Here is a 140,164-nt window from a genome sequence, read left to right as displayed (position 1 = left end):
GGTGTCGGGGAGCTCAAAGCTGGAAATAACAGGTAAAGTTCCTTTTAAAGGTGCCTTAAGGAGTTTGCACGTTTTATGCGAAACAGCGCCCCCTGCAGGCCTTGGGCGTAACGCAGCTTAGTGAAAAACTCGTGCCTGTGGCTCCCGTGCACGGAAGAGGAGAACTCCTTCCTCGCTTGTTTAGTAGCGGTCAAGTAAGATTTAAGTGTCTTCTCCCTGGTGGAGTCTGTGTGGAGCTGTGGCAGTGCTAGAAGCCAGTCTGTTCTGACTTTCTGGAAGATCCTGCTCAGTTGTTGCTCACTAAGCATCTGGTGGAGTAATGGCGGACAAAATGAAACCTAACCAGCCGGAGCGCGCATTACGTCATTCTTTTCAAATTCTCCCCAAAAAAAACTCTGGTGCCGGACCGGCACTGTGACTTTCAAGTGACAGTTTAGCGCTGTTAGAGGTACTTGTAATTAATATGTCAGGGCACATTGTACACATCATTAAAAATGTGTAACATATGACTTCCAGGTTATGGCGGCTAGGTAGAAGTCACAGGTGCGGGTGGCTCGCAACCAAATCCTTTAAATTAATCCTTTTTCTTGACCAACGAACATTTTGGACGCAATTTCATTGCGCGTAATCCTTTCTTTTTCATCATGCCTCCCAAAAACACAAGACCCGGTCAACAAATAGCAAAAACAACCCAGCAAACCAGCGAAGCTAGCGGTGCAACAGCTAAGGCTAGCCTCGCATCACAACCTCCGGAACTTTCGCTCTCTGAATCCGACGCTCAAGGGACTACAACCAACAGTGAAATCCTCCATGCTATTTACTCATTACGAGCTGACATGGAACGACACTCCGCTGACACGCTGGAAGCTATCAGAAGTGTGAAGGCGGATGTACAGGCACACTCACGAAGGCTGGATGAGGCGGAGGCGCGCGTATCACATGCTGAAGATGACGTAACCACTCTCCAAGAACAAGTTAAAAAACTAGAGCGAAAGGTGACAGAAATGTCCGATAGGATTACAAGCTATGAGGACAGAAGCAGACGCTCAAACCTCCGATTAGTTGGACTGCCAGAGAAAACTGAAGGAAAAGACGTGCGCATTCCTGGAGAAGCTGCTCACAGACGCGCTCAGTGGTTGTTTTACATCACCTCCCATTATCGAGAGGGCACACAGGATTGGGGCACTTACCCCTAAAACCACAACGCCAAGAGTGATAATCATGAAGTTCCTGAACTACCGGGACCGAGAGACCGCCATGAATGCTGCCAGAAGAACAGAGATGTCCTACGAGGGTCATCGCCTCAGCCTCTTCCCAGATCTGTCTCCAGAGACCCGCCGCCTACAGCGCCGTTATGATGGTGTGAAAGCCAAGCTACGAGCACTGAATATTCGCTACAGAATGTTATATCCAGCCCACCTGATCATCACACACAACGGCAGACGCACCATCTTCAGATCACTTGAAGAGGCAGAAGATTATGTGCAGACAATAAGTTCGCAACCAGCTTCGAACAACGAGGAGGAGGACTGAGACCTGGTTCATGCGTAATGCATTTCTTTTTCTGTGAAGACTGGATTGTTTAAAGGGTAAAACCAAGGACATGAGTAAGTGCCTGTATGTTTGTTCGCATATACTGTATGTAAATAATAAGAGAGATGGTAATTCGTAATTTTTTCTTTTTTTATTTTAAAAAAATTATTTACTGCAGGCATGTTTGATGAAAGTTACATAGTTACTTTTTCTTTCTTCAAGTTGGTCAAATTACTTGCGTTGGGGGGAGGGCATAGGCCGGATGGATTCCCTGCTGGCCTCTGCGTCTCTTTCTTGCGTAAAACATTGTGTTGTGACCAGGCGCACGACTGAAGTTATGTGTGTGCACTTATATGTTACCCACCAAGTGGATGAAACGTTTCATTTAACCGAAGTTCTTAGTTTCGAGGGGTTTGTGGCCACATTTCGTTTGGGGAAATGTGCAGGGGTTTTTTTGGGTAACTTCACTCAACAGGATTTATTTTTGATGTTGTTTTTGCATAATTTACGCATGAGAATGAAAAGAGTACAACCAATTTCTTTTGGCAATATTGGATAAAGGTCATGTCAGGTAGCTCAATTATCAACATCTCCACATGGAATGTGCGAGGCTTAAACAAAATAGTTAAACGTGTTGAATAGACTAAAACAGCTTAAGTCTACAGTGTGCTTCGTGCAGGAGACACACTTATTGGAAAAAGATATTAATCGGGTAAAGGCTAGATGGCCTGGACAAGTGTTCTTTTCAAGTTTTACGTCACATTCTCGAGGGGTTATTATTCTGATTCACAAATCAATTCCCTTTCAGTTAAAAAATAAACACTTGGATCCCTCTGGCAGATTTATCATTCTTAGAGGTATTATAATTTCTACTCCTGTTAATCTGGTTTGTTTATATGCTCCTAATGGAGATGACCCAGCCTTTTACCAAAACTTCTTTTTGACAATATCATCTTACAGTGGCCAGTACATTATTGGGGGCGATTTTAATTGTGTTATTAACCCTGCTGTTGATAGATCAAATAGTAATGACACCTCTCACCAACAAACTAGAAAAACGATAGGCAAATTCATGAGAGACCTAAACTTGGTGGAGATTTGGAGACACCTCTACCCTAATAGGAGGGAGTTTTCATGTTTCTCTAGCACCTACAAAACATACTCTCGTATCGATTTCTTTTTGGTCTCCTCAAGTCTGGTTTCTCTGGTTCAGAATTGTTGCTATGAAAGCATATTACTTTCAGACCATGCTCCACTTATTTTATCCATTCAAATAACCAATTTCCATTTTCGCCCTCTCCCATTTCGCTTTCAAGCAAGGTGGTTAAATTCAGAAGAGTTTGTGGAATTTCTTGAACGTAAAATAACAGATTATTTCTCTTTTAATACAAACCAAACTAGTGCCTCAACAAAATGGGAAGCCTTTAAGGCCTATATTAGAGGAAAAATAATAAGCTATACCAAAAATAAATCCAAGCTATATTTAAACAGATTGAAAAACATTGAAACACAAATTAAAGAATTACAAGATCAACTATAACATAATGATGACAATGAAAAATATAAAAAACTTCTTTTATTGAAATCTGAATATAACGAACTCAGCACAAATAAAATTGCCAATAATTTATTGTGGCCTAAACAGTCCTACTATGATCAGGGAGAAAAGGCAGGGAAACTTCTCGCATGGAGACTTAAAAAAATACAATCTACTAGAGTTATCAGTTCGATTACCCTTGATAATGGAGAAAACCTTGTGGACCCACTAAGAATTAACAGTGCTTTTTCTACATACTATGAAAATTTGTACAAATTTCAATGTTCTGGGAATGAAGAAACTCAAAAGCAGTTCTTGGATCAGTTTCAATTCCCAACTTTGTCTGAAGAGACCAAAAATAATCTTGAGAAAATGCTTACTATTGAAGAACTTAAGGAAGCACTGTGCCATATGAACAGTGGAAAAGCCCCCGGCCCTGACGGCCTTCCAATTGAAATCTATAAAAAATTTTCTGATAAATTGTCACCTCACCTGCTTGGAATGTTTCAAGAGTCCTTTGAGCAAGGTATTCTACCTCCATCTTTAAGAATGGCAGCGATTTCTGTTATTCTAAAACCATGAAAAAATGCAACAGAATTGGACTCATATCGCCCCATATCACTTATGTCCTGCGACACTAAAATATTGTGCAAAGCCTTGGCTCGTAGAATTGAATCACACATTCCTAAACTCATCACTAATGATCAAAATGGATTTGTTCTTGGTCGGCAAGCCTTCCATAATATTCGCCGAGTTCTGAATCTATTGTTTGAAAAACAATTTGCCCTGGATCACGCCTTTTTGTCATTAGACGCTGAAAAGGCGTTCGACAGAATAGAATGGGGATATCTTTTTGAAACACTGAAAAGATTTGGTCTGGGAGAAAAATACTTGAAATGGATTCAACTACTGTACACAGAACCCGTTGCTAAAGTTATAACACATAACAATGTCTCAGTAACACCCATAAAACTTTGTAGATCAACTCGACAGGGCTGTCCCCTGAGCCCGCTGCTATTCATTTTTGCCATCGAACCCCTCGCTATGGCCATACGGAACTCCCCTGAAATTACTGGAATCAAGATGGGACAGATAGAACATCGCCTTTCTCTCTTTGCAGATGATGTTGTATTATTTCTAAGTAATTTAGAAAAGTCTGTTAAAGCAGTTGAAGATATTCTACAGACTTTTGGTAGCTTTTCAGGATACAAAATCAATCACAAGAAAAGCTCCCTTCTAATTCTGAACAAGAACAGTCCTTCTATTCAAACACAGTTTACTTGCACCTATGAAGGGTTCACTTATTTGGGTATTCAAATTAGTTCTGACTTGAAGAAACTAGTTACAATTAATTATGATCCATTAGCACAAAAAGTCTTAGGCTCCCTAGAAAGATGGGACACAATGCCTATATCTATGATAGGTCGTATCAACATTATCAAAATGTCTATCCTCCCGAAGTTCCTGTATCTTTTTCAGTCTATTCCCCTAGGTATTCCAACCTCGCTGTTTTCCTTGCTAAACAAAAGCTTTACTAAATTTATCAATCAATCAATCAATCAATTTATTTTTGTATAGCCCAGTATCACAACAACAGCTGCCTCAGAGGGCTTCAAGATGTTACATTGGTCGGTAAAAGTAAAAACAGTGAATAAGCATAATGGTAATATGTCAATATTTACAGTAACGAGACAGAACGAAGCAACCACCGCCTTCGACCCTCAAATCCAGCAAGAAAAACCTCCAAAAACCCAGTGGGAAAAGAAGAAATCTTGGGGAGAACCACAGTATGGAGGGATCCCTCTCCCAGGGACGGACAGCTTTGGCAACAGCTAGCATGAGACAATAAGTAAAGCCCAGGACAATGTTGAGGACAGTCCGTTGGACGGTCCAGCACAAGAACCACAGATCCCAGCAGTAGAACCGAAGCCAGTCCATGGGCAGGACCGACAGGAGTGTCCTCCCGGTCTGGCCAGAGCTTGTTCGTAGGCCCTCATAGTAATGGAGTCAGCAACTGAAACTGGAGAAGACTCCCCCTCGAAGGGGGGGACAGCAGGTGAAAAGCAATGAACGGACTAAAGGGAATAACTAAAGTGTACTTTAGTTTAGTTTAGTTTAGTTTAGTTTAGTTTAGTTTAGTTTGGTTTAGTTTGGTTTACTGTAGTTTGGTTTGGTTTACTTTAGTTTGGTTTGGTTTGTTTTAGTTCAGTTTAGTTTAGTTTAGTTTAATTTAGTTTAGTTTAGTTTAGAGTCCCTAGCTGACCTGATCATAGGCTGCATCGAAGAGAAACGTCTTGAGCCTAACATTAAATGTGGAGACTGTGTCTGCCTCTTTGACACCACTTGGAAGCTGGTTCCATAAAAACGGTGCCTGATAGCTAAAGGCTCTTCCACCTAGTGTCCATTTAGAGACTCTAGGAGTCCCCAGTAACCCTGCATTTTGAGAGCGGAGTGCTCTGATTGGTTGATAAGGCGTTAAAGCATCTTGGAGATAGGTCGGAGCCATCCCATTTAGGATTTTGTAAGTGAGGAGAAGGATTTTAAATCTAACTCTAAACTCGACTGGAAGCCAGTGAAGAGATTTTAGAACGGGAGTAATGTGTTCACGTCTTCTAGTTCTGGTTAATAATCTGGCGGCCGCATTTTGAACCAAATGAAAGTTTTTTAATGCACTTTTTGGGCAGGCTGCGAGAAGGGAGTTGCAGTAGTCCAGTCCACTAAAAACAAATGCATGGATGAGTTTTTCTGCATTGCTTCTAGGTAGAATGTTTCTTATTTTAGCTATGTTGCGCAAGTGGAAATATGCTGTTTTACAAGCCAGGTTGATGTGTGCTTTAAAGGAGATATCCTGATCAAATAAGACCCCGAGGTTCCTCACAGTAGAGGAGGAGGATACACTGACGTTATCTAAGGTGATAATCTGTTCAGATAGACACTCTCTCAGTTTATGGGGGCCTAGTATAATGACCTCTGTTTTGCCAGGATTCAGACGGAGATAGTTCGTAGTCATCCAGGATTTAATTTCTCTGATACAGTCACTGAGTCTGTCTATTTGATTAGTTTGATCAGGTTTCATAGATAAATACAGTTGTGTGTCATCTGCATAGCAATGAAAATTGATATTGTGACTTCTAATTATGTTCCCTAAAGGAAGCATATACAGTATAACAGAAATAAAATTGGCCCGAGCACGGACCCTTGAGGAACCCCATAACTGACCTGGGAGCACGGTGAGGACTGTTGGTTAACGTGAACAAATTGGTACCTATTAGATAAATAGGATTTGAACCAGCAGAGGGTTTTTCCTCTGATGCCGACCTCATATTCTAACCTCTGCAGGAGAATATTGTGGTCAATTGTATCAAAAGCTGCACTGAGGTCTAGGAGAACCAGGATTGAGACTAGACCTGCGTCAGCCGCCAACAGCAAGTCATTAGTGACTTTAACTAACGCAGTCTCAGTGCTGTGATAAGCTCTATATCCTGACTGAAATTTCTCAAATAAACTATTGTCCTGTAGGTGGCGGTAAAGCTGTTTAACCACAACTTTTTCCAGGACTTTTGAAATAAAAGGCAGATTTGATATCGGTCTGTAGTTGGCTGGAATATCAGGATCGAGATTAGGTTTTTTCAGCAGTGGTTTGATTACTGCGAATTTAAATGACTGTGGCACATAGCCATTTTCTAGAGAGGTATTTATTATAGTTATGATCGTATTTAAAATAACTGGAAGAATATCTTTGAAAAGCTTAGTTGGAATTGGATCTCGGAGACAGGTCGAAGTTTTAGAAGACATTACAATCAAAGTAATCTCAGCCCCATTTACTGATGAGAAACTATCTAGTATTTCAGGTATTTCAGGTGGCGGCAGTGGCTGGATTCCCTGAGCTTGATCTGAGGAAAGCGCTTCACTGATTTTACCTCTAATGGTTATGATTTTATCATTAAAGAATTTAAGAAAGTCATGGCAGTTTAAAGATTCTGGGATTATTGGTTCCACTACAGTATGACTGTTTGTCAGTCTGGCTACAGTGTTGAATAGAAACCGAGGGTTATTTTTGTTTATTTCTATTAAACGAGAGTAATATAATGTCTTGGCTTTAAAAAGAATTTGTTTATAGCTTAGCAAGCTACATTTCCAGGCCTTCAGAGATTGTTCTGATTTAGATTTACGCCACAGTTTTTCTAATTGCCGAGTTTTTTGTTTGAGAACACGGGTTTCAGAATTAAACCATGGAGCAACGCGCCTGGGTCGATTGGTTTTCAGCTGCAACGGAGCCACTACGTCAAGGGCAGATTTTAGTGAGTGCATAGCACTGTCAACAAACTGATCACTATTATCACCACCGGTCAATAAGCTCATTTCTGTGAGTTCACTAGATAATGCAGCAAATGCAGGCTGGATCAATTCTTTGTACCGAGCCACAGATTTTTCAGATAATGTCCGTATCAGCTGAATTTTATCTTTTTGAGCACAGTAGTCTTCAATCAAAACCTGAAAAGTAATTAAAAAATGCTCTGAGAGTATGGGGTTCTGAGGGAGAACATTTAGGTCACTGACTTCTATCCCATATGTTAAGACCAGATCCAGGGTGTGCTTGTGACGATGAGTGGATTCATCAACATTTTGAGTGAAACCGATACTATCTAACACTGCAATAAACGCATTACTCAAACTGTCACCAGAATCATCCACATGGATGTTAAAGTCACCTATTATAAGGATCTTGTTATGAGTCAATACTATATTGCTTAAAAACTCTGAGAACTCAGTTAAAAAGTCAGAGTAAGGACCAGGAGGTCGATACACAATAATTAATAGCACAGCTTTTTGATTCTTCCAATTTGGACAAGTAAGCGTTAGTATTAAGCTTTCAAAAGAGTTGAATTTAACATTAGTTTTGGGTTTAAGAAGAAGACTGGAGTGGGAAATCACTGCCACACCTCCACCTCGACCTGTTGATCTAGCTGTTTGGAAATTAACATAGGTTGGAGGGGTACATTCATTGAGCCTCACATAATCATCTTGCTGGAGCCAAGTTTCTGTTAGAGCAAGGAGATCAATGTTTTTGTCACCGATAAGGTCATTAACTAACAGAGATTTAGTGGAGATTGCTCTAATGTTTAGTAGACCACATTTTATGTATTTCCTACTGGAAAAGTTATTCTGTCTTGTACAGGTGTTAAGCTTTTTACCCATTGACTTTTTTTTAATGCTTTGAGCACTATGGACAGACAGTCTCTGTTAGCCTCGGTAAACCTCCATGCTTGACTTGTAAAAATCCGGGAGCAGAATTAGTGACGGGATCAACAAGATCAACAGAGGAGCGTTCTACACGACTGCTCTGCGGCCGGGGCTCATAGCTGGATTGTCAATTTAGCGTACTGAGCCGATCAGCCATATTGTGAGCTAAAAGGGCTGCACCATCCAAAGTTGGGTGGATGCCGTCCCTGCGGATGAGCCCAGGCTTTCCCCAGAAGGTGCACCAGTTGTTTAGAAAAATAACTCCGTTTTCCTCACTCCATCTAGACAACCAGCGATTGAATGATGAAAGTCGGCTATACATTTCATCATTGACCAAATTGGGCAGGGGACCAGAGAATATTACGGCATCAGACATCGACTTAGCCAATTCACACACCGAGGCTACTTGTAATTTGAGCACCTCTGATTGTCTCCGCTGGGCATCATTACCGCCTGCGTGAATCACGACTCGACGGAATCTCCTACCTTCCTGTTTTAAAAGCCTAAGGTTCCCCTCGATGTCCCCCACTCTGGCCCCCGGGTAACACCTAACCTTCACCGCTGGCAGCTTCACGTCTCTAACTACAGAGCTGCCAATCACCAGCGTGTCCAGTTCAGCCGGTGTGTCGTCACTGAGGGGAGAGAACCTATTGCAGACGTGAAGCGGTTCTTGGAGTGCTTCGTGGCGGTGCTTAGCACTAGCCTTCCTCCGGACCGTCACAAACCGGTCCTGGTCTTGTCCCGGCTGCTCGGAACATGCTGCGGGGCTAGGCTTGCTAACACTCCTCTCACTGCAGGAGCGGGCTGCGAGCCCTGCCGCTACCTGGCTGTAGCTAGCGCTGCCCTGCCCCTCACATCTGCGCAGCCGCTCCTCTAACTCGGTTACCCTGGCCTCCAGCGCTGTCAATACACTGCACTTTACGCAAATACCCCTATCATCAAGGGAGGCAGGGTTCTGACTCAACATACGGCACACTGAGATGGAAAGAAAAGAAGACAGAGTGGAGGACGCCATAGCGGTCCCGGCAGACTAAGCTAGTTAGCACGCTAAGCTAGTTAGCACGCTAAGCTAGTTAGCACGCCGGTGGCGCTAACGGTGGAGAAGAAATGTAATTCACGAGAGATCGCTGGTCAATCGGGGGTGAAAGTAACCCCGGGGGCGTAAATGACCCCAATTTTTGATTGCTTCGTGAATTAACAGTAATAGCAAGAGAGAGACAGCAAGCACTTCAGTCGCTCGCAGGCTTCAGCAAGCTTCACCAACACGGAAAACACTCACCGGAGTGACGTCAGACGCTCAGGCTGCGCAGAATCCCAAAAATCCCCTAATTTATCTGGAATAACAAACGACCCAGGTTGCGTCTTTCTCTACTGTACCTACCCTATGACAGAGGGGGGCTCAGGCTGCCTAACATGAAGCTGTACTATTATGCAGCTCAATTATGTGCCGCTACTTCTTACTTTTCTCCTATTAAGATTCCATCTTGGATACACATTGAAAGCAGTGTATCAGAACTGCCGTTAAAATCCTATATATACTCGGATGAAATTAAAAAACTGCTGAAAAATACAAGCAATCCATTTGTTAAAAACTCTTTAACAGCATGGCACCAGGCACATGTAACTTTAAATGAGGGGTCTGGGCTCTCAGCTCTGTCACCTATTTGGGGTAACTGTACATTTAAACCAGGACGTGCAGATATGGGTTTTAAGATATGGATGAATAAGGGTCTATGTAAAATTGGTGACCTGTACAATGATGGAGTGCTCATGTCTTTTGAGCAGTTGACAGGCAAATTCAATTTACCCAAAAAACATTTTTTTAAATATCTTCAAATCAGAAGTTTTATTATTGATCACTTAAAATCCACTTCAGAACCTCCATTGTCCACCATAGAGAATATAGCAAATAACCAACATGAAAGTAGAGGCTTGCTTTCCAAATTTTACAATATTTTGCTTGAAGCCTCAAAGGAGAACAGTCTTTCATATCTACAAGCATGGAGAGCTGATATGAAAACAAATATTTCTGTGGAGGAGTGGAACAACTCTTGTTTACTTGCCCAAAAACAAACCATTAACACAAGATTTAGATTAGTACAATATAAATGGTTATTCAGAACATATATCACACCGGTTAAACTTCATCATTTCAACCCTAATATTCCTGATGATTGTGTTAAGTGTGGTATGGAAAAAGGAACACTCTATCATTGTATGTGGCAATGTGAAAAACTGCAATTATTTTGGAAGCAACTTATTAATGTCATATCTGATTTAATTGCGTTTAAAATGCCCTTTGATGATAAATTATGTATTCTGCATGTTTTCCCTGATACATTTAAATGTAAAAAGAATCTAAGAAAGCTTGTTAACTTTTGTCTTGTGCAAGTAAAATATTTGATTGCTTTGAAATGGAAGAACACTGAGGGACCTGGGGTGAATCAGTGGATTAAACTTATGACCAGCAACTTGGCCCTGGAGAAGCTGACCTACATGGCCAAAGGAAAATTACAGGACTTTAAGGATATCTGGTTGCCCTTTTTACATCTTGCCAAGGACTTTGAAAGAACAGAGACCAGTCCTCTATCTGAGGCTTGAGAAGATCATTAGTGACTTTTACCAGAGCTGTCTCTGTACTGTGATGAGCTCTGAAACCTGATTGAAAAGACTCAAATAGGTCATTGTTATATAAATGGTTGCAAAGCTGACTTCAACAGCTTTCTCTAGGATTCTAGAAATAAAGGGAAGGTTGGATATTGGTCTGTAACTTGGTAGAACTCCTGGATCAAGGGGGGCTTTTTGAGGAGAGGTTTAATAAGAGAACCTTAAAGGCCTGTGGAACATAGCCTGTTACTAAAGATAAGTTGATCTGATCTAATATTGATGTACTGATCAGGGGGGAAATGTCTTTAAACAGTCTGTTGGGATTGGATCTAATGTACAAGTTGTAGGTTTAGATGAAAAACTCAGAGAGTTCAAAAGGATGGAAGCTCAGTAGCTGTGAGTCAGGTTCTACTGGCAGATCTGAGGATGTGGTTGGTTGGTCTGGGACCACTTTGGGGAGAGTGCTTTCAATTTTATCTCTAATAGTTCTGATTTTGTCATTAAAGAAGTTTATAAATCATTGCTTGCTTCAGGCTGAGGGGATCTGAGGCTCAGCAGAGCTGGACTTCCTGTCAGCCTGGCTCTGGTATTAAAGAGGAACCTGGGGCTGTTCTGGTTTCTTCTATTCAGGATGAATAGTCGGCAGTTCCAGTTTTACGTAAAGTTTTTTTTAAGTTAACAGACTATCTTTCCAGGCAGTACGAAACACTTCTAGTTGGGTTAGATGTAATTTCCTCTCTAGTTTTCCAGCTGATCTTTTTAATGTTCTCAGTTGTTGGTTGTACCATGGAGCTCGTCTCCTGAGGGGTCATGTGATTAACTTCAGGGGAGCAGCTGAGTCCAGTGTGGAGCAGAGTGAAGCTGCCACTTCATCTACAACTAAATCAACCTGAGTGGGGCTGATACTGCTGCTAATGCTAATGCTAATGCTAATACTGCTGTCCACTGGGCCAACAGATGGAGTGAAGTTAATATTGATGGATCATTTCCTTGAATTTGGTCACATTATCCTCTGACAGACGTCTTCTAAGTTTAAGTTTTTTCGCAGTTACTTTAAAACCAGTTAACGTAAACTCAAATAATAACAGGAAGCGATCAGACAGTACAGGGTTGTGGGGAAAAACTGTTAATTGGTCAATGTCAATACCGTCGGTGAGAACAAGGTGGAGGGTGTGATTAAAGTGATGAGTAGGTTTATTCTAGCCTCGTGAACCAGGCCCGCCCACTCCACATCCACGTTTGGATTTAGTAGCTGGGGGGTCTGGGGACAAGCCAATAGAAAGACAATGCAGCTCGGCCATGAGATGGCCGAGCCAATCAGCGTTGCCGCTTTTTGTTTTCAAATTTTTTTGGCGAATTCCGGCGGCTAAACCGGAAGTGACGTCATCAACAAGCGTAGCGGAGATTACGGACTTTAACCATCGCCTGAAAGCTGCAATAAGTAAAGTTACAACCAAAATACCAAGTATTACAACAATCAAGCAAGAGCAAGAGTCTGCGCCTGGTGAGGTTCTAACAGAAAAAGACGTTTTTGCATGTCTTTGGGTGTAGAGAAGGTAGAGCTAAAGCTAATCTTAGAGAAGCTAACGCACGTTGATGACGTGTTTGTTTTGAAGCGCTGATTGGCTGAAGTGCGTTGTCAGTCAAAGGAGTAACCAACGCCCCCTGCACAGAGTTTGTACTGGCTTGTCCCCAGACCCTCCCCAGCTACTAAATCCAAATATGGATGTGGAGTGGGCGGGCCTGGTTCACGAGGCTAGGTTTATTCACCTTCTGAGAAAAACCAGTTGTATCAAGTAGTGAAGTGAAAGCAGTGTTCAGGCTGTCAGTGTCAGCATCTACATGAATATTAAAGTCTAAACTACAGTGATTTGATCTGAGCTTCAGACTAAACTGGAGAGAAAGTCTGAACATTCAGAGTGTGGAGCAGGGGGGGAAACACTACAGCCAGCAGGACTGGCTTCTGTGTTTTCCAGCTGGAGTTAGTGAGATTCAGAGTGAGACTCGAGAAGGTTTTATGCTTAATTTTAGTTCCAGGACTGATTAGAAGTTTAGAGTTCTAGATGCTGCTCCACCGCCTCGGCCAGATTCTCAGGGAATATGATAGTTGACATGTTGCTTCATTTAAACTGAGATGTTCATCCTTCCTTAGCCAGGTTTCAGTGAGGTTTAATAAATCTAAATTATGATCAGTTATTAGGTCACCAATCAGCAGGATCTGGAGGAGAGGGATCCGATATTTAACAGTCCACATTTGACTATTGTGGGTTTTTGTTCTACTGCAGGTTTAGTTTTAATTTTGATTAGGTTTTTAAGATGAACTCCTCTCCTCTGGTGAAGGTGTGTTCACGATGGCAAAGCCAGAGGTGGGCGGAGCTAGACGAAGCAGACGGCGCGGTGGGGCGGAGTTATAAGTCTGCCTCCAACTCAGACAGCCCTGTGTTCTCCATGTTTGTGTTTCTCATGACTCCACTGTGGGGGGTGTCCGGGGTGTCAATTAGGGGGGCAATGCCCCCCCGCCTGTGCCTCCTTGCCCCCCCGGCTGTCAGAGGGTAATTTATTTTTTCTTATTAAAAACAAAAGAATTCATAATTTCTTTCGTGTGTCACATTGTGTTAATTCATATTCAGTTAACTGAAATAAATAAAATGTAAAAAAAAAACTAAATAATTTTAAGTTACATTTCGACTTCTGTCATGTGACGGTGCGCTGCTGCAACTGCAGACCAGGCGTCAAGGGGGGGCAAAATATAGTATTTCATTAAAAAAAAAATTAAGTTTTCAGTCTATTATGTCCTTAAAAAACAACAGCGAACTCGGCTGGCTGGGTCAAATCAATATGAAGTGTTGTGCTGTTCAAAATTCAAAAAAAGAGGAGACTGCAGCTCTGCTGAAGGTGAGAGCTGCTGATTTTATCATTTGTTTTTTTACTATTTGTGCTTTTTAGGAGTGTGGTTAATGATCATACGTTGTTGGACATGGTGGAACAGGCCTCTGATCTGTGGATTCTGTTTTTGTGTTGCTCCGTTACTTTTTTGCCACCCATGCGTCGCCCCCCCCCCCCCACACACACACACACAGGGCTGGAGCCGGGACTGGATGTTTATTTATGCAAATAAAGCGTGTTGTCATCAAACTGATGAGGAGTGGGCTGGGGTCCAATCCCCTGCCTGTCTGAACCAGAGCGGTGGGCCAGGCAGCAGTGAGTTGCTCTCCAGCAGCTCACAGCAGCTCCTCTGGGACCGATCTCGTTTGGGTCTCGCGAGTTTTCGATGCCCTACGTAGGTCCTACGTATCAGTGACGCCGGGCCAAATCTGGGCGGGGCGGCTCAAAAGTCTTAAAGGTCTGCCTCTGGCTTTCTCATGTCGAACGCACCCATCGTTTCCTGACAAAAAGACTTGAAGTGATGTTCTGTGCTCCTCTTTCAAAGAAGAAACGGAGTCTCTTTCTTATAAAACTGCAGATATTGCCGTGTCCACGGAGATCGCTTCGCATGCCGCCATTGTTTTCAAACTTTTTCGAGCTACCCTTTCGTCACTTCCGCTCCTCCCGCATCTCCCGCCTCTTTCCCCTGAATGAGCCGGTGAAGTTTTAACTGAGTGAAACCCTTGGTCTATGGAGCGCTACAAGATGGGAGCTGCAGGATTTAGGAACTGAATCAGGCCCATCTGCTATGCAAGGTTAGGAGTTTCCAGCCTGCTGGGATGTAATCCATCGTGACGGTAGAGAGCAGGGCGGTTCCAGAAGAGGTTGAAGTTGTCGATGAAGTGAAGGTTGTGAGCTGAGCAGGACTGTTGAAGGCAGGTGTTCAAGCTGAGGAGTCTGAAGAAGCACTCAGCACCCCGGAAGAGCGTTGGCAGGGGGCCGCTGATGGAGATCACTTTTACGGAACTTTGCAGGAGACTGAAAAGCTCCTTAAAATGCTCTCTGGTGAGCTCAGAGTGTCGCCTGCTGGGACCCAGCAGGATGGAGGACCGTAGTGGCGTCGGGCGGCCTGGTTTCCGGGTTGTTAAGATCCTGGCGGCGGGCCGTGGATCCACCGGAGGGTGTGGTAGCAGCCGCAGCAGACCGCGGGCCTTCATCATCCGCCGTGTTGTCGCCGTCATGCAGCGTCAGGGCGAGGCGGCAGTTGGAGAGGGGCGGTGGAGGCGGAGCCGCGGTGGTCCGAGGCTCGTGGCCTTGCACTACCACCTCAGCCCGGGAGCGGTGCTCCGGTGTGGAGCAAGAAGGGGCGCAGGGTGCCGAGGCAGCGGCAGCCATTAATGACGATATCACCATAGATTGGTCGATCGTCAGCGTCCGAGCCTTCTCCAGCAGGTCGTCCTTCTTCCTGAGCTCATTTGACAGCCAGCGGATGTCTTCTCTCAGGTCGGTGAGGATCCTGTCTGCCTTAGCGGCCGGGCGGTGGGGGTGAGGTTCAAGGAGCAGCGGCGTGGCCATTGTGTATGACCAGATATTTGCATTATGGAGAAACTGTCATTTTCTTTAAGAGGTCAGAAGGAATGTTTTTTTTGAGATGTGGTCAAAGTGGACAAACTATATTAAACCTGTATTTTCTGTTGAATGAATAATTTTGATTATTTGACTAGCTCTCATACGTTGTGTTTTTTGTTCTTGGCTGTGTAAAGATACACACTTTGTTTTTTTTCCCTATTTGAGATGAAGTGGAGCAGCCCCTCTCCTCCCGCCCTCTGTTATAGTTGTTCTATCTTTACTAGTTACTAGTTTCTCACCAAACACTGGATTAGTGAGGAGCATGTATGTACCCACGGTGGAGATTTGTACATGGTATTATGTCCAACAGACAAGTTATGTGTTCTTTGCTCTTACAATTAAACAATAAAATAAAATTTAAAAAATCATTTATCAATGGCCACTTTTTCAAAATATCACGTTTATGGTCCAGCAATGACCCTTTGAACTCTCAAAGTAAAATCACGACCAGAACTGATTCGTCTCATGGCTGAAAAGAACAGTCTCCCCATTGAAGTTTCTGAAATTTTTCATCCTTTTTTTTCAAAATGAGTCTTTTGCAAGGAAAATACAGTTCATTGTCAGCTCCTCCAAAAGAAGAAAAGTTGATTTATATTTGAAAATGTTTTCTATTCACCTAATAATGGAAAGAATAATGTCAAACAAACCATCAAAGAAGATCAAGAGTGCAAATTTCTCAGGAAAGAGTAAATGCAGCCAAGTTAATCCAGGTTCACTCCCTCGCTCGTCTCAGCATGTCGCCCTCCCTCAGGTATGCTCACTTCCCGTCTCCTGGCCTGTTGAACCAGCCGGGCACTGCTGTTCTCTTTGGAGAAATATTCTGTGAAGCTGTCCACCCCTGAATGCTGAGGCAGCGCTTTCAAATTTCTCTACACCGGAATCGGTTTAAAAAAAAAAAAAACTAAATCTGGAAATACTCTGAAAATGATCTCAGACCACACTGAGATGACTGAAAATCACTGGAAAATACTCTGGAAGTCCTCCACACACATTGGGAGACTTACCAGAGGTGTTTGCCATGGCTGGATTCCTGAAGTTGCAAGGCATGGCTGGGTTAGAGAAGTTGGCCATGTTTTGGTTGAAGCAATGTGGGTCCAGGCTGAGGTGGAGGAGAGAGGTGTCAAGCTATGAGCTGGGCTGCAAACTGAGAAGTGACGCTGTGTCTGCTGCTTTTGTTCAGCTCAGAACCGCCGCCCCCCCCCCCAGAGCAGATTCACCGTCACAGTGAAACTGAAAGTCATTTTCTCCTTGAACTTTCCATGCTGAGTTCAGATCAGAGTCAATCATCAACCAGCATGTGGAGGGCAGGAGAAACTCATTGACATGGGATATTTTTATGTTATTCATCAGACTGATGGGCTTCATAAGTTTTTTGTTTAATAAACAACTTCATAGATCTACTTCACATCACTTTCACATGTTTTCATGGTTACTGTGGTGGTGGGGCATGGTTCAGGGGTTCAGCTCTGCAGTGGAGGAGGGGACTCCCGGACAGTCATTACAGCACGTTCATTCCTTACGGTGTGTTTCCACCGGACACGTTTAACGCGACTGCATTCGCACGACAAATGACACCGCGCTGCTCTAGAGGCACGAGTTTCATCGCTGGTGTGTGAATTCATTCGTGCGACGCGTCACGCTGGAACAAATATGCAACACAGAACATCCTGCAGAAACATCACAGCTCCTCATCACGTCTCCTGCAGCAGCAGTGGACAGGACTCTTCTGTTGGTCCCACAGTCCTGTCTGCACCCGACTGTCCATCTGTGTGTGTGTGTGCGCGCGCACGTGTGCACATACTGATCGATGGTGCGGTTTTTGTTCTTTTTTGTTTTTATGGCTGTTTTTACTGTTCAGCACTTTTTGTTGTTTTTATGAATATGAGAAGTGTTTTCACAAATAAAGATTGAGCTTGAGATGCTCCGCCTGCCGCCATCGCTGCTCTGTATCTGACATGAGGAAGTCAGCTCCGGCTGCAGCGAGGCGCCGGCATCGCCTCTGGCTGCCTGCTGCCCTCCGGAGGCGGTCTGAGCTCGGTGAGTTCCACCGTCTTCTGCAGGAGCTGCGCCCGGACGGCCGGTTCCAGCGCTGCTTCAGGCTGACGCCCGGTTTCCACCCGAAACTGTGAACAAGTGAGATCATGCACGCTGCTCGCCGTAAGCCGCTCGCCTTGGCATCAGGCCCACTGTTCTGCGTGGTCGGAGCCCTGCTGCCCTACGGCAGCACGTCCGTGAAGACCTCCATGCTGACAGGCTGTCCTGGCCCGAAGTCGCTTGACAAGTTCAGTTATTTCAACTCGAGCGACGAGCGTGGAGCGGTGAAGCGGCGGGCTTCGGGCAGTGAGCGGTGGGCGGGGCCAACTGGCAGTGCAAGTCGACGGGCGCACGGATTTTTCGCTGGAAATGCTCACCGCCTCATCGCTCACTGTCCGCCACTCAAGATTGAGCGCCAATCCCGTCATTACAGTGACTTTGTATGTAATCTCATCGCACGAAAAATTCGCATCGCGTCCGGTGGAAACACACCGTTACACTTTGTTACTTCCTCGTTTATGATCGAAGTGCAATGAGTCATTCAGTTGTTTCCATTGTGTTCAGTCTGTGAAGGTTGACTTGCTGTTTGATGTAGAGGTGGGGGGTTAGGGAGGGGGACAGTAGGGTTTTGGGGGGTTGTGATGGCCTGGGGCGGGGAGCCGCCCGTGTGGGCCGGTTCTCCTGGGTAGGGTCATGGCCCTCCGCCTGAGTGAGGGGGGTTGACTCTTGGGCTCTTGGGCCCTGCTGCTCTCGGCTCTGCCCCCCCTGGGCGTTCAGTGAACGGGAGGAGCCGCCTCCTGCTGGTCTTGGGTCCCTGGGGCCCCGTGGCCGCCGGAGGTCCTCTGCCCCCTTGTGGACCGGAGTGTGGACGTCTGCCAGGGGGGCTGGGGACTGGGCTCTGGGATGGCCGCCGTTTGTCTGGGCCCTGAGGGCCTCTCTGGCCTGCTTCTGGTCTTCTCAGGGGTCAGAGGTCATATTTGCATGATCACTGTCACATTTCATGATCATGCTGATCTTTAATCACTCTTCACATTCTACCTGTGGACTCAGTTACCTTGTTTTCTTGTGGTGTGTTAGACTAACGGTGATCTGTAGCAGACCCCTCCTGATGCTCTGGTGTAATTTGACACCTGGATCCTCAGCTTAACACCCCAGTTCACTACCAGCTTTATTCTCCAACTAAAGTCCGTAGGATGCTCTCTGTCATATCTTTATGCAGGTGCAGCAGCCGACTGTCTGGAGTGTCGATATTAATTAAAAGACCGTCATATCTTTGTTCTCTCGTCCTTCTCTGCACTCTTTTTATTTGTTGGTGTTGTTGTTTGCTTGTTTGTTCACAAGTTTCTTTCTTCCACTTTTCAGTCCCTTTACCTGTCTTTCTGTCCCCCTGTCAGGTCCAGCAATATCAAGTATCAGTATTCATTAGTGCTGGGCAACGATTACATTTCTTAATCACGATTAATCGCATAATTTTTCTGCGATTAATCATGATTAATCACATTATTTACAAAATGCAATAATGAATTCAACAGTACTCTGTAATGATCATCCTGCCCCAGCCGGGGACAGGGACTTTTTCTTTTTTTCTTTTTTTTTGCAAGAATTTTACCGGAAGCGAAATTTTACAATAATATTTTACAATTCATCAAATATGATTTATAATAAAATACCAAGTCTTTACCAAGATTGCCACCCATGACCCCCTCCCCCCAAACACACACACACACACACACACACACACTCTGTTTTTTCTCTAAGACAGGCGCCTGTAAAAATGGCTGTCATCTGAACTTCACCTTTATGTAAACCAACCTTTTCGTGTCATCAGCAGGACAGGGAGCTGTATTGTTGATCTTAATGTTACACATTTCCACCCTTTGGTCCCTGAAAAGAAACACTCCCCAAACATGAACTAAAGCAACGGGTGTTATCAAGAGAACATTCAGTCATAAAACAGTCTTATCAGACCACAAGTCATAAACTCCCATCAGTGATTAAACCCCTTCTCAGACAGCGAGAACACTTGTGGCAACATCGTCACACCTCACTACCTCACTGTATTTGAATTAGGGATGCAAATTATCCAGTGATTCATTAATCAATAGTTGTTTCATCTTATCGATCAACTATCGATTAATTGACAAGCAGCTATCTTTCTTGAAATATTAATGCAAAATGACCAGATTGAGTTGTTTATGCGAAGATTGCTAAGTCGGAACTACTTACTAAACATGGCGTCTGGGCGTAGTGATTTCAAAAGAAAAAGTAGTTCCCAGTATTTGCTTCAGTGTCGTAACGCTACAATATTATTTGTTGGTGTTCCACAGCGTAGTGAATGTGCGGATTATAACGTGTCCACCAAAGTGTTTTGGGGTTGTTGGATTGTGTATTTGATGAGTTTGACGAGGGGGAACAAAAATACCATCCACTTCCATTGTGTCCGTCCCGAAAACCTTCCCCGACTCACCTCTGAATAAACAACAGCTCGCCCTCACAGAAACAGTAAGTATGCTGTTCGAATGACTAAGGAATTGCGCTAAATGGGCCAATTTGCCAAAATGTTGAAGTATCGCTTTAAGAATAAACTAAACTTACTACCCAAATAAATACATGAAATCCTAAACCATATCTAAAATCTGTGAACCCACCCCCCACCCCTTCCCACCCTTGGTCCAGCCCGGAACCTTCTTTAGTGGTGTCCATCCCCCAGGGAATCTTTTGGACGGACACCCAGAGTTTCCCCTACATAGGCTGTGTTCGAAACCGCATACTTACGTACTACTCATACTAACTTATTGAGTATGCAGTGTGTTTACCCTGGCAGTATGCGATTTTGAGTATGCGAGAAGTTCCCGGATGCATACTGCATTCGCCAGAAATGTTGAGTATACATCGTGTGTTCACTACTCATACTGAAATTGCCCAAGATGCAACGCGACAGACATTTGAATAAACTTTATTCAGTTCACAATGACCGTTTCTTCATGATGTACATTTAGCAAGCTGAGTATGGTTCTAGATTTAATCTTCCCTCCATTGTTTGTGCTCGTAGGTATGTTATGTTACGAGATTTCTGATTGGATTGACAATGATTAAAAATGGTAAAAACAAAAAACAAAAAAACAAAAAAACCCTTACATCTGAGAACAAGTCCCTGCTGAAAGCGACCATGATGTACCGAAGACGGCGAGCCTATCTTTGTTGAAGAGCCGAAAAAACTCTCCGTCGGTAAAGCATCATAATTGGCATAATAAGTGGTCCGTTAACGGGACACCGGTCCAAACGGCGATGTTAAGCGAGATATATTGCTGAAAGATTGCCTTCTTGTTTTCAAAGTAAAAGCACAGATTTATCACTGAGGTTGTTTTGCATGAGAAAGGGAAAGGGGTGGTTTATTTTGGTGAAAATAACCGGAAGTGCGTTGCTCACTGCGGCTGGCTTGAATTTCGCCGAATTCCTCCGAACAAAATCATAAACGGCTGATATTCGGACAAATAAACGACACACTCGGGCTCTAAACCACCACTTTGTCGCCTAATTTAAAAAAAAATCTCGATGAAGTTATACATTTGACAAGTTTAGAGCTAAAGTGAAATCAGCTTTAGCAGATGGATTTCTGCTCATGGTAGAAGTGCAATGCATTGTGGGTTATTATGTAGTATGCTGTAGTGTAAACGCTTCGCATACTGTTTGATGGACTGAGTATGCAGGATGCAGTATGGGTAGTATGAGTATGGAAGGATGTAGTAGACAGCATGCGGTTACAACCCGAACAACCCGGACATCCTGCAAAACAAAAAGATGATAAACTTCACTCAGTGGAGAAATAAAGGAATCAGCCAGCTTGAACATATCATTGAAAATGGCAACTTTCTATCATTCAATACTCTCATCTCACAATATGGAATCAGCAGCACAGCATTTTTAGAATATCATCAACTTAAATCTATCATAGGTAAAAAGTATACCTTTAATCAATTGCAGGGACAGCTACCTCTCGGGGTCGAAGAATTCTTAAACCTCAGTTCCCCAAAGTTGCTATCAAAGATATATAAAATATTATCAAAGGTAGAAGATGAAATCTTCCTTCCAACCTTAAAATGGGAGGCTGACTTATCTGACAACTTTGACCAAAATGCGTGGTCACAAATATGTTTAAATACTTTCAAAATGACAAAGAATTCAAATATACAACTAATACAATTCAAAATTCTGCATAGAATTCATTACACAGGACGAAGGATGTTCCAGATGGGTCTATCACAATCTGATATCTGTTCACACTGCAATGATAACATGATGACAGCTCCCTCCATGCCTTGTGGTCCTGCTCACCAGTGCAGAGGTTCTGGCTTCAGGTGTGTGAAGACCTGTCAACATGGTTCACTGCAACATCCCTGCAACTCCCACACTGTGCCTTTTAGGTGATCTGGGTGAAATTAACATGTCGATAAACTCTGTCTACATGGTTCTCACCATCTTGTGCATCGCAAAGAAAGCTATCCTTGTAAATTGGAAATCCAGAAATAATCTGAGTAACAGGCAGTTTAAGAATCTTCTATTAGATCATATCAGCTTGGAGACGATGTCTGTCTGTTCAGAGGATCAATCAGCTGAATCTGGTTCCCTCTGGTCCCCTGTGATCAGCTCCATCGCTTAATGTAAGGGGAAGATGAGGGCCTCTCCTCTTTGAGGGTCGGTGGTTGGTGGGGGGGGCCTGATGGCTGCAGGTGGTTGGCACTGTCTTGGGGTTGGGATCTGGGCTGCTTCGCTGGGGGCTGTCTTCGTGTTTGGTTTGGATTGGGGGTGGGGGGGCCGCCGGTTGTTGGGGCTGTCTGGCGGCGGTGGAGCGGGGGCCCCGGGGGGCCAGGGTCGGCGGGTGCCGGTTCATGTCCGGGCGGCCAGGGTGTCCTGGGGCGGGTGTGGCTGGGGGCCCTGGGCCCTGGTGCCTGGGGGCTCTCTCCTTCTGTGAGGGTGGGGGGCTCGACCTGGCTGGGGGGGCCGGTCGGCTCGGGCGTGCTGCCGCGGCCTGGGTCGGTGCACGCCCTGGTGTCTGGTTGCTGCCCCGGAATCCAGGGCATCGGGGTGGGTGGTTGTGGTGGTGGGGGGCAGGGGGGGTGGGGTGGATGGGTGGGGGGTGGCGGGGGAGGTGGGTGGGGGGTGGGGGACGGGGCGGGGTGGATGAGGGGGTAGATAGGGGGGTGGTGGGCTGTGGGGGTTAGGGGGTTGAGGAAAGTGCGTGTATGTGTATGTGTATATGTGTGTGGGTGTGTATGTGTGAGTATGTATATATGTTTTTGTATGTGTGGGTATTTATGTAGGTGTATGTGAGTGTGTGGGTGTGTATCTGGATATGTATGTGTATGTGTGTGACTATGTATGTGTAAGTGTGTAAGTGTGTATGGGTATGTATCTGTGAGCGGGGTATGTATGTGTGTGAGGGTGTGTATCTGTAAGTATGTATGTATGTCTGTACGTGTGGGTGTATATGTGTGGGAGATTGGAGCTATGTATGAGAGAGTGCGGTGTCCTGTGGGGGGGGGCCCCGGTGGGCCTGGGGGCGGTGGGCCCTGGGTCTGGGTCCTTCTGCTGCCCCCTGTCTGTCCTCACCTTCACTCCTCCTGATGCATGATGGCTGTGTGCTTCTTGGGTCGGTGGCTCTCTGGCCATGGTCGCTGTCCGCCCTGGTCCTGGGGGGGGGGGTGGGGGGTGGCACTCCTGGCCCTGTCCTTCATCGGGGGGCTCCTGGGTGACGGGGGTGCTGCGGCATCCCCGGACCCCCCTCTCCCCCCGCTCTCATGCACACACACGTAGGGCTTTGGGAGGCGGGCTTATCAAGTTGGGTGTGGTGGAGGGTGCCATCTAAGTGGCCCCAATCACTGCACGCTTCGGTGGCTCGCCTCTCAGTCTTAATTGCACTTAGTCATCTAACACAACCAAATACATACAAACATACACGTCGGGGGGTCTTGGCGCGCTGTGTCGGGGGTGGGGCTGTTCAGGTAGATGAGACTGCTCGTTTGGCCTCACTCGCGGCACGGTGTGGTTACTGACCCTCAATTTTAATCGCAAACAACATATACTCCATCAACACTCACGAGACGGAGGGGGGGAGGGAGGGCAATGGGATCTTCTGCGCCCCCGTTTCCGGATTCCTTCTGGTGGGGGGTCGGGCGGGGGGGGCTGTTGTTTTCCCCACAGGCCGGGGGTTTGGAGCGGCTGTGGTTTGGGGGGCTGCTGGCTCTGGGGGGTGCATACCTGTCTGCGGCGGTGAGGTGGGGGGGTGGGGGTGGCAGTTGTGGGCGGTGGGGGGTCCTGGATGTGGGGTTCGGTGTTCCCTTGCCTTCCGGGGGTGTCTCCCACAGGATGTGACAGTTGGATGACGCGGGAATGTGAGTGTGTTTGGGGTAGGATGGACTGTGTGTGTGTGTGTGTGTGTGTGTGTGTGTGTGTGTGTGTGTGTGTGTGTGTGTGCGTGTGCGTGCTTGTTAGCGTGTGCGTGAGAGTGTGTGAGTGTGTTGGAATGTGAGTGTGTGTGTGTGCGTTTGGTTTAGGGATGAGTGGTTGTGTGTGTGTGCGTGTGTGCATGTGTGTGTGTCAGTATGAGTGTTGGGTTGGGGCGGGGGGGAGTGAGGCGGGAGAGGACAGGGGTTGGGAGGGGTGGGCCGGGCGGTGGACGGGGGGGGGGGGGGTTCCGGGTGGGGGTCGTGGGGTGGGGGGGGGGGGGTGATGCCCTGGATCTCGGGGTGCGTGGCCGGAGCGCTGGGGGGTGTACTGGCCTGGGGTGGGTAGCCGCCCGTGTGGGCTGGTTCTCCCGGGTGGGTCATGGCCCTCCGCCTGGGTGGGGGGTTGGCTCCTGGGCTCTTGGGCCTTGGGCTCTCGGCCCTGCCCGCCCCGGGCGTCCGGCGCCCGGGGTGGACCGGCTCCTGCCGGTCGTGGCTCCGCGGGGCCCGGGCCCCGGGACTGCCGGGGTCCCCGGCCGGGGCTTTCCTCTGCCCCGTTTCTGGACTGGAGCGTGGGCGTCTGCCTGGGGGGGCGGCTTGGATCCGGGCTCTGTGATGTCCGCCGGCTGTCTGGGCTCTGAGGGCCTCTCTGGCCTGCTTCTGGCCTTCTCAGAGGTCAGAGGTCATATATGCATGATCACTATCACCATCACTGTCACCATCATATTCACATGATCACGTTGATCTTTAATTACTCTTCACATACTCGGTTACCTTGTCTTCTTGTGGTGGTTAGACTAATGGTGATCTGTAGCAGACCTCTCTTGATGCACGCCCCGAGTTTACTACTAGTTACGACTAGCTATATTCAAAAAAAAAAAAAAAAAAAAAAAAAAGGGTTTGTGGTGTCCTTGCATTTCCTTCCTCCCCTACACCTCCTTTTATTTTTGTGGCCTGGTCTGTTCATTAATATGGTTCGGAAAAAAAAAAAAAAAAAAATGTATGTATGGTTCTGTAATTTTCTGTGTTGGTTGTCAGCTCTGTTTTGGTGTTGTCTAGATTGGGGGTTTGGGATTGTTCTGGGCTGCGTGTGGTGCGTCGACAACACTGTTTCGTATTGTGACTTTGTACATAGGTTGTGCCCCCCCCCCCTTCCGTTCTCCCTCTCTTTATCTTTCTCTCTTTCTGTTCCTGCTCTCTGAGCGTTTCCGTCCCGGTCCTGTCCGGCAGCCATGCCGGATGCCAGCTTTAAATAAAGGCAGCAGCAGGAGGAGACTCAGTCTCCTCCTGCTGCTAATATTAAAATCTGTTCGGATAGTAAAAGGCTACAATCATACAATATTGCACGCCCCAGCTGCCGAACAGGACAAGGGAAAAAAAAACAAAAAAAAAACTGCATACTTACGTACTACTCATACTAACTTATTGAGTATGCAGTGTGTTTACCCTGGCAGTATGCGATTTTGAGTATGCGAGAAGTTCCCGGATGCATACTGCATTCGCCAGAAATGTTGAGTATACATCGTGTGTTCACTACTCATACTGAAATTGCCCAAGATGCAACGCGACAGACATTTGAATAAACTTTATTCAGTTCACAATGACCGTTTCTTCATGATGTACATTTAGCAAGCTGAGTATGGTTCTAGATTTAATCTTCCCTCCATTGTTTGTGCTCGTAGGTATGTTATGTTACGAGATTTCTGATTGGATTGACAATGATTAAAAATGGTAAAAACAAAAAACAAAAAAACAAAAAAAACCTTACTTCTGAGAACAAGTCCATGCTGAAAGCGACCATGATGTACCGAAGACGGCGAGCCTATCTTTGTTGAAGAGCCGAAAAAACTCTCCGTCGGTAAAGCATCATAATTGGCATAATAAGTGGTCCGTTAACGGGACACCGGTCCAAACGGCGATGTTAAGCGAGATATATTGCTGAAAGATTGCCTTCTTGTTTTCAAAGTAAAAGCACAGATTTATCACTGAGGTTGTTTTGCATGAGAAAGGGAAAGGGGTGGTTTATTTTGGTGAAAATAACCGGAAGTGCGTTGCTCACTGCGGCTGGCTTGAATTTCGCCGAATTCCTCCGAACAAAATCATAAACGGCTGATATTCGGACAAATAAACGACACACTCGGGCTCTAAACCACCACTTTGTCGCCTAATTTAAAAAAAAATCTCGATGGAGTTATACATTTGACGAGTTTAGGGCTAAAGTGAAATCAGCTTTAGCAGATGGATTTCTGCTCATGGCAGAAGTGCAATGCATTGTGGGTTATTATGTAGTATGCTGTAGTGTAAACTAGGGATGGGACGAGATCTTGTGTCACGAGATCCCGCGAGATCGCAATGCCGCGAGATCCCGCGAGATCGAATGCCGCGAGATTAAGTACGTTTATATCAAGGCAAAAACTCTTTATTAACTGGAATATTGACGGAATGATACATTACAAGGCGCACAGCCATATAAACACGTGCAAACCCCTGAATATGCTCATATTCATATTTAAAAATCCGGTTTCCGACGCTGCATGTGAGTACCGCGCTGCCCATCTCTTTTAGATCAAAACTGAACTGAGGAACAGGCTGCAAGGGGAGCATCTTGCTGCATGCATGCGCATCAGCATGAATGGACCTGACCCCTGATCCTTTCCGTACCGAAAGACATTGGAGATCTTTTTTACTAAAACAAGAAAAATACACTGCTCTGACACAAACTGTCAGCTTTGCAACTAGCTTTGCAAGTGGCTTTAAATGGCTATTTTTCCTTCATTTTTTTTATTTCGCTTTTCTTTTTGGTTCTGTTTATGTTAAAGCAGGCTTAAGATGCATCTAGAATAAATAATACATGGTTCATAAACCAGTTTGACTAGGTTATTGTGAATGCACTTATCAAAGACCGCAATGTCCTCCTACACCGCCTGGCCCACCACCACAAGTAAATTCTCAACCTAGGGGAAACACTGGACACCACTCCTGGACACAAGAGCAGAAGGTGAGTTAAAATCACACACACACACTTCACCACACTCACACACCCAACACCTTCTCTACACTCACTGCATGCATGCCAACACCTAAAAGAAAGCCAATTAAAACCAGGCACATATATTGCACATTATCCAATTTCATTTGTCATGTTTGTCTTGCAGGTCCGCCGCCATCACCTCACCCGATCAGACCCACAGACAAAAAGTTTTTCAATAAATAAATAAATAATTTAAAAGACAATCATTGTACAAATTATTTATGTGCAAATTAGCTTCTTTAAAGTGCTGTGTGCATTACAAAGTGCAATGCGAATGAGAGAAAAGCGTCTCAGTGCAAAGTGCAGTGCATGTCCTAGTGACGAACGGCCTGTTTGTCACAAGCACTTCTCTGCCTCTCTAAACCCTTGTCCCTCAGCGACATGCATTGGCAGCATGTCTGCAGTAACCATGTCCCGTACCCGCTGGGTAGCGCCCCCTGCCTTCGTAGAGTCACGCGTTGTCCCAACACTGCGGTGACTGAGACAGCTGGCTGAATGAGACGTATTGAGGTGATCATTTTTAGTAAAGTTCTGGAGGAGTTGTACTTTAAAATAGTTACACAGATTGTGCATTTGGCGTCTTTGTCGTCATGAACCAACTTGAAGTGGTTCCATAAAGAACTCCGTCTCTGCCTTCGTCCTGCCAGCTCACCGCTCCTCGTCTGTCTTGTCATCAGACGCCGGCTTCTTCCGTGTTCACACGTGTGTCAACAACATCTGGCGTCAAGCCTGCCCTCATGCGGGCGTGCAGGGAATTACAGGTTCAAAATACAATTAATTGCAATTAATTTATTTTAATCAAGTCATTTCTTATTGACAGTTAATCGATAATTGATTAATTTTTTGTATCCCTAATTTGAACGCACTATTCTTCCATGCGGCCACTAGGGGGCGCAGAATAATGACTGATAACTTCCCACCTGTCAAAAGAACATTTGGGAAGGCAATTCGGCGCCCCTCCTGTACACTGCACCCCAGGCGGTCGCCCAGGTCACCTACGCCCAGAGCCGGCCCTGCACTGCTCCTCCCGACAAAAATCAACAAAACCATGAGTGACAGAGAATCGTTAAGCACGGCACCGTCACCCACACACTGCGACCCACGGAGGAACTGTGGAGGCAGTTTGCTATGTCACGCCCGTGGCCAATAGCATCACAGAGCCTGTGAGACGCCATTTCGGGGTTGCATCGTGTAGCATGGTGACTGACTGTTCTGCACATCTGTAAAGGACCCACCTGTTTACCTGTTTTGGTCACGAACAATGTCTGTTGCGTTGACATTGTGGTGACTGTGACACTTTAGTGCAGCATCTGCATCCCTCCTCCTCACCTGAGCGCTGCTGTGTGCATGATAACACCGATGGCGCTTCACGTCTTCACGAAGAGTATGGGGGAGCACGGCGGGTCGAGTGACGGTGTAGATAACGATGATGTCGTGGTCGCCGGTGCCGGAGTGCTGCATCTCCCGTCGACATCGCTGGGCCCAGAGGCAGGGGACTCCTCGCCCAGGAGCGACACAAGTCCTCCTGCGGAAATGTTACACAAAAAAGAACACTTTGAAGAAAAACACCAACAATACATGGGTGTTAAGCTAACCAGCTTAGCTGCGTGCTGAAGCTACTAGCTAGCGCCCCACGCCAATGCAAATTTAAGACGAAAAGCATGGAGTGAAGTCCTGGATAACTGCATGGCTGAAAGCACAGGTAAGAACTGTAAAGCTCACTTCGCCCTCCACTACAGATCTCAGCCGGGCTTCGTCACTCTCCACTGCGGTGTCCCTTCCTTGAGTGGCCGGTCTATGGCTGTAAATGGCGTCCATTGCTTTGAACCACTGCCAGTTCTTCCTCTGGACCCCACTGTGACCGTTGATGTCCTTCACCTTCCGATCTTCCGATAGTCACTACACATTCTTTTGGACTTCGCGCAGCATTGCTCGGAGGTGGTTGAAGTCGTGTTGAGACTTGAGCAAAAACTTGAAGAAAAGAGTAATTAAAAATGCTCGAAACGTAAAAGTCTCTGCACAAGATCTTTAATTCAATAGAAAGTTGATCAGACAGGGAGATAACCTAAATGCTAGCAATAAAAGAAAAACAGGAGTCCTGGACCACGTCCGTGAGCTCTGACAGCATCAGAGTCTCCAGCAGAAAATGGCATCGAGCTCTCCTTTGCTTGGGAAGTTATACTGTTAGATTTGCATAATTAATAGTTACATTTTGATAACACTCTGACTGTCACAGGGTTGTTTTTCTCGCAAACCAACAGACAGCTATTGTTTCATAAAGGTCACACGTACTTTCGAGGAGATAATCAGGTTTTTTCTCATGTGGGGAGAGAACAGGGAGTAGATCTACTCCCTGCTCCTAACCTTGAAACCGGCCTGGGACCGTCAGAATGCACACAGAATGAGCTTTCAGTCACAGCCTGTTATACTGAAGGCCTCAAAATCATGAAACAATCACAGAATACGTATATATGAGGTAAACATATAGTGAACAGTTGAATCAGTACATATTCATTAGAATGTGATTAAAACTGTATATAAACAGGTGAATCTCAGCATAATGATTTGGAATGTGATTAATATGTTGGATTAATGAGTGATCACAGCATAGTGGTTAGAATGTAAATGCATTATACGACAATCCCCTCTCTTGATCGCAGCCAACCTGCGATCACACAATAGTAGGAAAAATGATACTCCCTCTCTTGAACCCAGTTAAGCTGGGTTCACTACACTCATACGTTTTTACAGCAGAGTGTGTCCTTCCTCACTCTCACAGTACAGCGGCAGCGGTACATCATTAACAGGCAATGTGGCATAAGGTGGAGCATCATCAGTGGCCAACATCTGATAGGACGGGGGTGAGTTCTTCTCAATCATGGACGCGATCATTCGAGCAATAAGTGATCTGAGCAAAGTAACACAGAAACAACAACAGGTAATGAGAAGATCAAGAAAAACACCGATCAATGTGAAGACTGCCAGGAAGAACCCCTTGAATTTCCCAAACCATCGACCAAACAGGTCTCCCAACCACGAGCTCTCTGGTGGCTCCTGAGCGGTCACAGGACTAAGGGCGTTGAAAATTCTAGTTTTACCCCAGTGGTCGTCCGACTCCCAGTCCGTGATGTTGTGATGACAGGTATCAACAGAAACAACCAAACCAAACCCTTCAATTTCTGTTACAGCTTTCGATAGTTTGACATCGGGTAGATGCTGACGACCGTTTCTGGTTCACCTAGCGCCGTCGCACGTGGGGGCCCAGTCCGATTCTGTGTAAGCCACCACTTCGTCCCAGGAGTGGTTGGGGACGGTCAGATAGTAGTCTGCATCGTCTCTCATTGGGCAATGAAAGGTAAAGCACAGATCAATAAAGAATGTGACATGCCGATTACCAGGTTGCATAATGCACGGTCCAGGTTGTCCAGGTGCACAGATGACATTCAGTGCGATGGAGTTCAGGTCCATGGGGGAACTTCTTCGTCTCCTGACTGAGTGAGCTCGATGTGGGGTTTGGGGTGTCAGTTCAAAGTCATGCAGTGTGGGTTCATCAGGAGATAGGAATGGAGTTGGGCGTGTAGTGTGTGGCCTCGGGGGGTCGTCGTGGGTTGTCAGGACTGCATGTGTGGTGCGTGGCACATACAATGCCCATATCAGTAGGGGTGGGATTGCTGTTAGCAGAAGAAGGCCGCAACAGAGGACACCCAGCGGGTTCCGCCTGTAGCGCCGTCTCCTGCCGTCGGGGAAGATCGGTCTTGCACCGTGTCTCCCCTGGACGAGTGATCCTAGGTAGGTCCAAAGGACCTCATCATCTCCGGCTCTGGGGTTGGCTCCCTGGTCTGGCGGTCCTCCGTGGCTGCTGGGTGGGTGGCTCGACTCCTCCAGGTCTGGTGCTGGGGCTCACTGGGATGAGTTGAACCATGTCGAACCCGTCCCCTTCAGCTGGATCGCATGAGATGTCCTCTCCGTCACTCTGAATGGACCCATCCATCTGGGCTCCGCCTACTTCCACTTCAGGACCACCAATGCTGGTGGGGACCGTCGAGTCGTCTCCCATGGCTCAGGTTGGATTGATGGGCCTGGGTTGTCTTTCCTCTGGATCTGGAATCCTGCAGCTAGAGCATGGAGAGACTTGAGATAAGTTCTTGGGAGTACACTCACCTGGTCGTGTAACGGAGACAGGTCTGTTCCTGGTCCCGGAAGAGGTTGTCCGTGTTCCAGCTCGAACAGGGTGGAACCTGTGGTGGATGAGACTGAACAACGAATTGATAACAGAACCATAGACAGTGCGTCAACCAAGTTCAACTTGGCAGAAGCCAGTTTGGAAAGTTTTTGTTTGATTGTCTGGTTCATGCGTTCCACCAGTCCTTGGGACTGGGGATGATAGACTGAGCCAAATGAATGTCGGAGCCCCAACATGCGTTCTGCTTCTTGCAGATGTTTGTTTTTGAAATGTGAACCATTGTCTGACCGAATTCTTTTTGGAAAACCATGTGTTGGAATTTAGTGATTAGCCAATGATTTGATCACAGACAAAGCGTCCTCTTTTCTAGTGAGATATGCTTCTGGCCATCTGGTGTATGCATCCACCATGACCAGAAGATATCTTTGTCCTCCTACTGTGTTGATCATGTCTGTACATACCTGCGTCGTCTTTCACTGCCTTCCCTAGAGTACACCAGCCGGCTTTCTCTTCAGGTGAGGCTTTTGCTTGGTCTTTCAGAATGAGGTCAATTGTGATTTCTTCTGTTGTTTTTTTTTTTTTCTTCTGCAGTGACTATTTGATGTGAAGTTTTGTACCCTGCAGCCTCCTTAGCTGTGGTGTCTGCTGCATGGTTGCCTAAGTCCACATAGGAGGTCCCTCCTGTGTGTGCTTTGCATTTAATGACTGCTACCTGTTTTGGGAGCAGTAGGGCATCATGCAGTTTGGTAATGTCGTCTTGATGTTTAATGGGGGTTCCGTGTGATGTTATGAACCCATTTCTTAGCAAACATGGGAGTTCCACATGCGCTACGCCTGCAGCGTATGCTGAGTCAGTGTAGATGTTGACTCTTCAACCATCCGCCCTCTCTAGAATCCTAGTGAGAGCAATGAGTTCAGCCCGCTGGGCTGACTGTGTACCTCCGATGAGGTCTGCTTCCTGAACATAATAAGTCCGTTGGCCAACGTCTGCCACGACTGCGTAAGCAGATCTGAGGAGTAGTCTGGGTTCTGTATGGGTGTCCATTACAATGTGATCGATTTTGAGTATGACTTTTGTCAGACCTGCAGCATACCTGGCACAGGGTGGCTGTTTAGCTTCCAAAGGATCAAGAGAAAAGCTTACATATGTCAAAATTTGTCTGTCTCCTATCCCCTCTCTTTTCTGAAAAAGAACGGCAGCAATGGAGCCGGATTTTTCAGAAACATCCATAAAGAATGGTCTAGAATTGTCAGGTCATGCCAATGAGGCAGCTTAGGCTAGAGCCTGTTTTACGGCAGAAAAAGCGGAGTCGGCCAGAGGAATAAAATTTAGTTTTGCATTCAAATTATGCAACCCTTGTCCAGTCTTTAATCACATGATTAATAAGTTGGAGGTCATGTACCATATTCATGTGTCGACTTACAGACTGGTAGAAGTGGTGTGTTCCACACATTGTCAGATGCGGGTTCCAGGACTCCTGAGTACAAGAGACCTGTGATTGTGTCAGCAATTCCTAAGCATTCATGTTGTGGGCGAGGATACTGCGGAATGCATATGAATGTGAATAGTCAACAGTTATAGCTACAGGTGTAATTTTATACAGTCCAACATCTGTCGGACTTTGTGACCACAGAGAGTTAGGAATGGATTGCAGAAGCGCTGCAGCCCCATCAGAGTCAGACTTTTCACAACCGTAAGAGCGGGTAAACCACTCTTCTTCTGCCACCGCAGAATCAGTGGCAGACTGCTGAATTTTGTACAGTTTGGTTGATGCAGAGTAGAGCAGACCAGAGATTCCCATTGGAGCCCAATCAGTGGTCTCTACTGCTCATTTCACCATAGGGTCTAAATCTCTCGCTTGGTGGTTGGGACTGAGTGCAAGCGAGATGTGTGGGTAAGCTGTGGGTGACGTCAGGTACCAACTGAGTGTATCAGGTGTGAGTGTGACAGCTGAAGCGACACCCTGTGGGCCAACCACAACAAAGTCAGACTGGACAACATGGCAGGTCCCTGCCAAGTCATTTCGAAAGGCGTCTTGATAAACTTCATCGCCTTCCCTGTCATAGAATAGAGTACAATGCATAGGATCAATCGGGGGGTGGTAGGGGTGCAGCGTAGAAATCCAGGGCCACCAGTCGCGTAACACCTTAAGCACCGAAAGTTCTCCTGGAGTTTCAGCTTCAGACAGGAGCAGCCAGTAGATGTTAGCTCCTTGGTGAAGAACAGCGGGGTTTGGTTCATCTGGGATGTGACAGAGGTCAGTTCCATGTTCCAGAGGTGCAGACACTTGTAGCATCTGTCCTGAACGAAACATTATTTCCAGTCCATCTGGCGAGCAGAGGATCGAGGCTTTGGCTTTGATGAATAAGTCTCTTCCCAGGAGGTTCACTGGGCAGGAGGATTGTAGAACAAATTGATGATCACAGCAGGTGGTCCCAGTTGTGTCAGAAGCGGATTAGTCAGAGGTACGATCATGGGTTCCCCAGAGAAGCCGGTGAGTGTGACGCTGTCACCTGACAGTAGTGCTCCATCAGGGAGATCAGTGAGGGTGGAATAGCGAGCGCCAGTGTCCACCATCATAGGAATAGTGTGGCCGTTCACCTCAATGTTCATCATGGGCTCTGACTGGGTCCCATGATCGGCTCCTCCTGGGCACCCCTAGGCAGAGTAGTACTGGTTTCTGGATGGCCGTATAAAGGTGGGACATTGAAGTGCACCTTGACTCGGTGGGAGCTGGTGTTGTGGTGCTGGTGCCTGTGGAGGAGGCTGCTGGTGTTGTGGCGGGCCTGTTGGTGGCACAGCCGTCCTCCCAAGTAGGCATCTGGCAGCCCAATGACCCAGCGCACCTCAGTTGAAGCATTCTCCTGAACAATATTGAGGAGGGTACTGGTGTTGGCTGGGTGGCGGACCCTGATATCTACCACGCTGTCCCCTACCCGACCTCTTCCTCGGCGGGCAAAATATTGCTGGGGGAAAGGCTGACTCGGTGGTGGAGGGCCCCAAGATGGGTGTCCAGGCTGCTTGTGGTATTGGGGGTTTGGTACATGAGGTTGTGGTTGCAGTTATTGCGGTTGTGATTGTGGTTGAGGTGGTGTTGGAGTGTCTGTGACTGCCATCTGTGTGTTTCTTTTTGATACTTTGTGTGACTCTGATGAGTTGCATTTTGCTTGTTGTAGTTGCAGATGAAGTAACTCTCTCTGCATTTTAGCAGTGTTGTCTGAGTCTTTCTTCTTATCGTCTGCATATTTGCGGCAATAAAAGATGAAATTGTCTCGCCACTCAGTAGAGCCAGCGTTGAGAATAGATGGTGTAGCTGTCATGGTGTCTCTAATCTGTTGTTGGAGTCCCTGAAGCACCTGATGCCTGAAAAGTTGCATGTTCCCTGCAGAGGAGTGTATGGGAAGTCCTGTAATTGTGGTCCACTTAGTGGTGGCTTCATCAAGATAGGTGGCTGGGCTAGTGTTAATGTCCCAGTCGAAGCTGAGGGACGACATGATTCCCAGAGGGACAGGGAATGTCTGTCGAATGGCATTATTAACAGCTTCACCAACACTGCAGTAATCGAATGTGTCTGGCTTTTGGATCGTACCAGCTAATTTCTCACTGTCTGCCAGGGTAAAGGTGGAGGTGGCAGCACTGATTAAAGCTCTTACATCACCCAATGCCAGGGCAGTGCCAGCAGTCAATGACAAAAGCTTCTTGCTGAGTTGTTCCAGTATGTAGATCCTATTCTGTGGAGGTTTGAAGATCCACAGGGGTGGGGGTGAATGCTGAATGGTATCAGGCAACGCTGGTTCATTTCCAGATCTTCAGGGTGATGTTTTAGTGATCGGTTGTGTCCAGCAGATGGAGCCTGTGAGTCTTTAGGAGTGGTAAAGAACTCTTGCCCCCCCCCTCCGTAGGGTTGTCTTGTTCGGAGATGGGCGTTGACATGCCAATGGGTGGAGCTCACGGCTCCTCCCCCTTGGGTTGGGCGGCTAGTTCCACAAATTAACTTTCAGTAGTTTCTTAACAGTCAAGAATTCAGGTTCCATTGACGGCAATGAGGGATCGTGAGAGCTGTAGGGAGAGGGTGTGATTCCGGGCTCAGACAATGATGAATTTGTGTTTTCAGCTGACATCGCTGCGCGACCGTGCTCAGCGGCACGGGAGCCCGAAATTTCACGCCCGCATGCAGTAACGCGGGAGCCCGATAGTAAATTCACCAGATTATGCGATAATGTACACATCTTGCGCCTATGGGCTTTTCCTGCATCTTAGCTCTGCTTTCCCTTCAACAGAACGGAGGAACCTCTCAACTCCTCCAGCCTTTTCAGCCAACATTCCACAACACACCCATAAATCTTTTCTCTCAAGATAAGCAAAGCCCCGCTTCTGCAAGCTCCCTTTTCTCTAAACGCTGTACTTCTCTCTCTCTCCTTCTCATTACTCATTACCCAAACAAAATATACTTAAAGTAAAAAAAAACATTTTTTGACATTTCAATCAATGCTTAAAATAAAAATAAAAATGAAAATAAAATAAAATAAAATTATAATAATAATAGTAATAATAATTTCAAGTTATTTTAACAGATTATTCAATGTAATTTTCTAAATAACATTTAAAAATTTCACCACAAATTCAACAGCTTCAATTTGCACCATTTAACCCCCTTTATCTCCTGGGCTGAATCACAGCAGGAAACTGCAGTGTCTCCACAGGTCAGCTCAACAGTGCATGTGAACTCAAATGAGTTTTCTTGTTTGTTTTTTTTTAATTAATCAAATGTCGGATGTGGTTTCTCATAAAACATTTTCTTTCTTCATATTACTAAATTATAGTTAAAAGTTTAGAATTTGGCATTTTAACGAATTCCAAGCTGATTTACTGAGTCTGACTCTGTGCTCGGCTGAGACTGTCAGACTCACTCACCCCTCCCAACAGCCTCGCTGTCGGCAGCAGCTGCAGGCAGGGCTCTTTTTTTTTTTTCAAACTCATATTTACTTTTTCATCTCTTCAATTTATGGGTTGACACAGGTTATGCTTTTTTCCAAATATTTAGCATCTCCCTCTAATTTTCCTTTCTTTTTACAACAACAGTTACCCATTTTTTCTTATTTTGTCTTGTTTTTAAACACCTTTTTCAACAGATTGCAATTGCAGTTGGATGTACTCATCAGCATCCAGCACGTCTTTCAAGTCAAACTCTTCCAATCCACTGTCAAATTCACCATCCATTTTTACGCCTCATTCCTCCTACACAAAATATAAATTATAACACAGTGTTTCCGAATCGTGGTCTATATTTACGATAACCCCGCACACAGCCTGGCCACTACTCCGATAAGCCAATTATGATCTTAAAACACCTTCTAAAACCCCGCACACAGCCACGAAGATCATAGACTATAATACCACTGCACTGGAGGATTTATACTATAAATTTCCCAAATTTGAACGCCAGCACACAGACAAGGAAATCCTCCAGGCTACGCGATCGCTTTATTTCCCACACACAGTCTAGCGTCGCGTCTTCCATGTAGTTATTCTCCTAAAACATCACCCGCACACAGCCTGGAACTACATGGGCCAAATGTCGGTTTTCTCCAAGACACCAGTCAATACAGAAACAGGAGTGACCAAAATTTGGATATTTTCAATATGGCAAATTTGTCTTTTCAGAAACAGGCCTGCCTTACCTTCTAAATGGTGCCGCGGCTCAGGTCACTCAGGTCCTGGTTGACCGAATCGGACACGCTGGTCCTGTCTGATCCACCTCCTTGAATCCTGTTCGTGACGCCAATTGTTGAGACTTGAGCAAAAACTTGAAGAAAAGAGTAATTAAAAATGCTCGAAACGTAAAAGTCTCTGCACAAGATCTTTAATTCAATAGAAAGTTGATCAGACAGGGAGATAACCTAAATGCTAGCAATAAAAGAAAAACAGGAGTCCTGGACCACGTCCGTGAGCTCTGACAGCATCAGAGTCTCCAGCAGAAAATGGCATCGAGCTCTCCTTTGCTTGGGAAGTTATACTGTTAGATTTGCATAATTAATAGTTACATTTTGATAACACTCTGACTGTCACAGGGTTGTTTTTCTCGCAAACCAACAGACAGCTATTGTTTCATAAAGGTCACACGTACTTTCGAGGAGATAATCAGGTTTTTTCTCATGTGGGGAGAGAACAGGGAGTAGATCTACTCCCTGCTCCTAACCTTGAAACCGGCCTGGGACCGTCAGAATGCACACAGAATGAGCTTTCAGTCACAGCCTGTTATACTGAAGGCCTCAAAATCATGAAACAATCACAGAATACGTATATATGAGGTAAACATATAGTGAACAGTTGAATCAGTACATATTCATTAGAATGTGATTAAAACTGTATATAAACAAGTGAATCTCAGCATAATGATTTGGAATGTGATTAATATGTTGGATTAATGAGTGATCACAGCATAGTGGTTAGAATGTAAATGCATTATACGACAGTCGCGTTGCTTCATGCGATTTAAAATGTCGCAGAACATCTTCTGGTTGGGGACAGTGTTGTCCAGCTCACGCTGTATGTCCTCCTCGCTGATTATGTTAAGGAGAGCTTCAGCCTCGCCGTTTGACCACTATTCCTTCGACATTTCTTAAAGGGGAACGGTCGTTTTTACAATCTGGACCTTATTTCACATTCGTCACAACAACATTTACTCACCCGTTTGACTTTCGTGTGATTTGCAGTTGGTTCGGAGATAATTAGATGCTCCCATAGCCATATAACGGCAGCGGGCGGGGCACCGACATGCAGCCGTTACAGACGCTCTTTTCTCTTATGTTTGTTGTGGGGTGGTAGATACATGTAAATTTATTAAGTCAGCATCACTTAACGCTGTTGGGAAGTCTGTAAAACGGCTAGATTGAGCAACTCTCCGGGAGCGCTGAAGCGATGATGTCATCACTCTGCGCCGTGGCGCACATTCATTCTGTTTGTTTACATGGAAGTAGCGTCTCTGCTCTGCAGTCAGACCACGGCATCTCCATCGGCTTTTTTAGGCAGTCAGAGTTTATTTTCAGCTGGTTGTAACTTTGGTACAATGGTTCCAGTGTGCATATATCCTGGCTGTGAAAGTGAAATGACCAGCTGGACGTCACTGAGCTCACAGGCTCCCACTGCGTGACCGGGATTTATTGAAGCTATGGCTAATAGCGCTCAACCCGGACCCCAGCATCAAAGTTCAAACTTTACCACATTTGGATTATCGGGTGTGGAGTGCCCACTTCACATCGGAGCACTTCTTCCCAGTTCAGGAGAGAAATGAAGGCCAGAAGATCCAGAGAATGAACCTCAAAAAGAATGCCATTCCAGCGGCTGCAGGAGGAGGACAGGTCGAGGTAACGTGATGCTAATAATATTCATTTTTTTCTTTACTATACCGGTGTAAAGACTATTGCAATAATCCAGGTGAGAGGTGACAAAGGCGTGTATGGCCTGCTCTAGCCCCGCCTGGGGAAGGTAAGTTTTAGTTTTGGCCAAAGTCCTCAGGTTGAGAAAACTTCTTCTGATGACTGCGCTGATCTGCTGCTCAAACTTGAAGGAACTGTCGAAGACCACACCAAGATTCCTGACAGCTGGCTTGGACTTCAAGGCAAGAGTACCCAGGGCGTTGGAGAGAAATGCTGGGGCGGCTTTGCCAAATACAATAACCTCAGTCTTATCCTCATTGAGGTTGAGGAAATTTGCTGTCATCCATGCCTTAATGTCAGACATGCAGTCAAACAGAGGCTGGAGAGCAGCAGGGTCGTTGGCCTTGAAGGGGAGGTACAACTGAACGTCGTCCGCGTAGCAGTGGAAGGAGATATTATATTTATTTATAATATCTCCTAAGGGCAGTATGTATAGGATGAACGTAACCCTTATTGCATCACCACGGTCAGTGGAAACGCACGCCTATCCAGCACGACCCGACCCGGCTTTATTGGTCTTACCACCCCCTCCATCAGAGGGTGGTTCCTCACAAACATCAGATATTGGCTTGAAAGATCCAGACCTCCTGCTCGCACTTGGTCGTTAATGCACGAGCCAGGGCGAGGGCCTGATGAGGTTAAAAGATCACTTCTTTCAAACCCGTAGCAGAACAAGTTCTCAACTTTTACATCATTTAACAAATTATACAAATGAACTGGATTAAAAGATTCCAACATTACTTTCCCCCACTACTGCATTCCTTGGAACAGCAGATATGTTCTACTCAAAAATCAGTATTTACAGGATCAACAGCCTGCTGCCAATGGTGAACTTCACTCTGATGATGCCTTTCAGGAAAAACATGCTATCAGTTTCTCAGGGAGTCTGACATGGTGAGTTATTCCTGTTGGAGTTGGTTTTTAACACGGAGCATCCGAACTGATCCTCGTCTCTCTGCTGGTGTGGCCGATGTTGATGCCGTCCCTCCTCCTGCATGTAAACCTCCTGGACAGAGAAGTCTGAACTCCATCTTCCTGCTGCCTCCTCGGTAAACCAGCCTTCAGAATAACGTCTGTTCTTTTCCCCCTACAATATGCAACATCTGTGCACTCTGTGGCTGTGAAGGAGAAACGGCTGAGCAGGTTTTCATTGGTTGTTTTCATGGAACTTCTTTTTTGTTTCACTCACAAAAATATTTTCCCCAAAATATTAAAAAAGGTTTTTTTCTGAGAAAATTTGAAATAACTGACTGAGCCAGTGAAAGATAAAGAATTAGTTTAATCATTATCTTAGCAAAATATTACTGACACAAAATGACCAAAACACACACACACACCCTCCTTTTACAACTCAAAAATTACTGATCTTAAAACCTGTTGGAAAAACAATAAAAAAAAATCAAATTATTTAACTATTTCAACTTTAATGTGCAGCAGACCCCACGTGCAGTTTGTTTGTTTCATTATTTATTGTTGTTATTTCATTTATCTGTTTCGAAGCATCTTCTTCTTAAGATCCAATCTGTGAATTTGTATTTTGATTCTTTTGTTTTTTATGTGTATATTTGAAAGCTGTTAATTGCGTTATTGACAAGTGTTAATTATTTAAAAAAGAGACGCGTTCAAATTAAGACCTGCATTCTTCCTAATGTCCAGCAGGGGGCACAACTCTCCAACTCAAACAGAGCGTTGATCCAGAGGTCCAGAGAAACCACCTGGTCCTGACTCCTCGCCTCAGTAATCATCTTTCTGCTCTCATGGTTGTTCTCTCGGTTGACCCTGGAGACAGTGCGGCTGGGAGGAGGAGGGGAAGTCGTTCTTCTGCATTACTGCAGCTTATTTGTAGAGTTAATTCAAAACTCCATTTCCTTGGTTCAGATAAAGGATTATACAGGAACTGTTGTGAAAGTGTGCATGATGTTCACTTTTTAAGCTTTTAAACGTATCTGAGGATGGAGGGAGTCTCTCATCACTCTCTGCTATTTTCAGCAGTGCTGTGTGTACGGAGTTCATGGAAGGGAGTTTCGTTGTGTTTTGTGGTCTCTGGAGAGCCTCCCTCTGCAGCTGTGTGGGGCCACCGGGCCACCTGTGGTTCCTGTGGAGAAGTCGCTCTGGAGGCCCGGTGAGGGCCAGTCTGGCAGACCATCCAGACCCGCCTCCCTGACAGCTGCTGCCGGGCCACAGTGTGTCACCCAGAGACATGGAGTGACCGGGAGGACAAGGGAGTTCTGCTGAGAACAACACCATAACGGAGAACAGTAGCATATTTACCACACTTACATGATGTTTTCTTAGTTCAGAATTAAAGTATTTTCCTTCATGTGTACATGGGCATAGTGAGTTAGAGTTAAGGTTGACACTGAAAACGTGTTTATTCACCTTTACTTAAAGGTGCATTAAGGAGTTTGCATGTTTTATGCGAAACAGCGCCCCCTGCAGGCCTTGGGCGTAATGCAGCTTAGTGAAAAACTCGTCCCTGTGGCTCACGTGCACGGAAGAGGGGAACTCCTTCTTCACTCATTTAGTAGCGCTCCAGTAAGATGTCAGTGTCTTCTCCCTGGTGGAGTCTGTGTGGAGCTGCAGTGCTAGAAGCCAGTCTGTTCTGACTTTCTGGAAGATCCTGCTCAGTTGTTGCTCACTAAGCATCTGGCGGAGGAATGGCGGACAAAATGAAACCTAACCAGCCGGAGCGCGCATTACGTCAGGGCCGGCTCTAGGCATAGGCGAACTAGGCGGCCGCCCAGGGCGCCACGTCCTGGGGGGGGCGCCGAGGTCGTACAAGGGGCGCCACAACGCTCTGTGTTCCGTGTGCCCCGCTGTGGCGTGGTCCGACGCACCGCGCTCCTCGGTGCTCCTCGGCACTGATCGGTATCGTTCGGCATCGCTCCTCAGCACCCCGCCCCCCCAGCACACCCCCCCCACCCCCCCACCCCCACTCAACAACTGTCGAGACCGCTCGAAAAACACACTCCCAAGGGGCGCTCGTCTCGGCCTCGCCTAGGGCGCCTCCGAAGCCCGGGCCGGCCCTGCATTACGTCATTCCTTTCAAATTCTCCTAAAAAAACTCTGGAGCCGGACCGACACTGTGACTTTCAAGTGACAATTTAGCGCTGTTAGAGGTTCTGGTAATGAATATTTCAGGGCACATTGTACACATCATTAAAAATATGGAACATATTTATGGTGGAAAATAAGTATTTTTAAGGTTTTATAACTCCTTAATGCACATTTAATTCCACTTTAGGGCAGGATAAAGAATCTGCTTAAAGCGACAGGACAAGGGAACGAGCATGAGCAGAGTGGCCGAAATTCACTCACAGTGCAGTGAAGGTATACGTGTGGAGGAATTATTTAATCCTGCTTTAACATCAGAATAAACCTGTCACTTTATTCACTTTAATCTGAACAAATATTTTGTTCAGAATAGGTGCTTATAGGTCATTTTAAAGCAGATATAGAGGGAATTAAAAGTCACCCATAAACAAGGCCAATTTCTCATTTTATTCATTTATTTTTTTGTCTTAAAAAGTAATTCTTGCAAAATGAATGAATATTAAAAATAAGACAGAAGATGGGGAGACAAACATCAGACAAAGCCAGTAGAAATTTAAAGCAACACTAAGGAACTTTCAGTTTTTGTTGATTTTGGCGGCGCCAGTGGACAAAGCGGTAGTGTTTTGCTTGAAGGAATACTACAGTTCCCATGAGGCCTAGCGCATGGCGTGGTAACATGCTGCTCCCGGTGGCGTGCTGTTGGACTGAACTCGCCTTCTTTTGTTTCCAGCGGCTGTGTGAAGGACGGATAGCGACGAGGTCATGAATCTAATGGTAGCTAAACAATGTTCTATCATGATGTGACGCATGCTGTAAAGCAGTCCGCACATGTGGAGTGTTTCAGTGAGCAGGGTTCCTACCACCCTCCTCACAGCTGCTCAGTCCAAGTGAAGCAACACTGACGCCCTCAGGCTGACAGAGGGTCATTCAGCTGCTGGAAGTCGATGTATCATCACAAAACATATTAAAATGTTTTATTAAGGTTGAAAAGTTCCTTAGTGTCGGTATAAATAGATCAGAGAGAGAGACGCCTTCTTCAACACACGATCTTTGTCAGGATGAAGCACACTGGGCATGCGCCTGTCGTTTGCGTCATGACGTCACGGCGCTGCGTCAGGACCCGCTCTGGAGTAGTGATCAGACGGAGGCGCGTCGCGGCGGCGGACACACGGACCATGAGGCCGGGCCGACAGACCCCGCTGTGAGGGACGCCTCTCCCGCCTCGCTTCACCGGGACCGTCTCCTCTCCCGGCGGCGTCGACCGCGCTGAAGGGCCGCTCCGCGCCTCCCGGGGCCCCGGAATGGCCTCCGCCGCCCGGAGGCAGTCGTGCTACCTGTGCGACCTGCCCCGCATGCCCTGGGCCATGATCTGGGACTTCACGGAGGCCGTGTGCCGCGGCTGCGTCAACTACGAGGGCGCCGACCGGGTCGAGTTCGTGATCGGCACCGCTCGGCAGCTGAAGAGGGCGCACGTCCCCCCGGAGGGCCGGCCCCCGGCCCCGGGGAAGCCTCCGCACGCGGCCGGGGAGCCGGGCTCCCGGCCGCCGCAGCACCTGGAGCGCTACCCGCGGCCGGGCCCGGAGCACCCGGCGGGGCGGCAGAACGGATTCCCAAAGCCCGACGAGCCCCCGGAGCTGAACCGACAGAGCCCGACCCCCCGCAGGACGAGCGCGGGCCCCCCCACCCTGGTGCCGCTGCTGAACGGCGGCTTAACGGCCGTGCACGCGCTCAACGGCCGCCCCGCCCTCCTCGGCCTGGTGGGACCCGGACCCGGACCCGGACCGGGTCCCGGAGAGCACGGCAGGCGTCCGGACGAGCTGAAGGAGAAGCACCGGGCGGACAGCCTGCCGGACCCGGCGGACGGCCTCCGGGACTGGCCGGGCAGGGGGAAGACGGTCCGGGACCTGGTGGCCCTGCACAGCCTGGACAGCCGGCTGAGGAAGGAGCAGCTGTCCCAGAGGATGATGGGATATGAGCCCAGCAGAGCAGGTACTGCCCAGACCCCCTCTGACCCCCCTCTGACCCCCAGCTGGAGCCCCAGCTACCCACCTGACACACACACACACACACACACACACACACACCTCAGCAGGCTGAGACCCGGAGCAGACCTGAACCTGGTCCCAGTAGACCTCGTTAGACTGGCTGGAGGTCAGCAGCAGAACTGCTTTGTGGGAAATAACCTTTAATCACACCCTGTCTTTACGCAGGACTCTTTGTTCTGTCCAGATCTGAATAAAGCTTCTTTCCTCTCTGAAGTCAAAATGTAAACCTGGAAACTTTGTTCGGAGTTAAGTTTCAATCTGAACAGTCCGGCGGGTTTCTCTCCTTCTCAGGGAGATTCTGTGTAAATGAGGCGACTTTCTTCCCGTCGTTCTGCTCGTCTGTCGCCATGACGCCATATTCCAAGATGGCGGTTGGACTCGTACAGAGACGGTTAATTTAACGGAGCTTCAGAAGAAACGGATTTAATGAAAAGATCAGACCAATGAGGACATTTTCAAAACTCATCCAGAAAGAAGGAGAGAAAAATCACCACGGAAACGCTTTGTTTACTTCCTGGAGACGTCGCTATGTCACGGCCACCGTCCAATCAGAACGCTTCACTGCCCCAGAGTTACAGAGGAGTTAATCCTTCATTTTTCCCATGTAAACACTGAGATGAGGAATAGAGTTCTGGATTAGAAACACCATGACACCACAGTGTTGTGACCTCTGACCCCTCGGTGACATGGCCGGACAGCCTCTGCTGCCTCATGATCACACTTCACCTCGTTTCTCTGAAACAGATTCCTGACTCTGAGCTGAAACTGAACTGGGTTTCAGGAAAGCAGAACGGGCCAAAATATCTGAACCCGCGAGAAACAGGAGAGACGAATCTGCTCGAAACTGTTCAGATGGGCAAACTGAGACGCTGCCTCCAGAGAAATGGAGATGAAAATCCTGTAGAAAGATTTTCACCGTCCTACATGAACTGGAACTGAAAACATCGCGTTAACGTACCGTCTTTACGTCAAACCCATACAGGAGCCTTCTGAAGCTGAGCTTCAAACGCCTCGCTCTGCTGCTGCTGCTCAGCGTGCTGCAAAATCACCACAGGGCTGCAGGCAGCGGGGTCAAGGGTCACGCTCAGGGTGCCAGTGGTGACTGGACAGGTGCAGCGGCAGGCCGGCCGTTTGCTCTTCTGTCAGTCTGTCTGCAAGTCACAGCAAACGGCTCGCCGTGTGTGTGTGTGTGTGTGTGTGTGTGTGTGTGTGTGTGTGTGTGTGTGTGTGTGTGTGTGTGTGTGTGTGTGTGTGTGTGTGTGTGTGTGTGTGTGCCTGGCCCTGCCGTTAACCCTCTGCCCCCTCCCCCCTCCACAGACCGGGGGAAGCCCCCCCGCCCCGGGAAGAGGAAGGCGTCCCCGGAGCCGGACGGCGGCGGCGCCCTGAAGATGAACGGCGGCGAGGCGCGGGCGTGGCTCCCCTCGCCCTCGGCTGCCCCCCCGTCCACCGCGTCCCCCCACCCCCGCGCCACGCCGCCCGAGGCTGCGGCCGCCACGCGGAACGGCCAGTCCCCCATGGCGGCGCTCATCCTCGCCACGGACAGCGCCGGCAGCGCGGGCTCTCCGAAAGACGGGACCCAGGTACACTCCAGCGTGGCGGGCGCGCCGCGGAGCAGCGGCAGCCCCCCCTCTCCCGCCGCCGCCGGCCAGAGGAGGCCGGCTCCCGGCGCCGACCCCGCGGCGGCGCCGCTGTGCTGCACCCTGTGCCGCGAGCGGCTGGAGGACACACACTTCGTCCAGTGCCCGGCGGCGGCGGCGCACAAGTTCTGCTTCCCCTGCTCCCGGGACAGCATCAAGCAGCAGGGCGGCGCCGGCGAGGTGTACTGCCCCAGCGGCGAGCGCTGCCCGCTGGCCGGCTCCGCCGTGCCCTGGGCCTTCATGCAGGGCGAGATCGCCACCATCCTGGCCGGAGACGTCACGGTGAAGAAGGAGAGGGACCCCTGAGGCCCGGTGGCGGCCGGAGGGGACGGGACTCCGCCCCCCGCCTGTACATAGACACATGTATGTTTTCTGTCCTTGTTTTTTGGATACGGTGTGTTTCTATATCCTGGAGGAGAGCAGTTCGTCCTCTGGTTGAATTCGGTTCCTGTGAAACGTGGAACGTGGCGGCGTGTGAGCACTTGGCAGAAGTCTGAATAAAAACCTGAGAGAAATGAGTCCACGTCCTGGTCCTGACCTTCGACCTGCCGCCGGCCGCTCCCTGGATCTGGGTGGGGGTCGGGCGCCGCTGGAGGTGGTTTAAACAGGCAGTGGTGTAAAGCGTGGGGTGTTGGGTCAGGTCTACACACACACACACACACACACACACACACACACACACACACACACACACACACACACACACACACACACACCCCTCCGCTCAGCTCAGCTCCTCGCCTTCATTTCCCTTCATCTGAACTCGTGAGCGTTCAACTCCTGTCTCTCTGGCACTGCCGGTTTGAAGTGTGTGGATCATGCTGGCTGGACCCCCCCCCAGCAGATGAGGTGGATCATGTGCTGCTGGCTGTCCCCCCCCCAGCAGATGAGTGGACAGCCTGTGTCTCCGGTTCACTGCCTCCTGCTGCGTCTCTCAGCAGCTCTGGCCTCCAGGATTCTCCGGCTGATTAGAAACGGGAGGAAAGTCATTCTGTCGCTGAACGCCGTGAAGCTCCTCCCCCCTGCGGCCCTGTGGCCCTGCGGCCCGGACACGGTGGACCGGGTCTCTGGTCGTCCTGATGAGCGTCTGTTAGCTTTCTGGATTTATGGCAGCTGTTAGCGCCACGTCTCCATAGCCGCCGCCAGCTGAAGCCTGACGGAGGACAAGGCCTTCAGCGTCTGTGTCTTTAGGAGCCGCTGAGGTCCAACGGGTTAAACTGATCCAGGATGTCTGAGCGCCGGCTCTTTGATGTCCTCCAGCCAATGGGACGCTGCGTCCAAACCAGCTCCAGACGGCCGGGCCGCCTCTGGGCCGAGCCGGGTTCAGGTTCCTCTGTTTGCTCAGCTGTCCGGCGCTCAGAGCTCCAGGCCCCGCCCCCTCCCCTCCCTCTGAGGAGCAGCAGGACGAGGCCGAGGGGGGAACCCAGCTCCAGCACCCACCTCCAGAACCTTCCCTCCGCTCTGACCGTCTCTCAGTTCTGGGATTTGAAGACGACTCCCAGAATGCAAAGTTTCTCCATTAGCGGTGAAACCACAGCTCTGTTGCCGATGAATGAATGATTCTCACCCTGAAGACTCCTCAGCACCAGACCCGTCGGGCTGGAAGCTGCTGTGCCGGCTCGGCTCGTTGTGGGGAGCCTGGTTCCTCGGAGCTGGTGGATCCACCTGAACCGTTGTCTTATTTCATTTCTTGGATTCGTTTCAGTGAGATTTCTTTGATCGCCCATGCTCAGAGGCTCCTCCTGGTCAGGCGGTTTGAAGCTGGGTGTTCATATTAAATGGAGCCGTTAGTGGTCGATGGAGTGATTCTGTTCCGTGACTTCAATGGGCTGAATTCCTCCACCTGCTGAAGAGGAGATCAGGGACGTTTCCTCCTAACTTCTATCACACAAACAGGAATATTTTCTCATGAAGTAAAAGTCTTTTCTCCTCCAGGGAGACTCGGTGATGTGTGATATGACTGATTGATTCATGTGTGATGACTAACATCGTCTGTAAAACCAGACGTGATTGATCCAGAATGATGTTGGAGTTCCCGAACCTTTAGCCGGTTAGCCGCTAGCTGCTAGCTTCAAACAACCGAGACATGAACAGAGTCTCGTGATCAATGAGCGCCGGCGCCGCCTCGCTCCTCCTCGTTAGCCACCGGTCCTCATCCAGCTTCCGCTTCTTCACATTCAGCTGTTCGCTTTGTTTGTTTACTACCCAGAATGCACTGCTTTCCACACCGTGAGGTCCACAGGAAGGTCCCTGTGCTGATACCACAGCCGCAAGTCACAACAAGCATCATGAAAACAAGTCCTGCTAGCTTCATGCTAGCTTGTATGGGAAAACCCATTGACCTGCTGAACAGTTAGCACAATGATTGTTTAACTTGCTGGAATGGAATAAACTGAGCAACATCACTGACTAAATAAAAACACAAATGCTAATCAGGTCGGTACTAACAGGCAGATATTTTTCTCACTCAGATATGAGCAGTAATGAAAAACTGAAAACTCTGCTGTTAGCCTGCAAAACACAAACAGGAAGTAGCTACACAAGCTGAGGGGCTTTGTGCTGGTCAACATTTTGACACCAATATTATGACAACTGAACTATGAGTTCTGTTCTTTAATGGATGAACTCTTCTGAGTGTGAGAATGGTGAAACTCATCAGCCCCGAGCGCTGTGTGTGTGTGTGTGTGTGTGTGTGTGTGTGTGTGTGTGTGTGTGTGTGTGTGTGTGTGTGTGTGTGTGTGTGTGTGTGTGGCGGCGGGTCTGCTCTGCAGCTGCGCTCTATAATTAGCGGTGGAGGCGGGCGGAGGCTCCTGAGCTCTCCATCAGCTGCTCCCAGCAGAGAGCACCAAGAAAGGGCAGCGGCGCCGAGTCGAGTCTCGATCTGGAAAACAGGTTTACAGACCGGCGGCCCAAATATAGCAGCCGGAGCCCAGAGCCCGGCCCGCTGCCCGGATATCCCCGCTGGAAGCAAGCAGGGGGGCTGCTGGGTCTGCCACGTCAGAGAACCGGCAGGAAGTAAAGGGGGGCGGGGGGGTCCCGGCTGCTGCTGAGGCAGGGTTACAGTACACACACCTCATCTGTGTCAGTACCCAGCATGACGAGAGACAGGACCAAAACCTGGTGTGGATCACAGCAGAATCCTGACAGGGAGGAGGGAGAGGCCGGGGGACTTTCACTCAAACATCTGCAGCTTTCTGGAAACGTGAAGAACCGTTCCTCCGAGACGGTGTTCATGATCCAGCCTGTGGCTCCGCTGCCGCTGGAGGAGATCCTGCTGGAGGAGATCCTGCTGGAGGAGATCCCGCTGGAGGAGATCCCGCTGGAGGAGATCCCACTGGAGGAGATCCCGCTGGAGGAGATCCTGCTGGAGGAGATCCTGCTGAAGAGGTTCCTCTTGAGGATGAGGAGCACAGTGGAGCATCTCCAGCAGGAGAACTCGGCGGCTTCAGGTTCTTTGGCCGAGCTCGGCTCCTGAAATGTTTCCACAGGGTTCAGTTCACGTGGCGGAGACCACAGCTGGTTTCCTGTTGCCTTAAACCTGAATGAAGCAGAAGTTAAATGAAGTGATGGGCACTGTGACAGACGGAGTTTGTTCAGGACATTTACTTCATCATTATTATAAAAACCGAAGCGGCTTCTTCATGAAACGGTTCCTTTTTAGAGGCGGATCAGCGCTGAGCACTCTCACCTCCGTCTGTGTTTACCTGGGACTTTTTATTCCTATTTAAGCCTAATTCTGCTCTAAAATTACCATGGAAACGCCTGAAAACTTTATTCAGAATTAAGTTTGAATCCAAATAGACCGGCGGCTTTATTCTGGTCGCTCTGCCCGCCATCAGCCGTTCAGCTCTCACAGAGACGATTTATTTCACGGCAGTTTTGGAAGAACTGGATATGATGAAACGAGCGGCTCGACGGGAGCAGAAAACCAGGACATTTTCAAGGTTACAGCGTCAAAGTTAATCCAGAAAGAAAGACGAGAACCACGCTGTTTACTTCCTGGTGACGTCGGTACGTCACGGCTGCCCCGTCCAATCAGAACGCTGCACAGACCCCGGCGGGAGAGAGGAGTTAATCCTTCTTTTTCCCATGGAAACACCAAGATCAGGAATATAATTCAGAATTACTACCACACTCAGTGAGGAGGAACCCATTCAAACCCCAACTGGAATGGAACAGAGCCACAACACGAAGACCAAACCAGGAGAAAACCTGATCAGACACATCTGGCACATCTGGCTGCGTCCGTCATGCTGGCGCTCGGACTGGTTGCTTTCAGCCTGAACAGAGTCTGGCCTCCCTCCGCCTGCAGAGCCCCCTCTTCCTCTCCTCTGTGGTTTCTGGGCAAACAGCTCAGAGCTCTGCTCTTTGAAGACTCTCCATCCTTCCGGCTTACAGCGTAGCTTCTAAACGCCGTGCGGTTGGCGCCGCGGCGGGCGGAGCGCTGCTGTGGAAGCTGCGTTGGGGGCCCGGATCCTCCCTCTCAGATCTACTCTGTAATTAAATCCGCCTGGCAGCAGCGCCGGCCACCTCAGTGAGGAAGAGCGGCTTCCCTGCCAGCTCGCCGCTGCTGAATGTGAAACATCTGCTGGCTCCAAATCAAAGCCTCACCCCTGAACCCCCACCCAGCCCCCCGCGCTGCGACTCGACGTCAGCACCACCTCCTCTTCTCTACACCTTCGTGTGTGTGTGTGTGTGTGTGTGTGTGTGTGTGTGTGTGTGTACAACAGAGACAAACACCATAAAAGGTGTCCTGTCCATCAAACCTCCACCTGATGCTGTGTCGTTTCGTTGTGACCAGCTGACTTTCCCTTTCAACTCATGCAAATCTAATGTCAGCAGTCATTACCCGGCTCCGGGCGCATGGCGTAATGAACTGCTGTGTGTGTGTGTTCTTGTACATACCCAAAAGTAAGGACCAAAATTCATTTTTCACCAACAGAGTGAGGACATTTTTGCAAAGTGAGGACATTTTTGCCGGTCCTCACTTTTCGACAAGCCTTTTTTGACCTTTTTGAGGTTCAGACTTGGTTTTTGATTCAGGGTTATGGTTAGGTTTGGGTTAGGTTTAGGGCATAGGTTAGGGTTAGGCATTCATTTTTGAAGGTTAGGGTTATGGGCTAGGAAATGCATTATGTCAAGGAGTGTCCTCACAACGATATAAGTACAAACGTGTGTGTGTGTACTCATTTTTCCATCCTTGTGGGGATCAAATGTCCCCACAAGGATGGAAAACCTGCTCGATGTGCCTTGTGGGACCTTCTTCCGGTCCTAATGAGGAGAAACAGTGTTTTCTTGACCATGTTGTTGTTACTCAAAACAATAAAAGGTCAAAAACATTTCTTTAGGGTTAGGCTGTGTTTTGGTGTGGGTCAGGGTTAGGAGTTAGACATGAATGGGAGTCAATGGAAGGTCCCCACAAGGATAGAAATACAAACCTGTGTGTGTGTGTGTGTGTGTGTGTGTGTGTGTGTGTGTGTGTGTGTGTGTGTGTGTGTGTGTGTGTATGTGTGTATGTGTGTGTGTGCTTGCCTTAGCAAGACAAAGTCCAAATTGTGTGTTTGCAAGACAAAGTTCACGTTGTGTGTGTGTGTGCGTGTGTGTGTGTGTGTGTGGGGGGGGGGGGGGGGTCAAAGCAGTGTAGAGTGTATTTTTCCAAATGTCAAACAGTTTTCAACCTTTGACACACACAGAAGTGTGTGAGACCCTGTGGAAAGTGCTGCACACTCTTTTTTTAACTATGTTTGCATGTTGTCACTATTCTAACGCGAGTCACACACACAAAACACACACTTGGATCCCGGCTGGAGATCCAGTTTTCCTCACCTCTCCTGATAGATCGAGGCTCTGGTCAGAGTGATGATCAGACTTTGCTTTTGTGTTTTTGACAATGAAATAAACTGATTTTTAGATAACTCAACCCCGAAGCCCTGAAGTGACCCCCGGACCGTCAGGTAACGGGTCAGGCCTGGACCCCAGGCAGATCAGGCTCACAAGTCCGGTTCCACATGAAACACTGTGGAAAATGGGAAAATCAAAGACTTCATGGCCCTGCTCTTAAAGGCAAAGTTCAAAGGTCAAACTCGTGTTTTCTGTTAGTTTCATCAGAAGCAGTTGGACAGAAATCCCCTCCAACCCGGGACAGAGCTGCAGGGTCTGAAAGTTAATGCCTCCACTTCAGTGAACCGAGTGGTGTGTGTGTGTGTGTGTGTGTGTGTGTGTGTGTGTGTGTGTTCTCATATTTCTATCCTTGTTGGGGCCAAATGTCCCCACAAGGATAGCAAAACGTGGAACGACGTGCCTTGTGGGACCTTTTTCCGGTCCTAATAAGGATAAACAGTGTTTTCTTGACCATGTTGTTGTTACTGAAAAAAGTAAAAATGCAAAAACATTTCTTTAGGGTTAGGCTGTGTTGTGGTGTGGGTTAGGGTTAGGGTTAGGGTTAGGGGCTAGACATGAATGGGAGTCAATGGAAGGTCCCCACAAGGATAGAAATACGAGACTGTGTGTGTGTGTGTGTGTGTGTGTGTGTGTGTGTGTGTGTGTGTGTGTGTGTGTGTGTGTGTGTGTGCGTGTGTGCGTGTGTGCGTGTGTTAACTTCAACCTGTGTTTTGTTTTATTCAATTTAGCATTTTTTTGTGTGACTAAATTGTAATTAATAACTTTAGTTGTTCACGTTGTTGTAAAGCATATTTGTACATTTTAATACTTTTTTTTAAAGTATGATTTTCAGACACTGACAAAAGAAAACAAACATTAGTGAAAAAGTCAAACCCAAAATGAAATATTGCAAACAAAACAAATAGAAGTTTTGACTGAAGAGGAGCAGAGTGAAGAATATAATCTGCCCTTTTTACTGGCGAGGTAAAGGAACAATTTTAAAAATCCAAAGTAAGACAACTGAAGAATTCGCAGATAACATCCTCCTGTGCCGAGAGGAGTAAAAAGTGTTTGTTTGATGAGCGTCACGTTAAAAGCGTTGTGGTGTGAGCTCTATGGAGGCAGTGAACGCTGGAGGAAACCCTGAAGACCCAGATGGTCACAGGTGGTGGCCTGTAGGGAGCCAGAGTGGGGCAAGGGGGGGTCGCTCCAGGGCCCACAAGGTCATCAGCCCCGTTTCATGTGGTGTGTTCACATTTACTCGTAAATAAATTATTATAATAAAATGTGCAGTGTGTGTGAGAAGGTATACCATATGATTGTGGGCTCCAATTTGCCAATTCTTACATTATGACTGTCCATGAATGCATCAGAGCTGTAAGCCAGCTGATTGGCTGTGCAGCATGAACGAGTTTTTTCTTTTGCACTTGATCTGAACTCTTTGGAGGGAAGTTAAACAGTATGCTAAACACTATGCTAGCCGCTAGCGGTACTACCCAAAACCTAACATCGGAGCCACTGGTGAGTCAGTGAAACCTTCAAAAATATTATCTTCATCAGAATGCTGTGGTCTTAAAGGAATACTCCACCCAAAAAACGATTTAGCCTCATTTTCTACTCACCCTCATGCTGAGAAACACTCTGGAGCACTGTTTTGATGTCTCAAATGCAGCTGGAGATCTTGGGGGATTTTCGTTGTCCACAAACAGGGACCGACAGAACCCGAAAGAAAAAACGGTCCATAAAGTCCACAAAATGTGTCCATTTTCCTTCATACTGCTCGTCCGGTGTAATCCAAGAGTCCTGAGCAGTAACGTCCATAATTAATTCTTAACGAGGTCATTTAGTACAGTTTAAGAGCGTAAACAGTGCTCTCTCGTACTTCCCCAGTGCACGTCTGCGCGCACCCTGAACTATGGAAGCCGCCGCAGACCAAGTCAGATGCTTGCGCGCTTTCAGCAACTACTTTTCTAAATTGCAAGCATAGAAGAAGAAGTAAGCGTGTTGCAAGCTTGGTCTGCCGCGGCTTCCACAGTTCAGGCTGCGTGCGCAGATGTGCACTGGGGAAGCACAAGAGAGCACTGTTTACGCTCTTGAAATGTACTAAATGACCTCGTTAAGAATTAATTATGGACGTTACCCACTCAGGACTCTTGGATTACATCAGACGAGCAGTATGAAGGAAAATAGGCACGTTTTGTGGACTTTATGGACCGTTTTTTCTTTCGGGCTCTGTCGGTCCCTGTCTGTGGACAACAAAAATCCCCCAGGACCTCCAGCTGCATTTGAGACATCAAAACAGTGCTCCAGAGTGTTTCTCAGCATGAGGGTGAGTAGAAAATGAGGCCAAATCGTTTTTTGGGTGGAGTATTCCTTTAAACACCTGCTTATCTGAATGTGCCTTGTGTTGATATCAACTATAGGAGACCGCAGACGCTATTTTTTTCTAATATACGTGATTTCCAAAAGATATAGATAGCTGTGTCTATATCTATCTGAATAGATTGTGTAATTTTAGACCAGCTGTGTTCATTTTATATTTAAGCTGTATCAAAGATGGTACAGATGTAGCCCATGACTTTTTATCTGAGCTTTCAGCACCATGGACAGCGGACGCTCTGAGATGACACCTGTCAGGCTGCATTTGTGTGTGTGTGTGTGTGTGTGTGTGTGTGTGTGTGTGTGTGTGTGTGTGTGCATACATACTCATGTGTGTATTTGTTCTTCAGAACAAGTTTGTGAACTGGTTTGTGACTTTATTCTGCTTTCTGAGGCATACAGGTTTGCTTGGCTCAATAAAAGTGAGCATTAGTGTGTTGTTTGATGGTAGCATGAGGGATTGTTTGAATGGTAAAAGTACTGTCATAAGGGCCAGTCGAGAATGCTCCGCCCCCTCTGTGCTGAGACCCACGCTCCGCCTCTGGTGGCGGCCCTCCTCCAGGTAGCATCGGAGCACTGCTGCCTAAAGAATGAACATTCAGATGTGAACATTTCTCAAAACAAATATCAGATGTTCCAATGAAAGCCAGACATTTTATCAAACCAGGAAATCTTCCAAACTCTATGACCAGTAACTGTAAAGGAAACATGAAGCAGCAGCGTGCCGGGGGAAGCAGCGACGGCCATCAGAAACAGGTCAATACGACAGGAAGCCTCTGAAAAGCACCGTGTTCATGACCCTCATCAGCAGACCAGCTTCTTCTGCTCTGGATAGGGATGGGTACCTTTTACATCTGAATCGATACGATACCGATACTCGGTACCTGCGAATCGATACCGGTATTTTTCGGTACCTGTTTTCGATACTTTTTTTTTTGGGGGGGGGGTATGCATTTGGTAATTAAAGTTATTTTGTATTTTTAAAAAAATAGTCAAAACTTCGGAATTTTCAACATTTATGCTTCAATAACAGCTGAAATAACTCCAACATAGAACTTGAGAAAAATGTGTGTGGGGATAAAGTAAAAAAAACTAAATAAATAACAATAATAAATAACATAATAAAAATAGACTCAAAATAAATAGCTGTATGAAATGTTTCACATTTGCACCTGCTGCCCGTACAGTAACAAACAACTTTCAGAATAAATAACAGTATAAAATGTTTCACATTAGCAGCACCAGGCAGCTCGACAGTAAACACTCAAAGGTTTACTGGAGGATCAGAATTGTCTGGTTCCAACTCGTGATTGGGCAGTCATAATGCCGATCAAAAGCCACGTGGGACCCCTTTGCGTGATGACATATCGCCGCCTCGATGCTCGCTCTTGTTTCAAGCCGCGCATGCGCAGAGCATTGTTTAGGAAGTGACATGCAGCGGGAGCGACCATCGCAGAAGCAGAAGCCGCAGAAGCGGCTTGTTCCTCCCGCGAACACCTCCGAACAGGGGCGGGGTGGCCATCGGGAGGTTTCCCGGACGGCCGGTGTGTTCCAGGCCAGTGGGGTCTATTCCGCGCCCCCCCCCCCCCCCCCCCCCCCCACACTCTCACGGTCCGTGTGTGTGTCCGCTCTCCCGGTATATTATATATTTGATCCCGGTCTGCGAATCAAAATACTCCGAAAATTTTGTACCCACGTAACCGCGTCACCGTGTCCTCCGCTCTTTCCGATGCATAATGTCAAGGTGCGTTCAGGGTCAAAAAAAAAAAAAAAAAAAAAAAAAGGTGCGTTCAGGTACCGACGGATTTCTTGTGAATCGATACTCGGTACTTCAGCGGGAATTCGGTCGGTACCAAAAAATTACCGAAATTCGGTACCCATCCCTAGCTCTGGAGGACCACAGACCCAGCTCCCCTCCGACCCACGTTCAACCCACCGTCACAGTTTATCCAGTGAAGCTTCACTTTGCTGCTTCCAGTGACTGTGGACGGTTGCAGTCTGTTCGTGCCTCCGTGTTTCCCGGGCTCAATAAAGCTGCTGGAACAACAGCCTGGCGGTACTGCTCACTCTGTCTCTGCCAGCTGTGAACATCTGGTTCCCAGCCATTGCCCCCTCCCCCTCCGCAGAGACGGGATCAGGTATTGTGGGACGGGTTTAAGTCTCTGGTGTCGGTCACAGCCTCATGGAAAGTCGTACCACAGGCAGGATATGTTTAGATTGCGGCGGTTTGCAGGAAGGCGGGGGTCAAAGCGGTGGATGACGGAGGTGGAGGAGTGCATTCTTCTGTGAGGTGATGTTTGAGTCAAGGCTCTGAGCCAAGACAGACGGGGGAAGAGGAGGAGGAGCGCAGTGGACGAAGGCTGGCGGTGGTGGTCCTGCTCCTGGCAGCGTCTGCTCTCTCTGTCCATGAGATTTTTCTCTCTGGACATCGAATCTGTCCCTGTCCTTGTGGGCGGGGCAACAGTCTGATGGCTTCACAGAGTCACTCTTCTGAGTTGGCGTCCATCTTTGTTTGCTGTACGTCACAGCGACCAGCGCGGAATGTGCTCACACACACGGGAAGCATGAACCGGCTTCACAAGGCCACGGGTTCAAACGCTGCCTGGGAATATCTGTGTGGAGTTTGTCCTCGCCGTACGTGAAGGGGTTTCCTCCCAGGGTCCGTGTGGGGTCAGTCGGTGACCCTAAACTGACCCTTGTGTGTGACCTTCTGTCTGACGCCATGTTTACTCATATCTGGGTATTCATACAGGCTGATGTTTCTCTGTTCTGCTCATCCTGTGAGGATATTCCACCCATTTTCAAAATGACCTTAATTTATGCAAATACCAGGTTAAGAGCTGCTGTGAGCAGACAGACCAATAGGGGGCAGTGTGACCAGCAGCATAAAGCTAACGCTAATATGCTGGAACCATCAGCAATGCTATCATGCTAATCATACATGCTATTATTTGGCAGATTACTAATGAGAGTATCCTGCGTGTCATCCCATTTCTAAAAGATGCATTTCAGGACAAATTGTGGTCCAAAAATTGTTGTATTTCAGTTTTAATAGAGAGAATTGTTGGATCTTTAGGCCCATGACCACAGAAGCCCTAAAAGGATGCAATTAAATACTCTTTTATTTCCTCGGTTTTCCCGTCATAACATGTTAATTGGGTGATTTGCAATAAGATATGCTGCCATGGTCCACAGACAGAGGTGAGTCAAGCTTATTTCTGTGTTCCTTTGTGCTTTTGCTCATTTCTGGATAAGAGTTATGATGCACATTAATCAAATCTCAAATCTGTCCTGTATGTTGTAAATCTTAATATTTAGCCTCTGAATGCAGGCTGCCTGCAATTTTTTTTTTCATTTTTCTGGCTCTCCAAGGTGTTTATCTGCTGATTTCTTGCACATACAATATCATTTTAGAAAAAGATGTGTTTATGTTAGTTTATTAGAAATCTGGGGAAATTTCCAGGACTAAACCAGGTTCTGTATTGTTTCGGTTTAAACCAACTGTGCGTCGAAGCAGTGGACTGGAGTTATCTGTGGATCTGCTAGCAAGACCTTCACAGTGCTGATGGCGCTAATAAGGGTTCTGTCACACACTGTGACGCTACTCTGTCCTGTCTACATGCAAATGAGAACACACAGTGTAAAGTATTCCAAATCGAACTGCATTCGCTGAATTGTAGCTTCATTTATGTGTAAACAGAAGGCTGAACGCAGTGAAATGTCCCTGCTTTCACTCCATCTGGACGTTCGTCCTGTGTCAGACCGGCAGCCTGTCCAGGGTCTGTCCTGTCTTCAGCCTTCAGCTGGTGTCCGGAACTGAGCCAAAAGCAAACTCAACAACAATTTGTCTCTGCCAAATGAAACTAAAAACTGACAAATAAACTTTATTGCATTTCCATATTTACAGGATTCTTTATTAGTGCACAGTGTGTTTCTCTAATAGAAAGCCTTTCAGTCTTTTAATAGTTTGAATATAAGCGTAATTAAACTGAACCAAAATAAAAAAACTATGAAGTATTTTTTTACCAAGCAAAGGTCAGTCTGAATCAATCTGTGATGTGAGTGTGTTCTCTTTGTTTCTGTAGCCGTGAGGAGATTGAGCGGCTGAGAGGTTTTTTTGGGGTTTTTTCTCGTTCTGCGGAGAAAACTTAAAGTGGAAAAACATCCAGTGGTCGACCTACTTTCACCATGAGCCAACAGTCAGGAAATATGGAAACCAAAACCTCAGAGTCTGCTTGGAGCCAGCAGTCTGTTTTCCAGAGCTGTGAGGGCAGAGACGCTCAGCAGCGCAGAATGAGGGCTTTATTCAGCTTCTTCTGCTTTGCTTTGCTTTGATTCCATTTCAGATGTTCAGTTATTTCCAATAAAAACAGCGCCAGTCTCTGGAAAACTGACAGTCCTCTTTTTGGACAGAACTACACAATTAAAATGACTTCATGACTTGAGCTCTTAAATCCAGCTTCCTGCAGAGTTCCACCATCTTCTTCTTATTGGAAAACGTCTGTAAGGCATGTAAGTTTAAACCAGAAAGATTTTAATTTACAGAACGTTTGATCAGAGGCGGAACGTGGGTCTCAGCACAGAGGGGGCGGAGCATTCTCTACGGGCCCTTATGACAGTAATTTTACCATTCAAACAATCCCTCATGCTACCATCAAACAACACACTAATGCTCACTTTTATTGAGCCAAGCAAACCTGTATGCCTCAGAAAGCAGAATAAAGTCACAAACCAGTTCACAAACTTGTTCTGAAGAACAAATACACACACACACACACACACACACACACACACACACACACACACAAATGCAGCCTGACAGGTGTCATCTCAGAGCGTCTGCTGTCCATGGTGCTGAAAGCTCAGATAAAAACTCACAGGTTAAATCTGTACCATCTTTGATACAGCTTAAATATAAAATGAACACAGCTGGTCTAAAATTACACAATCTATTCAGATAGATAAAGACACGGCGATCTATATCTTTTGGAAATCACGTATATTAGAAAAAAAAAATAGACTCCCGGTCTCTTATAGTTGAGAGCAACACAAGGCACATTCAGATAGGCAGGTGTTTAAGACCACAGCATTCTGATAAAGATAATATTCCTGAAGGTTTCACTGACTCACCAGTGGCTCCGATGTTAGGTTTTGGGTAGTACCGCTAGCGGCTAGCATAGTGTTTAGCATACTGTTTAATGATTAATGCAGCACAGCCAATCAGCTGGCTTACAGCTCTGATGCGTTCATGGACAGTCATAATGTAAGAATTGGCAAATTGGAGCCCACACTCATATGGTATACCTTCTCACACACACTGCACATTTTATTATAATAATTTATTTACGAGTAAATGTGAACACATCACATGAAACGGGCCGATGACCTTGTGGGCCCTGGAGCGACCGCCCCCTTGCCCCCACTCTGGCTCCCTACAGCGTTTGATGGAACAAGAATCAGCAGACGGGAGAACAGATAGACGGTGTGAGCCTCCCGCTCCGTTCAGGCCGAGTCTCTGGGTGAACTGTCTGACCTGAGGTCATGTTGGGACCATATAAATAACACATTCCTCACACCGGAGCCTTACTCCAGCTGTGTGTGTGCGTGTGTGTGTGAAATGCTTATTCGGGACACATGAAGGTATTTTTGAAGCCACATTTTAACCTTGATCCACTGAAACCTGAAACCCCCCTCTCTCTCTCTCTCTCTCTCTCTCTCTCTCTCTCTCTCTCTCTCTCTCTCACTCTCTCACTCACTCACTCACTCACTCACACACACACACAGTTAGCAGCTGGGGGGTTGGAGCTGGAGGTAACCCCCTCCTGTGGAGTCCTGCCAGGTCTGCAGACGGTGCAGGATTCTCCCGATCGTGCTGAAAACGTGAACAGAGATCAGACACTGAGAGACCTGGCTTCATGATACCACAGTAAGTCTGTGTGTGGAGTAAATCTGACACAAACAAAGTGCCCCCCCCCCCCCCCACATACACCCACCCCCAGCACCCCGCCTGCTCAGCGTCTCGGCATTGGGCGTCGTGGGAACCAGAGGAGCCTGAACTAAGCTGGTCATGAGGCACTTATAATAAGCCTGGGGGTCAGAGGTCAGCGCTGCTCACGCACACTAAACCTGCTCTGCCTGAAGTTACACCACTGCTCAGTTTAGCACCAATGATGCAGCAGAAGCAGTGGCCAGGATATTTAAGGACAGTGTCTCTGCAGGACGCCCCGATACCCAGGAGCAGTGGGGGAAGAAGTACTCATTTTGTTTACTTAAGTAAAAGTACAGATACTGGGGCAAAAAAATACTTTAGTAAATGTCAAAGTACCAAGGAATAATTTACTTCATTAAACATACAAAAGTACTTGCTTTAAAATTTACTTCGTAAGTAAAAAGTAAAAGTATTTATTTCCAATGAAAAAATGCAAAAAATGTAAAATATTGAAGGTGAATTGTGACTGTAGTAAATATTCAAAATAAGAACCAGGCAAAACACTGTCTGCTCCAATTTATTTAGAACAGAGCTTTGTAAACAAAAGCTTCACAAGCTCAAAAATTTTCAATTATTTACAATTCTGGCATAATATTTAAAGGTGCATTAAGGAGTTTTACAACCTTAAAAATACTTATTTTCCACCATAAATATGTTACACGTCATTAATGCTGTGTACAATGTGCCCTGACATATTCATTACCAGAACCTCTAACAGGCTAAACTGTCACTTGAAAGTCACAGTGCCGGTCCGGCTCCAGAGTTTTTTTGGGCAGAATTTGAAAGGAATGACGTAATGCGCGCTCCGGCTGGTTAGGTTTCATTTTGCCCGCCATTACTCCACCAGATGCTTAGTGAGCAACAACTGAGCAGGATCTTCCAGAAAGTCAGAACAGACTGGCTTCTAGCACTGCAGCTCCACACAGACTCCACCAGGGAGAAGACACTGACATCTTACTCGAGCGCTACTAAACGAGCGAGGAAGGAGTTCCTCTCTTCTGTGCATGGAAGCTACAGGGACGAGTTTTTCACTAAGCTGCATTACGCCCAAGGCCTGCAGGGGGCGCTGTTTCGCATAAAAGGTGCAAACTCCTTAATGCACAGGAGTAATGCACAGAAGCACAGGAGTAAGTACAGTAACGAAGTACTTGTACTTCGTGACTTTCCACCACTGCTGGCCCAGGAGCCAGCGGGAGTCACAGCTGAAACTGAGATGTTCAGCTCCTCTGAAGTGGCTCCATGAAGATTTCACCAAATTACAGGTGAATAAACGTTTAACTTGTTAAATTTAAACAGCAGAGTAATTTTCCAAAGAAGTCCGAGTTTCTGGTGAAAAAGAGAATTTAAGAAAGGGAAAATTAGTCAAATGTGTCTGATGCTGCACATCTCAGACAAACCGAGTCCCAGGGAGAAAACACTGACGTCTGGTGACTCCAGACAGCGTTCATTGCTTGGGTCATTCATTCATTCATTCATTCATTCTTTCATTCATTCTTTCATTCATTCATTCATTCATTCATGTATTGTAAACAGAGGAAACAGCGTAGGCCATGGACTCAGTATCAGGTCAGACATATTTTGTATCTGTAAATGAATGTTTGGTCATAATTTCAGAGTTTGGATTTGTAAATCAAGTTTTGCCCTCCTGTAAAAACAGATCTGCAGGAAAAATTCTACTTGTGGTCTGCATGGCTGTAAGAAGGTTTTCACCTGTTAAAAAATAAGAATTGTCTTTGCAAGCATCCTGTTTTCAGATGGGAAGCTGAAGCTGCTTGTGTTTCTACGGCTCTCTCTGATTGGTAGGAGACAAATCGAAGTGTCCAGTCAGGGAGCAGCTTCCTGTCCTCCCGCCGCAGACTAAGGGGGAAAGAGAGTTTCAACAGGTGGCTGGACAGTAAGACGGCGGGAAGCTTCAGCACATCCTGAGTCACAGGTGGACAGAGGGGACAGCGGGGACAGGGTGGACAGGGTGGACAGAGGGGACAGAGGGGACAGGATGGACAGGGTGGACAGAGGGGACAGGGTGGACAGAGGGGACAGCGGGGACAGGGTGGACAGAGGGGACAGTGGGGACAGAGGAGAGGGCTTCAGTGTTAACTTCAAAACACTGAGTGTCTTCCCATCAGACCCTCAGCAGCCACTCAGTCTTTACATGCAAACTACTTACACAATGCCTGGTGATGACCTTTAGGTGACCTTGCCTCTGTGTCTCTCACACACACACACACACACACACACACACACACACACACACACACACACACACACACGTTTGTACTTATATCGTTGTGAGGACACTCATTGACATAATGTATTTCCTAGCCCCTTACCCTAACCCAAAAACCCTAACCCATCAAAAATTAATGCCTAACCCTGACCTATGCCCTAACCCTGACCTCTGCCCTAACCCTGACCTATGCCCTAAACCTGACCTAAACCTAACTGTAACCCTCAATCAAAAACCAAGTCTGAACCTCAAAAAGGTCAAAAAAGGCCTTTTGAAAAGTGAGGATCGGCAAAAATGTCCTCAGTCTGTTGGTGAAAAATGAATTTTGGTCCTTACTTTTGGGTATGTACAAGAACACACACACCCACCCACACACACACACACACACACACACACACACATGCAGCAAAATAAATGAAGTTACAGGGTTAGAGCAACACAACCGTTAGAACTGTGAAAAACCAAGCGCTGTGGGGTGAAGCAGCCTGAGTCCATCATGGAGCTGAAGAGATTGATCAGGAAGTTTGATCACATAGTTTGATCCGGTAGTTTGATCCGGTAGTTTGATCACATAGTTTGATCCGGTAGTTTGATCACATAGTTTGATCCGGTAGTTTGATCACATAGTTTGATCCAGTAGTTTGATCACATAGTTTGATCCAGTAGTTTGATCACATAGTTTGATCCAGTAGTTTGATCACATAGTTTGATCCAGTAGTTTGATCACATAGTTTGATCCAGTAGTTTGATCACATAGTTTGATCCGGTAGTTTGATCCAGCCTGCTGGACCGTTTGATGGAGTTGCTCCTTCTGTTCCACATAAAGACGGATTACAACCGCCTCTTCACTCTGTCTTATCCCCGTTAATCCGGCCAAGATTATCTCCTGGAAGGGTCACAGCCGGGCTGCTGCGTCTCTCGGTGCTAATGGTACAAATACAGGTCAGAGGTCACTGACAGGTCAGATAAAACTCAGCTGCAGGATCATTTGTAACTGACGACAATTCTTAAATCTCCTCATTTAAGTCCAGGAGAAGAATAAAGACTGTATAACTGTACAACTATTTTTAGACCTTCAGCTGATTAAAGGGACACCGGGAGTCCACAAGTCTCTGAAGCAGATTCTTCACTAATAGAGGTTTTTCACACTTTGTGGCTGATATGTTCAATCATTCAGGACAAGCCAGGTTTATTTTAACTCTTGTTTTTCCAAAGTCAGAGTGGAAAACTGAAAAAACAAGACACTGAATCAGAATATAAAACTCTATAAATGGAACAACTGTATAACGTTTTCCTTCAAAGCATTTGAGCAGTTTCTCCTGAAAGCCTTTCGGATGACTTCATTACTGTATCGTTGTGACTGCTTTCTTCTGTCTCACACTATGTTATCGTCTTAATGATCTATTGAAGGTTTTACTTGATCAGATTTTCCGCCAATATTTATTCATATAGTGTATTTGAAGCCTTTGTGTGTGGGTCATGTTTGACCTTTGACCTCAGAGAATTCAAACAGAATTCCCCTAGATTCCACCAGGAACTTTCAAAAGGTTTCATCAGGAGGATGAAGCCTGGTGTGTCGGGGTTGGGGCTGCGGTCAGAGCCCTTCGCTGCTCTGTGAGGAAGTGAAAGCTGCGGCGAGGAAGTGAGAGTATCGCTGAGGTGGTCCCTGACTTCAGATAACGTTTGACGGTTGCAGTGTTTTTTCCTTTGACTTTGCCGGGTTGACAGCGGCGACCTGGGTTGCAGGGTCACTCTTTGTTTTGCGGCTGCTGCCGCTCTGAGAGCAGATGGTGGCGCGGCTCCACCCACTTCACACCCTCACACGGCAGGAAGGGTTCTGGGTTCCAGGGTGAAACCGGGCTCAGCGCTTCCACCAGCGTCAGCACTCCTCAAACAGGAACACACAACAACAGGTGTGTGTGTGTGTGTGTGTGTGTGTGTGTGTGTGTGTGTGTGTTACTGACTTTCAATGAGAAAAGCTGGAACGTCGTAATAGACTGAGCGAGCTGCAGACACTGGAACACATCTGCTTCTTGTCCATGTCTCTCAGTGGAAGTGAGGCCATGAAGCTCCGAGCGCTGTCTTCGTTCTAATCCTTCACTGGTTTACGTCATCTACTGAACTCTATGTTATCACTGCAGACAAGACGGCAGCCACTGCAGCATGGTGTGACGCTTCATCAGAAATCAGGAAAATAACTCAGGTTCATCCTACAAGGAGTCTCAGGCTGACTTCCCAGCATTCGTGCTTGTTTGATTTGTTGTTGAAGCCAGTGTGATTTGGACCCAGACATGACTCAGATGAGGTGAAATAAGGTTTTTTTTAATTAGATTATGTGTAAAATAATGACCAGAGAGGAGCCAGCTGGTTCAACGGGACAAGGGTCTGAGGGAGAACTGGCGCTGAGAACAGGTGAATCCTCGTCACTGAGATCCAAACTGAACATTACCTCTCAAACTGAAGACTGGTCCAAAACTAGAAAATGAGAAATAAAGCTGTGGTGCAGCCTCATGTCTCTCCAACCTGCTGCTGCTATGAACAGACCCTCTTCCCACTGCTGGAGGTGACGATTAACCAAACCTCTAAAACATCAATAAACTGGTGTCTCCTCTGAAAGCGAACATGGATCAGCTCACAGTGCCTGTGGTGCCTGTAAACACTCCTATAATAAATATTCCAGGCCTTTTCTCCTGCCATCTCCCTCTAATCCCCTCACACAGGAAGATGACCTTGAAAGGTCAGGTGAGCTCTGTGAGAGGAGAGGTGTGGTCTGGAAAAAGAGCGATCAGTCAAACAGACATAAACACTTCACCCTGTTTGTTTTCCCTGCCAGAAACGTGGATTTCAGATAGCAGTCCCATAACCTCATTTTAACTAATGAGAAAACCCTCCTGACGGCGAGGTTCAGGTGCCTGAGCGTTGTGTTCGGCCCACGCGACCATGCCTGCAGTTCATCATGCATTGTGTGAATAAGGGGTTGGAATAGCATGTGGAGAATGAAGTGGAAACATCTCCTCTGGGCCTTTCCTAACACAGTATTACAGTACTGACTGACCGCAGGACAGCTGGACCGTCTCTTCGAAGCCCTGGTAGCTCGTCCTGGTGTTGCTGAGCTGCAAGAGAAAGAGAGTCGATTCTGATCTAGAGTTCCACCAGTTCACAGGGATAACTGGCATGTGGCGGCCAAGAGTCTGCTCTTCCTCTCTGTGGGAGGCAGAATTCACCAGGCGTTGGATTGTTCTCCACTAACAGGGAAGGTGAGTCATGAAACAGGTTCGTTTCACCCTGCTGATGATGAGTTGCTGCAGCAGCAAAGCTTTTGGTGGAAGCAGTCACACAAGCTGGTTATTGTAATCTCAAAACTCTGGTGTCAATTTCCTTTGATTTTTTTCTCAAAGTGCATGATGACACAAAAGCCGTCCTCTAAAACCTTTTCTTTGAGTGACCCTGATGCTTTGGAGCTCATGAAGTGTGTTGCTCCCGCTGGTTCCTCCCTCGATGGGCCTCTGGCTCTCTCTGGTGGCCTTCAGAGATGCTGCACAGCTATTTTCTGCTCCTCTGAATTCTTCAAATGAGTGGATGGAGTCGCACCCTCAGCCGCTAACCGAGTGTCAACATGTTTAATTCACATCAGTGAGGGATGATGAGATGTGATGAGACCAAGGGCCAATGCCAACTGTACCCCTGACCCCCGGTTTACCCCTGAGCCCTGAGCTAACAGTAAGACGAACGGGGAGGGGGAGGGCTAAGGGGTAGAATTGGGATTGGCCCTTAGTGCCATCAGTGTGGATGTTTCTCTGAGGAGGAGGCTGTAATGTTTCCCCTTCTTCTGTCTTCTCCTCAAGCTATCGTCTGCATGGTGTTATTTTTTTATTTCCTTTAGAGTCAGGTTGGACAGGTCTGTCCACCTGGGTCTCTGTCACGGAGCCATCTGTTCCTAAGTAGACTAGCAGTGATGAGAGCTTCAGTGTCTTCACTGACATGCCTATCACTTAGTCATTTTCAGTCAAACCACACAGTTCAGGTGGTAAAGCAGAGCATCCTGGGTCACTGTGGACCTCTATGTCTGCTGGAGGCAGCATGTAAGATGCCTTGGATTTGGGGAGTTAATTTCCCCTCAAATCAAGTTCTGATGGTGCTGAGGAGGACTTTAGGACGCTGGGTCACACGTTGCAACTTCTCCAGTCTGAGTCATTGTCCATGGTGGCTCTTCTTAGGGTCATGGTCTGGCTCTGCACTGAGCTGTCTGCGCTGGATGGAGTCTACTGCCTCATTGTACTGTTAGACTCGAAGAAACGATCATGGTGGAGGAGTATTTTTAAGACCGTAAATCAGAATCAGAAAACAATATTTAACCCCGAGGAATAATTCAGTGGGCAAAAACAGCGTATTAGAAAGGAAGGAAAGTTGCCCCAAGCTCCAGCTGTTCAACCGGAGGAGCAGTGATCCAGAAATCACAGGTGAATTGGCAGGACAATAATGTGTGACAGCAACATTACCAAACACATCAAACTGCAGCACCTGTTTCGCCTTCTTTGCAGATAAAGTGGCCATTCACCGTGGTTCAGTGGTCTGGCTCTGATGCGTAAGGCGGACAGGGCCAATATGCTCACAAGAAACCACTCAGCACAGTCTCCTGGGATTTCTCTCTATTGGCACCAGCATCAAAACCCACCGGTGTGACTCCACCCTGAAATCTGTGTATGAAACACTCATGTGCAACTGATTTAAACTGCTCCAATGACTCAGATATCCAGATCACTATAGTGACTCATAAATCTCAAATCAGTCAAAGAAATCGAGTTTATCGTCTCTACTGACGAATGTGTAAGGCCCAGAAGAGAATGCCATGAGTGTGTAATGCAAAGGGGCGGCGGGCTGTTTCCAAGAATCTAAAATAAAAAACAGGTTTTGGGTTATTTCACTCTTTCGTTGACGACATGATTCCATGTATGAATACCTGCATTGTAATTAGTCAAACAAAAACAAAGAGAAAACACTGAATGAAAAGGTTTGAACAAATATGTGACTGGAAGTTTATTTATTTATTTATTTATTTATTTATTTATTTATTTATTTATTTATTTATTTATTCATTAATGACTGGCAGTGTATCTGAAAAGCTAATCTGTCGGTTCTGACCTTTTCAGTCCGGCATCTTCAGACTTTCGGCGGGTTTTCGATCAGGCATCTGCAGCGAGCTCCCGGCGGGGCCTTCGGGTCCTTCTCTGCCTGCGTCGCTCCGTCTCTACCGACAAGAACCGACCACCGGAGGGGGAAAAAACCCTGAAATCCCGTCGAGCAGCGTCCAGACAGCCGGCGTTCCCGGAGCTATGATGGGGGGGAGGAGCAGCGCGATCGCCGCGGGGGTGTGCGGGGCCCTGTTCGTCGGCTACTGCATTTACTTCGACCGGAAGAGACGGAGTGACCCCGACTTCAAGAACAGGCTGCGGGAACGTGAGTGCTGACCTCCCCCCTCCACCGGACCAGCCGGGGGTCCTGGGCCGGGTCCGGGTCGGCCCGGCGGCCCTGGACCAGGTCCGGACCGGGATTTAAGTGCCTCCGCGGTGAAGTGTGTTCAGGTCTGGAGTCCAGCACCGGGCCGGCCTGAGGCCAGGGGGATGGAGGAAAACCTGGAAGCTACTGACACACCGTTATTGTGTGTGTGTGTGTGTGTGTGTGTGTGTGTGTGTGTGTGTGTGTGTGTGTGTGTGTGTGTGTGTGTGTGTGTGTGTCCTACACGGCTCCCAGGAGCCACAGTGAAGGTAAACTGGCAGACTCTGTCATAATGTGTGAGCTCTGGTGAAAGACACATCCAGCCTGTCCTCACTGTCCCTGGTCTGACTGGTTACGACCGACAGGTCTTTCTCCTCTGTGGTTCAGTGGGACGTTTTTTGAGAACAGCATTAAATAAGGTAATTCAGCTGAAACCCAGTGTTAAATGTTGACTCGTGCCGAGCCTGTAAATGTGATGAACGTAACAGAGGTTAGTGTGGAAGTTCAGAAGCTCTGCTGTCTGCATGTTGGAGTTCAGACATGCTGCAGAAACCCGCCACGGCTTTAGACAGATGCCTGATGGGAAGTGGCCGGGCTGTGGCGGTGAGACGGTGAGTTTGAACCCTGCAGCCTGAAGTGTGTGTTTTGTGTTGCAGGGAGGAGAAAGCAGAAAGCGGCGAAGGAGCGAGCAGGCATGACGAAGGTCAGCCCCGTCACGTTTCTGTTTCCATACCCGACACACGCCTGCCGTCTGTCCTGTGAGGTCCATGAGAAGCCAGTCCTCAGCGCTTCACTGTGTTACCTCTACATGCACCTCATGGGATCAGCAGTGTACTTTTCAGATATTTCTAAAGCTGCGTAATTGAAAAACTTCTGAGCCAGCTCCGTCTCCGTCAGGACACTGTTGGTTGAGCGCAGCTTGTTTGTCCTCCAGCTCCCAGACCTGAAGGATGCTGAAGCCGTTCAGAAGTTCTTCCTGGAGGAGATTCAGCTGGGCGAGGAGCTGCTGGCTCAGGGTAACGCCTCGCCTCGCTCGCCCCGCCCCGGCCTGTGGGCGGAGTAATCCAGCGTCTGTGTCCACAGGAGACTACGAGAAGGGCGTGGACCACCTGACCAACGCCATCGCCGTGTGCGGCCAGCCCCAGCAGCTGCTGCAGGTGCTGCAGCAGACTCTGCCGCCGCCCGTCTTCCAGATGCTGCTCACCAAGCTGCCCAGCATCAGCCAGGTAGCTCCTCCCCCGAGGCCCGTCCGGACCGCCGGGACGCCCGCTGAGCCTGTCTTCTTCTCCGCAGCGTATCGTCAGCGCACAGAGTCTCAGCGAGGACGATATAGAGTAACGGAGACGAGACGCAGCAGCCGATCGCCGCTCCGTCTCACCGCCCAGCCGCCCGACGGGCTCTGGGGTGTGAGAGCCTTTCAGTTCAGAGGAGGGAGGTCGGAGTGTTTGCCTCGTCCCTCCAGGCCTCAGAAGCCCCCCTGTCCCTCGCTGGTGTCCCGGGGGACGCGTCACTCACTGTCCCTTCTGTCCGTCTGTCTTTGGTTTAGATGTGGAGGCACTTTCGAAAAGTGCTGATTTTTTTTGTTTATTGAAAAAAGGAAAAAAATCTCTGGTAAAAATAAACTGACCCAACAAAGAAGAGTGGAATTCATTTGTGATGGAGGGGGGAAGGAGGGAGAGAGGATGGAGGGAGGGAGGGGGGAGGATGGAGGGACTGCTGCCCTTCAGGAGCTGTGAGCAGGTTTTCAGTTTTTAGACTTTAATCAACAAATTCCATTCATAACATTTATTTCTAAAAGATAAAATTTCACAAGCCTTTTTAAAACTTGTTCTTTTCCAGATGACCATCTCCAATCACACCAGCACGTTAGAAAAACAGAAAAACCATCCAACAAAACAGAAAAGATAAAAAGTCATGAGATGAGACCGGCTCAGACCTGCAGTCCCAGGCACGGCCTGAGGAGGAGAAACTCCAGACGATGCTGGATTCACTGGACCAGCTGGAGCTCTCAGTTTCCAGGTGAACCGGTTCTTTTTCAACAGCAGCGACTCCACTGCGGCTAAAAGACATTTGACCTTTCAACCTCTGCACATCAGCAGGTATTCGGCACACTGAAACATTCTGGACTGACAGCCATGAACGGCAGCTGCAGCCACCGGGGTGTGTGTGTGTGTGTGTGAGAGAATGGGACAAACGCTTCAGGATCAGAGAAGTGTAAAAGTGAGCTCCATCTCTGTTCTGAAGGTAAAGTCCGGGACAGTTGAACCAAACCATCCTCAGAAGTTTAAAGTGACGAATTCCTGATGAAAGCAGGACAAACATGGAAACTACCTTTTCAATGATGTTCAAAAACATTTATTACAACAGTCACAGGGTCAGGGTGTGTGTGTGAGAATGGGATTAACACTGAAACGCTGACCCCAGTCAGACCGGGAGTGTCAGGGGTGAGCAGGCCGGCGGGGCGTCACTCTCTTCTTCACTCCTTTCTTTTTGGCCTTCCGGTTTGGGTCGGCCTTTTCTCCGCTGAAGGAGCTCTGGCTGGACGTCTGCTGCTTCCCAGGAAGCGCCTTGTGGGATTTGAACCGTCGCGGGGCAGCGCCTGCCTTGGGGCCCGGGGCCTTCCCCTCCTTCTCCTTCTTCACCGACCTCTTCACTCGGACGGCTCGGCCCTGCAGCTTGGAGCCGTCCAGCTCCAGGGCCAGCTGCACCGAGTCGGCGCTCTGGGACGGACGGAGGGACGGACGGACGGCGGGTTAGAGGACGGCGACAGCACGGCCGCCATCTTGGATGAGGACGTTCAGTTTAAAAGATACATGTTGACCTGCTTTGATCCTCATCCAAGATGGCCCCCACTGCACTCTCACACTGGACGCCCGTTTCCCGTTCTGATGGCGGATCTCTGCTCTGGTACCTGGAACAGGACGTAGCCGAAGCCTTTCCCCAGGCCGCTGTTCTTGTCTCGCACCAGCCTCACGGCCTCCACGTCGCCACACTCCGCGAAGTGCTGCCGAAAGTCCACCTCTTTCATTTCTGCAAGACAGCAGGGGAGTTTGAGAAGGGCCGGCGAGGCCGGCGCCGCGGCGTCCACGCCCTGCAGAGCGGCTTACCGAACGACAGGTTTCCCACGAACACGGAGCGGCGGTGGTCGTGCTGCAAGAGAAGGACGGTCAACGTTCATCCTCAGGGCGGCGAGCGCTGGGTCGCTGCGACGCCGCACTCACCGCCGACGCGCCGCCCGCTCGGTCCACCCGGATGTGGAAGTCTTTCTCCACCTCCATGCCGTTCCTGCAGCGCCACACAATCACACACTGCCGTCACGCGGCGAGCCTCACGGCGGCGGGCGGAGCCAGGGGTCTCACCTCTCCAGAGCCCTGCCGGCGCCGGCCTCGTCCTGAAACACCACGTAGGCGTTCATGCTCTGCTTCTTGGGATGGACTTTACGTCTGATAGGACAGACGACGGCATGTTCAACCCAATAGAGAGAGAGAGAGAGAGAGAGAGAGAGAGAGAGAGAGAGAGAGAGAGAGAGAGAGCGAGCTGCGGTCAGTGGCTGAACCATCGGATGAAAGGATCAGACCTGAACTCACGCTCTGAGACGTACTTGATGGTGGCCAGTTTGCGAGTCATGGAGGGGTCTTCTCTGACCTGCAGGGGGAAACCTTAAAACCAGGATAGTGTGTGTGTGTGTGTGTGTGTGTGTGTGTGTGTGTGTGTGTGTGTGTGTGTGTGTGTGTGTGTGTGTGTGTGTGTTCTCACCACAGAGCGAAATCGGATGGAATCGATGACGCCGCTGTCTCTGAAGATGGTCCTCAGGGTCTGGAAGAGGAGAATAAAGCTCAGCGGCTGAGCGGCAGTGATCGGTCCCGTCAGGAAACACTGAGCAGCAGCAGGACTCCTCCATCCGCTGAACCCTAAAGTGTCCCGGCGTGAGGAGTCCGCCGTGTGGTGCGACCGGGCCGACCTTCTTGGTGCAGCTGACAGGGAGGTTTCCCACGAACACGGTCCTCTGGGCCTTCAGGGCCTCCTCCTGCCGGCCGGCCTTCAGCCGCTGCCTCCTCAGCACCCAGCGCTCCTTCTCGCTCCTCCGGGCGGCGCTCGGGCCCTGCTCCTCCCGGTCGGCCTCCTGCAGAGCGCTCTCCCTGGGAGACGACAGGCGGAAGCTTTGAGAAACGGCGGCCGGCGACCTGACGGAAAGGAAGACGAAGAGAGAGGCACTCGCCTGTTCTCCAGCCGGCGGTCAGCGGCTGATTTCTCTTTCGTCGTCTTCTTCTTCTTCTGCGCGGGCTGCTGTCGGGCCTCTGGACTCTCTCTGGGCTGCTCGGGGGTGAGTGTGCTCCTCTGAACAGGCTGCCACAAACACAACCAAACATTAGCTTCACAGCCACAAAAAGAAAACAACAGGAGTTCCACTGCATCTGTAGACAGCTGTGCACGTGACGCTCAGCATCTGGAATCTGTGGAAGCCCCACACGTCTCCCCCGCCCCCCCCACAGCCCGGCCTCTCTTTACCTTGGGTGGAGGCTGGAAGCGCAGCGGGGCAGCAGGCGCGTCGGTGCTGAAGAGAGCCGACAGCGAAGCGGACGCCGCCGAGCTCTGGCGGAACACGCTTCCCGAAACCTGACCCACCACGTAGTCAGCGGACGGCGTCTCGCTGAGGACACACACAGGCAGCAGGGCGGAAAACACACGTCACACACCTCGGCTCAGGGCTGGCTCTGCTTCTTTCCCCCGTTCGCTCGGGGCTGTCTGCTACATTTGTTTTCTGCTTTAGCAGAACGAGCAACAGCTGCTTCCAGATGTGGCAACAAGAGTCTGACACCTCTGATAGAAGAAACGGAACAATAGAATGGCGGCGGTCCTGACGCCTCTGGGAATGATCAAAGCTGGAAACTCTCTGGAGAATCTATGGGAATCAACGAGTTTCATGGTTGGGGAAAATATGTTTTACTGTATTTCTGACTAAAACAATCAGATTTTAATCACGTACAGCTGAATATCGATGCGTTTCCCAAAGCAAGCGCACACAGCTGTTTGAGACGCTGAGCGGGGCGGGAATATGACATTACAGTTCACATTCTGAATGGAACTCTGATGGCGTTCATGTTCACCTTTAAATGGGTAGGGTTTGAGGGATGAGATATATTTAACTAAACACTCATGATTTTGTTCTTTAACAAAAGAATTGGTTGCTCAATAAAATAGTTAAGACTTGGTAAAGTTCAGCTTACATATAAATCTGTTTAATTTTAGATGGATTCTGTTCATAACAGATGCTTGGATATCATACTTTTTCATCACATTACCCTCAATTTTCAGATTCTCCAGTTTATCTCTTCATGACCATTTTAAGGAAACTTTACACACATTTCCCACCCGGTGCAACCCCAGCAATCACGCCGTAACTGTTCTTCAAAAGGTGAAACTCACAAGGTAGATTAGATTGTTTCCTGAAATTGCCACTAAACGAGACACAGAAGAGCGTCTCACTCTGTGTGGTAAACAGAGAAGGCTCGCGGGATGTGATGTGGCGAAAACAAACCTTTCAGGATTTTTCCTCTTCATGGTTTTATCCGGGTTTTTTCAGCTCTCGCCGCGGATGATTTACTCGCCCCGGAAAAAAGAAAAAAGTCTACCCAAACACCAGATAAAACTTTAATAAATCATAAAAAAGTCCTGCCTTACACACGCGTTTCTCTCTTAACATGCGACTGTCCCACCACGAACTAGTTCCGACCGAGATCATCAACAAAGGAAACAATGGTTCCAGCGGGTTTTATGAAGAAACACATTATTTTGCTGATTAAATACTTAAGATGCAGTGTTTTAGAGATGTGGATAATCTATAAGGAGTTGGTTTAAAAAAGAAAACGATACTTATATTCCCTTTGTCGGACACGCTGAGATGCTTTTGTTGCAGAGCTTCACAGGAAGTGGGTACGGCATTGATATCCGGTCCTTCCGGTTGGGGTGTAGCTCCGTCAGCTCCGCGCGCTGTGACATGACAGCGGCTCTCGCGGAGCTTCACACGCCGTCTGTGGGCTTCTCTCCACAGCTCGCCTCCATGGCAGGCCGCCCGGAGCCGGAGCCGGAGCCGGAGGTGCCGGGGGACGCGGTGGGCAGGCGGGTGTCGTGCGGCGGGGAGCGGGCCACGGTGCGGTACGTGGGTCCGGTCCCGCCGACCGCAGGTAAACAGACCGGTGTCCGCCGATACTCACGTTCAAATACACAATATATGAACAGCTACGTCTGTAAATCTTGTCAAAAGTAACGTTTGATGCAAAACATCTCAGTGCTGTCAGTGGGGGTAGAATAATAAACACGAACTGGTAGTATTGATAATATAGTAGTTATTTAATGTCCCTGACTCTCCCTCCAGCACATGCTTCCCTGATTTGTATTGCTTTATTTACAACACTGCGTGTTGTCTTCAGTCTTGGTGGATTTGCACTTTATGCTCCCACAGAGCAGGAAAAGGGCAGTAATGGTCCGCAGCGACCTGCTCAGCCTCCACACTGTGCTGGTTTTATGGGACCAGACAGCAGAACGCAGAGAGTGAGGAGGAGGTCCTGGTCGAGGCCAGGAAAGAAGGAATGGATGAGGTGAATGAGGCGGGACGCAGGAATCCACCGGGAGGTCGCATCACGTAAAAAGCTCCAGGCCTGTAACTAACAGGGTTCCTACGCAGTATGGAAAGTATGGAAAAGTATGGAATTTGATTTTATAATTTTCCAGATCTGGAAAAGTATGAAAAATTTAAACTATTGTATGGAAAATATTCATGTTTCCAAGACTTCTATCATTGTTCTATTTCCTAAAAAGAAAGAAAGAAAGAAAAAGAATATAAAACAAAGAGAAATGCATCGATCTGTTGGCAGCGGAGCTAAAAAGAAAGACTCCCTATCTCTCAATGATAAAGAATCCTTTAAAAGATTCCTGGATCCAGACAATGATCCGGATCATCACCAAAATTTAATGGATTCTAAGTTAGCCCAAGACCCACCTTTCCACAAAGTTTCATTGCAACCCGTCCAGAACTTTTTCCGTAATGTTGCTAACAAAACAACCAACCAACAAACCGACGTGATTGCATAACCTCCTTGGTGGAGGTAATGACAAGGGGGCTTAGCAAAATATTACATTATACATTACATTATAAATTCTTCAAGGACTCTAAGAAATAACAGCTGCTGATCCCGATCACGGAAGTATTCCGGATACCAGGATCCAGAACAGACAAAAATAGGGGGATTCTGGAGTGTCGGTCACTGTGAGGAAACACATTGAGATATGAACATGCAACAAACAACTTTCTCCCACACATTGTTTGTTGTTTTCTCCCATACATTGTTTGTGTTGGGGAGAAATAAAATGTTCTTTATTATATATGGTGTTCTTATTATTGTTGGTGACTGATTTGAGCTGTGGCGGAGGTCTGCGCTCTCTGAGTGCCAAATTCTAGTTTATGTTTAATTTGTGATTTGTCTGAATTATTTCCGTATTAATTGACTTAATTCATAGTTACTTGTTAAATGTTCATTTGATGTTTAAGAATGCCAGTGAGACCAAATCTTTGTAACCTAAAGTATAAGAATTCCAGTGAGGCCAAGTCTTTGTAAACCTCCTTTGCGTTAATCCAGGGGTTTTTGTTACTTCCCTTGTGTTACTCCAGGGGTTTGAGAGATGCACTACAGTATAGTAGTTCAGCTGTTCACGTGCGACTTAAAATAAAAAAGCTGTGCACTGAAGTCATCTGGGTTTTGCCTTTATTTGTATGAGCAACATTACCTAGCTATTATCTTCTGGAAATTATTCAGTGACATATTCAGAATTAGAGGTGTGCTGATACATCGATTATTAGATTAATCGTGATGCGACACATAATGATTCGATTACGATTCATAAATATTTAAAATCGATTATTTTTCATAATAACTAGACGCCAGGAGCACGGACGCCACTTGCGGAACCAAAGTATTGTTCCTGCGCACCACCCGGACATCTGTAGTGACGGACCGGTTAATATGGCGACAGCTCGCTCTTTAGCTACAGTAACAGAGCGTGAGATTCATTCTTCTGGATAAAAAGCTAGTGCTAAATGCCAACGCTGCTTTTGCTAAAGAGAAAATCATTCAAAGTTCTTGTCCACAACATCTTCATCCAATAGATATTCGTCCATTTTACACTTCACTGGAACAAAAAGCACCGTGTAGCCTCATGTCGCCCTGGAAACAATGAGCCGTACTGCGCATGGCGCGGCGCCGTAAACAAAGCTTTCAGGTCAGAGGTCAACAAAACAACCAAAACATTTATCTCTGTAATCTGCCTGAAAGAAGTCCAGAGGCGTTTGGCAGCGTGACGATGTTTATTCCAAGAGCAGAGATCAGAAACATGCGTTAGCATCGGCAGTCGAAAAAACACACACACAACACTGCAGCTCCCGTAGCTCCCGCTGACGTCCCACCACCGCCGAGACATACAGACATAGACATCTAGATGTAGGTGTCTGGATATGCTGCACGCCAAGTAGCACATTCAAATTGAACATATATCTGCATATATGACATATCTGCTGTTGTTTGCACTTAAGGGAGGTAACTGTTGATCTTTTGTCAACAGGGGCAGCCTTTTGTTGTCTTGGCTCTTTAGGCCACAGCTGCAGGCACAAAGTTTATGTCATGGTTGCTGATGGACCACTTGACATCAATAAAAAATACTTTTTTTGAATTTGTTTGATTACTTTGATTTATGTATACCGAGAAACAGCTGTACATTGTTTCAAAGTATGAAGTGGACACTAAGTGAGGGGGAAAAAATGCACAAAAAATCATGATAATCGTTTTTATCATTAATATCGTGATAATCGTTGAATAATCGAATCGTAGCACCCTGAATCGTAATCGAATCGAATCGTGAGGTGCCTTAGATGGCACACCCCTATTCAGAATTAAAGCTAGGGTTGGCAATCTTCAAAAACTAGCATGTAGCACGAATGTCCCCAAGGCTCTGCCTAGCTCCGCCCAGCTCCCACTCCATTGGAGGAGCTCCCTTTGGGAGCGGAGACGCAGAAACGTTTGTGGCGCAGGCGGCGCTTCTGCGTCCAGTGCGTTCCTGGCGTAACCTGTCCTCAGCGCTTTGTTTCGTCATTTTTCTTTATTTGCACTATGCGCATTCAACATTAAGTAAACCCCCAAACATTCGTCTCCGCCGTTCTGCAATGACGCTCCGTCCTTCTACGCATGCACTGAACCAGGGTCAGTGCACGCTATTGACATGTACGCGCAGGGAGGCAGGTCGAACGGCGAAGGGATTTGATTGGTTTAATTGGTTTGATTGGTTGTTTGCTGTTTTTCCCATTTTACTCCTGCTGTACATAGCGGATATTTTCCAAACTGCTTTAAAAACACACTATGAATTGCTTCCCATTGGGTCAAAACGATAATTTTAACCAGTATTTAAAAAAAATGTATCTCATTCAGATTGCCAACCCCAGCTTTAACACAATTAAAATCCAGAATTTTTTTTTACACGATTCACTATATACGCAAATGTCACAAATTATTTGGTGTTTTTGCTGAGAAGTCTGGAAATTTGGGTATGGAAAAAGTATGGAATTTTGAAATGTCAAATATGTAGGAACCCTGAACTAAGGGCTCACGTGGATGTGGGATTTGGCTGAGAGCTGCTGGAAAGAGGCCCGCGTGCCTTCAGGACTGAGATCCTGACCTGACCTGACCTGATACCCACAACACCATGTGGAAACGACTCCGCCTGCCACAGGCGTCTGAAGCGGCGTCTTGAACCCGGCCCTGACCGTGTGTGTGTGTGTGTGTGTGTGTGTGTGCAGGTGTGTGGCTCGGTGTGGAGTGGGACGACCCCCAGAGAGGCAGACATGACGGCAGCCATGAAGGAGTGCGCTACTTCAGTTGCAGGTGAGCGCTCCGCCGGCGGCTGCAGTCTCGGCGGCCCGGCAGGTTTCATCTGATCCACAGGCTGTTTCCACCAGAGCTTCACGCTGCAGAGGTCTGAACACGGCTCTGGGCTTTAAAGTGGACCTATTATGCTATTTTTCAGTCACGTCATATAGGTCACAGACACCTAAAAACATAGTATATAAGTTTGTTTGCCCCAAATTCGTCCTCTGTTTGGAGTTTGAGGGGCTAAAAAGTGGCTCTGAGGAGCCTTCTTCAGAACAGCCTGTTTTTGACAGCCTATTTCTCGTGATGAACTTGAACGCATCTGGCCACGCCCACCTCATAAATTCACTGTCGTTATGAAAGCACCTTACAGGAAGTTACACCGGAAGTTTCAAAATAAAACACAATGCACGACCTCACGGACGTAAAGCTTTTCCTATATGTTGTTATTCCGCCGCCTCGGGAGGATAGAATCAGCTGAACAGGGTCCAGACAGCAGCGAACTCGAAAATTACCGTTTTATATAGAATGAACCAAACAAAAGGAACTATTGGATAAAGGGCATGTTCCTCTTCATGACGTCAGAAAGAGGGAGATTTCAGAACCGCGTGTTTGAGTGTATATTTCCTCAAAAGTGGAGCGCACAATTGAGGGAGGTGACTGAATGTTTCACTTCTGGGGGATCATACAGAGGCTCTGGGAGGCAATATGACTGTAAAGACTCCTTTTTAAAGTGAATTTTGCATAATATGACTCCTTTAAAGCTCTGTCGTCTGCAGGGAACGTGGCTGCTCGCTACAATAAACCCTGGTTTTGTGCGACACAACATGAGCTCCACCTCTCGGAACCTGGCTTTACACAGGATGCGCGCTGCCGTCGAGCTGTTCGGTGTTGTGGGACTAAATTATCACCATGTTGATTTTCCTGCCCAGACACTGCAGGTTTTCGTGGTTCCAGCTGTTGAAATTTGTCCTTCCATTGTGGAATTCATCAGCTTGAAGTGTGAACCGGCCGTCTCCCTGAAGGATTCTTTGCTGGGCAGCAGGATCAAACTGAGATGAGATGTTAGTGTGAGGTGGACAGCAGCTGGTGCTGAAAACCTTTCAAAATAAAGCGGGGGGAGGAGCCATTCTTCTTCGAGCCAGTGAGGAGCTGCTGCACCTCATGCTGCTGCCATCAAGTGTTCAAATAGTGGAACTACAGCGATCTTTCTCCTGTTGTTCCCTGCAGACACCCTAGAGGAGGCTCCTTCATCCGCCCGGCCAAGGCCAGCTTCGGAGTGGACTACCTGACGGCTCTGCAGCAGTTCTACCATTATGACGTCGAGGAGGTGGACAGCATCCTGTCCTTCTACACCAAAGACCGCAGGTCCACCTCTTCCTCTGACCTTCCTGTTCAGCCGCTTGGCTCGGGCGGCGTGTGTGTTATCGACAAGGAACTGCGAGATATCAGCGGGGAGAGTGACACAGGAAGGAGCTCCCAGCAGCCCAGACCTGCAGCGGCACCGGGAAGTGGTCCAGAGCGTGGTCCAGACTGCGGTCCAGACCGTGGTCCAGACTGCGGTCCAGACCGTGGTCCAGAGCGGGGTCTAGAGCGTGGTCCAGACCGTGGTCCAGAGCGTGGTCCAGACTGCGGTCCAGACCGTGGTCCAGAGCGTGGTCCAGACTGCGGTCCAGACTGCGGTCCAGAGCGTGGTCCAGACTGCGGTCCAGAGCGTGGTCCGGAGCGTGGTCCAGACCGTGGTCGAGTGCGTGGTCCAGAGCGTGGTCCAGACCGTGGTCGAGTGCGTGGTCCGGAGCGTGGTCCAGACCGTGGTCCAGACCGTGGTCCGGAGCGTGGTCCAGAGCGTGGTCCAGAGCGTGGTCGAGTGCGTGGTCCGGAGCGTGGTCCGGACCGTGGTCAGGACAGTGCTGGGTGTCCGGCTCACAGCTGCAGTATTTTCTAAAACTGTGAAACTGTCCTGCACCTCTGGTCTGCAGCTGTTTGATGTATGTGTGTGTGTTTGTGTGTGTGTGTATATGTGTGTGTGTGTGTGTGTGTGTGTGTGTGTGTGTGTGTGTGTGTGTGTGTGTGTGTGTGTGTGTGTGTGTAGCCTTGACAATCTCAGCTCCGTCTTGCTGGTGGACTCTGAGGTGAACGGTCCGGGGCCTGACGGAGCCGCAAGGAGAACCACGCCCAGTATCCTCCACACCCTGCTGAGGCGGCCTGTCGCTGTGTGTCGCTGTGTGTCGCCGTGTGTTCTTCTGTGTGTCGCTGTGTGTTCTTCTGTGTGTCGCTGTGTGTGTGGAGCGGTCCAGCCCCGAAGGCCCAGTCCAGCTGTCTCAGTGAAACAGGAAGTGACGGGGCTCCTGGAGCAGGTTGTATTTTAATGTGAAGGAGCCGGTCCTGCAGTGTCCCTGCAGTGTCCCTGCTGTGTCCCTGCTGTGGTCCCTGTGGTGGTCTGACCCGCTGCTGCCCTGCAGCCGAGCGGTGTCGGGGGTCAGAGCGCTGGTCAGCTGTTGCCTTGACGACGGCGTCCAGATGTGCAGCTGCTGGACCTGAGCGGCTCCCTGCTGCCGTCCTGGGAGGAGGCGGCCCGGCTGGGCCTGCAGCTGGAGCAGCTGGAGCAGCTGAGGCTCAGGTGACGCCTCCTCACCCTCCCCCCCCCTCCCCCTCCTCCTCCTCACCCTCCTCCTCCCCCTCCCCCTCCTCCTCCTCACCCTCCCCCTCCTCCTCCTCACCCTCCTCTTCCTCTTCCTGTCCTGGTTCTTTTCCCGTCTCACGGTCCGTCTTGCTGTCTTCCAGCCGTACCAGGCTGGCTCCGCCCCCGGACCCGCCCTCTCTCAGCCACGCCTTCTCCAACCTGAAGCTCCTGCACCTGATCCGGTGTGAGCTCACCTGGCCTCAGGTGCGTTGGGCTGCGTCCTCCTCGTCCTCCTCTAGCTGACCTTTGCCCTCTGACCTGCTGTCCTGCTCCTCAGGTGCTGCACTGCGCCCCCATGTGGCCGCGGCTGGAGCGTCTGAGCGTCGCAGAGAACAACATAGTGGAGCTCCAGAGGTAACGCCGCCGTCCTCCCGGCTGCTGTGTGTGTGTGTGCGTGCGCGTGTGTGTGCGTGCGTGCGTGCGTGTGTGTGTGTGTGTGTGTGTGTGCGGGTGTGTGTGCGTGCGTGCGGGTGTGTGCGTGTGCGCGCGCCTCTCCCCCGGTGTGTCCTGTGTCTCCAGGCCCCGGGGCGTGCTGGAGGGCCTGGTCAGCCTCAGCCTGGAGCTGAACCCGCTGGAGCAGGACGCCCTGCTGCAGCTGTCCGCCCTGCCCAGGTGGGTCCGCTCGCCGTCCGGCCGTCCTCTCTGCCGAGGACCGTCCTCCGTCTGACCCGCTGTCCTGTCACAGCCTGCAGGACTTGAACGTGTCTCAGACCGGACTGTCCGCCGTGCGGTTCCAGGACGCCGCTCCGGGTAGATGGACGAGCGACCGCCCAGTGGGGACAGCAGCGTCTCTGCAGCCTGACTCATGGATGTCTCCCCTGCAGGACACAGGACGGACATGTTTCCCCAGCTGAAGACTCTGCTGGTGGACGACAACAACATCAGCCAGGTGTGTGTGTGTGTGTGTGTGTGTGTGTGTGTGTGTGTGTGTGTGTGTGTGTGTGTGTGTGTGTGTGTGTGTGTGTGTGTGTGTCAGAATCCCTAATGATGATTAGAGCTGATTCTGAACCTTCATGCTCTGTGTCTGTCCTCGTCTCCCTGTCTCTCAGTGGAGTGTGATCGATGAGTTAGCCAAACTCCCCAGGCTGGAGCAGCTGTCGTGTCGCCGTAACCCCCTGCAGAGCGGCGACAGAAACCCCGCCACCGCCGAGCAGATGGTGCTGGCCAAGCTGGGACGGCTGCAGGTCCTGAACGGCCGTCAGGTGGGCCTCAGTGTGTGTGTGTGTGTGTGTGTGTGTGTGTGTGTGTGTGTGTGTGTGTGTGTGTGTGTGTCCATCCATCCCTGGGGGGAATCTTTGAAGTCTTCCTCAGGATCCTGGTCACATGACGGCCCTTCCTGTTCAGACATCAGTGTAGTTTTCCCGGATGGCCACTGGAGGGAGCTGCTGCCCTGTACTGGAGCCAGTCATCCAGTCATTTCAGTGATCAGAGTGTAAAACCAGGAGGGCTCCTGCTCCTCCGGACCTGCTGTGCTCCACTGCAGCTTCCTGCAGGGCAGACAGGAGTCCTGCCGCCGCCTCACGGAGCGTCCCAGGTGAGGCGGCAGCTTTTAGAGAGGGGTGTGGTCTCAGCTCTTCTCTCAGGCTGAATGTCTCCAGTCAGACACGAGGCTCAGAAATACAGGAAGTTGCGTGAAAATCAGAGAAAAACGTATTAGGTGAAATATGAAGACAGGAGAATAAACCTTCATGTGGAATGAAGCTGATGAACAAGCGTCCGCTCAGTGGACTCTGCACTGTCCTCATCTTGTTTGGCCTCATCTTGTTCGGGGCTCCTTCACCTCCACCTGTTTCCTTCAGGTCCTGCCCGAGGAGCGAGGGGGGGCGGAGCGCGACTACCTCAAGATGTTTGGCCGGGAGTGGCTGCAGAGCGAGGGCTGCCAGGAGTCCAGGGCCCGCTTCAGCCAGGAGCACCCCCGGTACCAGGTCCTCGTCAGCAGTGAGTGTCCAGGAGGCTGGTCCCGGTCTGTGGTCCCGGTCTGTGGTCCCGGGGGTCCAGTGGATCCAGTATGGCCGGCGCCTGGTCTCACGGCGGCCTTCTGTTTTCAGAGTACGGAGCAGCAGAGGAGAGCGAGATGAAGAAGGTGGTGTCGGTCCCCCTGAAGAATCAGCTCTTAAGTTAGTCCCGCCCCCTTTCCGCGTGACTCCTCTGATTGGCTGCTTGAGGACGTGGAGCTTCGGCCCACATGCATGAGAGTAACGTTTCCCCTCCGATCCACAGAGATCACCTTCCTGTTCCCCGACGACCCGGACCGCCGGCCGGTACAGAAGAAGCTTCCGGGTGTGTCTGCTGCCTGGAACCTCCTTCAGAGGGCTTCTCCTCTTCTCACACAGGGTTTGACCTTTGAACTCTGCTGGTTTTGCCCTGCAGGCTCCATGGAGGTCCAGAAGGTGAAGGGCCTCCTGCACAGACTGCTGAAGGTTCCTTCTGCAGACCTGAGGCTCACCTACTGCACCCCCAAAGTAAGAGCTGCTCTGCTCCAGGATGCTGGGGTCCTCCAAGACCACTGACCCCCCACTGACCCCCCATTGACCCCCCACTGACCCTCCACTGACCCCCCCTGCTGCCTCCCACTAACCCCCCACTGACCTTCCGCTGACCCCCCCATTGACCCCCCACTAACCCCCCCTGCTGCCCCCCACTGACCCTCCACTAACCCCCCACTGACCCCCCATTGACCCCCCCTGCTGCCCCCCACTGACCCCCCCACTGACCTGCCACTGACCCTCCACTAACCCCCCCACTGACCCCCCACTGACCCCCACTGACCCCCCACTGACCCTCCACTAACCCCCCCACTGACCCCCCACTGACCCCCACTGACCCCCCACTGACCCTCCACTAACCCCCCCACTGACCCCCCATTGACCCCCCCTGCTGCCCCCCACTGACCCCCCCACTGACCTGCCACTGACCCTCCACTAACCCCCCCACTGACCCCCCACTAACCCCCCCACTGACCCCCCACTGACCCTCCACTAACCCCCCCACTGACCCCCCACTGACCCCCCCACTGACCCCCCACTGACCCTCCACTAACCCCCCCACTGACCCCCCATTGACCCCCCCTGCTGCCCCCCACTGACCCCCCCACTGACCTGCCACTGACCCTCCACTAACCCCCCCACTGACCCCCCATTGACCCCCCCTGCTGCCCCCCACTGACCCCCCCACTGACCTGCCACTGACCCTCCACTAACCCCCCCACTGACCCCCCACTGACCCCCCCACTGACCCCCCACTGACCCTCCACTAACCCCCCCACTGACCCCCCACTGACCCCCCCACTGACCCCCCACTGCCCCTCCACTAACCCCCCCACTGACCCCCCATTGACCCCCCCTGCTGCCCCCCACTGACCCCCCCACTGACCTGCCACTGACCCTCCACTAACCCCCCCACTGACCCCCCACTGACCCTCCACTAACCCCCCCACTGACCCCCCACTGACCCCCCCACTGACCCTCCACTAACCCCCCCACTGACCCCCCCACTGACCCCCCACTGACCCTCCACTAACCCCCCCACTGACCCTCCACTGACCCCCCCACTGACCCCACTGACCCCCCACTGACCCTCCACTAACCCCCCCACTGACCCCCCACTGACCCTCCACTGACCCCCCCACTGACCCCCCACTGACCCTCCACTAACCCCCCCACTGACCCCCCACTGACCCTCCACTGACCCCCCACTGACCCCCCCCACTGACCCTCCACTGACCCCCCCCACTGACCCCCCACTGACCCTCCACTGACCCTCCACTGACCCTCCACTAACCCCCCCACTGACCCCCCCACTAACCCCCCACTGACCCTCCACTAACCCCCCCACTGACCCCCCCACTGACCCTCCACTAACCCCCCCACTGCCCCCCTGCTGCCTGACTGAGCGCTCAGTGACGGTGAGAACCCAGATGATTGGTTCGAGGTCTACATCTTCCCGCCCTGCAGCACTGGAGCACATCTCATCCAGCTCCAGAACGTTGCTGTTCAGTGACGTCGGCTGGTTGGTTAGACGGAGCCAGCAGCTGGTCTCGTGTCAGCTGGTTGGTTAGACAGAGCCAGCAGCTGGTCTCGTGTCGGCTGGTTGGTTAGAAGGAGCCAGCAGCTGGTCTCGTGTCAGGACGCTGGTCTTCCTGCAGCAGTCTGGTTTGGGACTCATGGTTGGAAAGTTCCTGTTCAGACGATGTTGGATGTTCTTCTTCCAGAAGGAGGGAACAGAGTTCCAGCTGGACGGAGACTTGAAGCCGCTGAAGTTTTACGCCATGGAGGACGGAGACCAGGTGCTGGTCCGCTGGTCCTGACAGGATGGAGACCAGGTCCTGGTCCAGGTGTGGCGGTTTTCTTCCTGTGGACTCCTGGAAGCGTTGCTGTGTGTTCTGGCGGCAGGACAGCCTGGACTGACTGTTTAAACCCGGTCAAATGGAGTGTATGGTCCGTTAACACGCTGATGACTGCTTTCTCTACGTCTCGCATCATTTAAACATAAATACATGAACTTGTAAATACATCACCAGTGTCTGTCCATGTATTGTCTCCGCTGTGCTCCCTCTAGAATGTCTCATTCTAATCACACACTTCTTTTAACAGAACGTCACATGCAGAACCACTTTATTGGTTGGAACTCCAGAGAGACTGTGCAGGAATCGTTTCCGGTTTGTGTTTCAGACTCTTGTTTCTTTTGAGTGACCTGGACTTGATGTGGAAAGTGTTCCGGTGCCTCTTCAGCCCGCCGGCTGTCACTGCAGCGACGGTTTGTTGGTTCTGCTGGTTCTTTTGACACCGACACACAATCTAAACCGTCAACAGCTGTTAGTGGCAAAAATAAAATTCACACTGGTCATATTCAGTCACAGTTCCTTTGTGTGTGTGTGTGTGTGTGTGTGTGTGTGTGTGTGTGTGTGTGTGTGTGTGTGTGTGTGTGTGTGTGTGTGTGTGTGTGTGTGTGTGTGTGTCCCAGTGAGAGTATTAAACCTTAAAATCTGCAGAGATTAGGAGCCGTCCATAAATCCACAGCTGATGGTCCCGGACTTCCAGAACAAACACGGCTGTTTCCTCTGCATGAGGCGAGGAGGACTTCAGCTCTGACTGTTCTTCCCCTCAAGCACTAAGCGTTCTCCGGAGTTCTCAGCCTGTCACATGGGTGAAGAGAACACCGAGGACATCCATCCTAGCCGTTAATAGCTGGAAGCTTGTGCGGTGTGAAATCTTGACGGAACGGTGCGGTTGTTAAACGTCGGCAGGTGCACCGTATCTCGGCCCGGGTCGACGAGAATGTTGTTTTTGTGGAGTCCGGTTCCGGTCTGGGATCCGGTACGCGGCCCGGTCCAGCTGCCGGGCTACGTCAGGCCGGCATCTCCATCCCACTGGGAAAGCATTCCACATTCTCTGGAGCGCGGAACATTCATGACGCAACACCCAAAACCGAAGGAGGACGACTGTGAAGGCTGAGAAAGACAGGCTGCTGTTCAGAGACACAACGTCCACAAAACCAGCAGGTCCTTCCACACAACCGGAGAACACCGAGCTCAGCAACGTCAGGGGGGAGCCCAGGGTCGCTGAGGTTCACTCATCAGTCTGACTGTACTGTACTGCACAACCATCGGTCTGACTGTACCGTACTGCACAACCATCAGTCTGACTGTACTGTACTGCACAACCATCGGTCTGACTGTACTGTACTGCACAACCATCGGTCTGACTGTACTGTACTGTACAACCATCAGTCTGACTGTACTGTACTGCACAACCATCGGTCTGACTGTACTGTACTGCACAACCATCGGTCTGACTGTACTGTACTGTACAACCATCAGTCTGACTGTACTGCACAACCATCGGTCTGACTGTACTGTACTGTACAACCATCAGTCTGACTGTACTGTACTGCACAACCATCAGTCTGACTGTACTGTACTGCACAACCATCAGTCTGACTGTACTGTACTGTACAACCATCAGTCTGACTGTACTGTACTGCACAACCATCAGTCTGACTGTACTGTACTGCACAGCCATCAGTCTGACTGTACTGTACTGCAGAACCATCAGTCTGACTGTACTGTACTGCACAACCATCAGTCTGACTGTACTGTACTGCACAACCATCAGTCTGACTGTACTGTACTGCACAACCATCAGTCTGACTGTACTGTACTGTACAACCATCAGTCTGACTGTACTGTACTGCACAACCATCGGTCTGACTGTACTGTACTGCACAACCATCAGTCTGACTGTACTGTACTGCAGAACCATCAGTCTGACTGTACTGTACTGTACAACCATCAGTCTGACTGTACTGTACTGCACAACCATCAGTCTGACTGTACCGTACTGCACAGCCATCAGTCTGACTGTACTGTACTGCACAACCATCAGTCTGACTGTACTGTACTGTACAGCCATCAGTCTGACTGTACTGTACTGCACAACCATCAGTCTGACTGTACTGTACTGCAGAACCATCAGTCTGACTGTACTGTACTGCACAACCATCGGTCTGACTGTGCTACAGAACCATCGGTCCGCCTGTAGTGTACAATGATATGATGATATGTGAACACTGTGACTGTTGCTCAGTGAGCCTGATCGTCTCGCTGTTGGCTCATGTTTGCTTTGTTTTGTTGAATTCATGTCAGCGTGAAGTGAATCTAAATGTTGGGGTTTTCTGTCACAACATCTAAAAACATCTCGACAGTCAGTCTCAGAACCGTTTTCCATTTAATACTGACAGTTGATCCACTGACCTCAGAAACATCCGACTGAAGCTGAACGTCATGAAAAGGAATGTAAACAAAACAAACAGCTGCAGTCCCACAGACATGAACATGACCTGCACACCTTCACCAGAAGACCCATCTTCACCCCATCACCCTCATCATCCTCACCCTCACCGTCAGGCGAGCCCTCTCTGAACAAATCTGAGTAGGCCTACTGTCTGCTCACCACATCATTATTTACAGTTCACAGGAGAAACAATCACACAGTGAGTTTAACAAACAAAACAAGACATTAGTTGTGAGTGGATCACCGAGCCGTAAGAGGCAGCCTCGGCAGGTTATATCAGCCCTTTTTCAAGTTCCATAGCATGTTAGTGGTTACCCATGGCGTGAAGCTACGGCTGTCAGAGCTTCACTTTTTACTGGATCAAATATAAAAGTTAAAAAAAAATATCTCTGAAGTTTGGCCAGTGTTCCAACTGTAAAACCCACAAACATCCATGATTACAGTCACACCAGATTACTACTGAGAGCTACAACTACAGGTACTGCGAGCTAGGCTTCCCTCGAGTGGATGAAGGAAGCAGGTGACTGGATGAATCCTGCCTGAGGAGGAGGAGGAGGAGGTGGAGGAGGTGGAGGGGGAGCTGTGGCCTGAGGTGTGACCGCAGACGGACACGTCTCCCCCAGTCTTCAAGTAAGGACGGTGTCCCGGTGGACGGCGGCTGTCACGGGCGTCCCTCCACACAGCGGGGGTCGGTGGCGTCCGGGCAGCGGCAGCTGAAGCCCCCCGGCCGCGGCAGGCACAGGTGAGAACAGCCGCCGTTATCGGAGCAGTAGTTGTAGGCTGGAGGAGGAAGAGGAGGAGGAAGAGGAAGAGTCAGCGATCATCTGGAGCAATAAAACAATCCTCAAATGAGGAGACCATCACCAGACCAAGCTGCTTCACGCTGTGTTGGAATGATTCCAGTCTGACTCGTCCATCTCCATCCCTTTTCCCCCTTTTCTACTGGAGCCAGACGTTTCAGCCACTCCAGCCGATTCGCCTGCCTGCTTGTTTTTGTCATCCTGAAGCAGTTTGTCAGCGTGGCTCTGCAGCAGTTCACCTGTCTGTTCGTCTCAGAGCGCCAGGTGAAGCTGCAGGTTGTCAGTTAAACTCTTAGTTCGGATATCTTTCCAAGTAGAGACTTTAGAAACGTTCCAACAGGCAGGAGACTCAGATTTTTACTGGTTGAAGACATTTTAAGAGCTCGGTTTCACTCCGTTTTAAAGTTCCCATTCAGGCAGATGCAGGTTCTTACAGCTGACCTCCACCAGCAGTACAACAACTGATAGGCTGAAGAACACTTCAGAGTCAGGAGGAAGTTACAGTCCAGCAGGAGCCACAGGATCGACCTGGACTGCCTCTACAGCCGTGACGCGCTCGCCTCGTCTGGAGGAGCAGCTGGGCCTGGGGGCTCGTTAGGTCACTTCTCCCTGTCATACTGAGTGGAACCAGATGTTTTCTACTCTGTATGATACACTGACGGTACCAGAGTGACGCTGAGGGTGACCCTAAACACAGCTGGAGGAATCTGATACGACTGAAAGCAGGGACGCCAGTGCCAGTCATGCTACATGCTGCAGAGCTTCAGGCTAACACACCAGGTATGCTATAGGCTACATGCTACAGAGCTTCAGGCTAACACACCAGGTATGCTATAGGCTACATGCTAAAGAGCTTCAGGCTAACACACCAGGTATGCTATAGGCTACATGCTACAGAGCTTCAGGCTAACACACCAGGTATGCTATAGGCTACATGCTACAGAGCTTCAGGCTAACAGCAGTCAGACAGACAGTTCTTCCATTACATTAGGAGGAATTCTGTATTTTATGTCACTACTGCTACTTTGATGGTTTTAGATTTAAAGTTATTTTGAAATTCCAGTTTTTTAAACCCATGTAAATCAAAACTAAATAGACAACTGACAGTAAAAACCATTTCTAAAAAGAAAGCTTTACGATTAGCTTTACTCCGCTCTTCTTTCTTCCTCCAAACATGAGGAGGGGACGTTTCCTCGCGGAGCCCCGCTGCCTGCTGGGAGGCCCTGCCTCACTGCTTATGTCAAACAACACATATGTTTAACACAGGGTTGTTTAGTACGAGAGTAAACAGCTTTGGCCAGTGCAGTAAAGGTTGCTGATGGGTTCTCCACAGCTTTTAGGCTTCAGCCCGACAGACGAGCTGTTAGCCACAACATTCAGACGAACATCAGCCTGCTTGACGTACACACATCACGCAGGAAGCAGGAAACGTGTGAAGCGGCGCCTTGTTCAAGCAGACAAAGAGTTAAATGCTCTCAGTTGTTGCCCGTCAGAGTTGGAGAGGAACCAGGACGTAAAGCTGTTTCCCATCAGTATGGCTGGAGGCTGGCGGCCAGCGAGTCTCCGTATCCACAGCTGGCCTCCCTGAGGCCACATCAGCCCGGGTTCCCACGCTTATATCGTCTCACACCATACAGCTCGCCGGCTGGCTGAGCACATCTGTCCTCCCACTGCTCTGAACCCACAGCCGCCACGCTCTGGATCGCTGGCTTTGGAGAAGTTCCTCCTCTAAGGATCCACGCTGAGCTGAAGACTGAGCTTCAGCAGTGGATTCACACTAATGGGAGAGTGAACACACACCAAGGCTGCTCGCACAAGCCAACTGAGCCCAGAGAGACAGGAGGAACCTCACTATGTTGAGGCACGTGAATGTTTTTCTTGGCAGCTGGTCATTAGGACGACCTGATGGTAAACGATGGTCCAGACAAGATAAGAACCACTGAACCAGCTCCACCCTGAACCAGGACTCTCCTCCTGCGTGACTAGTTGGTTCAGGAGGGTTTCTGACGACACTGGCGTGAGGTTTATGAAAACATTTTGCTTCTCATTTGGTTTGATGGGGCCCACTGATCGCAATGCCGGTCCACCCGGGACGACTTGATGCTCCCAGACCGCTGGATTGGAAAGGAAGTCATCTATCCCTTCCTCCTGGTTGGTTCCCCAGCTGGTCCTGGACTGAAGCAGAGGTTCCTGGACCCGCCCCGGGCCTCCTCCCACTGGGACTAGTCTGGTAAGTTTCCCCTCAGTGTGGAGGAGTAGCTCTGGACTTGACTCTTCACAGTATCAGTCCGGCCCCCGCCCGCCGGGGAAAACTCCTGCAGCCGCCCACTGCTTGTGGAGCGGATTTTAAATCAATAGTTACGACCAAACATGTCAAAGTTACTTCAGTTCAGCACAGTTTAATCATGAGACGCATAACAAGCTTGACTCCATGTTGGGAAAGTGACTGTTGACCGTTTCATGGACAGAAGGTCAGACTGTGGTAGACCTGCTGGGAACCGGAGCAGAGGAGGACTGGATTCACTCCACCTGATCAGAGGACGGCTCTGTCCCTGCTCTGTCCCTGCTCTGTCCCTCTCAGCTCTCCTCATGTTGCCTGGGTTCTTACCTTGTGGGCACTGTGTCGTGGTGGTGGTGATTCCGTACAGCCGAGAGCGTTTGTGGGGCAGAAACTCCTCCGTTTCACTTCCCGACCTGCGATCCACAGCCACCACGGCGTCTCTGTGAAGAACCACCAGCAGTCATGTTCCTGTCCGTCTGCTGAGACGCTCTGAAGAGGACAGCTCTGTCTGTCTGTCTGTCTCACAAGCTCAACTGGCTTCTCCTTCACACACTCTGTTTTTCAAAATAAAAGTGATTTTCACAAAGCTTGGTTTACTAAAATGTTCAAAGACACAAATGTTACGGTTCTGCTCTGTTTGTTTGCTGAGTTTGACATAAGCATGTCCTATTGGGACGGTGTGTGTGTCGGAGCTGTGTGTGTGTCGTCGGAGCTGTGTGTGTGTCGTCGGAGCTGTGTGTGTGTCGTTGGAGCTGTGTGTGTGTCGTCGGAGCTGTGTGTGTGTGGTCGGAGCTGTGTGTGTGTCGTCAGAGATGTGTGTGTGTCGTTGGAGCTGTGTGTGTGTCGTCGGAGCTGTGTGTGTGTCGTTGGAGCTGTGGGTGTGTTATTGGGACTGTGTGTGTGTCGTTGGAGCTGTGTGTGTGTCGTTGGAGCTGTGGGTGTGTTATTGGGACTGTGTGTGTGTCGTTGGAGCTGTGTGTGTGTCGTTGGAGCTGTGTGTGTGTCGTTGGAGCTGTGTGTGTGTCGTTGGAGCTGTGGGTGTGTCGTTGGAGCTGTGGGTGTGTCGTTGGAGCTGTGGGTGTGTCGTTGGAGCTGTGTGTGTGTCGTTGGAGCTGTGTGTGTGTCGTTGGAGCTGTGGGTGTGTCGTTGGAGCTGTGGGTGTGTCGTTGGAGCTGTGTGTGTGTCGTTGGAGCTGTGTGTGTGTCGTTGGAGCTGTGTGTGTGTCGTTGGAGCTGTGGGTGTGTCGTTGGAGCTGTGTGTGTGTCGTTGGAGCTGTGGGTGTGTCGTTGGAGCTGTGGGTGTGTCGTTGGAGCTGTGTGTGTGTCGTTGGAGCTGTGGGTGTGTCGTTGGAGCTGTGTGTGTGTCGTTGGAGCTGTGGGTGTGTTATTGGGACTGTGTGTGTGTCGTTGGAGCTGTGTGTGTGTCGTTGGAGCTGTGGGTGTGTTATTGGGACTGTGTGTGTGTCGTTGGAGCTGTGTGTGTGTCGTTGGAGCTGTGGGTGTGTTATTGGGACTGTGTGTGTGTCGTTGGAGCTGTGTGTGTGTCGTTGGAGCTGTGTGTGTGTCGTTGGAGCTGTGGGTGTGTCGTTGGAGCTGTGTGTGTGTCGTTGGAGCTGTGGGTGTGTCGTTGGAGCTGTGGGTGTGTTATTGGGACTGTGTGTGTGTCGTTGGAGCTGTGTGTGTGTCGTTGGAGCTGTGTGTGTGTCGTTGGAGCTGTGGGTGTGTCGTTGGAGCTGTGGGTGTGTTATTGGAGCTGTGTGTGTGTCGTTGGAGCTGTGTGTGTGTCGTCGGAGCTGTGTGTGTGTCGTTGGAGCTGTGTGTGTGTCGTTGGAGCTGTGTGTGTGTCGTTGGAGCTGTGTGTGTGTCGTTGGAGCTGTGTGTGTGTCGTTGGAGCTGTGTGTGTGTCGTTGGAGCTGTGTGTGTGTCGTTGGAGCTGTGTGTGTGTCGTCGGAGCTGTGTGTGTGTCGTTGGAGCTGTGGGTGTGTTATTGGGACTGTGGGTGTGTCCCTGGACTTGCCACTCTGTACCTCCTCCAGTCAGTGTAGTAGAGGCTTCCTCCAAAGGAGACCACAGCGAAGGGATACTGGATTCCCTCCACCACCACCCTCCTCAGCCGGCGGTGAGGATCCATACACTCCACCTTCCGGGTCCCTACAGGGTGGAGACCATGTGAGCACCAGTTTGACCTCACAGTTTTCATTATTCAGCAGTTTGAGCATCTCACCCGCGTCGGCCCAGCAGAGCTCCTGGCTGTTAGGGTCAAAGGTCAGGCCGTTGGGAAGTCCCAGCTCATCCTGCACGAGGATGCTCCGGTCTGTCCCGTCCATGTTGGACATCTCAATTTTGGGCCCGTCTCTGTTCCAGTCGGCCCAGTAGATCCTCCTGAGGGCGCAGACACCAGACCAGTCCAGACATGCTTCTGTTGCTGACATGTCAACATTGTTTTAATGACAACTGCAGCTGCTGCTGCTGCTGTTACTGACAAACTCCGAAATCAGCTGAAATCACTGGACATTTATTCAGCTTCAACAGACAACTAATTCAGCTCAATGCAGAGTAGATCACTAACCTTCTAACGGCTCAGAGGAGATGCGTTAATGAAATGCTGCTGCGCTACACTGTCAGGTTTGTTCTGCTGATCAGAACAGCTGCTTGTTTGGATCACATTCAGGTGAGCCAGGCGTGACTCTACAAGGCTCCAATTAGCTTTAAAATCCAGGGAAACATCCATCCATCTTCAACTGCTTATCCGGGGCCGGGCCGCAGGGACAGCAGTCTCAGCAGAGATGTCCAGACTTCCTGTCCCCAGAGACTTCCTCCAGCTCTTCGGGGGGGGGGTCGCGAAGCGTTCCCAGTCCAGCCCAGAGACATAGTCTCTGCAGAGTGTAGGTCTTCCCCGGGGTCTCCTCCCAGTGGGACATGCCCAAAACTCCAAAACTCCTCCCCAGGGAGGCGTCCAGGAGGTTCCATCCTGAAGAGGAGCCGAGCCTCTGTTGCCAACTGGTTTTTCATATGCATTATTGCACTTTATCTGGTATTATTGGTTCACTGAGCATAACGGTATATATGTTTATTTGGAACTTCTGCAATTATCATTACATTAGTTATAGTTAGTTTCATTTTGACCGCCCGGTCCACGCCAAGCTCGCGGTGTGGTCTTGTTAAGTAGGGTAGGCCCACAGCCGGCTCATGGCGAGCTGGCGTGTGGCGCAGTAATCTGGCTGTGGCCTGCAGAAATGTGATCATGGCTAAGACGTGTAAGTTTTCTTCCATCCTCATTTGATTCACTGTTAACTTAATCCTAAATTATACTGATTGTTGCGCTGTGTGTTTCCACAGGGGACTTTTTCCTTGTTGATATCTGTACAAAAGAAAACCCTTTTAAACTGAGCTCAAAACAAAGAATAAAGACTTCAAGGGACAACGGTGCTCATTTCAAAGGGGCAACATAAATCTGGTGTTTCCGCCCTGTTGCATTAAGTTTGTGGATCTTGCCCACTGTGGATTAGAGCTACCAGAGCTGTGTTTGGATCGGGAGTGGAAGACGCTACGCAACACCTCCTCACTGCTCCTCTGGATGTGGAGGAGTAGCGGCTCTACTCCCAGCTCCTCCCCGTCTCTACGGGAGTCCAGCCCCCCGACGGAGGAAGATCCTTCCAGCCGCTTGTATCCGGGATCTTGTCCTTTCGGTCATGACCCGAAGCTCATGATCATAGGCAGGGGCGGATCTAGGATTCTAGGAGATCAGGGGCTTAGTCCTGAGGATGCAGATGCCGATTTGTTTTTTCCAGCTTTTTTTGTGCCACACACACTAAACTATCTTTATTTTATTTGTTTTATTTTTTTTACATCAACTTACCACCAATTCAAAGCTGAGAAAGGCACAGAGAACACTTAAAAATCAGACACTTTTATGATGCAAATGTCTTAAGACCAGCAGCCTTGTTTTATGCCTCATGTCCACTGAAAGAAAAAAAAATAAAATACAAAAGTTATTCAGACTGATCATAAACTAAAGAAATGAAATTCCTTACAGTATTTCCTTACTGCAGGCTCCCTGTGGTCCTGGCTGGTACCTCTGCTGTTCTTTACTGCTCTGTTCTTCAATCCTGTCCTCAAGTCCTGTCTTCAGTCCTCCTGTCTCTTCTCTCTTGCTTTCTCTGCACATTTTGTATGATTTCCTGTTCATTTCCCCTCACTTTCTCTTTCACTCCTTCCTCTCTTCTGTCTCTGTTACTCTTTAAATACAATATTTCAGAGCTGTTCTCATGTCTTGTCATGCCTTTTTTTGAATGTTAAATGTGGGTCAGCTCCTGTCTTTTCCTCTTCACTCACACATGAACTAAAATAAATAAAAATATTTAGAAATAAAACCTATGAAACATACTGATGTATTGAGTTTAAATGTTTAAAATGTTTCTTGATGAGATTAGAAAATTCTCCCTCTTCTTTAAATAAATGAACTGTTTTAACTCCCTTGGATTAGCTGAAAATACATCATGATTAACTGTTGACTGAACCACCCAGAAGTGTACATAAGAGCTAAAATTAGCACAAGCTTAAGCATCTGCAGTAGTAATATACAGAATAATAATCCAAAAACATCCTATATAATGGTAAAGCACTGACAGGGAGCACTTTTCTGCACAATGAAGACTTTAATCATTTTGCTAGTAATACTTTTCATTCATATTTCATAAAGGGTTTTTAGTCTTATCCTGGAATGCAACATTGATCTAGCTGTCTTTCATTTTCAGTGCGGTTGTGTTGTTGTTGGTATTAACAGATAATACTGACAGCCAGCCAGCAAAATCAGAGTTTCACAAACTGGGATCATCAATCTGTGTTGCAGCTTCTGCTGCTGCTGCTGCTGCTGCTGTTGGCGACGTTGAGTCGACTCTGGTAAGGAAAGTCGCTATTGGCTGTCCTTAGAAGTCGCTAGATGACGACATCACCTAATTTGCATAATTGGCAATTTGCATGTAATTGTAATGGACACTGTAGGAGAGGAATAACGTCGTGGGAGAATCAAAAAGTGAACTAAAAACACCCTAAATATGTTTAGAACTACAAATGAACTGACAAAAGTGTGACAGTGAAGAAACCTTCAACATGTCCATCCCGCTCTGTGACCCAGGACGGGCGCAGCGGCGGATTTCCCCACACTCGAGTCATTGAAGTGTGGAGTGGTGTGGGTCTCCTCCTGCTCCGACTCAGCAGGGGGCGCTGCATGACTCTGGCCGCTGTGGGCGCTTTGGGACGGGGGAGGGGCTCACGCCACACCCTCTGCTCGTTGAGGACAGTGGAGACGTCCTGTCACATCTCCAGAGCACCAGGAAACGTCGCTAGATTTGTCGCTAGTCGCTTTTGACAAAAAAAAGTCGCCAAGAGGCTTTGGAAAGTCGCTAGATTTAGCGAGAAAGTCGCCAAGTTGGCAACACTGCCTCTGGTTAGCAGTAGAATCAAGGAGCAGCAACTAGCGCGCATAGACGTGAACGCTTCTTCTTCTGGACAGGCGGCAGACCGCTGGCTGCTCTCCAGTGCATACTGCCGCTCTCTGGTGAATTGCAGTACTGCACATTATACTCAGACCAGCTCGGATCCGCGATCCGGGGCTCTTGACAAAACATCCGGGGCTTGAGCCCAAGTAGCCACCCCCTCAATCCGCGTATGACCATAGGTGAGGGTGGGGATGTAGACTGACCGGTGAATCCAGAGCTTCGCCTTTCGGCTCAGCTCGTTCTTCACCACGACTGACCGAAACGACGACCGCATCACTGCAGCCGCTGCACCGATCCGCCTGTCAATCCCACCTCCATCCGTCCCCCACTGTGAACAAGACCCCAAGATACTGTAACTCCTCCACCTGGGCCAGAGTCTCTCCACCGACCTGGAGGGGGCAAGCCACCTTCCTCCGGTCGAGGACCATGGCCTCGGATTTGGAGGTGCTGATCCTCATCCCTGTCGCTTCACACTCAGCTGTCAACTGCCCCAGTGCATGATGGTCCAGGTTTGATGAAGCCAACAGGACAACATCATCTGCAAAAAGCAAAGATGAACTCCTGTGGTCCCCAAACCGGACCCCCTCCAGCCCCTGGCTGCACCTAGAAATTCTGTCCATAAAGATTATGAACAGAACCGGTGACAAAGTTCAGCCCTGCCGGAGTCCAACATGCACCGGGAACAGGTCCGACGTACTGCCAGCAATGCGGACCAGACTCCTACTTCAGTCATACAGAGACCCTTAAACAAGGGGCCCCAGACTCTGTACTCCAGAAGCACCCTCCACAAGACACCACAAGGTCGAACGCCTTCTCCAAGCCCACAAAACACATGTGACCTGGTTGGGCAAACTCCCATGGACCCTCGAACACTGTATGGAGACTTTCCCAGGAAGGCTGAGGAGTGTGATCCCCCTATAGTTGGAGCACACCCTCCGGTCCCCCTTTTTAAAACAGGGGAACCACCACCCCGGTCTGCCAGTCCAGAGGCACCGTCCCCGACCGCCACGCCATGTTACAGAGACGAATCAACCAAGACAGTCCTGAACATCCAGACTTAAGGTACTTAGGGTGAATCTCATCCACCCCAGGGGCCTTGCCACCGAGCAGCTTACCGACCACCTCAGAGAGACCTCAGCCTCTGCTTCCTCCAGGAAGACGTGGCGACGGGATTGAGGAGGTCCTCGAAGTATTCTTTCCACCGTCCTATGATATCCCCAGTTGAGGTCAGCAGCTCCCCACCTCCACTATAAACAGTGTTGGTGGAGACCTGCTTTCCCCTCCTGAGGCGCTGGACGGTTTTCCAGAATATCTTTGGGGCCGCCCGGTGCTCCTCCTCCATGTCCTCCTGAACTCCTCCCAGACCCCAGCCTTTGCCTCCACAGCGGTTCTCTTGGCCTGCCGGTACCCGTCAGCTGCTTCTGGAGTTCCACGAGCCAGCAAGGGCGAATCCCAATTCTCTGCTTAATCCTCAATCTTACCCCTCATTCCTCAAAATGCGCGCTCCCGTGAAGTTAAGTGCTGTCCCATTCCTACACAAGTTGAGGAAAGGAGCGAGACTAAGGAGTGTTATCTCCCTTAATTATGAGATTCTACCAGACCTACCTTGGAGGTAAGGATAACCCAGAATGCTTGTTAAATAGTTTGTTCTGCTGTGATTTTATTAATAAAAAATTTGTATATTACTTTGGGAGTAATTGTATTAAGTTTCTATCACAGGTAATATTTACAAAGGCTATTGGAAAGAAATCAAGAAAATTCATTTGAAGGCATTTATTAACAAGGTCACACAGCAAAATGTTCAACATTTCTAATGCAGGGTGCATTACTTACAGTTATAAAGGGCGTTGTTATTGATCATTGACCAAAATTAATACTGCTGCTCTTTCACTTCAGGTTTTCCGCCAGACCTTTTCAGTCCACCCCCCCCCCCCCCCCCCCCCCCCCCCCCCCAATCCCCGCGCACTAAATTCTGCAGCGCCCGGACAACAGAGAGAAAAAAAAAACCAACCCAGCGCTCCATGTCAGCAACCCAGTCTCTCTCTCTCATTCGGACGGCTCAAAGAAGCGTCGCGCTAGCCGCTAGGAGCACCCTCCCGACGGTCCAAACCCCACCCCCCCCCCACCCCCCACCCCCCCCGTCGCCGCCGCGCGGAAACTCTGCACTTCCGGCTTTCTTCTACCCTCTTGCGCAGTGCTGCCCCCTGTGGTCCAAGGACGTAACTGTCTTTAAGGGCTGTCCCATTTCCAAATGACTTTACATTCCTTAACACTTGTTTTTAGGAGGCACTTAATTTGAGATTGAGGATCAAGGTTGAGGAGTGAGGATTAAGCAGAGAATTGGGATTGGGCCCAAGACTCAATAGAACTCCTCCTTCAGCTTGACGGCAGCCTTTACTTCCGGTAGGGAAGCTTCCTGCTGACAGAGGGTTCCAACAGACGGTCCCAGCAGACCCTCACAACACGTTTGGGTCTGCCAAGTCTGTCCGGTTTCCTCCTCCGCCAGCGAATCAAACTCACCACCGTGGTGATCGGTCCACAGCTCTGCTCCTCTCTTCACCTGAGGGTCCAAAACACGAGGTCAGAGGTCAGATGACACGACAACAAAGTCGATCATCGACCTCCGACCTCGGGTGTCCTGGTGCCAAGTGCACTTATGGACCCCCCTGTGCTCGAACATGGTGTTTGTTATGGACAAACTGTGACTAGCACAGAAGTCCAATAACAGAACACCACTCGGGTTCAGATCAGGGAGGCTGTGCGATCCAATCCCCCCCTTCCAGGTCTCACTGTCGCTGCCCACATGGGGTACTCCCAGTAGAACAATGGAGTCCCCAGTCGGAGCACTGTCCAGCACCCCTCCCAGGGACTCCAAGAAGACTCGGTACTCTGCACTGCTGTTTGGCCCGTCAGCCGAAACAACCGTGAGGCACCTGTCCCCGACCCGAAGGACCAGGGACCAGACCCTCTAGTCCACTGGGGAGAACTGCAGCACATAGCAGCTAAGCTGTGGGGCTATAAGCAAACCCACACCAGACCGTTGCCAGAGAAGTGGGAAGTGTCAGCCCTTCTCGAGAGGTTGGCTTTCAGAGCCAAGGTTCTGTGTATCGGCTGCCACCCAATCCACACTGCACCCGGCCCCTACAGATCCCGCTCAAGTAAAGATGGCGCGGTACGTTTGGAGACAGAAATCGTTTCACACACATCATGAAAGACAACAATATAGTCACCATCCTTGGGGACAACAGCAAAATGGGGATTTTTAACACAATTCAATGGAAACAGAGGCAAATCGCTGTTGCACTTTAGTGAAATTTGAAAAATAACACTTTGTTCAGTGAAGAACTGCAATGAAAATGCAGCTGGAGACAAACACAGCTGAGTGTACTCAACTAGATGGTAACGAAGCACTTCATCATTTTATACTTTTAAAAAATAACATGTGAAGGCAAAGCAATACCGGACCGAGCACGTAGCCCTGTGGAATACCACAAAAGCCTTCTGGAATCACTGACTGACAAAAAAACTTCAATCAAAGACAGCGTTGAGACGGCTTTGAATTCGTGACGAGGCAGAGATGAAAACAGAATGGAGTCAGCCAGTGGTATCATAATCTGTGAAGCTTTAACCCTGACACACTGTTTTCCATTGCTCACCCGTAGGCCGGGTCGGTGACGATGGGTCTGGGGTTGACCAGGTCGGTGTCAAACAGGACGCGGCGCTGGCTGCCGTCCAGCTTGGAGACCTCCACAGTGTCTCTCATGGAGTCAGTCCAGAACATCAGACGGGCCACGTGGTCGATCGCGATGCCTTCAGGGCTCTGCAGCTCTAAGGAAAGCAGGTACCATGAAAATCAGACGCAGGGAAGAGACTGGCCAGCTTCGACCAGAATCCAGAAGATGATGAACTCCAAAACAGAATCAATTTAATAGGCTCTGAGGTCCTCAGGAAGAGGTCTGCTCTGTGATCCAGACTCTGAGGTCCTCAGGAAGAGGTCTACTCAGTGATCCAGACTCTGAGGTTCTCAGGAAGAGGTCTGCTCAGTGATCCAGACTCTGAGGTCCTCAGGAAGAGGTCTGCTCAGTGATCCAGACTCTGAGGTTCTCAGGAAGAGCCAGCACAGACTATTTCCTGAGGATTCTGAAGACCAACAACCTCACTCTGACAATGAAGACTATTCTGATTCTGATTCTGATTCCAAAAACGCTCCCAATGCAGACACAATGAGCACAAACTGATAAACTGTCTGCAGATTCCAGTCATGCTGACGGAATTGAATGGATGAATTTTAAAGGTTTGTGGCTGGAGATGAATTTTAGTGGTGGAAAAAAGCAAAGACAACTCAGTTAGTCATCAAGGTTTCTGTGGTCCACAATGAAAGAGGCAGAGCTGAATGGCAGCCAGTACTCGGTTCTGTGAACCCGGACTCGAACCCTGTGCTTCACTTCCTGCGCTAACGGCAGCCGCACACCTTCAGAGACGAGCGTGACGACGTCCCCTCCGGTCAGACGGGCCCTGCTGATGGACGGCCTGCTGATGTCGGTCCAGTAAACCATCTTGTCCACACAGTCGTAGGCCACGGCGATCACCACCTGATCCTGAGAGACAGGGAACAAAGGGCGCTCTGTGTCGGAGGTCGGCGGCGCTCACAGAGGCCGCCGCGGAGCTTTGTGTTCGGCCGCGGCTCCTAATTTATGGACTTCATGAACGAGATGACAACAAGGGTTTGTTTCAGCGGCAGAAATGCTCTGAATTCATGACAGAGAGCAGCTATGCACCATTCAGTATCCGGGAAAATGTCAGCAGCAGCGAAACGCTGAAGCTGAAGGCTTGTGGCTCTGACTCACATCTGGAGAACTTTCAGCTTCAGAGAACTAAAGAGTCACATTGTCCGGTAAGAAATGGACAACCAGAACTGAGCAATGTTCTCGTCTCAGTCGACTACATATAAAACTAACAGATATATCTTTTAACCTAATCCTCAAAATGTGAAAACCTGTGAACTGAAGTCATGAGAAAAAGGATTTGCAAAGTTAGGAACACAGAACCGTCCAGAGTTCTCATCTACAACACTGTGAGATCCATACAGAGGGTTCTGGAAAATACTGACAGCCTCATTGTGCTACTGGAACAGTTTCAAATGGAATTAATACTTTTTCTCTCCTTTGGTGTGAACAGTTATCCCTTCTGTCTGGTCTTCTCAAATCCTGCGCTTTATCATTTATTTCTTCATCTATTCATAAGTATTCCTTTCAGGACCCTCGGCTGTCTGGGTGTGACCTTCAAACCGGGTTCTCAGTCTTTCTGAGATGTTCCTTGCTGGAGGACTCTGGGTTTTGCTGCAGAGGCTCGGTTCTTACCGGGACGTGCAGGACCGGCTTGGCGTCTCCTGTCTCCATGCCGCGTCCGTTCAGCGGCACGCCTTCGATCTTCCCGCTCTGGGCGAACAGCAGGTTCGCTCCGGGGGCCACGGGGCGCACGTCGGGCCGCGGGGTGGGGCCTACCGGGGCGGGGGCGACTGAGCGGTCGATGCCTGTGAAGGGCAGTGGTGTGAGACCGCGCCGGACGTCTCTCCGCCGGTCCACAAACCTCGCGTTTCACTCACAGAGAGGGGCGCCGCCGGGCCCGGAGCGGGTGTCGGGGATCTCCTCTCCGTCGGCGTCCACACACCAGCACTGCCCGGCGCCGGCGTGGCACTGCAGCGGCACGAAGGCGCCGTGCTCGTCGCACTGCGGCGTGTAGCGCCCCACGGCCGGCCGCGGCCGGAACAGCGAGAAGAGGCCGTCGCCGGAGGACGCCGCCGCCTGGGCGCTCTCTCTGCGCCGCTCACACAGCGTCTTCTCCCGCTCTGACGACAACACAACACAACACGGATCAACACAACACAACAACACACGACACTCGCTCACTGTACGTCCACGACAAGTTTTAACAGGCGGCGCTAAATGAAGACTTCCACACACCAGACGCCGTAAACCGGCGAGAGCATCCAGAGCTGTAATCAGCTCCACAGCTCCAGACGGCTGGGGGCTCCGCAGCCTCCACACCGACACACAACTCCCACTCCTACCGCTGCCGGGAGGAACACACACACCCAGAACCCACAGCTCACACACACCGCTCACAACAACACATATTTCACTCTTTTATTATCAACATTTCTTACTTGAGACTCATTTAGTTTAAGTTGGAGAGACTTTCAGAGTGTTTGCCGGAGTCCCTCTGCATTTACTGATGTGAGCGTGTGGAGGGGTGAGGAGTGTGTGGAGAGGTGAGGAGTGTGTGAGGTCTGTTGGTTCCATACCTGAGGATATGGGCCTGCAGTGGAAACCGTCTCCATGGAAACCAGGCCGACACTGGCAGCTGTACGAACCCTGGGTGTTGGAGCAGAACGCATCCCGGTGGCATCCACCCTGCTCACACTCATCCACATCTACACACACGCACACACACACACACACACACACACACACACACACACACACACACACCCAGGGTCAGACTACTGAAGACGTCTTTACTCCCGTCACAGAGTTTGTTTAGAAGGAGTGTTTGGATCACTCTGTCTGTCCTGAGCGTAGTTCAGATGAGGGAGAGTCAGTCATCGTGTTTCTGGGTCAGAGTCTGAAGACTGAGGATTTTCATCTCCATCTTTCAGAGTGAGGATCTCTTTGAATGACGCAGCTGCAGCTTTAAATCATTAAAAACGACCCAAACCCTGACAAACTCAGAAAGCAACCTGCTCCATTCTACCTGCCGGAGATTCTCCTGAACCAAACTCTCCGCTGTTCCTGTGTGACTGCTGGAGTTCCCTCCAGCCTCAGAGCCTCAGAGCAGGTTTTCTGTTCAATCATTCAATATTCTTTGGATTCCCAAAACAATATTCAGAATAATGATCCATTTCTCCAAAGAAAAGAGGCTGAAGATATCCTGTGAGCCCGGGGGTGTGAAACTCCTGGCCCGGGGCCAGTCCCGGGCCGGTCCCGCCTTCTTTTGGCTCACGCATTGATGTAAGTAATATAATTCTATTTGTTTTAAGGTTTCATTTATGTTAAAATGGTTGCAATTATAACATCTTGTGCAATCTGAGACATGACAAGAGCTTCCACATAAAAAGCCAACAAACAGCAGGAACAGAAGGAAAAGTTCAAAATAACTTTGCACCAGCTGCAAAGGACAAACGCAGCGACGGTTCAGTTCTTTAGATAAGAAGAAAATATGAGGGTGAAGGCTAAAGCATGAGCAGAGAAACCCTCTGATTCACTGTTAGTTACTCAGGAATGAGGAGCCAGAGGGGGGAGGTCCCTCCTCCTCCTCCTCCTCCTCCTCCTCCTCCTCCTCCTCTGCAGGAAGCCTTGTTCCTCCTCCTCCTCCTCCTCCTCCTCCTCCTCTGCAGGAAGCCTTGTTCCTCCTCCTCCTCCTCCTCCTCCTCCTCCTCCTCCTCCTCCTCCTCCTCCTCCTCTGCAGGAAGCCTTGTTCCTCCTCCTCCTCCTCCTCCTCCTCCTCCTCCTCCTCCTCTGCAGGAAGCCTTGTTCCTCCTCCTCCTCCTCCTCCTCCTCCTCCTCCTCCTCCTCCTCCTCCTCCTCCTCCTCTGCAGGAAGCCTTGTTCCTCCTCCTCCTCCTCCTCCTCCTCCTCCTCCTCCTCCTCCTCCTCCTCCTCCTCCTCTGCAGGAAGCCTTGTTCCTCCTCCTCCTCCTCCTCCTCCTCCTCCTCCTCCTCCTCCTCCTCCTCCTCCTCCTCCTCTGCAGGAAGCCTCGTTCCTCCTCAGCTGTCAGGCAGCAGGTGACTCTGGTCGGGATCAGAGTTGCGTCATGGCGGCGGCGGCCGTCCTCACCACGTCTGAGCCGCAGCAGATAACGGGAGACAGAGGAGCGGCTGAAGGCCATCGGAGCTCCTGCTGTGGCTGGAAGGAACCAGGGCAGGGGGATCCCAACCCCACACCCAGTCTGGAGCCCTGCAGCAGCAGGAGGTCAAAGGGCTCCGGCGGGCCCTCACTCAGGAGGGGGGCAGTGCGGTGTGTGGACCCAACAGCTGATCTAAACACATTGAACTGAACCACATCCGAGATGTTTTCCGGATTTAACCAGGCTAACCGCTGCCTTATTGTTGTTAAGTGGTTCCGCTATTTTCAACTATTTGGACCTTTTTACGGCCTTCTGTTTGGAATCTTTCTGAAAAGTTCCTGAGGAGATAAAAACTCTTCAGTCTTTCAGAGGAGAACCGAGGCCTTGTGTTCTCAGAGGAGTCAGACTGGAGAGGAAGATAAGATCTGAGCGCCTGCTTCTGCTGCGACCTTCAGCCGTGCAGCCATAACAGGAAGCAGCGGCTCTCCGCTGGGCTCAAGGTCTGCAGACGTCCTCGGCCGCCGCCGCGCCGCCGTGCACTCACCCTGACACGTCCGGCCGTCGCCCACGAAGCCCGGCCTGCAGGAGCACACGTACGCCGAGCCGCCGCTGTACAGGCACTCGGCCCGGTCCGGGCGGTCGCAGTCGTGGGTTTGTCTCTGGCAGTGGTCCACGGGACGGCGCTCCTCTGTAGGACAGGGACGGCACGTCAGGACTCAGGCAGGTCGTCCACGTCAGGTTCAGACTGATCAGGTTCAGACTGATCAGGTTCAGACTGATCAGGTTCAGATTGATCAGGTTCAGACTGATCAGGTTCAGACTGATCAGGTTCAGACTGATCAGGTTGACACTGATCAGGTTCAGATTGATCAGGTTCAGACTGATCAGGTTCAGACTGATCAGGTGATCCCTACTCAGGATTTGTTCTCGTTGAGGAGTTTAGTCAACAAAGAACAATGTCATTCTGAAATGAGGGACTAATAAACACACATATGCACACACACACTCGCTCAGTCTTGTATTTCTATCCTTGTGGGGACCTTCCATTGACTCCCATTCATGTCTAGCCCCTAACCCTGACCCTTACCCTAACCCTAACCCACACCACAACAAAGCCTAACCCTAAAGAACTGTTTTTGCACTTTTACTGTTTTCAGTAACAACAACATGGTCAAGAAAACACTGTTTCTCCTACTGAGGACCGGAAAAAGGTCCCCACAAGGCACGTCGTTCCACGTTTTGCTATCCTTGTGGGGACATTTGGCCCCGACAAGGATAGAAATACAAGAACACACACACACACACACACACACACACACACACACACACACACACACACACACACACACAGTACCGATGCATGTCTTCCCATCGCTGGCGAACACAAAGCCCGTGGAGCATTCACAGCGGAAGGTTCCAGGATGGTTTGTGCAGACGGCGTTGAGTCCACACACCTGGACGGGGTCCTGGCACTCATCAACATCTGCAGAAAACACACACACACACACACACACACAGTGACAAACCACAGCAGCACACAGTCCGCCCTCGCCATGTTTCCTTCACAGCTCTGTTTAGCGGGACTCACCCTGGCACTGCCGCCCGTCTCCGGTGAAGCCGGCCGTGCACTCGCAGGAGAACTGTTGGCCGTCGCCCGGTCTGCACACGGCGCTGATATCACAGCCGTGGTGGCCGGTGAAGCAGGGATTCTGCTCCGGGACACCTGACAGGAAGTGAGACACATTCAAACATCCTGCTGAGGAGTGTCTTCCTCCCACCACCTCAGAGCCTGGACGGATCTTTATCATGAGACGCCGGGACATGTGAGACCGTCCAACATGTCCCGTCAACCACGACTGCACACGAAATAAGACTCTCAACAACAATCGCTAAAAGGCGTTCCTGCAGTGGTACGGCACAGAGGTGGGTTCCAGCAGCCCTTCCTGGTCTCTCGTTTCCATCGGCCAGAGTTTCCTCTTCACACATGATCCAGATGTTCTACTTGTTGCCAGCAAGTCCTGCTGAGGGTTGTTTGCTTATTTGGCTGAGAACCCCCCGAGAGCCTTGATCAACAGCCCCCACCTGCAGCTCTACCCTCGCTCTCCGTCAGGCTCTTCTACGCCACTCATGGAGGCTTTTATTTTGAAGTTACCGGACTGGACCATGCTTTCAGAGCCACGGTCTGAGTCACCACTCCCTTCAGGCGTCCCTCAGGTGAGAGTTTTCTGCTCAGTCATGTGTGACGCTGACCTGAAGGCTGGGGAAGACACCGCTGACCTCCGCCTCCCACCCCCACCCCCACCCCCACCCCCAGCACAGGAACAACAGCCGGGCTCAGATTACTGTTTGTCTTCCTCTGATGTCCCGCTGCAAACACAGCTGAGGCATTAAACAGCTGGAGGTCAGCCCTGCCGCATTCCTACAAATAATAACACTCATAACCGTCCGCGGCCCCGCACCACCAGCTCGCCTCTGTAATCTGGCACCTGATCCCCACACGACACCGGGAGCCTCCAAGGCTTTCCTGAAAGTGTCGAAGAAACCTGCCGATGACTGAAAACTAGAGCCGGGCAACAATTACATTTCTTAATCACAATTAACCGCACCCCAATCCTGGAGGGATTAAAATGGCTCATCTGGAGTCTGCCAAGGCCGTTCACAATGTGTGTGTTGCATAAGAATTTTACAATTAATCAAATAAGATTTATAACAGCTCAAAATACCAAGTCTTTACCAAGATTGCCCCAACACACACACACACACACACACACACACACACACACACACACACCACCACCAAGAGCAGAGCAGATGAAAAATGGAAGTTTCTTATGAGCGCTCACTTCCTCAAACTTCATTCTATCTCCGACCCTCAGAGAGAGAAGGCAGCCTAAATTCAGTCTCGCTGAATTGAGCCTCATATTGACCTTGATGAAGCCAGATTGTGTGTTGAAGGAAAATGTTCTTTATTGTGTGTGTTTTCAGCGCCTGGAAAAGACCCAGCGGGCTGAAATGTTGCGCCAGCAAAACACTTTATTTAAGTTTATTTTCATTTTTTTCATATTTGCGCTCCTGATTTCAGTTTGTGCTCTCACGCAGTGCTCTGTGTGGATGATGAAACGTCTGAAATGTTCATTGCTATCTGGGGAATCTTTTACTCTCAAATTGTTTGTCTCTTTGAACCCACAGACTGGTGAAGCCGGACCGACCCCCTGACGTGCCGGCTCAGGTTTTCCTCGTCACGTTGTTCTGTCTGCAGTGTCTGAGCCTTTGAGGGATCGGTGCTGCAGTTTCCCGGGTCTGACGCTGTGTGGGAACTCACTGTGAATGGAGCCGATCTTGTTGCTCATAGCGTATCGTATCAGGTGGTTTCCATCGTCAAACATCACAAAGATCTGGTCCACGCTGAGCTGCTGGGTGGACGGCGCCGCCCTGCTGGCGTCCTCGTGCGGGCAGCCCTGGAACGTGATGGTTTGACGCCACTGGAAACTTCTGTTCTGGACGCTCCCTTCGGGAGTGGTGACGGTGTATTCTCGGTTCGAAGAGGAAGTGATCACTGGGGAAGGAGAGGACAGGTGTGTTGAGGACCTGGCGGACTCTGTATTTGAGGGACATGAACTGTGTGTTGTCTTACAGTTTGGGCCGTAGAGGTAGATCTCCTTGTACGGGTGGATCTGGACAGACGATCCCAGAGCGACATGAGGCAGGCGTCCCTCCAGCTCGGTGTTCACCACCAGGTGGTCGTGCTCGTCGATGCCTTCAAACTGTTGCTTGATGGTGAGACGCTCATTACCGGGCTGAAAGGTGACCTCAGCCTGCCGGGAAAACACCCCACCTGAAAAGAGGACAGCGTGAGCAGGCGTCGTCCGTCCACTGGGCCGAGGATCTGCTTTTCTGTTCTGACAGGAACCAAATTCATGTGAGCAACAGAGCAAATGCTAAGTATTAAAAAGTATGATCTTCTGCTGATGTATCTGCTTTAAATGGTTAAAAACCAATGCAATTCTGAACTAAGAATGCTTGGGCTCAATGTCCTCTTGGAAAATAAATGATGGTTCACCTGGAGGCGGACCGGGCGGGAGCCATGCTGCTTCAGTGAGCCTTCGGTCTGGAATAAATCCCCCCCAGTGTCACCAGGACACCCCCGGCACCAGAGCCATGTGAGACAGTTGTGACAGTGACTGATGGCTGCTGGACCAAAAAGGAAGGAACTGAACGGTCATTGTCACAACTCTCCCACTGTACGACTCTGCCCCACCCCACCTCCCCTCCTGCTCCAGGCTTCATGTAGAACCAAAGATCTGGACTCATCAGAACAAAGCAGATTTCCTCTGGTCTAATGTTTCCTTGTGTTTCCTGAACCAAACAGATCTGTCCTGCTCGTTGATTTTCCTCAGTCCTGGTTTCCCAGCAGCTCTTTGACCATGAAGTGCTGATTGGTTCAGTCTCCTCTGAACAGCTGATGCAGAAATGTGTCTGCTAGAACTGTCCTCATTTATCCGGACTGTGACCTGAGCTGCTGTTATCTTGTGGTTTCTGGAGCTGGGAGCTCGGATGAAGTGGTCCTCAGCAGCAGAGGAGACTGCTGGTCTTCTTCCCTGTGAGCCAGTTTTTAGTATCTGCAGCTGCTCTTGGGGACACATTGAGGTTTTTCAGTTTTCCAGATTGGCTGACATTCAGTTCTTAAAGTTTTGATGGACTGTCCTTTCTTTATACTCAGCTGATTGGTTCCTGTCATGATATGAACTCTAACAGCTGTCAGCTGTGTTCTTCTGCAGAACACAACTTCATTAAGAAGGAAAGAAATTCCACAAATGCGTCCTGACGAGGCCCAGCTGTGAGGTGAAACCCATGTCAGGTGACGGGCTGTGAAGCTCTTTGAGAAGAGGCCGAGGGGTTGGAGCAATGTCAACAAAGCAAAGAGGGCTACTCTAGGAATCTAAAATGTCAATCAGTGTTTGATTATTTCACATCTACAATGTAAACAGTCAAGAAAAAAAAAATGAATGAGAGGAGGTGTCTAAACGTTTGAAAGTGTTGGGTATGTACAGGACAGGTAGCTGTCTGAACCTCACCGATGAGACTGAAGCCGTTGTGGTAGCCGGGCTGCTCCAGTGCGAAGGCCCAGCCCATGACCCCCCCCAGCGAGGACAGAGGCTGCAGGGAGGGGCCCACGCCGTCCGGGATGCTGCTGATGGCCACGTAGGCTCGCCCATCGTTGGCCACCACGTAGGAGTGCAGGTCATTGTTGCGGAGCTCCACTGGTGATCGAGAGTTCCCAACAAAAACTCTGCCGTTCACTTTGCCATTCATCCGCTGGGGTTTGCCTGGAAAACACAGTTATTAAAATAGCAAGAGTTCTGTAGCGTCAGGGGTCTGAAGACCTTCATATGACCAAAACATCAACTCACAGCCAAGAGGACAAACTCACACCCTGCATTCAAAGTGCCAGATCTCATGGCGAAAACAAAATAAATGAGTGCCTGACTCATCATGTAGCTCTTGGTTTCTATGAATGATGTGTAAAACCGATTCTCACCTTCTGCAACACATTCCTTCCCGTTACCATAGTAACCAGGTCTACAGTGGCAGCAGTATCCGTCGCTGTAATCCCTGCAGTCAGCAAACGCTGAACATTTTTGCCTGTTGTGTGCACACGTTTCCAGATTGTATGCAAAGACTGTGAAGAACAACCACAGAAGCATGAAGGCCTCGTTCACGTGGTTTCTGGAGCCTGCGGAGAAGAACTGCTGCTGCTTTACCGTTCACGTCCAGGTCTTCATCCTCCTCCACTACCACGATGTGTGGACGCTGGGGATGCAGGTGTGGGGGCCCTGGTCGGACAGGGTTAGGGTCGGCGTACCGCAACCCGGTCTGGTCCGGATGAGGGTATCTGGGTTCACTGGGCTGGCGGCTGCTGTATCTTGGCTGTGGAGTTTGCTGGACTGGGTCAGCGTCCTCGGTCCGGTCTGCGTATGTCTGTTGAACCACCGCTGGGCTTTGGGATGTTGGTGCTGGAGTCTGTGACTTTGGGTATTCTTCCTCTATGTCGTCAGGGTCTTCATAACCCCACTCCTTGCTCTCCAGGTCGCTGTAATCCGGTGAGGTGGTCCCAGACTCTGACAGACTGGTGTAGTATTCCTTGGGAATCTCCACTGTTGTGACTTTCTTGTTTTCCGGGGCTGCTTTGGTGGTTTCCCTGAGGGGTTCAGGAGTTGATGAGTCCACCTCCTGCGGTCCAGCAGTCTGCCTGGGCAGCACTGTAACTGGAGGTTCAGTTTCCACCTCATCCTCAGAGTCAGCGACCATTCCTGGAGTGATGCCGATGAAGAATGGCGAGGCGCCGATCTCGTACACCCAGACTCCGTTCTTGGCTGAGTTTGTCTTTCTGAATGGGGACAGACAATTAACAAAATCATCAGCAGAAGCATGAAGATGGAAACAAGTCCTCAAGTGTCCTCAAACAGTCCCTGTCAATGTACCGTCACCACAAGGCCACCGTTCAGTGAAGCATTGGTCTGAGGCTTCGGTGGGTGTCCTCCCATGGTTCAAAAACATGCATGAGAAGACGATACGTAACCTAAACTGACTCAGTAAGAGACAGCAGGATGATGGCTGAGACGCCATCCGTCATGGATGACTCCCACCTCATGTAGGACACAATCAGGTCTCTGTGGAGGTCCTTCAGACCCCTCAGGTCTACATCTCCCATCAGCCAGCGGCGGTCTGCAGCAGGAAGGACTCAGTGATCTCGTCTTGTGCACGTGGGATTCTTACTCTGTCAGCTCTCTGAGCGAGGTCTCCTCGTCGGTGGTCGTGCGGAAGTACGTCCCCTGTTTATTCCTGAACCATCCGGAAACGAGGCCTTCGTTGAAACCGGCTTCTAGAAGTTTGCTGTCTTGTCCCGCCGGTGTGGAGAGGAACTGCAGGCCATCTCTGGGATACAGCAGGATCGCGCTGCAGGACGACGCCATGGACGCCACCACCAGCTGAAAGGTGTTCCGCTGAAAACACAGACGGCACGTTCTCATCAACCGCAGTCTGTTTCAGACAGACGGGCTTCAGGACACACGTCAGCCAATCGAAAACAGCGTCACACGACAGAGAGCGAGAGTCCAGAGCATCCCATAATGACCAGCGTTTCATAACAGGGTATTCTTGAGATTTTTACAACCACGACCTGCTTGTGACTGAACATGACTGACGGGTAAAACCGTACAGATCCAGAGTTACCGTCTGGACTCAGTTCTCATAGAGGAAAGTCCATGTGGTGAAGTTTCATTTTCTAAACAAAGACAGCACAGCTGATCCTTCCTCTGAAACAGTAGCTACTGACCCAGAGTCTCATGGAGGACAGAACAGACAATGAAGGATGATCTGCCTCCGGCGCCGCTCACCTTGGCCTCGGGTCCAGACGCTCCTCTAGCGGCCATGTTCTCCCAGGTGACGACGAGGACGCCGCGGGGCTCCACCCCCTCGTCTCTGGGAAAGGCCTTCCTGATGTGCTCGGCGGCGCGACGCAGCACGCCGGGGCTGCTGTCCTGCCGGAAGTGGACCGTCCCTTCTCCGTCGCTGTTGTCCAGGTCTCCCATTAGGGCCGCGATCATTTTGAATCCGCTGGGCATCTTCCCCAGGTACTCGCCCTCGGGCGGAGGCTTGGCGACAGCCACAAAGCCGTTGGTGTTAATCTGCAGGTGGAAGCAGGTCACAAGAAGCCTCAGAACATCTGCCTCACTCAAACGGCACATGACATGATTTTATCATGTTTTACAGGAAAGAGCACTTCCAATAGGTTTTTGGTGGAAACAGGCCTTTGAACTGGTGACTCTCCAGAACTGGACCTCCAGCTGAAATGTGCAGTGCTCTCCTACAGCTCCATGTCTCCCTCCAGCATCGCTCGCTCGGTCAGGCCCGAGGAATTCCTCCCAGAAACTTCCCACCGACCCCCGAGGAAAGCCTCTTCTTAGTCTCGTCGTCTCAAATCCGCCCCACTTCAACGGCAGTCCGACACACTGGACTGTGAACAGGAAGTTTATCCTGCCGCTTCAGTTTATGTCTCCTTTGGTTTTCTAAATGCTAGTTTCAAACGGTGTGGTGGAGCTAAGAGGACCGCCTGACCTTTGGCCTCAGATTATGGCACGAGGAGAGAGACTTCAGCAGGTCGGTGAAGCACAGAGGAGCCTGAACATGTGCTCTAAAAGTGAGGATGAGAATTTTAAAACATCCTGAAATGTACCAATGAAGAGTCCAGGACCGGAGGGGTGTGAGACCTGAACCGTCTCCACAGCATTCTGGACTGGACCCACCAAGAACAGCCCACCGGGACAGGGAGCCTGTGAGAGACACCACCTGACCCAGGAGGGCACCAGAGGGCAACAGGAGGGGGTTACAGGACCCCCAGAGCAGCGGAGCCAATAATCCCCAGGCCGCTCTGAGGCCTCCAGGCCCCTCTGGACCCGGAGCCCTGAGACCCTGCTCCAGGCCCCTCTGGACCCGGAGCCCTGGGACCCTGCTCCAGGCCCCTCTGGACCCGGAGCCCTGGGACCCTGCTCCAGGCCTCTCTGGACCCAGGCCCCTCTGGACCCGGAGCCCTGGGATCCTGCTCCAGGCCCCTCTGGACCCGGAGCCCTGGGACCCTGCTCCAGGCCCCTCTGGACCCAGGCCCCTCTGGACCCGGAGCCCTGGGATCCTGCTCCAGGCCCCTCTGGACCCAGGCCCCTCTGGACCCGGAGCCCTGGGATCCTGCTCAAGGCCCCTCTGGACCCGGAGCCCTGGGACCCTGCTCCAGGCCCCTCTGGACCCGGAGCCCTGGGACCCTGCTCCAGGCCCCTCTGGACCCAGGCCCCTCTGGACCCGGAGCCCTGGGACCCTGCTCCAGGCCTCTCTGGACCCAGGCCCCTCTGGACCCGGAGCCCTGGGATCCTGCTCCAGGCCCCTCTGGACCCAGGCCCCTCTGGACCCGGAGCCCTGGGATCCTGCTCCAGGCCCCTCTGGACCCAGGCCCCTCTGGACCCGGAGCCCTGGGATCCTGCTCCAGGCCCCTCTGGACCCAGGCCCCTCTGGATCCGGAGCCCTGGGATCCTGCTCCAGGCCCCTCTGGACCCAGGCCCCTCTGGACCCAGGCCCCTCTGGACCCAGGCCCCTCTGGCTGTAGTTTTACAAAATAAAACAGGCTTCCTGGTGTTCGCCGGATGTTGTCATTCACTGTCAAGCGGAAACAAGCATTCAGCGGGAATACGTCTAAAGATCTCTCTCTCGGAGGATCATCTTCTGCCTTTCTTCATTTCTTCGCCTGATTGGTCTTGTTTCCACTTTGCAGTTTCTATTTCATCTTTCATTGATTCATTGACCGGGCGGCTGTGACCGGTTCCTCCAGATCTAGAACATGTGACTGGACTGCCGGGCGGTCTGAGGGGTGTCAGTGAGGAGACTCCAGGCTCAGAGGGCGAGCTGCTTCAGTGAGCCTGTAAAGCCTGGAGGACCCCCCCCCGACACACACACACACACACACACACACACACACACACACACACACACACACACACACACACACACACACACACAACGCCACCCCCAGGGCCCCGACGCATGAGTGGCTCCCAGCAGGGATCTGACTTTGGAGATGACTCCTGCTGAGGGTGGAGGGAGGTGGAGGGAGGAGGGAGGTGGAGGTGGAGAGAGTAGGAGGTGGGGGGAGGTGGGAGGTGGGGGGAGGTGGAGGTGGAAGGAGGTGGAGGAAGGTGGAGGCCCGTCGCACCACCACATATCCTTTTGTTCCAGTGTTTGTTTGAGAAAAAACCTCTATAAAGTCAAGAGTCAGGCGGATGATTAAAGGTTGATGACAGAGAAACCATGAAATTCATTCCTTAACAGGATTTAGATTCTTCTTTTTTTTTAAATAGAACATTTCAATACTGGAAACCTGGATAATTAAATCAACTGGCATTTAAAAGGTTGTTAAATCCAGATCAGGAATGATGTTTTTTCCTTCTGTTATTAATCCACGTCCCTTTGCACTGTCTTGAAGGTCTTCATCATCATTATTCCATTGACTGTTTGTTTATATGTAGAATCAAACATTATTAAAAAGTAAATGAAAAAAGGCAGAATCTAAAAGATTAGAATTTTTTTCATGAAGTGAACTTTCTTCTCGTGCGCAGCATTTTCAGGCAAGACGTTCTGCTCATGTGAGCGGAGGAAGAGGAGGAATCGGGTTTGTTAGAATTGAGCAGCTCTTCTCCAACAGGACCGTCTCCTGTCTCCAACCGTTGACTACACCCTCGCGGGCGTGGGTGATGGGTGGAGCAGAGAGGAGAAGCTGGCAGCTTCACATCCTGCTGTGCTCTGAAAAACCACAGCATCAACACCACCTGCTGACGGTGCTGGACGTCGTGAAGACACGGCTTCATAAACACTTTTCTACCAAATAGCTTTCATCAGGAGCATAAGTGCTTCATCCTATTTCATCTGAAGTGTTTTTACAGTTTTGAACAGTGTCTTTAACAGTTTTATCTCTTTAAGAAGTTGTAGCTGTTTATTAAAAGTTCAGTGGGAAAATGTCCATATGTGTCTCGGAGGTTTACCTTTAATTTATATATTTGTCTGTCCATTTTAATTGCTTTATGCTTTTATATTTCTCGCTTTAGCAGCACTTCAGCTGTTTACACCATTTGTTGGATCTCCTTGTGTCATGGTGAAGGTTGTGGATGTCTTCTGTTCCGGTCTCATGTTGCAGCCGCTGCCTTGTCTTCCTGTTCTGTGCCAGATGGGTTGATATCACACACTGTCTACTCCTGGTGTTTTTGGACTTTTCAGCTCTCACTACCCTTCAGGACTGCGCTTTGGGTTCTCTCTGCTTCTGAACTTTTAGTAAACTCTGTTGAGCTCGGAACTCTGATTGCTTTTGGCTTCAGTCACCAGCCTTGACAATTCAAGCAAATTAACCGAATTGCAGATGTCATGATCTCTGCAGATCAAATATTCAAGTAAACCCACTGTATTGTCATATAAAAAGTCTTCCCTCACTGAATGAAACTCCACTTTTTTAAAAATGCTCCAATGAGCTGTATAGCTTCATGTGTCACCTTGCACTGTGAAGTAACAGCTCCTCTGAAGGACGGCCTGCTGTGCAAAATGAAAAAATGAATCAAAATCAAAGGTTTGCTTCCATGCTGTCCTTGAAGTGTGCTGAAGCCGCTCCAGAGCAGCTGAAGAGCCTCATGCTCTGGACCCAGTGAAGGATCTGTGGCATGTCTGCCGTCCATGCCTGCTCCTGACCCGGCTCACCCTCTGATAATGCCTCCACTGAAGGGACGGCCTGCAGGACGTCCCTGGAGACATGCTGCCGACGTCTCGCATGTCCGACCCCTGAGATCATCCTCATCACCGGGGACATGGGAAGCACTGCCGTCTGCTTCAGGAGGACAGATGTCTTCTGTCCACGCTTTCCAGATGTGCCAGGGTTCCACTCCCTTTGGAGCTGCAGCTAAAGGCAGGAGGATTCTGGGAGTTTTCTTCGGGTTCAGTTGGATAGACGACTCTGGAGGATGTCAGTCGGATATTCCTCTGAATGCAGCAGCGTTTCAGAGCAGAGGGACTGATAATTAGTGGGGAGGCCCAGGGCGGCAGGATGTCACTGGTTTTAAGAACTGTGAGGAGCAGTTGGAGACACTTAAAAGTGTTGTGAGTCTTTTATTAACTGCAGACTTTCAGAAGTCTCTAAACTACTGAGAAATAATGACTGACAGCTGGCAGAGCGATCCTCACACGGTCAGAGCTCTGCTGCCGTCAACACAGCGGTCCGTTCAGTCACTTTCCACCGAACGGCATTCATCTGCAGTGAAAGAACAAGCTTATCCTTCAAAATAAAACCAACAGCTCATTCACGTCAGTATAAAGCTCCTATGTGGAGCACCACCATAGAGGATGTAGAGTCACTATAGAGGATGTAGAGTCACTATAGAGCTGTAGAGTCACTACAGAGGAGCTGTAGAGTCACCAGGGAGACCGTACAGACTCAACAGAGGTTCCACTCCAAGTTCCAGGCCCTCATATTAGATAATCCATTCTTTGTTTGTTCAATGAACACTGAGGCTGTGAATCCAGTGGAGAGCCTTTCCTCAGAATCTGTTCCAGAATGCTCATGTCAGATAAGCGTGGACATAGTGATTATTTATTACTATTATTTATGTATTATTTATTATTTATGTATTTTACTTATTTCTAGCCTGGCTTAACGCAGTGGTCCACTTTAACTGTATGATGCCTCCGACTGAACCCAGGCAGAAGACTCAGTGAGTCCAGGGCCAGGAAATCCCCAACCAGCAGCAGCCTGCCCCCAGTGAGGAACCTCTGCTGTGCTAACACCAGCAGGACCCCCAGCAGCCACCCCCCTCCTGTCCTGGCAGAGCACAGGACCCCGGACTGGTCCTCCACCCGGGACGGCCCTCGTACCCCCATTTTAACAAGAGGCTGAAACAAATGGCGAGGAGACCAGGGACTGCAGGGAGGACCGGGGGGGGGGTTCAGCCCTCTGACACTGAGGTACAGCGGTTTCGCACGCTGACATGAACCCCTTTTCAGGTGCGGCATTTCATTAGGCCGAATTTACATGTTCTCCCTGTGTGTGGTCCACCTCCTGCCACCTTCACAGGTCTCACACCGAGACTCTTCTATTTACAACAAGCACCAGTCTGCGAAGCAGCACACACACACAAACACACACACACACACACACACACACACACACACACACACACACACACACACACACACACACACACACACACACACACACGAGGGAAAAAGACTTACTGAACAGTTCTCTCAGACCTGTGTGAGGTTTGCACGCTTACAGCTGGTGAAGTTGGGCCAAGTGAAAGAGCACTGTTATCTGGATTCACTGTTATCTGGATTCACTTATCTGGAAGCTCACAGACTAAACTCCGCCTTCTGGACAGAGTTTCCACAACAAACCCACAGCACAAGGTCACAGCAGCGCCCCCCACTGGAGGCTCAGGCCAACTGCTGGGACTTCACATGAGTTCAGTGTGTGATGTGTTTCAGTCTCTCTCTCTCTCTCTCTCTGTCTTTCTCTCTTTCTCTCTCTCTCTCTCTCTCTCTCTCTCACACACACACACACACTCATACACACTTTGCTACATCTTTCCTGTTGTTTTGGCTGAAGCCTTCCTGATGATGGATCAGAAGCTTCCAGGAGTGTTTCCGTGTCAGATCGATCCGTGAACTCTGACCTCGCTGCAGACTGAGGAATATTAGCAACTTGTGAAAAGGCTGACCTGCCTCAGTCCCATCACATGCTCTCACTTAAAGTTTAAAGTCATTTCTGCTTGTTCTCCTTTAACCTTTCCTGTGACACATTTCAACACTGCTGTCCAAAACGTTTCACAATACATCATTATATGATGTGTTTCGGGCTGTTTTTTGATTCAAAGTTTAAACAATAAAAATGAATAAACCTTTTTCCAACTGAATTAAAATCTTCTGGAAAATGTGAAACCGAACAAAACGAAGTTGTGTTTCGTAACTCTGAAAGGATCACAATTCTCCTTATGCCTTCTCTGAACGGCTTTATTGTCTCATCGTGACATTAAGACGCCCATGTCTTCAGAAAAACGTCTTCAAATCACATCAGAATTAAAATATCGACGTGTTCTGTCACTGTTCTTTCGTTTGAAGGGTTAGTTTTAAAATAAAAAGCTGACTTTTGGAAAACTGCCCCTTCGAGGACTGGATTCATCAGTTTGGGGTAAAGAGTGCCTGTAACAACCCAGCATCCCGCACCGAACCCTGGCCCCGCAGCCGCAGCTTGACTCACATAAGCGGTGTGGAAGGTCTCCCTGAAGAGCCCCAGCGGGTGGCTCAGCGCCAGCTCGGCCGTGGAGTCGGAGCCCGGCGGCAGCTGCTGGTCTCCGGCGTCCTCTCCGAACGCAAACAGCTCGTCCAGCTCCAGAGCCCGGCCCCGGGCCGCCAGGCCCAGCAGGCCCAGCAGGCAGCACCACAGCCGGAGGCAGCGGCTCATCCTCAGCGCGGGGCAGGACGCACGAGCAGCAGGCAGGACGCACGAGCAGGTTCCACGGTCAGGACGCACGAGCAGGTTCCACGGTCAGGACGCACGGTGCAGGACGCACGGTCAGGACGCACGGTGCAGGACGCACGGTCAGGACGCACGGTGCAGGACGCACGGTGCAGGCTCACAGGGCGACCAGCGGCAGACTGGAGGACGGACGGGGTCCGGGGGGGAGGAGGGACCCATCAATGCCCCGACAGGGAGGGGAGGTCCGTCCCTGAAACCAGGGGGGTCAAACATGTGGTCCGCGACGCGGCTGGTGGTGGAGAATGGATCATTTCAGTCCCAGACATGAAATTCCATTTGAAAGTATTTAAAATGCCGTTTCTGTGTAAATTATGCATCAAAGTTGAAAAAGTGGCCAAAACTGATCTGAAATCTGTTTTAAAATATGAAATATGTCCGGAGTTCCTCCTGAAAGGACATTCTCTCCTGTCCTGCTCTCTTTGATGACCAAATTGAACCTCAAGAAAAACAGCTGAGAGACGTGAAGTGTGTTTTCTGTTGTTTCAGCGTGTTGGGGATGAGCTGTCAGCTGGGTGTGAAGTGGTGAAACACACACTCAGCTGTTCTGACCGCAGTGTGTGTGGACAGCAGTCACCTGGAGTCCTGTTGGACAGCATTTTGATTGTTCCGCCGTTCAGATCATCATTTGTTGTTTTTCCGTCGTTTGGTTTGAAACCATGAGGAGATTCTCACAGAGAATCCAGCCGGGAGACCGGAGCTCCACTTCAGCTCCACTTCAGCTCCTCCGGCACGCACGGCTGAGCGCGTGCAGCCTTCTTTCTGGAAGCCCCCCGTCGCCCTCTGCTGGACACACACTGCCAGTGCATATGGGCCCAATGTGTCTGTGTGCGGCTCTCCTCCATCCCGCCTCCCGCCGGCATGTTTCAGACTCTGATCACGGAAGGAAGAAGCAGACTTTAAATAGCTTCTCCAAAACCTGAAGCTTGTCGCTGTTTTTAACTGCAAATGCTTCAACCGCTCAGAAAGCTAAACCACAATCAAATCAAATCAAATTAAATTAAATTAAATTAAATTAAATTAAATTAAATTAAATTAAATTAAATTAAATTAAATTAAATTAAATTATTATTATTATTATTATTATTACATTTATGGCCACACGGTGGTGCAGTGGTTAGCGCTGGGTTAGGTCTGGGGTTCAAATACCGGCCGGGGCTCAGGGCCTTTCTGTGTGGAGTTTGCATGTTCTCCCCGTGTGCGCGTGGGCTCCCTCCGGGTACTCCGGCTTCCTCCCATGGTCCAAAAACATGCACGTCAGGTTAATTGGTCACTCTAAAAAAAAAAAAAAAAATATTGCCCCTAGGTATGAATGTGTGAGTGAATGGTTGTATGTGTATATATGTCAGCCCTGTGACAGACTGGCGACCTGTCCAGGGTGACCCCGCCTTCGCCCATAGCAGCTGGGATCGGCTCCAGCCACCCGCGACCCCGAAAGGGACCAGCGGCAGAAAATGAATAAATTAAATTAAGACAAAGAAAAGTCTTTGTGCTTTACTTTGACCTTTGACATGAGCACACAAAAAGACAGATGAGCGTTACAATGCCGTTACCGTGATAATATGAGGTAATGTGATGGTTCTGTTACTATGATTCACCTTTCAGCTCTCAGCCGGTTGTTCCCATAGATAGTAAATAAAATGCCCCGTGGCTTTCAGAAATCCCGTTCTGAAGATGTCAGCCAGCCCAGCAGGACGTCTCCATGTTGAAACCAGATGTAAATGTGATTGGTCCAGCCCGTCACATGACCGCATCAGAGGAGGAGCTGAGATAGTAAGTAAGTAAAATGTATTTCTACAGCGCTTTTCAGGAACAGGTTCTAACCAGCAGGAAGGAACCGGTTCTAACCAGCTGTCTGAGCGGTGGTCTAGAGACACGGCGCTGTCAAAGATCACCCCGAGGTTCCTCAGTTGGGTTTTAGTTGAGGTTCTCAGATCACTGAGGTTCTGCTGATAGAGGGGCCGGTTCTGTCCGGGGCCAGGGTGAGGGTCTCTGCTTTCCTGAGTTTAGTTGGAGGCTGAACCACTGGTGGTTTGGGACCAGCAGGTCATTGAGGAGCTCAGGTTGTGAGATTCAGAAGACTTGAATAAGCAGTGATAGGACGATTTATGCAAAACTTTAACTCTTAAAATAGAATCAACAGATGATTTATATGAAAATCAGAGTCTGCTGAAGCAGCACGGCTGATGAAACTAGAGACAGAAACCAGAACCTGTGCTGGAACCGGGAGATTTATACTCTAAAATCTGCATGCTTTGAACGGGTTCAAATGAGATCCGGGCTCTTTTTGCAACCAAGACCATCGCCCCCTGCTGGAATTTCAGCTTTTCTGCAGTTCTGCGTTATCTTCATGTTTTATGAGCGGAGGCCAGCGTCTGGGTTTTCCTCCTCTGGAGTCCAGCTGAGGGTGGAGAGGAAGAAGGAACCAGACAGAGCTACAGCCACAGAGCCTAGAACAGATAGAGCTACAGCCACGGAGCCTAGAACAGATAGAGCTACAGCCACAGAGCCTAGAACAGATAGAGCTACAGCCACAGAGCCTAGAACAGATAGAGCTACAGCCACAAAGCCTAGAACAGGTAGAGCTACAGCCATAGAGCCTAGAACAGATAGAGCTACAGCCACGGAGCCTAGAACAGGTAGAGCTACAGCCACAGAGCCTAGAACAGGTTGAGCTACAGCCACAGAGTCTAGAACAGGTAGAGCTACAGCCACGGAGCCTAGAACAGATAGAGCTACAGCCACGGAGCCTAGAACAGATAGAGCTACAGCCACAGAGTCTAGAACAGGTAGAGCTACAGCCAGGGAGCCTAGAACAGATAGAGCTACAGCCACGGAGCCTAGAACAGGTAGAGCTACAGCCACGGAGCCTAGAACAGATAGAGCTACAGCCACAAAGCCTAGAACAGGTAGAGCTACAGCCATAGAGCCTAGAACAGATAGAGCTACAGCCACAGAGCCTAGAACAGATAGAGCTACAGCCACAGAGCCTAGAACAGGTAGAGCTACAGCCACGGAGCCTAGAACAGATAGAGCTACAGCCACAAAGCCTAGAACAGGTAGAGCTACAGCCATAGAGCCTAGAACAGATAGAGCTACAGCCACGGAGCCTAGAACAGATAGAGCTACAGCCACGGAGCCTAGAACAGATAGAGCTACAGCCACGGAGCCTAGAACAGATAGAGCTACAGCCACGGAGCCTAGAACAGATAGAGCTACAGCCACAGAGCCTAGAACAGATAGAGCTACAGCCACGGAGCCTAGAACAGATAGAGCTACAGCCACAAAGCCTAGAACAGGTAGAGCTACAGCCATAGAGCCTAGAACAGATAGAGCTACAGCCACGGAGCCTAGAACAGATAGAGCTACAGCCACAGAGTCTAGAACAGATAGAGCTACAGCCACGGAGCCTAGAACAGATAGAGCTACAGCCACGGAGCCTAGAACAGGTAGAGCTACAGCCACAGAGCCTAGAACAGGTAGAGCTACAGCCACAGAGCCTAGAACAGATAGAGCTACAGCCACAGAGTCTAGAACAGGTAGAGCTACAGCCACAGAGCCTAGAACAGATAGAGCTACAGCCACGGAGCCTAGAACAGATAGAGCTACAGCCACGGAGCCTAGAACAGATAGAGCTACAGCCACAAAGCCTAGAACAGATAGAGCTACAGCCACAGAGCCTAGAACAGATAGAGCTACAGCCACGGAGCCTACAACAGATAGAGCTACAGCCACGGAGCCTAGAACAGATAGAGCTACAGCCACGGAGCCTAGAACAGATAGAGCTACAGCCACGGAGCCTACAACAGATAGAGCTACAGCCACAGAGCCTAGAACAGATCTACAGCCACAGAGCCCTGATCTATGTCAGTGAATGTAGAAATACTATCTGTAGTTACAGATGAATGTTCCATATCAACATTTGAATCATTTAGATACGTGTAATAAAGTGTCCATTTATTCCATTAATCACATATTCAGATTTATTATCAATAGGTGAGCCTAAATCCCGTTTGGAAAGTTTGGATTTGGGCCACTGAGGCTTGTTTTGCACTGAGCTGTTCCTCTGCAGCAGTTACTGCTGTGGCCCGGTGCTGAAGCTGCTGAGGCTCAGGTGAGAGTTCAGGACCTCGGCAGGATGTGGTCTGACCATATTACTTCCTCAGTGTGATGTTAAAGCGTGAGACAAGACCTGCAGTCGTTTGGGTCCTGCAGATCTTCGTGCGGCGCCGATGAGCTGATCTTCACACTCCATCATGTCCTCCACACATCCAGGGAGGGTCTGTGATTTGGTCTTTTCTTCTCTGTAGGATTCCTCATCATGTGCTCCCTACAGCTGAGTATTAGATTTCACTCACAGCTGCACTCGGTTTGATTTCTGTAGCATCAAATCCAGCACAGTCCTGTTTCGAGGTGGTCCAGGATGTGAGCCTGGACTGGTCTGACAGGATGGATGTGGGGCTCGGCTCCTGTGGTAAAGTCGGTTCTTCTGCCTGAGCCACGAAACACTCACCTCTTTTAGTTCTTGAAAGTTTTCTGTGGATTTTGTTTCTGTTTAAAGTTAAGGTCCAAACAGTTGTTACTTCCTGTCAAGTGAACAGAGAACAACAGCAGGAACCCAAAAAAGAACATTTTTCTGGAAGGAAAATAAATGCAGACGTAAAGGAAACAATCTCACAAGATGACACATTTACTATTGCTGTAAAAGAATATTAAAAGTCAGTGAAGTTGCTGCAATGATAACTTTATAGCTAAAACAACACGTCACGTGCTGAACCCCTCCTTTAGCCCCGCCCCGTCCGCTGCCTCAGTGGACCAATCAGAAGCAGCGTCCGGAGGAGGGGTGTTGGACCTGATGGTTCTCCCCGTGAACCGTCTCACACAGCCGGGTCGTCCGCGGTCTGCACACGAGCGGCGGAAAAGCACGAAGCGGGCCGAACCGAGCCGAAGGCGTGCTCCTCTGCTGCTGACGTCCGCAGAGCCTCAGCCCCTCACCAGGACCAGAACCCCGGTCTGAGCCCCGCCGCGCCCGCCCCGGACCGGACCTTCGGCCCCTCACCAGGACCCTAACCCCAGTCTGAACCCGGTCCCGGACCGGACCGGACCCTCGGTCTCGAACCGGAACCCCCGCCGCAAAAGTTTGAGCTGCGCGCAGGAAAGTTTGAGATGTCGGAGGCGAGCCGGGACGCTCCCGGTGAGCGGCCGGAGAAAGGAACAGGAGCGCAGAACGGAAGGAATCCTCCCAAAAGCACCGAGGTGAGAGTCACGTTACACACACACACACACACACACACACACTCTCTCTCTCTCTCTCTCCGTTATGATGGTGCGTGTTGCTCGTGACAGCGGGATGTGATGAACTCTGAGCTCGTAAAGTTGTTAATGAATGTAGAAACGTCCTCGTTCTCCGGTCACACTGCGGCTGTAATATCTGAAACTCTGACGACTCGTGCAATTAAAGAATCCTGCTTTCACCAAACCTGTGGAGTTTCTCCACTGCAGGATCCGAACATCACGTGACATCCTGGGGTCCAGCTGTCATCCTGATCAGCACCTCCAGAAGGATCCATGATGATAATAATAATGATAATAATAATAGTGATAATAATAATAATAACCCACGTGACCCACGTCACCTCCACCCAGCAGTTTATCTGAATCCAGAACCAAACACACCTCGGAGCAGCTTTAAGAGAGAACATCAGCACCCCTTCACGAGCAAGTACAGAGAGGAACACTGGAAGAACAGGAGGACCCAGCAGAACCAGACCCAGAGGAGACTTCCTGTAGAACCAGGCCCAGAGGAGACTTCCTGTAGAACCAGGCCCAGAGGAGACTTCCTGTAGAACCAGACCCAGAGGAGACTTCCTGTAGAACCAGACCCAGAGGAGACTTCCTGTAGAACCAGACCCAGAGGAGACTTCCTGTAGAACCAGACCCAGAGGAGACTTCCTGTAGAACCAGGCCCAGAGGAGACTTCCTGTAGAACCAGACCCAGAGGAGACTTCCTGTAGAACCAGGCCTACAGCAGCTTCTCTAGAAAATGTTGTGACTGTTCTGAAGCAGCGGTAACTGAACCTTTACCAGAGACAAAGATCTTAAAGCAGAGACTGTCAGAACCTGGGACCCGGTTCCACATGACAGGAGCCTGATGGCTGGAAGCTCTGCTCCTGTTCTACTGTAGAGAACCTAGAGCCTCCAGCTGACCAGCACTCTGAGAACCAAGCGCTCTGCTGCATCATGTGGGACCAACAACTCTGATGGATTCTGGATGTTCAGGTTCAGAGTTGAGTTCTAGATTCAACAGGAAGGTGAAGAGAAGCTGATATCGGAGGGATGTGATCCCTGATCCCTCCTCTGGTTCCTGTCAGAACTCTGCTGCAGGGTTCTGGATCAAAACACCTAACAGAGGTGAAGCAGGACTTCATGAAGCAGTGTTACCAAACAGTGTGAGTCTCTTTTCTGAAACACTGATCAGCAGCACAGAGACCGGTTTGGAGAGAGGATGGAGTCCTGGACTTCCTCCAGAGTGTGGCTCCAGCCAGTCCCTGGTTGTCAGACTCACTTGGCTCGTGTTGTGGCGCTCCACATTAAGTGTCCGCCCGGCGTGTTGCAGGACTTGGAGCTGGCTGCCATCTTTGTGTCGGACGCTCAGTACAACAGGAACATCTGCTTCGAGGCTTCGCCTGCCGTGGTCAGGTGAGGACCGGCTCCTGCCCCCAGCGGAGGATTTACCACCTCAGTGTGTCCTGTGTGTGTGTGTGTGTCATGTGTGTGTGTGTGTGTGTCATGTGTGTGTGTGTGTGTGTTTGTGTGTGTGTGTGTGTGTGTGTGTGTGTGTGTGTGTGTGTGTGTGTGTGTGTGTGTGTGTGTGTCTTTTCAGACTATATCTGCTCTACAACCACTGGGTGGCCAAGGTGCTCCTCTACCTCTTCATACTCGTCAACCTGTCTCTGGCTTTCTTTGAGGAGCCGGCGGTCGTGGCTTTGCCCACATGGGTGAGACACACACACACACACACACACACACACACACACACCTGCACTTTCTGATTGTCTCCATCCCAGTTTACAGGACAGGGTAACCAGTCAAAGCGGCCATAGTTTGATGTGTTAGTGTCTGTGACTGAACCTGGAAGCCACCATGAGTGTGTGTGTGTGTGTGTGTGTGTGTGTGTGTGTGTGTGTGTGTGTGTGTGTGTGTGTGTGTGCGTGCGTGCGTGCGTGCGTGCGTGTTTCAGGCCACCATGCTGGTGGAGCTGCTCTGCCTGCTGGTTTTCACGCTGCGGCTGGTTCACTACGCCAGAGTCATTCCTCGAGACAAGTTCTGGAAAGACCCCAAGAACATCTGCATCATCGTCATCCTCCTGGTAGGTTCAGGCGCCCTGCTGCTCGGCGGTCCAGGAGGACGGATCAGGGACCTAGTCCCACCCGGTCCCTCACTCTTCCAGCCCATGGAGCCAGAGGGGGGCTTCCTGTCGGAACACAGAAGTGCTGAGGAGACGTTGTGGGGCTGTTGTGAAAGCTGCTGCTGAGTCAGCACCTCCTCACTGCTTCCTGCTAACAGCAGGAGTGTGTGTGTGTGTGTGTGTGTGTGTGCGCGCGCGCATGCGTGTGTGTCCTTTTCTGAAGGTTGTGTTTTTCAGTGTTTTTTCTTGTTGTTGTTCTTTCGTTGTGTGTGATGATGGATCTCTCAATATTCCTCCTGCTCACTCAGCTTTGAGGTGTATTCAGTGTGTGTGTGTGTGTGTGTGTGTGTGTGTGTGTGTGTGTGTGTGTGTGTGTGTGTGTGTGTTCTTGTATTTCTATCCTTGTCGGGGCCAAATGTCCCCTCAAGGATAGCAAAACGTGGAACGACGTGCCTTGTGGGGACCTTTTTCCGGTCCTAAGTAGGAGAAACAGTGTTTTCTTGACCATGTTGTTGTTACTGAAAAAAGTAAAAGTGCAAAAACATTTCTTTAGGGTTAGGCTTTGTTGTGGTGTGGGTTAGGGTTAGGGTAAGGGTCAGGGTTAGGGGCTAGACATGAATGGGAGTCAATGGACGGTCCCCACAAGGATAGAAATACAAGACTGCGCGCGTGTGTGTGTGTGTGTGTGTGTGTGTGTGTGTGTGTGTGTGTGTGTGTGTGTGTGTGTGTGTGTGTGTGTGTGTGTGTGTGTGTGTGTGTTCCAGAGGGAGAACGATGAGAAGATGAGCCTCTCCTGGTGTTTGAAGCAGTGTCTGAGCAGATCTGCCACAGGAGGGCCTCGCTAGCTTAATGGAACAGGAGCTAATTACACTGGAATAACGGACCAAGGCACTGTGCTGATCACTAGTTAGTGGTGTTCAGTGGTTAGTTAGTGCTGATCACTAGTTAGTGTTGTTCAGTGGTTAGTTAGTGCTGATCACTAGTTAGTGGTGTTCAGTGGTTAGTTAGTGCTGATCACTAGTTAGTGGTGTTCAGTGGTTAGTTAGTGCTGATCACTAGTTAGTGGTGCTGATCAGAAGTTAGTTGTGTTCAGTGGTTAGTTAGTGGTGCTGATCACTAGTTAGCGGTGTTCAGTGGTTAGTCAGTGGTGTTGATCACTAGTTAGTGGTGTTCAGTGGTTAGTTAGTGGTGCTGATCACTAGTTAGTGGTGCTGATCACTAGTTAGTGGTGTTCAGTGGTTAGTTAGTGGTGCTGATCACTAGTTAGTGGTGTTCAGTGGTTAGTTAGTGGTGTTGATCACTAGTTAGTGGTGTTCAGTGGTTAGTTAGTGGTGTTGATCACTAGTTAGTGGTGTTCAGTGGTTATTTAGTGGTGTTTCGTAGTTAACAGTGTTGGGAATTGTGCGTCTGTGTTTGCCTCCCCCCCCCCCCCCCAACCTGGCTGAAGCTGTGCTGTCCTCCTCTGTCTCCAGCTCACTCTGGTGGACATGATGGTCTACGGCGCTCTCACAGCGTCTGGGTGTAAGGCCGTCCGCTGGTCCAGAGTCCTGCGTCCGCTGCTCCTGGTCAACGTGACGGAGGGACGGCAGGTACGGCGTCTGTCCCTCACATTCTGAAGCTCTGGGGGAGGTTTAGGCCGCGGTTTGGCAGAAGCTCGTCTCGCGTGGCGTGTCCAACGTTAACGTTAATCCTGGGATAAAGGGACACTTCAGTTTTTCCTCAGTGAGCAGGAAGGAGGAAGGATGTTGGCCTTCAGTTTCTTGACTTGGTTCTGGTTCTGGTTCCGTGTGATGGTTCAGCTGCGCAGGGCCTTCAGGAGCATTCGGAACGCCCTGCCGCAGATCTTCTACGTGTTCCTGCTCTTCATCTTCAGCCTGCTCATCTTCTCCCTCATGGCGCTCAAGCTGCTGGGCAAACGGTGTGTGAGGAGTGACGGACCGCCGCCGGAGCCTTTCTGAGGAACAGAGCGTCACAGTGTGTTCTCTGCAGGGACCTGAAGACTCTGGAGGGAGAACCGTACTTCACCAACTACCTGTCCATCGTCTTCGACCTGTACGTGCTGGTCACCACGGCCAACAGCCCCGACGTCATGTGAGAGAAGCCCCGCCCCTCCGTCCTCAGCGACGAGCTGCTTCACACTTCACCGCCGCCGCTTCACTTTTCGCTTCGTGTCTGGTCGGCAGGATGCCGGCGTACAACTTCAGCTTCGTCTTCGCCATCTTCTTCATCGTCTACATCTTGGTCAACACCTACATCTTCATGTCGGTCTTCCTGGCTGTGGTTTACAACACCTACAAGAAGCACCTGAAGGTACAGCCGCCGCTCCTGACGGCACGCCGCTCAGCTCTGAGGCGTGAAGAACCTAAATATGACAAAAACCACCAAGAGCTCATCCAAGATGGCCGACCTGTTGGTTTCCTTGGTCCGGCAGGAGGAGGTGCGTCAGCTGGTGCGAGCCAAGAGGCAGAAGATGTCCCGGGCCTTCCTGGTTCTGCAGGAGCAGGCGCAGGAGGGCGGCGAGCCGGTGGTGACTCAGGCCAGCTGGAACCAGCTGGTCCGGATGGTCCGGCCCGACATCAGCGACCCCCACAGACTGCTGCTGTGGAGCGTCCTGGACTCCAGCAGCCAGGGCCGCATCGGTGGGTCGGCCAAACACTGACCAATCAGGTCTCAGTCTGCTCCAGAACCTGCTCTCAGACCCGGTCCAGACCAGGTTTCAGACCGGGTCCAGACCAGGTCTCAGACCCGGTCCAGATCCGGTCCAGACCAGGTCTCAGCCTTCGGGAGCTGCTGGTTGTGACGTTGTCCTCTGCTCAGGTAAGGCGGCGTTCGTCCAGCTCGCCGACCTCCTCAACATCGAAGTCATCACGCTCAAGTCCAGGCCACACCCCCTTCAGAGCCTCTGCCCCGCCCTCTACCAGTCGGCCCCAAGCCGCCTGCTCCGCCGGTTGGTCCAACACCGGTGAGAGGACAGTCTGACCAGCAGTGTGTGTGTGTGTGTGTGTGTGTGTGTGTGTGTGTGTGTGCGGGCTGAGGGGGGAAATGGGATTCAGCGTATGTCTTTCTCTCTCTCTCTCTCTCTGCCTCTCTCTGTCTCTCTCTGTCTCTCTGTCTCTCTCTCTCTCTCTCTCTCTCTCCGTCCCTCCGTCCCCCCGCCTGTCTCGGTCAGGGCCTTCGTGGTGCTGTATGACCTGATCATCCTGGTGAACGCCGTCTTCATCGGTCTGGACGAGGACAACCCGCTGATCGCCCACTCGGAGTGGGTCTTCCTGGCGCTGTACCTGCTGGAGATCCTGCTGAAGCTGTACGTCTTCGAGCCGCGGGCGTTCTTCTCCAGACACAGCTTCTGGAACTGGTGAGCCGCCGTGTCCCCTCCCCCCCCGAACGCAAAACCCGCTTTCAGTCCGGCGCTGGCAGCGTGGCTTTCATTCTGTCGTCCCAGCTCAGGTCTCGGTGCAGGGTCTGTCTCACCGTGTCCTCGGTGGCTTGGTGGGCCGGATAGAGCCTCTTAGGGGCCGACTCTGGCCCACAGGCCTTATGTTTGACCCTGCTGTTGTGAAGCTTGCTAGCCTCGGGCGGGCTTCAGCTCTTCCTGGCAGACTTGCTGGTCTCATGTTGAAAGTACTGAGCATCTGCAGGTTATGGTCTGGTCCTGGACCAGGACTCCCAGCTGGACAGTGAAAACCACTGATCCATACCTGATCCCTCCCTGATCCCTGTCTGATCTATTCCTGATCCACACCTGATCCCTGTTTGATCCCTACCTGATCCACACCTGATCCCTGCCTGATCCCTGTCTGATGCATACATGATCCACACCTGATCCCTGTCTGATCCCTGTCTGATCCCTGTCTGATGCATACATGATCCACACCTGATCCCTGTCTGATCCCTGTCTGATCCCTGTCTGATGCATACATGATCCACACCTGATCCCTGTCTGATCCCTGTCTGATCCCTGTCTGATGCATACATGATCCTAGGGCTGCACGATTATGGCCAAAATGATAATCACGATTATTTTTGTCGATATTGAAATCACGATTATTCATCACGATTATTCATTATGTTATGTAAAACATACCTTTTTATTGCACTTTTTTTTAAACAAACAAGTGTCAAATTGGAGATGTGCGTCTTCAGCACTTCAGGAAGTCCGGTGTGCATGCGCACATAATTGAAGATGTTTTAATTAGAATCTAAACAACTATTTAGAACCATGTCAATGTTGTGAACGATCGCTTTCCCTTAGAAACGAACATATAGACGCGCCGACTGTGAGTTTTTACAAACGTTTGACCAGACCTCTGTTCTGAAAAGAGCCGGATTATGACTTTGGAACCTGAACGCCTCACAGCTGAGCGACCGTCACTTGCTGCATTCTAACCCCTGAGAGCAACACGATGATCCCTGAACAACAAGATGAAGATAAAACAACAAGAGAACAGTAAACAGCCACGCTAAACCCAGAAATGAAACCTACCAGAACAATGATTCCCTCTTTCTCTCCAAGCCGCCGCCACGCCGCTCACATCCTGAACTGTCCGTCAATAACAGCTTTTCCCGTTCTGTCCGAGACGCTCAGCGTTTACATCTTCTTTCCACCGGTACAGAAGCTGAGATGCGTTCCATCGACTGATGTTTGAGCATGAAGGAATCGTTCAAAGCCAGCTAGTTCATCGGTGGCTAACAGCTAAGCTAACAGCTGACTGAGACGCCGCAGTGGCGTCCATCAGCAGCTACTTTTACGGAGTGTCCCTGAAGGCAGCAGGAGCTACACGGCTCAGGTCGCCCCCTGGTGGTTGGCTGATTGTTGGATTAAAAAAGTGCTTGATTTGACACGCAACAGAGCCCGTTTTTTCAATTTAAAAATCGCGACGATCATCTAAATTTAATCGCAGCAGCCAAAATCGTGATCATGATCAAAATTCGATTAATTGTGCAGCCCTACATGATCCACACCTGATCCCTGCCTGATCCCTACCTGATCCACACCTGATCCCTGCCTGATCCCTGTCTGATGCATACATGATCCACACCTGATCCCTGCCTGATCCCTACCTGATCCACACCTGATCCCTGCCTGATCCCTGTCTGATGCATACATGATCCACACCTGATCCCTGTCTGATCCATACCTGATCTGTACCCGATCCATACCTGATCCACACCAGATCCACACCTGATCCCTGTCTGATGCATACCTGATCCACACCTGATCCATGCCTGATCCATACCTGATCCATACCAGAGATGTGCGGATTGCGGTTGCACCCGCGGAGCCCAGGGATAACCGCGGATCGGGTGGATGACGTGTCGAAAAATTAAGATTTTAATGACATTCGGGCGGGTTGCGGTTGAAGCACTCAAATAAAAAAGCAACATTTTAATAGCCTAAACACTGCTCTGCGGATGGCGGGCGGGTTCGGTTTTGAAAATTGTTAAAAAAAACTTTTCATGCGGGCGGACGGAGATTTTAAGAAGCGGTTGCAGATGGAAAAATGAGCCATCCACGCATCTCTAATCCATACCCGATCCCTGCCTGATCCCTGCCCGATCTGAACCTGATCGATGCCCGATCTATACCCGCTCCTGCCTGATCCATCGAAGCCTCAGTCTAAAGAGAGACGATCCCAGAGGGTCCTTTGCGGTGGTCCCGGTCAGTCTGACCCCCTGCTGTCTTCTGTCTGCAGGTTTGACACCATCATCGTCGTCTCTGCTCTCGTGGCCACGGTGGTCAACTCGGCCCTGCAGTCCTGTAAGGAGACTCTGGACCGGCGCCGGCCGGTCAGAGCGCTCGCCTGACGTGTTGACCGATGCCTGAGAACTGTCTGTCAATCTGTCCAGCCGGAGGGTACACCAGCCGGCAGATCCTGGACATCGTCTTCATCCTGCGAGTCCTGCGACTGATCCGAGTGGTGGACAGCATCAAGAGGTTGGCGGCGTTTTCCACACTGTGTCCACACTGTGTCCACCCTGTCCTGTCCACACTGTGTCCACACTGTGTCCACCCTGTCCTATCCACACTGTGTCCACACTGTGTCCACCCTGTCCTATCCACACTGTGTCCACACTGTGTCCACCCTGTCCTGTCCACACTGTGTCCACACTGTGTCCACCCTGTCCTATCCACACTGTGTCCACACTGTGTCCACCCTGTCCTGTCCACACTGTGTCCACACTGTGTCCACCCTGTCCTATCCACACTGTGTCCACACTGTGTCCACCCTGTCCTGTCCACACTGTGTCCACACTGTCCTGTCCACACTGTGTCCACACTGTGTCCACACTGTGTCCTCTGCCCTGCTTGCAGGTTCCGGACCATCATAAACACCCTGATCAGGATCGGACCGGCCATCCTCACCTTCGGACAGCTCATTATCGTAAGGACCACTTCTTCCTCTCATTTCACTGTGCACAGCAGTGTGTGTGTGTGTACGGCAGTGTGTGTGCACAGCAGAGTGAAGTGTGTGTGCGCTGTGCACATGCAGGATGAAGTGTGTTAAAGGGTGTTGAAGCTGTGACCTCTGACCTCTGGTCTTGTCCAGGTGGTCTACTACGTGTTTGCCGTGGTCGGAATGGAGCTCTTCAAAGACAAGGTGCGGTTTTTCGAGGCGGACTCCAGCGACCCGGCGAAGGCTTACTGTGGAAATGCCTTGCTCAGAGGCACGGCCTTCGCTCACTTCAACTACTGCAAGAACAACTTCAACAACATCGTGTCGTCCTTCGTCCTGCTGGTGGAGCTGACGGTGGTCAACCAGTGGCATGATATCCTTCAGGCTGTGGCGTGTTCAGGAAGCTGACCTGTGACCTCTGACCTCTGTGCTCTTTAACGTGACGCTCACTGCTCAGCAGCGGCTTCGCCGCGGTCACGCACGCCTCGGCCCGGCTCTTCTTCATCCTCTTCCACATCGTGGTGGTCATCATCATCATCAAGTGAGTGTTGCGTTGAGAGCCAGCGTCCTGCCGCCACACGGCGCCGCCTGCACCGCAGCGCTGCTGCACGGCGCCGCCTGCACCGCCTGCACCGCAGCACCGCAGCGCCGCAGCGCCGCCTGCACCGCAGCGCTGCCTGCACCGCAGCGCTGCTGCACGGCGCCGACACACAGCGCCGCCTCCACGCCGTCTTGTCCCTCTCCTCTGTCTTTCAGTATCTTTGTGGCGTTCGTCCTGGAGGCCTTCTTCGTGGAGTACTCCTTTGAGAAGAGTGACCTTCTGACCTCTCTGGAGAGGAAGATCAAGGAGCTGGAGCTGGCTGCGCCGCAGTACGTTTCCACGGCAACCTGACATGAAACACAGTCGTTCTGATGTGGACGACTGTCTTCACCTGGAGACGGTTATTTATCAGAACGTCCCATGCTGGTTCAGTCTCCGCTGGTTCCTCTCCACCAGTGGAGAGGAAGCAGAACGTGGACTCATACTGACATCCTGCGTCGTTGTTAGAATGCGGTAAATCAGTCAGACGGTTCGGACCACTGCGACACACGTCTTTTAACCCCCAGTGTTGTTTGTGTCGGTTGGCCAGGGAGGAGATGGATGGCGGCTTGGTCAACGCCATGGAAACCATGGACAACGAGCTGGGAAGCGGCCCGAGCGACGGCGCCGGCCCCGCCCCGCCTCACCTCATGTTTAAGATCGCCTCCAAACGTGAGTGGAGACGCAGACCAGGGTCTGGAGACACGGCGGGCCGTCGGGGATAACAGCGCCGTGTCTTTCTGTCAGGGTATCGAACCGTCGACGCCTTGCTGCAGCGAATGTTCGAGTCGGATCTGGATCCTGAAGACTTGGATGAGAGCAGTGACCCTGAAGCGCAGAGCAGCCCCAGCTTTAGCAACCCTTCTTTCAGCTCCGCCTAGACCTGCACTCCCTGGGAAACACCATCTGATCCACGTCCAATACACACACACACACACACACACACACACACACACACACACACACCATCTCGCTCAGGTGTGTTTGGACGGGCTGGACTTCAGGTTTCCTCCCTTCTTCACTCCAGAAAGACAGAAAGCTGAGACTCAGCCGCAGATCAGATCAACATGACGGACGATTCTGATTCAATGAAAAAACATGCTTTTATGATTTTGTATAGTGTGTGTGTGTGTGTGTGTGTGTGTGTGTGTGTGTGTGTGTGTGTGTGTGTGTGTGTGTGTGTGTGTGTGTGTGTGTGTGTGTGTGTGTGTGTGTGAGAATCATTGACATTCTTTCTTGTCATCTCATACCAGCAGGAGTAAAGCTATGATCAGTCAGAATGATCAGACTCACCTCTGTTGTTCTTTATTTTCTTTCCTCTGATTGTCGAATGAAGACTTTGAGTCTCTGAAGGGTTTTTCCCTTTTCCAAACCTGGAGACCAGCAGGCCACAAAGCCTCAGCAGAGACCACGTCCCTGCAGGTGTTCTTCTCCAGGCTGGAGCGGCTGGATGTACTGAGGACCTGCTCCGGAGGACTCCGTCTGCTTTACCTGGAATCCACCGTTCAGTCAGGAGCGTTGAACATGACGCAGCTGTTGGTGGACATTCTGCAGGGTTTTTAAACTGTCCCAGCTGTGGAACGTGTTGACAAAGCTCCACCCCTCCGACGGACTTCCTCCAGTCTCATTAATGTGCAGAAGTTGACGTCGTGCAGATATCTCAGTAGAGACACTCTTAACTCAGTTATTGCTCTCATATCATGCTAATGCACTTGTTTTATCTGTGAAATGACAAAAAGAATGTGATACCGCCTTTTTCCAGCTTTCATAAAGTTAGAAATAAATGCAATAAGATCCAACTGGACAACACCCGATCACCTGTAAAGCCTGATAAAGGTCACACCCGAATTCAGGTGTATTTTTCTCTCCCTTTGAAGCATCAGCATCCAGCTGTTTTATTTCACCAAAGAAAAAAAAAAGAGTTGTGTGGTTTCACTTATGAACAATAAAGTGAGGTAATGTGAGGCATAGCTCAGCATCCATTCATTCATTCATTCATTCATTCAGTCTGCAGAAATTACATCCGATTTTTATTTCTACACTCAGATGCAACAATCTACGGAGCCCCGGACATGACATGGTAAAAAAAAAAATTAAATTGTGGCCACGAATTACTAATTCGTTCCCACGAATTAATATCATTCCCGGCCAACTGGGTGAGCACACCCATCGGTGTTCTCTGGGTCAAAGTTCGAGGCAGCAGAAGAAACTGAAACGACAAGATGAACAGAGACAGTGTGATTGAATTTTATTTCCGACTGGGAATGAGCTACAGAGACATTCTGAAAAGCCTGGCATTGCAAGGAACTATTATCACCGAGCGGCATTTACATAGAATCCTGAGAGCCAGGCTGCTCTACCGGCGAAGATACGACTTGGACGCTGGGATAGATTTCATTGTCGACCAACTGCAAGACACAGGAAAGGATCACGGTTACCGGTGGATGTATACAAAGTGTAAACAACACGGTATTTCCATCAGAAAAGAAGACGTCAGGATCCTCCTCTCTCTACTTGACCCCGTCGGTTCTCAAGTTCGCCAGTCCAGACGTCTCAGACGGAGGCAATATTTTGCTGAGGGACCGAACTTTGTTTGGCACATAGACTCATACGACAAACTGAAGCCATATGGGATATGCATTAATGGCTGCATCGACGGGTATTCGCGCAACGTCATTTGGCTGCGGGCCGCACTCACGAACAGCGACCCGAAAGTTATCGGGGTTACTTTGTGGAGGCAGTGGAGCGCTGTGGGGGCTGCCCCAAGCTGGTGCGGACTGACATGGGCACTGAGAACGTGGTGGTCAGAGACATTCAGCGGTATTTACGGAGAAAAGACGTGGATGACAGAGCAGCGGAGAGAAGCTACATCTCAGGAGCAAGTACCGCAAACCAGAGAATTGAGAGCTGGTGGGGAGTGATGAGAAAAGAAGGAGTTGAACCCTGGATCACGTTTCTAGCAGAACTGAAGGACGAGGGATTTTTCGGTGGGGATTTCGTTGACAAAGCTCTGTCACAGTTCTGTTTCATGCCACTCATTCAGGTAAGTCCATATTCATAACAAGAAACTGTACCACCCACTCTGCATTACCTGCATGTAACCTTAGAGATTTAAGCCACTGAGTTTGTTATGTATTGATTCTCAGACTGTTGTGAAAATAAGATACATTACAATGTAAGTTAAGCTTTTATTTCTGTATTAGAGCAAACTCTGGTAGCCCCTATAGTAATAATAATGAAAAAGGGTAAATAAGGAGACAGTCTAACAAGCAGCAGAGCCAAAGATATGTAAACTGTTCACTGCAGGCAGGAGAATCTGACCCCTCTCTCTCTTAAATGTCAAGAGTGTATGGCCCTCTGCAGCATCACAGACAGGACCTGCTTTGCAGAATGGCACAGATCATGAGATACATAAACAACTGCAAAAAAATCAATCAATGAGACTTTCATATTTGGAAAAATGTTTCCATGTTTTGAACTATAAAACGTTCTGATTTCCTAAACTTGTGAGAAAGGTTTTCTACAGCTACAAAAAAAAAAAAAAAAAAAAGTACATAACACAGTATTGGATGACTCTGATAATAAGACCACCCATATTTTTCAAATATCATTTTGTGATAATAAAAACTTGCTAAAGACAATAGGGTTACTCATAAAACAACTTTTTATTGTATAATTATTCTAGGAGATCACATTTCATGATTTCCACATGCATATATTCAGTACGGATTTATATGTAAAAGAATAAAAAAAATAAAATAATGTTCTTACAGAATATCTTATAATATCCCCCCTTGTGGGATTAATAAAGAATTTTTAACTTTTAATAAGTCCGCTGGTTCATCCTGTCAGGGAGAGGAGCGCAGTTTTAACCAATGACGTATAGTAATACTATATAATTTAGTAATTTAGCAATTCCAATTCCATTATCAATACTGATTATCGATGCGATTACTTATCAATTCTCTTATCAATTCTCATTGAGTGAGAAATGAAACAATACAGATGGGGTGTTTGCATTAAATATCTTCATCCTGAACAGAAGAAAAAAATATCCATGTCCTGAAAACTTTGCAAGTAGCCACAGTTTCATCTTTTCTTGTGAAATCCAGCCAAACTTTGGAGCTTCTTCCTGGCGCCAGGTTGGAAAGCTCAAAACCAAATGACACCGGCCTCACACTGGATGCCCGTGCGTGTCTGGTCCAGCTCCACAGCTCTGTCACTCACACAGTCTTGGTGTCTGCTGTCAGCTGATGGAGGTTGCCAGATCTGCCCCAAATATAACGTTAAAACCAACCAACAATAGAAAGCAATCCAAACCTCCAGCTCTGTAGAAAATGCATGTTAAAACCGTAAAAACCGTCGCTCCGCCTCCCCTGAAACCCTCTGGCGCCCCTCAGGGGAGGCGCGCCTCACACTTTGAAAACCGCTGGTTTAGATAAATGAGGGCCCCATTTGCTTACTGGTCACCAGTACTTTAGCTCCCTCTAGCGGCGCGGATTTGTAACGACAATCTAGTCCTCGACCCCACTTCTGACCCCACAATTTCTGGAATAAAATATCGTCCTATAGTTGGTCCAGTACGTACTTTTGTGTGATTTATCACAAACAATCTGTTAAATTTATTTTCTATAATGTTATATCTTATATATTTATGGACTCATGACTATTTGTGCATTCAGGTGACATTACTGCAGCACTATTCTGACAGCCCAGGTTGTCCTGGGAAAAACAAAAAGGCACATAACATAACTGCATTGAGGGACTGAAGTCTTAAGCGCATTAACCTATTACACAAAAAGTCCAGGCGAATCAAAACTAGGTAAAAACAGCTTAGGGCTCAGACAGTCAACACAAACTTTTGTTTTTCTTACCCACCGCAAAGGCAGAAAATAAAGAGGCTTATATTCAATTATTATAGGCCTTAATCACTGTTTAAAAATGCACTGTATGCCAGCTTTGATTTAATCATTATTGTTTCTTCAACAGGAAGCATTAAATGACATCCGGGGTGTTTGGAATGCTCATCGCATAAGGCCCTCCAAGAACCCCAACGTGCCCAGCGGGATACCTGACGTCATGTACATGGCCCCTCACCTGTGGGGTGCAGAAGACTGTCTTGTTCCACTGACTGAAGAGTTGACCACGTGTAAAGACAGTTGTACATTTTTAAGTTCAGTCCCATGTGATGTGGACGTGTTTGATTTGTGCACAATAATAATGGAGGATTCAAGCTTGGAGTTCCCATCTGACATGTCCCAGGCACTTGATTTATATATTCATCTGAGGAACGCGGTGCGTCCACAGTTACTCGAGGAAATTTAAATGGACAAAAGCATACAAATCATTTGGTGTATTTGGACTTCAGTGCATGCTTTTGCAACAAAATGTACATATGACTTTTCATAGTTGTGTGATTATCTTGTGTCTGTTTAAACCAAAATAATCAGAAAAGACTATATAACTTACTGTTTTCAGTTTTAGCTATCTGTGAGTAAGTTAACAAATTTAGTATTAATAGCTATTGTTGGCTAGAAAATAAGAAACACTTGACTCATGTAGTTGCATAAGTTAGACAAAATTCATCTTTTTCAGCTGGAGTTATCCTTCAATTAATATAAAACTTGTGAAACTGTAAAGGCTTCAAAAGTTGTTCATAATAAAGTTTGGTTTCTAAATGTTTTTTGGGAAAAATTCTAACAAAAATGAACTGGTCTCTTATTGGCATCACCTAACTGATAACACAAAAGATGTATCCATCTCTGACAAGGACAATAGCACCCTAGACAGCACCCACACAGACTGGCAATGACACCATAGATCTACTGTTATGATCAATTAGACAAGAAGACTATGTCAAGTAGCCGTATGGTGGTTGTATCATCAATGCTCTGGATGTTTGTTGAGCCTCTTTTTATAATGGTGCAAGAGATTAAAAGAATCCAATGTTTGATAAAGAATTGTGTCTTCCATAACAAATCCCATCTAACACTAGAAAATGTGGTGTAAAATAACTGTGGTGGTATCATTACAAATGTCCAAGAGTAAAGATGTGTAGAATGTAACAAAGGACATCAACATTTTATACCAACTTAAATGGTTTATTGGTCTTCTTCAAAATACACAATGGTCTGTGCAGACCAGGTTGGTCTGCTTAACAGGATAAGAATAGGTTTCAAACCTCCCGTTAGCCAGCTTCACAGTGACTGACAGAAAATGTTTTCTACACTTCTTTAAAGTGTAAACAACTCACTTATTTTTGAACACCTTTAAACATCAGTAAAGGCTCACATTCTTGTTTCTACTGGGGTTGCAACAAACAACTGCAATATTACAAAACACACTGAATCATTTGGATTTTGGTATTTGAAGCAGAGCTGTACTTTTGGCTCGTAAGTGTACCTGCAGTAGACACTTCAGGTACTGCAGGTAATAGATTGACTAAGCACACGGACCTCATAAAACATTTCAAAAAACCTGAACTATCCCTTTAAACTTACTATTTGATTGTGAAAAATACAGCAACGACTTAAGGAACAGATAAAATAAAATGCCAGACATAAAAAAGGTGCAACAGCCTACATAGTTAAAACAACAAAACCAGTCACACCCTTCATGTTAGTGTTTGTATTACTACCGACACCACATCCATAACCCACATAGAGCTTGTGAGAATGCTGTTGAATTCGCTGCGAAAATCTGGATAGCTGTGGTACCCAATGGGCAACTTTAGTACACATCCACATGTGTGGGACTGTGGTCTGCGGAGGAAATCGGTTGTTTCTATGAACTCAATCAGTATGGCCTGATCCAAGAGATCAGATCCTGTACAGAACCGCAGGAAAAGCTGAAGATTGTTGCAATCAATTTCCCCAATGTACCTTTTCAGGTAACGGGAAACGGTTGACTGGGCTGCTGTCATCTCCTCTGGAAAGTTTAGAAGCTCCTTCACTTTTTTCGAGGTTGGTTTTTTTTGTGAAATGAAATGATGCAGTCCTTCTGGTGGCAGCAAATCAGCTACAGAACCTACAACAGGACGCCAGCATTCAATTACATACATTGGGGCCTGAATGATTACTTTGTGTCCAATCTGTGCCAAAACAGGGAGCAGTGTGTCCTTGGTAGGGACTTGCTTGCATTCATGAGCATCGAGAACATCCAGTAATTCATCTGTGTCCACCGAATTAAAGTCCTCCAAAGCCTTCAGAAGGACAGATCTTTCTTCTTGTGATACGTACAACAAGAGAGAATCCTTGAAACTGCTGGTTGTCGAGCCATACAGTACTTCTTCCAGAAATGGTAATGCAAGTTTCACTGGGAAGTAACCACCTTGTTTCCATCCTACCACAAATATTCTAGCTCCAGCCTGCCATTCTTCTAACTGAAAGTCATGCCTAATGAAGGAGACTTTCACCTCAACTCCAAGTGTGCAGCTATCATAGAAATCCATCCAAAATTCTGTCAGGCAGTCTCGCAAAACACCACTTCCTTCTCCTTGTTCAAGCTCTCCATTTGGTAAGCGCATTTTGATGTTGACCTCAGATGCAGTAATGTTGGGGTCCTTGAAAGCATTGATCAGGTCAGTGAGACAGTGACCTCTTCTTACAATAAGTGTTACAGGGCAAGACTGTGGTTCAGGAAGTGTTTGGGCTGGAACATCAGACATTGGAACATCCCCTGCAAGCGCAGATGAGTGATCCACTGCTTGATGAAGTGCATCATCCTGTTTTTCTGGAAAGGTTTGAAGGTTTGATTCATCCACAGTTACATCCAGTCTGTCATCCCCACTTATGAACATAACTATATCAGAATCTGTGCTTTCGCCCACAGTTAGCAGACCATCCCATGGTAATGTGTCATTCAGTTCCAACTGTCCACTTGTGGAAGTGCCATCATTTATTTCAAAGTGCTTTGGTGATTCTGAATTTCTGTCTTCCACCAGCAGATACTCAACAGCCTGATTCTGTTCATTGTCGGTGAGATCTACCACTTCATCTTCCTGTTCTGAGGGCTGCTCTATTGTTTTCTTTTTGGTGCACAGATAAAGTCGCAACATTTTGACTTTGCTTTCGTTATACAACTCATCTACTGTGTTAGACAAATTAACATGTGTCTGTGAGCTGTCAATATGAGTTGAATAGCGTGACAGACTTTGGTTTTTTTTTGAATGGCCTTTGGGAAAAAAAAGATTTTCAGCCATAACTTTGATATTTGCCACTGTTTCATCTTTGTCGATAGAGAGATGCCTTGTTCCTCCTCCATTTACAGACTTCACCTGTTTGTATCTTTCTGCTTCCTCATCAAAATCCATCCAGCCAACTTCAATTCGTCTCTTTTTCCGTTTGGCATTTGTATTTCCTGCCCACTGAGATGATCTGCCTTTTGGAGGTCTTCCCTCAGCTCCAGAAAGTCTTTGTCGTAGCCTGGATGTCCCTCCTGGATGGGGATTTTTGTGACAGTGCTGCTTGTCTGCAGAAGGCCGCAGTGGAGACTCTATCTCCAGCTTTGGGGATGTACTTTGCCAGGTCACTGTCTGTCATTAGTGGAATGACGGCTTCATCAATCTGAAAAAAATAGAAGATACTCCAAGTCAATAAATAAA

The 140,164-nt window shown here is 49.3% G+C and overlaps 7 protein-coding genes across 9 annotated transcripts in view; 4 read left to right on the top strand and 3 right to left on the bottom strand.

The window, feature by feature from the left end:
* LOC115390624 (GTPase IMAP family member 9-like) overlaps positions 1-16,553 on the bottom strand; it is a gene marked incomplete at its 3' end in the record, with an annotated part of 19,543 nt that extends 2,990 nt beyond the window's left edge. The window contains exon 1 of the mRNA XM_030094545.1: positions 16,420-16,553. Coding sequence (XP_029950405.1) covers positions 16,420-16,486 — 67 coding nt within the window. The remainder of the gene's footprint in view (positions 1-16,419) is intronic.
* A 26,173-nt stretch (positions 16,554-42,726) lies between these two features.
* On the top strand, positions 42,727-45,791 carry LOC115390293 (interferon regulatory factor 2-binding protein 2-B-like). The gene is made up of 2 exons (XM_030094098.1): positions 42,727-43,589; positions 44,963-45,791. The coding sequence occupies exons 1-2, from the start codon at positions 42,902-42,904 to the stop codon at positions 45,586-45,588; spliced, it is 1,314 nt and encodes a 437-aa protein (XP_029949958.1). The 5' UTR covers positions 42,727-42,901; the 3' UTR covers positions 45,589-45,791.
* A 21,186-nt stretch (positions 45,792-66,977) lies between these two features.
* Positions 66,978-68,893, top strand: tomm20b (translocase of outer mitochondrial membrane 20b). The gene is made up of 5 exons (XM_030094032.1): positions 66,978-67,214; positions 67,910-67,956; positions 68,188-68,269; positions 68,337-68,479; positions 68,547-68,893. The coding sequence occupies exons 1-5, from the start codon at positions 67,091-67,093 to the stop codon at positions 68,589-68,591; spliced, it is 441 nt and encodes a 146-aa protein (XP_029949892.1). The 5' UTR covers positions 66,978-67,090; the 3' UTR covers positions 68,592-68,893.
* Positions 68,894-69,245: 352 nt separating this feature from the next.
* Positions 69,246-72,962, bottom strand: rbm34 (RNA binding motif protein 34). Its single transcript, XM_030094274.1, has 11 exons — positions 72,793-72,962; positions 71,763-71,904; positions 71,473-71,600; positions 71,215-71,392; positions 71,010-71,069; positions 70,855-70,898; positions 70,613-70,696; positions 70,475-70,538; positions 70,361-70,403; positions 70,165-70,283; positions 69,246-69,973 (listed from the first exon to the last, which is right to left on the bottom strand). The coding sequence occupies exons 1-11, from the start codon at positions 72,813-72,815 to the stop codon at positions 69,692-69,694; spliced, it is 1,167 nt and encodes a 388-aa protein (XP_029950134.1). The 5' UTR covers positions 72,816-72,962; the 3' UTR covers positions 69,246-69,691.
* Positions 72,963-73,220: 258 nt separating this feature from the next.
* Positions 73,221-84,686, top strand: tbce (tubulin folding cofactor E). 3 transcript variants are annotated; one of them, XR_003931723.1, is made up of 17 exons: positions 73,221-73,438; positions 77,098-77,182; positions 78,398-78,535; positions 79,260-79,345; positions 79,688-79,787; positions 79,952-80,054; positions 80,128-80,204; positions 80,370-80,462; positions 80,536-80,600; positions 80,675-80,739; positions 80,900-81,052; positions 81,650-81,788; positions 81,899-81,967; positions 82,071-82,130; positions 82,221-82,312; positions 84,061-84,286; positions 84,521-84,686. XR_003931723.1 is itself a non-coding variant. In XM_030095239.1 (16 exons), exons 1-16 carry the CDS (start codon positions 73,252-73,254, stop codon positions 84,154-84,156), a joined length of 1,608 nt encoding a protein of 535 aa, XP_029951099.1. In that variant the 5' UTR covers positions 73,221-73,251; the 3' UTR covers positions 84,157-84,686. The 3 variants fall into 3 exon arrangements, 1 of the variants encoding a protein (XP_029951099.1); XM_030095239.1 differs by having other exon boundaries at positions 84,061-84,686; XR_003931724.1 differs by lacking the exons at positions 81,899-81,967; positions 82,071-82,130; positions 82,221-82,312; positions 84,061-84,286; positions 84,521-84,686 and adding an exon at positions 81,152-81,384.
* Positions 84,687-87,007: 2,321 nt separating this feature from the next.
* Positions 87,008-117,107, bottom strand: LOC115391071 (nidogen-1-like). The gene is made up of 20 exons (XM_030095167.1): positions 116,904-117,107; positions 110,464-110,754; positions 109,844-110,070; positions 108,829-109,454; positions 108,606-108,746; positions 108,142-108,393; positions 106,701-106,901; positions 106,389-106,622; positions 104,655-104,789; positions 104,421-104,549; positions 103,611-103,754; positions 101,527-101,655; positions 100,828-101,070; positions 100,583-100,755; positions 99,694-99,820; positions 98,879-99,050; positions 91,946-92,103; positions 91,749-91,872; positions 90,050-90,162; positions 87,008-87,421 (listed from the first exon to the last, which is right to left on the bottom strand). The coding sequence occupies exons 1-20, from the start codon at positions 117,105-117,107 to the stop codon at positions 87,303-87,305; spliced, it is 3,942 nt and encodes a 1,313-aa protein (XP_029951027.1). The 3' UTR covers positions 87,008-87,302.
* Positions 117,108-121,534: 4,427 nt separating this feature from the next.
* Positions 121,535-133,511, top strand: tpcn3 (two pore segment channel 3). Its single transcript, XM_030095203.1, has 19 exons — positions 121,535-122,435; positions 123,796-123,878; positions 124,063-124,177; positions 124,420-124,548; positions 126,060-126,176; positions 126,387-126,505; positions 126,577-126,678; positions 126,771-126,897; positions 127,019-127,226; positions 127,405-127,549; positions 127,757-127,942; positions 130,281-130,345; positions 130,435-130,522; positions 130,901-130,970; positions 131,136-131,355; positions 131,433-131,523; positions 131,739-131,852; positions 132,113-132,234; positions 132,310-133,511. Exons 1-19 carry the CDS (start codon positions 122,346-122,348, stop codon positions 132,441-132,443), a joined length of 2,325 nt encoding a protein of 774 aa, XP_029951063.1. The 5' UTR covers positions 121,535-122,345; the 3' UTR covers positions 132,444-133,511.
* Positions 133,512-140,164: the final 6,653 nt, after the last annotated feature.

The sequence above is a fragment of the Salarias fasciatus genome, chromosome 6, assembly GCF_902148845.1.
Source record: "Salarias fasciatus chromosome 6, fSalaFa1.1, whole genome shotgun sequence".
NCBI classification, from domain to species: domain Eukaryota; kingdom Metazoa; phylum Chordata; class Actinopteri; order Blenniiformes; family Blenniidae; genus Salarias; species Salarias fasciatus.
The sequence above is the reverse complement of the archived record's forward strand: the minus strand, read 5'-3'. Positions and strand labels throughout refer to the sequence as shown.

What these genes read in the sequence shown, in the direction of transcription:
- tomm20b (XM_030094032.1), top strand. Translation starts at nt 67,091, where the DNA reads ATGATGGGGGGGAGGAGCAGCGCGATCGCCGCGGGGGTGTGCGGGGCC. An exon ending in AGCGAGCAGGCATGACGAAG is followed by an intron (nt 67,957 to 68,187) that starts GTCAGCCCCGTC and finishes TTTGTCCTCCAG; the next exon opens with CTCCCAGACCTGAAGGATGC. An exon ending in CGAGGAGCTGCTGGCTCAGG is followed by an intron (nt 68,270 to 68,336) that starts GTAACGCCTCGC and finishes CTGTGTCCACAG; the next exon opens with GAGACTACGAGAAGGGCGTG.
- tpcn3 (XM_030095203.1), top strand. Translation starts at nt 122,346, where the DNA reads ATGTCGGAGGCGAGCCGGGACGCTCCCGGTGAGCGGCCGGAGAAAGGA. An exon ending in CGCCGGTTGGTCCAACACCG is followed by an intron (nt 127,550 to 127,756) that starts GTGAGAGGACAG and finishes TGTCTCGGTCAG; the next exon opens with GGCCTTCGTGGTGCTGTATG. An exon ending in CAACTCGGCCCTGCAGTCCT is followed by an intron (nt 130,346 to 130,434) that starts GTAAGGAGACTC and finishes CAATCTGTCCAG; the next exon opens with CCGGAGGGTACACCAGCCGG.
- LOC115391071 (XM_030095167.1), bottom strand. Translation starts at nt 117,107, where the DNA reads ATGAGCCGCTGCCTCCGGCTGTGGTGCTGCCTGCTGGGCCTGCTGGGC. An exon ending in TGAAGACCTGGACGTGAACG is followed by an intron (nt 108,747 to 108,828) that starts GTAAAGCAGCAG and finishes TGTTCTTCACAG; the next exon opens with TCTTTGCATACAATCTGGAA. An exon ending in GTCACCGACCCGGCCTACGG is followed by an intron (nt 92,104 to 98,878) that starts GTGAGCAATGGA and finishes CTGCGCCCTCAG; the next exon opens with GAGGATCTACTGGGCCGACT.
- tbce (XM_030095239.1), top strand. Translation starts at nt 73,252, where the DNA reads ATGACAGCGGCTCTCGCGGAGCTTCACACGCCGTCTGTGGGCTTCTCT. An exon ending in ACGACAACAACATCAGCCAG is followed by an intron (nt 80,740 to 80,899) that starts GTGTGTGTGTGT and finishes CCTGTCTCTCAG; the next exon opens with TGGAGTGTGATCGATGAGTT. An exon ending in GTACCAGGTCCTCGTCAGCA is followed by an intron (nt 81,789 to 81,898) that starts GTGAGTGTCCAG and finishes TTCTGTTTTCAG; the next exon opens with AGTACGGAGCAGCAGAGGAG.
- rbm34 (XM_030094274.1), bottom strand. Translation starts at nt 72,815, where the DNA reads ATGAAGAGGAAAAATCCTGAAAG. An exon ending in GACCGCCGGCTGGAGAACAG is followed by an intron (nt 71,393 to 71,472) that starts GCGAGTGCCTCT and finishes GTCGTCTCCCAG; the next exon opens with GGAGAGCGCTCTGCAGGAGG. An exon ending in TCGGCTACGTCCTGTTCCAG is followed by an intron (nt 69,974 to 70,164) that starts GTACCAGAGCAG and finishes CGTCCGTCCCAG; the next exon opens with AGCGCCGACTCGGTGCAGCT.
- LOC115390293 (XM_030094098.1), top strand. Translation starts at nt 42,902, where the DNA reads ATGGCCTCCGCCGCCCGGAGGCAGTCGTGCTACCTGTGCGACCTGCCC. An exon ending in ATATGAGCCCAGCAGAGCAG is followed by an intron (nt 43,590 to 44,962) that starts GTACTGCCCAGA and finishes CCCCCTCCACAG; the next exon opens with ACCGGGGGAAGCCCCCCCGC.